This window comes from Lithobates pipiens, unplaced genomic scaffold (genome assembly GCF_037356315.1).
Source record: "Lithobates pipiens isolate NorthernLeopardFrog02 unplaced genomic scaffold, aLitPip1_a1.2 Scaffold_18, whole genome shotgun sequence".
In the NCBI taxonomy this organism is placed as follows: domain Eukaryota; kingdom Metazoa; phylum Chordata; class Amphibia; order Anura; family Ranidae; genus Lithobates; species Lithobates pipiens.
In genome coordinates this window covers 4,469,694-4,613,872 of record NW_027507758.1, presented here as the reverse complement: position 1 = coordinate 4,613,872, position 144,179 = coordinate 4,469,694, and the positions used below count along the sequence as shown (strand labels likewise).

Here is a 144,179-nt window from a genome sequence, read left to right as displayed (position 1 = left end):
ATCCCTGTGCTGTGATCATTATGAGGGGCTCCCCCCATCCCTGTACTGTGATCATTATGAGGGGCTCCCACCATCCCTGTGCTGTGCTCATAATGATGGGCTCCCATCATCCCTGTGCTTTGCCCATTATGAGGGGCTCCCCCATCCCTGTGCTGTGATCATTATGAGGGGCTCCCACCATCCCTGTGCTGTGATCATTATGAGGGGCTCCCACCATCCCTGTGCTCATTATGAGGGGCTCCCCCCATCCCTGTGCTGTGATAATTATGAGGGGCTCCCCCCATCCCTGTGCTCATTATGAGGGGCTGCCCTCATCCCTGTGCTGTGATCATTATGAGGGGCTCCCCCCATCCCTGTGATCATTATGAGGGGCTCCCACCATCCCTGTGCTGTGATCATTATGAGGGGCTCCCCCTTCCCTGTGCTGTGATCATTATGAAGGGCTCCCCCATCCCTGTGCTGTGATCATTATAAGGGGCTCCCCCATCCCTGTGCTGTGCTCATTATGAGGGGCTCCCACCATCCCTGTGCTGTGCTCATTATGAGGGGCCCCCACCATCTCTGTGCTCATTATGAGGGGCTCCCACCATCCCTGTGCTGTGCTCATTATGAGGGGCCCCCCACCATCCCTGTGCTGTCACTGTGCCCATTACGAGGGGCTCCCACCATCCCTGTGCTGTGCCCATTATGAGGGGCTCCCACCATCCCTGTGCTCTGCTCCTTATGAGGGCCCCCCCATCCCTGTGCTGTCACTGTGCCCATTATGAGGGGCTCCCACCATCCCTGTGCTGTGCCCATTATGAGGGGCTCCCCCCATCCCTGTGCTGTGCTCATTATGAGGGGCTCCCATCATCCCTGTGCTGTGCTCATTATGAGGGTCTCCCACCATCCCTGAACTGTGCTCATTATGAGGGGCTCCCTCCATCCCTGTGCTGTGCCCATTATGAGGGGCTCCCACCATCCCTGTGCTGTGATCATTATGAGGGGCTCCCACCATCCCTGTGCTGTGATCATTATGAGGGGCCCCCACCATCCCTGTGCTTTGCTCGTTATGAGGGGCCCCCATCCCTGTACTGTGATCATTATGAGGGGCTCCCACCATCCCTGTGCTGTGCTCATAATGATGGGCTCCCATCATCCCTGTGCTTTGCCCATTATGAGGGGCTCCCCCATCCCTGTGCTGTGATCATTATGAGGGGCTCCCACCATCCCTGTGCTGTGATCATTATGAGGGGCTCCCACCATCCCTGTGCTCATTATGAGGGGCTCCCCCCATCCCTGTGCTGTGATAATTATGAGGGGCTCCCCCCATCCCTGTGCTCATTATGAGGGGCTGCCCTCATCCCTGTGCTGTGATCATTATGAGGGGCTCCCCCCATCCCTGTGATCATTATGAGGGGCTCCCACCATCCCTGTGCTGTGATCATTATGAGGGGCTCCCCCTTCCCTGTGCTGTGATCATTATGAAGGGCTCCCCCATCCCTGTGCTGTGATCATTATAAGGGGCTCCCCCATCCCTGTGCTGTGCTCATTATGAGGGGCTCCCACCATCCCTGTGTTGTGCTCATTATGAGGGGCCCCCACCATCCCTGTGCTCATTATGAGGGGCTCCCACCATCCCTGTGCTGTGCTCATTATGAGGGGCCCCCCACCATCCCTGTGCTGTCACTGTGCCCATTACGAGGGGCTCCCACCATCCCTGTGCTGTGCCCATTATGAGGGGCTCCCCCCATCCCTGTGCTGTGCTCATTATGAGGGGCTCCCCCATTCCTGTGCTGTGCTCATTATGAGGGTCTCCCACCATCCCTGTGCTGTGCTCCTTATGAGGGCCCCCCCATCCCTGTGCTGTCACTGTGCCCATTATGAGGGGCTCCCACCATCCCTGTGCTGTGCCCATTATGAGGGGCTCCCCCCATCCCTGTGCTGTGCTCATTATGAGGGGCTCCCATCAGCCCTGTGCTGTGCTCATTATGAGGGGCTCCCACCATCCCTGAACTGTGCTCATTATGAGGGGCTCCCTCCATCCCTGTGCTGTGCCCATTATGAGGGGCTCCCACCATCCCTGTGCTGTGATCATTATGAGGGGCTCCCACCATCCCTGTGCTGTGATCATTATGAGGGGCTCCCACCATCCCTGTGCTGTGCCCATTATGAGGGGCTCCCACCATCCCTGTGCTGTGATCATTATGAGGGGCCCCCACCATGCCTGTGCTGTCACTGTGCCCATTATGAGGGGCTCCCACCATCCCTGTGCTATGATCATTATAAAGGGCTCCCACCATCCCTGTGCCCATTATGAGGGGCTCCCATCATCCCTGTGCTGTGCTCATTATGAGGGGCTCCAACCATCCCTGTGCTGTGCTCATTATGAGGGGCTCCCTCCATCCCTGTGCTGTTCCCATTATGAGGGGCTCCCACCATCCCTGTGCTGTGATCATTATGAGGGGCCCCAACATCCCTGTACTGTGATCATTATGAGGGGCCCCCCATCCCTGTGCTGTGATCATTATGAGGGGCTCCCACCATCCCTGTGCTGTGATCATTATGAGGGGCTCCCCTATCCCTGTGCTCATTATGAGGGGCTCCCCCATCCCTGTGCTGTGATCATTATGAGGGGCTCCCCCATCCCTGTGCTCATTATGAGGGGCTCCCCCCATCCCTGTGCTGTGATCATTATGAGGGGCTCCCCCATTCCCTGTGATCATTATGAGGGGCTCCCACCATCCCTGTGCTGTCACTGTGCCCATTATGAGGGGCTCCCCCATCCCTGTGCTGTGATCATTATGAGGGGCTCCCCCCATCCCTGTGCTGTGCTCATTATGAGGGGCTCCCCACCATCCCTGTGCTGTGATCATTATAAGGGGCTCCCCCCATCCCTGTGCTCATTATGAGGGGCTCCCCCATCCCTGTGCTGTGATCATCATAAGGGGCTCCCCCATCCCTGTGCTGTGCTCATTATGAGGGGCTCCCCACCACCCCTGTGCTGTGCGCATTATGAGGGGCTCCCACCATCCCTGTGCTGTGCTCATTATGAGGGGCCCCCACCATCCCTGTGCTCATTATGAGGGGCTCCCACCATCCCTGTGCTGTGCTCATTATGAGGGGCCCCCACCATCCCTGTGCTGTCACTGTGCCCATTACGAGGGGCTCCCACCATCACTGTGCTGTGCCCATTATGAGGGGCTCCCCCCATCCCTGTGCTGTGCTCATTATGAGGGGCTCCCCCATCCCTGTGCTGTGCTCATTATGAGGGGCTCCCACCATCCCTGTGCTGTGCTCCTTATGGAGGGGCCCCCACCATCCCTGTGCTGTGCCCATTATGAGGGGCTCCCCCCATCCCTGTGCTGTGCTCATTATGAGGGGCTCCCATCATCCCTGTGCTGTGCTCATTATGAGGGGCTCCCACCATCCCTGAGCTGTGCTCATTATGAGGGGCTCCCTCCATCCCTGTGCTGTGCCCATTATGAGGGGCTCCCACCATCCCTGTGCTGTGATCATTATAAGGGGCTCCCACCATCCCTGTGCTGTGCCCATTATGAGGGGCTCCCACCATCCCTGTGCTGTGATCATTATGAGGGGCCCCCACCATCCCTGTGCTGTCACTGTGCCCATTATGAGGGGCTGCCACCATCCCTGTGCTATTATCATTATAAAGGGCTCCCATCATCCCTGTGCCCATTATGAGGGGCTCCCATCATCCCTGTGCTGTGCTCATTATGAGGGGCTCCCACCATCCCTGTGCTGTGCTCATTATGAGGGGCTCCCACCATCCCTGTGCTGTGTCCATTATGAGGGGCTCCCACCATCCCTGTGCTGTGGTCATTATGAGGGGCCCCCACCATCCCTGTGCTGTCACTGTGCCCATTAGGAGGGGCTCCCACCATCCTTGTGCTATGATCATTATAAAGGACTCCCACCTTCCCTGTGCCCATTATGAGGGGCTCCCATCATCCCTGTGCTGTGCTCATTATGAGGGGCTCCCACCATCCCTGTGCTGTGCTCATTATGAGGGGCTCCCTCCATCCCTGTGCTGTGCCCATTATGAGGGGCTCCCACCATCCCTGTGCTGTGATCATTATGAGGGGCCCCCACCATCCCTGTGCTTTGCTCGTTATGAGGGGCCCCCATCCCTGTGCTGTGATCATTTTGAGGGGCTCCCCCCATCCCTGTGCTGTGCTCATTATGAGGGGCTCTCCCATCCCTGTGCTTTGCTCGTTATGAGGGGCTCCCACCATCCCTGTGCTGTGCTCATTATGAGGGGCCCCTCCCCCCATCCCTGTGCTGTGATCATTATGAGGGGCTCCCACCATCCCTGTGTTGTGATCATTATGAGGGGCTCCCACCATCCCTGTGCTGTGATCATTATGAGGGGCTCCCACCATCCCTGTGCTGTGCCCATTATGAGGGGCTCCCACCATCCCTGTGATGTGCCCATTATGAGGGGCTTCCACCATCCCTGTGCTGTGCCCATTATGAGGGGCTCCCACCATCCCTGTGCTGTGATGACTTACTGGGTTTTTAACTTCATCATAACGAATAATCGTAATTATTAGGACAATAATAGAACGATATTAATAAACATTCTTATTTTATCCGATTCTGAATCTCCCATCGACTACCAGTACCAGCCTCTCCCACTCCCATATTAAAAAAGGTAATTTTCCCAACCCCCACTCAGCAGCAGAAGAAAACTTCTGATTGGTCAACAAAACACCAGTCACCTTTCCGTTTAACAGAATTTGGATCCGAAATTCATCAACAAAATTTCGTATTTTGTATACAATTCGGAAGCATAGAAATTCGTATTTTGGATCCTTCCGAATGTACGAAATGAACCGCACATGTCTACCACCTTCTTTCTTCCCGTATATGGAGACCTTCCTCCATGCAGATATACATCATCTGTCCTGTATATATAGCTGTAAACCGGACAGATGATGTATATCTGCAGTCAGTGATGTTAGTGGAAGGTCTCTATATACAGGAAGGAAGGTGGGTGTATATAGCTAGCTGTATACAGGACAGATGATGTATACCTGCATACCCTGATCTGTAATGCTGAGCTATATACCCTGATCTGTAATGCTGCACTATAAACCCTCATCTGTAATGCTGCACTATATACCCTGATCTGTGAGGCTGAGCTGTATACCCTGATCTGTAAAGCTGAGCAATATACCATGATCTGTGAGGCTGAGCTATATACCCTGATCTGTGAAGCTGAGCTGTATACCCTGATCTGTGAGGCTGAGCTGTATACCCTGATCTGTGAAGCTAGATCAGGGTATACCTTCACCCTGATCTGTGAAGCTGAGTAATATACCATGATCTGTGAGGCTGAGCTATATACCCTGATCTGTGAAGCTGAGCTGTATACCCTGATCTGTGAGGCTGAGCTATATACCCTGATCTGTGAAGCTGAGCTGTATACCCTGATCTGTGAGGCTGAGCTGTATACCCTGATCTGTGAAGCTGCGCTGTATACCCTTATCTGTGAGGCTGAGCTATATACCCCGATCTGTGAGGCTGAGCTATATACCCTGATTTGTGAGGCTGAGCTGTATACCCTGATCTGTGAAGCTGAGCTATATACCCTGATCTGTGAGGCTGAACTATATACCCTGATCTGTGAAGCTGAGCTGTATACCCTGATCTGTGAGGCTGAGCTGTATAGCCTGATCTGTGAAGCTGAGCTGTATACCCTGATCTGTGAGGCTGAGCTGTATACCCTGATCTGTGAAGCTGAGCTGTATACCCTGATCTGTGAGGCTGAGCTGTATAGCCTGATCTGTGAAGCTGAGCTGTATACCCTGATCTGTGAGGCTGAGCTGTATAGCCTGATCTGTGAAGCTGAGCTGTATACCCTGATCTGTGAGGCTGAGCTGTATACCCTGATCTGTGAAGCTGAGCTGTATACCCTGATCTGTGAGGCTGAGCTATATACCCTGATCTGTGAAGCTGAGCTGTATACCCTGATCTGTGAGGCTGAGCTATATACCCTGATCTGTGAGGCTGAGCTATATACTCTGATCTGTGAGGCTGAGCTGTATACCCTGATCTGTGAAGCTGAGCTGTATACCCTGATCTGTGAAGCTGAGCTGTATACTTTGATCTGTGAGGCTGAGCTGTATACCCTGATCTGTGAGGCTGAGCCATATACCCTGATCTGTGAGGGTGAGCTGCATACCCTGATCTGTGAAGCTGAGCTGTATTCCCTGATCTGTAATGCTGAGCTATATACCCTGATCTGTGAAGCTGAGCTGTATACTCTGATCTGTAATGCTGAGCTATATATCTGATATGTGAGGCTGAGCTATATACCCTGATCTGTAATGCTGAGCTATATACCCTGATCTGTGAGGCTGAGCTATATACCCTGATCTGTAATGCTGAGCTATATACCCTGATCTGTAATGCTGAGCTATATACCCTGATCAGTGAGGCTGAGCTATATACCCTGTTCTCTGAAGCTGAGCTGTATACCTTGTGCTGTAAGACTAAGCCCTATACGCTAGTCTGTGGGGTTGAGCTGTATACTCTGTCCTGTGATGCTGGGGCAATATACTCTTTCCTGTGATGCTAAACTGTTTACTCTGTCCTGTGATGCTGAGCTGTATACTCTTGACACTATGTATGGATCAAATGGAAAACAGGGGACGGAGTGGGTGGATTCCATAAGGGGTGGGGCTTATGAGAAGTGGGAGGGTTCAAAAGGGAAGAACAGGGTCTGGCGCCCCCGATCCTAAAACTTAGCCAGCCACCACTGCTGGTGACCAGTCATTGATTCTCTGCCGGGCTTTTATTTGGGTACAGCTTCTAGTGTTCATTTCCCCTTTACCAGATATCTGATTCCATTTAATCCTCACCCGTCATCTGTTGTCCATCACCCGTCATCTATTGTCCATCACCCGTCATCTGTTGTCTATCATCATCCATCATCTATTGTCCATCACCCATCATCTGTTCTCCATCACCCATCATCTGTTGTCCATCACTCGTCATCTGTTGTCCATCACTCATCATCTGTTGTCCATCATCATCCGTCATCTATTGTCCATCACCCATCATCTGTTGTCCATCACCCATCATCTATTGTCCATCACCCATCATCTATTGTCCATCACCCTCATCTGTTGTCCATCACCCTCATCTGTTGTCCATCACCCATCATCTGTTGTCCATCACCCATCATCTATTGTCCATCACCAGTCATCTGTTGTCCATCACCGTCATCTGTTGTCCATCACCCTCATCTGTTGTCCATCACCCATCATCTGTTGTCCATCACCCATCATCTGTTGTCCATCACCAGTCATCTGTTGTCCATCACCCTCATCTGTTGTCCATCACCCTCATCTGTTGTCCATCACCCATCATCTGTTGTCCATCACCCATCATCTATTGTCCATCACCAGTCATCTGTTGTCCATCACCGTCATCTGTTGTCCATCACCCTCATCTGTTGTCCATCACCCATCATCTGTTGTCCATCACCCATCATCTGTTGTCCATCACCAGTCATCTGTTGTCCATCACCCTCATCTGTTGTCCATCACCCTCATCTGTTGTCCATCACCCATCATCTGTTGTCCATCACCCATCATCTATTGTCCATCACCAGTCATCTGTTGTCCATCACCCATCATCTGTTGTCCATCACCCATCATCTGTTGTCCATCACCCATCATCTGTTGTCCATCACCAGTCATCTGTTGTCCATCACCCTCATCTGTTGTCCATCACCCATCATCTGTTGTCCATCACCCATCATCTATTGTCCATCACCAGTCATCTGTTGTCCATCACCGTCATCTGTTGTCCATCACCCATCATCTGTTGTCCATCACCCATCATCTGTTGTCCATCACCCATCATCTGTTGTCCATCACCAGTCATCTGTTGTCCATCACCCTCATCTGTTGTCCATCACCCTCATCTGTTGTCCATCACCCATCATCTGTTGTCCATCACCCATCATCTATTGTCCATCACCAGTCATCTGTTGTCCATCACCGTCATCTGTTGTCCATCACCCTCATCTGTTGTCCATCACCCATCATCTGTTGTCCATCACCCGTCATCTGTTGTCCATCACCCATCATCTGTTGTCCATCACCCGTCATCTGTTGTCCATCACCCATCATCTGTTGTCCATCACCCGTCATCTGTTGTCCATCACCCATCATCTATTGTCCATCACCCTCATCTGTTGTCCATCAATCGTCATCTATTGTCCATTACTTATCATCTATTACATTTTATCAATAAGTAAAACTGCCAAATAACAACACTCAGCCCCTCCCCCATGCGTGTTTGTTGTTCTTCCTCCTGATCTCCATCAATGATTATTGTGCCTGGAACACTATAATAAAATATAAGCGGGGAATTTCCAGAAGTCCTTTCCTCGGAGCGGGAGGATCCTTCCTGGAAAACGGGTGGAATTTGGCACATTGCGGCACGCGGCGTATTATTCCGGGATCAGAATAAACATCCATTCAGAGAGCAAAAATGGTAAAAAAAAAAAAAAGATTTAATTACAACCATTCAGACCAATCAGATAGTTCCTCCGATGGGAACCTGATGGAGAGCACATGGCAGGCTGACAACGCTGCTGCTAATTGCGACTCCGTGACTTAGGGGGGCGTTCATAAAACATTTACTGAGCTATTCGTCCCGTGAAGCTGCGAGAACATCGCGGAACATTCCTTTCCGTGTGAATAGGGCAAAAACAAATGTCAATTTTCTAAATGAATGTTTCTTTATTATTGGCAGTAGTAAAATACCTCATTAGAGCCACTAGATGGAGCTGAGGAGCATAGAAAAAACGCCTTGCAAACAAGAGATACAATGTAACAATTCTAGAGAACACTGGAGGGAATTAGCATTAGTTACATTTATTTGCATACCTTTTAAACCACTATAGCCCTGGAAGATTTACCCCCCTTCCTGACCAGGCCATATGTTGTGATACGGCACTGCGCTACTTTAGCTGACAGTTGTGCGATCGTGAAACGCTGTACCCAAATAACATTTATGTCCCCCCCCCCCCCCCACAAATAGGGCTTTCTCTTGGTGGTATTTGAACATCTCTGCATTTTTTATTTTTTGTGCTATAAGTGAGAATTTTGAAAAAAAAAAAAACAAGATTTTTAAAGATTTTTGCTATAAAACATCCAATAAAAAATTTTTTTAAATCGAATTTCTTCATCAATTTATTCCAATATATATTCTGCTATATGTTTTTGATAAAAAACAAAAATAAAAAAACAATAAGCGTATAGTGATTGGTTTGCGCAAAAGTTATAGCGTCTACAAACTATGGTATATATTAATGGAATTTTTTTTTTTTTTTACTAGCAATGGCGGCGATCAGTTACTTACAGCGGGACTGCGATACAAATCGGACACCAACTGACACTTTTGATACTTTTTTGGGGGGACCAGTGACACTCATACAGTGATCAGTGCTAAAAAAAAATATGCACTGTCACTGTACTAATGACACTGACTGGGAAGCGGGTTAAACATCAGGGGGCGATCAAAGGGTTAACTGTGTGCCTAGCCAGTGTTTTAGTTTACTGCGGGGGAGGTGATTTTACTAGAGGAAGGCATGGATCCAGGTCTCTGCTTTGCAGGAACACAGGATCAATGCCTTCCCCACTGATAGAACGACGATCTGCCTGTGTACCAAATGATCCGCGGGTGCGGGCGGACATTGAGTTCACGCCACCGGTGGTGTGTATTCACGCCTGCCACCCAGAAGTGCAGGATCATGTGTGTGTATATATATTTGATCCTTGCACGGCGCGGCCGCCCTGTAGCAGTAAAACTGCTATAGGGCAGTTGGAAACTGGTTAATAATATTATTTGCAGTCGTAAAATATCACATTAAAGAAAAACTGCGGTCTGCTCACACAATTTATGATAAAAACATCTTTGCCATTCTGAAGCTTCCCTCCGACCACTTTGCATATTATTTTATATATCCTGGGATAGTGTACTCGCCAAATATGCAGCGGAAATCTCTCTCCACTGAGTCTGGCTGCAGCCATTTTAACTGTGGGCAGCTGAAGCCGCTGCCTGTTCACTTCCTGGATTTACACAGGAGGCACGGCTCCTACTCTGCAGCTCTCATTGGCCCTCTTATGACTCACCCCCTTCCCTTCCTGGCAAACTCTCATGTGAGTGAGAGAGAGAGAGCTGTGCATGATGTCATAAGCCTAGGCTAATGACCAGACAGGAAACGGGAAGTGGGCTGTATAAGGGATTTACTGGCAGAAAAAAAAAAATGTTTTACTATCCAAAGTTAAAACAACAAGAGCAAAAGATTTAATAGATGTAAAGATGAACAAATGACTGAAGTTCCACTTTAAGGCCACTAAATGGAGCAGAGGAGCAGAGGAAATGTATACTGTACATCTTTCAAACAAGAGATACAATGTAACAATTCTAGAAAACACTAGAGGGAATGTGCACATAAATGTAACCAATGCTTCTTCCCTCTGGTTTTCTCTTGTGACATTGTATCTCTTGTTATAAAAAGATGTATGTATTTCCGGTGCTCCTCAGCTCCACCTAGTGGCCTTAATGTGGTATTTCACCACTGCAAATAATAAAGGAACATTAATTCAGAAGACAATCAAGCCTAAACATTTGTTTTCGCTCAATTCTCACAGAGCGAATGTTTCACACAAGAAATAGCTCTGCAAGTTTTTTGGGGTTTTTTTTGTTAAATAAAAGCGCCCTTTCGGCTCGGTTCACACTATGCGGGAATTAGTGCAGCGCCTTTCATTCATTGGATTTCACTTCTTCCAATCATGGAGGCTCATCAGGACATGTGGGTAGTCTGCATGCCTAGGAACGCCCACTCCTCCAGACTGCTGCTTCCATTATCACATAACTCCTCCCACTGCTTGCATCAGGGCTGCGCGCTCTGGGGAGGAGTGATGAGGCTGGGAGGGGGGGGGGGCTGCTGGCCCCTCCCACCTGCCACGATTTGCCTGTATCGCATAGAAAAACACAGAGACCCAGTGATGACATCACTGGGTCTTCAATAAGGTGTATAATGAAAACGGAAAGGTTCTATATAAAAATGCCATTAATAAGTTAATTGTAGGGAGGGGGAGGGGGGCAGGCAAGGCGAATAGAATCGAATAAATCTTCAGCTTTAATCGCTCATACGTGGGACGGGGCGCGTCTTTCAGATAAATATTTGCAGCTGTGATGGAGGATCAGCGGAGGACAGGCCGGCAGCTGGAAATTCTTCTCAGGCTTATTACATTTTGATTTACGGCCCCCACTTTCCAGGACTTCCGCTGGGCGACTTAATATTCTGAGAAAACCGAGAACGTGTCCTCGGCCGCAGAGCGATAATCAGAGAGAAGACGCATCAACAAGTCTGGTTATTGTCCTCACCCCCATTATACGGGAAATGGGGGACCCCAGACTGGAGTCATACGGGAATTGGGGGACTCTGGACTGGAGTCACACAGGAATTGGGGGACTCTGGACTGGAGTCACACAGGAATTGGGGGACCCTGGACTGGAGTCATACGGGAATTGGGGGACTCTGGACTGGAGTCACACGGGAATTGGGGGACCCTGGACTGGAGTTATACAGAAATTGGGGGACCCCGGACTGGAGTTATACGGGAATCGGGGGACCCTGGACTGGAGTAATACAGGAATTGGAGGACCCTGGACTGGAGTCATACGGGAATTGGGAGATGTCGAACTGGAGTTATAAGGGAATTGGGGGACCCTGGACTGGAGTAATACAGGAATTGGAGGACCCTGGACTGGAGTAATACAGGAATTGGGGGCCCCCGGACTGGAGTCATACGGGAATTGGGAGACCTCGAACTGGAGTTATACGGGAATTGGGGGACCCTGGACTAGAGTTATACAGGAATTGGGGGACCCCGGACTGGAGTTATATGGGAATTGGGGGACCCCGGACTGTAGTGATATGGGAATTGAGGGACCCTGGACTGCAGTCATGTGGGAATTGGGGAACCCTGGGCTGGAGACATATGGGAATTGGGGGTCCCCAGACTGGAGTCATACAGGAATTGGGAAACCCCAGACTGCAGTCATGTGGGAACTGGGGGACCCTGGACTGAAGTCATACAGGAATTGGGGGACCCCAGACTGCAGTCATATGGGAATTGGGGGACCCCAGACTGCAGTCATGTGGGAATTGGGGGACCCTGGACTGAAGTCATATGGGAATTGGGGGACCCCGGACTGGAGTCATATGGGAATTGGGGGACCCTGGACTGGAGCGATATGGGAATTGGGGGACCCCAGACTGGAGTTATACGGGAATTGGGGGACCCCAGACTGGAGTCATATGGGAATTGGGGGGCCCCAGACTGGAGTTAAATGGGAATTGGGGGACCCTGGACTGGAGTTATACAGGAATTGGGGGACCCCGGGCTACAGTGATATGGGAATTGAGGGACCCTGGACTGCAGTCATGTGGGAAACCCTGGGCTGGAGTCATACAGGAATTGGGGGACCCCAGACTGCAGTCATATGGGAATTGGGGGACCCTGGACTGAAGTCATATGGGAATTGGGGGACCCCGGACTGGAGTGATATGGGAATTGGGGGACCCCGGACTGGAGTTATACGGGAACTGGGGGACCCCGGACTGGAGTTATACGGGAATTGGGGGACCCCGGACTGGAGTTATATGGGAATTGGGGGACCCCAGACTGGAGAAATGTGTTATTTTATTTGTTTTGTTCTAATATAAAGTATGGTGTCAATAGAATTCCAAAAGTTGGGTCCACTTTTGTCCTTTGTAACATACTAAGGTCATTGTTTCGGACACTTCCTGTTATGGGGTGACTAGCAGTGGCGGCTGGTGCTCAATTTTTTTTGGGGGGGCGGCCCATCGCTCGATCGATCACCCGCTTGCCCGCCAGCCCCACACTTACCCCATCCAGGTCGCGGCTTCCCCCCTGCATCCAGTCCAGAGTCCCAGCAGTCCCTTCTCCTCCAATCGGGTTATAGAATTCCCGGCCAATCGAGTCTCAGGACCCGCTTTCTGATTGGCCCGGAAGGAGAAGCAGGAAGAAATCAGTGAATATAATTCGCTATTGTCACACAAGTGGGTGAGTGCTCTGTGCCCCGAGCCCACCCTCTTTTGAAGCCAATTAAAGCCTCAGGCTCTAATCATGTGCTTAAAAAAAATAAAAGAACATTGGAATCCATGGTCTGGCGCCCTGCATGTAGAATAGGGGCACGGATTAGGGGGGTGGCGCTCCTGCGCCCCTTATGAACAGCTGCCACCAGTGGCAAGTCTCCCAGTTGTTCTCCTGTGTTGTCACCCCCCATCACATGCACCCCTGGATGGTGGTCCTGCCATGAAGGTACTTCCTATTAAAGGGTGACAATGCCAATGGCTCCCGCTGCTCCCTCCATCTTCAGTGAGGAGAGAGAGCTGGATTGAGATCAGGCTCAGCTCAGTTTAGCTCAACCACAAGAACTAAGCAGGAGGGGAGGACAGAGGGAGAAACCAACTGACACTAGTAAACTCGTTGTAGTGGCCCAAAACCGCCACTGGATGTCAGTATACTACAAAACAATAATAACTTCATGCAGGTTAATACAAGACATAAAAGTGGGGCAGAACAGTGGTGAGCAGGCTAGGTGCAATAGAGCACCATTCAATATGAATAGCAGTGCAATAGACTGCACTTAGTTTAGTGTTTTAGCACGCCATAATGCTCGTGTCATAACGCTCGGTGCCACAACGATCGGTGCCTTAAGGCTCAGTGCCATAACACTCGGTGCCATAACGCTCGGTGCCATAACAAACAGTGCCATAATGCTCAGTGCCATAACGCTCGGTGCCATAGCGCTCGTGTCATAACGCTCGGTGCCACAACGATCGGTGGCTTAAGGCTCAGTGCCATAACACTCGGTGCCATAACGATCGGTGCCATAACACTCGGTGCCATAATGATCGGTGCCATAACAAACTGTTCCGTAACGCTCAGTGCCATAACGTTCGGTGCCATAAACGCTCGGTGTCATAATGCTCTGTGTCATAGAGCTCGGTGCCATAATGCTTAGTGCCCTAACACTCAGTGGCGTAACGCTCGGTGCCATAACAGTCAGTGCCGTAATGCTCGATGCATAGTGCTTGGTGTCATAGCGTTCGGTGCCGTAATGCTCAGTGTCATAACACTCTGTGCCGTAACGCTCGGTGCCATAGCGCTCGGCGTCGTAGCGCTCGGTGCCGTAACGCTCAGTGTCATAATGCTCGCTACCATAATGCCCGGTGCCTTAACGATCGGTGCCGTAATGCTCAGTGCAATAACGATCGGTGCCATATCACTCGGTGTCATAGCGTTCAGTGCTGTAATACTCAGTGTCATAACGTTCAGTCCCGTAACACTCGGTGTCATAACGCTCGGTGCCGCAACGCTCAGTTCCATAACGCTCGGTGCCGCAACGCTCAGTTCCATAACACTCGGTGCCGCAACGCTCGGTGCCATAACGTTCGGTGCCATGCATTACACTAGGTACAGTTCTGCATATAGAACCTGAGGTTATTGCAGTAGCAGACAAGACCTACATAGAAGGTTTCCTGATGATCTGCAGGTTCTCCATTCAGCGGAGTTCCCCCCGCACACAGCAGCGGAGTCGGTGGATGCTCAGTGAGCGTGCGTTAGTAATTCAGGTAGCATTTCAATCGCTTTCGCTGTATAATTTATATGCAGGTCTGAGGAGTTCACATTTAGGACTGCGCACCTCCTGTATACTGGCTTTTTTTCAGTGGGAATGCGGGAGAACGCAGTTCCGGCACCTCCTGGACTGACTGTATGTATTGGCAAGGGGTGCTGGAGTGTGCTGCAGTGTATTGATGCTCACTGCTGGGGGATCTATTATATCATTACCAAATTCCATACATATTACTTAGCACTACAAAATGATATTTGGTTCTGTATTATCTAAAAGGGATGGTACTGGGAGGTGGGTAGGAGATGGAACCAAGGGAAGGTGCTCGGAGGTGGGTAGGAGATGGAACCAAGGGACGGTACTAGGAGGTGGGTAGGGGATGGAACCAAGGGACGGTACTGGGAGGTGGGTAGGGGATTGAACCAAGGTGTGGTGCTCGAAGGTGAGTAGGGGATGGAACCAAGGGACGGTGCTCAAAGGTGGGTAGGGGATGGAACCAAGGGACGGTGCTCAAAGGTGGGTAGGGGATGGAACCAAGGGACGGTGCTCGAAGCTGGGTAGGGGATGGAACCAAGGGACGGTGCTCGAAGGTGGGTAGGGGATGGAACCAAGGGACGGTGCTCGGAGGTGGGTAGGAGATGGAACCAAGGGACGGTGCTCGGAGGTGGGTAGGAGATGGAACCAAGGGATGGTGCTCGGAGGTGGGTAGGAGATGGAACCAAGGGAAGGTGCTCGGAGGTGGGTAGGAGATGAAACCAAGGGACGGTACTAGGAGGTGGGTAGGGGATGGAACCAAGGGACGGTACTGGGAGGTGGGTAGGGGATTGAACCAAGGTGTGGTGCTCGAAGGTGAGTAGGGGATGGAACCAAGGGACGGTGCTCAAAGGTGGGTAGGGGATGGAACCAAGGGACGGTGCTCGAAGCTGGGTAGGGGATGGAACCAAGGGACGGTGCTCGAAGGTGGGTAGGGGATGGAACCAAGGGACGGTGCTCAGAGGTGGGTAGGAGATGGAACCAAGGGACGGTGCTCGGAGGTGGGTAGGAGATGGAACCAAGGGATGGTGCTCGGAGGTGGGTAGGAGATGGAACCAAGGGACGGTACTGGGAGGTGGGTAGGGGGTGGAACCAAGGTATGGTGCTCGAAGGTGAGTAGGGGATGGAACCAAGGGACGGTGTGCTCAGAGGTGGGTAGGGGATGGAACCAAGGGACGGTACTGGGAGGTGGGTAGGGGATGGAACCAAGGGACGGTACTGGGAGGTGGGTAGGGGATGGAACCAAGGGACGGTGCTCGGAGGTGGGTAGGGGATGGAACCAAGGAACGGTGCTCAAAGGTGGGTAGGGGATGCAACCAAGGGACGGTGCTCGAAGCTGGGTAGGGGATGGAACCAAAGGACGGTGCTCGAAGGTGGGTAGGGGATGGAACCAAGGGACGGTGCTCGAAGCTGGGTAGGGGATGGAACCAAGGGACGGTGCTCGAAGGTGGGTAGGGGATGGAACCAAGGGACGGTGCTCGGAGGTGGGTAGGAGATGGAACCAAGGGACGGTGCTCGGAGGTGGGTAGGAGATGGAACCAAGGGATGGTGCTCGGAGGTGGGTAGGAGATGGAACCAAGGGACGGTACTGGGAGGTGGGTAGGGGGTGGAACCAAGGTATGGTGCTCGAAGGTGAGTAGGGGATGGAACCAAGGGACGGTGCTCAGAGGTGGGTAGGAGATGGAACCAAGGGACGGTACTGGGAGGTGGGTAGGGGGTGGAACCAAGGTATGGTGCTCGAAGGTGAGTAGGGGATGGAACCAAGGTATGGTGCTCGAAGGTGAGTAGGGGATGGAACCAAGGAACGGTGCTCAAAGGTGGGCACCTCTGAGCACCGTCCCTTGGTTCCATCCCCTACTCACCTTCGAGCACCATACCTTGGTTCCATCCCCTACCCACCTCCGAGCACCGTCCCTTGGTTCCATCCCCTACCCACCTTCGAGCACCGTCCCTTGGTTCCATCCCCTACCCACCTCCGAGCACCGTCCCTTGGTTCCATCCCCTACCCACCTTCGAGCACCGTCCCTTGGTTCCATCCCCTACCCAGCTTCGAGCACCGTCCCTTGGTTCCATCCCGGAACCAAGGGACGGTGCTCGAAGCTGGGTAGGGGATGGAACCAAGGGACGGTGCTCGAAGGTGGGTAGGGGATGGAACCAAGGGACGGTGCTCGGAGGTGGGTAGGGGATGGAACCAAGGGACGGTACTGGGAGGTGGGTAGGGGATGGAACCAAGGGGCGGTGCTCAGAGGTGGGTAGGGGTGGGGAAATGGGTGACTCGGAAAAGGGAAGTTCCTGCACCTATTGTCTGAGTAAAAAAACCCTGCCGGCCAATAAATAATTTCCTGGGAAACTAAACCCAACTTTACCAGGAAGGGGACACCCTACGATCCTGACACCAAATATACAGGACAAGGTTAGGATTATTTTAAAGATGGATTCTATTCTAGTATCTGAATACACAGATGAAATATATGGGAGAGGTTTTACCAGACAGAGACAAAAGATTTTTATTTATTTTTTGTTTATCCAGTCCTGAGATTTAAACAGCTCTGCCACACAGCACAGCCCTGTCTGGCAGAGATGGGGAGCATTGTCACAGGACAGGCAAAGATCTAGACCAGGCTTTCTCATCCTTTTAACCCAAGAGGAACCCCAAAAATAATTTTCATGTCTTGAGGAACCCTTACTAAACCCAATTCATCAATAGGAACAATGCCCCTGATATTGGTGGTCAATAGGAAGAATGCCCCCCTTAAAGTGGTGCTCAGAATGTCACCCTTAAAGACAGCTAAAAAGATATTTGATGTTGTGCTGCTGGCTTTGCTATGTGGTGCTGAACCTTGAACTCTGTAGGCGCCATCGAATACGTGGTTCCTCAGCCACAGCTCCAGGAACACCTAGCAACCTCTGGAGGAACCCCGGGGTTTCTCAGAACCCTGGTTGAGAATGGCTGATCTAGACAGCAAGTCAAAGGTTTCCAAATCATTTCTTTCAGATATAAGTATAAAGGTGAGAGAACTTCCTCATATCACATGACCACAGGGATTGGATTTAGTGCCCCCCCCCCACCCCCCGAAAAAGACCGGTCAGAGATCTGGGCCGGGGCCAGTTCATGTTGCACGACTGAGACGGCTAATCCTGTGATTGTGTCCTCGGGTGATTTCATAACTTTGTAAAGCTGTGGATTGCATGTCCAGCTTCCAGAGAGCTGCAACCCCATCTTACAACATTCTTTCCATGTTACCCAACACCCCCCTCTCCCCACCCGGCACAACGCACATCCTCCCATTCCAAATAAATAATATTGCGCTGGTTTCATGTCAAAGTGATATTAAGCATGGTTGCGGGGGATGGTATGGGACAACCAGTCTGAGGGGTACTGATCTCAGGAAAATGTATTCTGGCATGCAGATGGGGGCCAAAATCACGGGTTCTTGAAGAGGTGACCGGTCCTCTTTATGAGTTGGGTAGTCACTGGGGTTGCACAGGGCTTCCTGGCATAGATGGGATCCATATCAGTGCAATTATCGGGATGAAAACGTGATGGGAGGATCTGTGCTGTGATAAGCCGGCATGAGATTGGTCACAAAGCCAGTGGGTGGGATCCTTCTTAGTGCAATTATTGCGGGTCGAAGTTTGGAAGAAGGATCTGTGGCAGTGGTACACCAACATGAGATTGGTTGGAAAGCCAGAGGGTGGGATCTGTATTGGTGCAATTATTGGGATGAAACATGGAAGAAGGATCTGTGGCAGTGGTACGCCACCATGAGATTGGTTGGAAAGCCAGCAGGTGGGATCCATATTGGTACAATTATTGGAATAAAACATGGAAGGCGGATCTGTGTCATTTGGTACGCCAACATGATATTGGTTTGTAAGCCAGTGGGGACCCATATTGGTACAATGATTGGGTTTGAAAACTTGCAAGGAGGATCTGTGCCAGTAGTACACCAACATGAGATTTCTTCAGAAAGCCAGTGGGTGGGATCCATATTAGTGCAATTATTGATATGAAACTTGGTGGGAGGATCTGATGCTGAAGTTTGCCAACATAAGGGTGGGTGAGAAAACCAGTGTGGTCAGCCAAAAGAGAGGAATTGTACTAGTTGTTCTGTTGGCCTGGTTGGGGTCTATGTTCTGTTGGCCTAGTTGGGGTCCTTGTTCTGTTGGCCTGGCTGGGATGTGTGTTCTGTTGGCATGGTTGAAGTTTTTGTTCTGTTGGCCTGGTTGGGGCCCTTGTGCTGTTGGAGTTCTTGTTCTGTTGGCCTGGTTGGGGTCTTTGTTCTGTTGGCCTGTTTGAAGTTTGTGGTCTGTTGGCCTGGTTGGGGCCCTTGTTCTGTTGGAGTTCTTGTTCTGTTTGCCTGGTTGGGGGTCCTTGTTCTATTGGCCTGGTTGGGGGTCCTTGTTCTATTGGATTGGTTGGGGTCCTTTTTCTGCTAGCCTTGTTGGAGTCCTTGTTCTGTTGGCTTGGTTGGGGTCTTTGTTCTGTTGGCCTGGTTGGAATTCTTGTTCTGTTAGCCTGGTTGGGGGTCCTTGTTCTATTGGCCTGGTTGGGGGTCCTTGTTCTATTGGATTGGTTGGGGTCCTTTTCCTGCTAGCCTTGTTGGAGTCCTCGTTCTGTTGGCCTGGTTGGGGTCTTTGTTCTGTTGGCCTGGTTGGAGTTCTTGTTCTGTTGGCCTGGTTGGGGGTCCTTGTTCTATTGGCCTGGTTGGGGGTCCTTGTTCTATTGGATTGGTTGGGGTCCTTTTTCTGCTAGCCTTGTTGGAGTCCTTGTTCTGTTGGCTTGGTTGGGGTCTTTATTCTGTTGGCCTTGTTGAGGTCCTTGTTCTGTTGACCTGGTTGGGGTCCTTGTTCTATGGGCATGTGGGCAGTTTCCTGGCAAGTACAAATGTCCCTCATGTATGCTCCTCAGGAGGTCCATAACTGTGGGAGGCTTGCCCATGATTGTGGCAAAGACCAGCACTGCTAATAATGTCAGGGGATCCCGGAAGTCATGATGAAGTGGTCTGCACTCACCAAGGCCAAATTTTTTACAGGCTGTTTTAAGGAACGGCCTGTTGTGATATCATTGACCTGCCCATAAGGCCTTGTTCACATGGGGCGTATCATTCATACCAGGTGTGAGGGACAGTGTGCGTTTGGGGCCTGCACCCACACCGATGTCCAGGTAGGAGCAGTGCTGTAGCCACTGCATCCCAATAGACATCAATGGGACTCCCTACCCGGGGATGCATAGAACACTTCTGCATCCCCATGTGGGGATGGCCCTCGCATGGTTACCTATTGATATGCCCCTTAGGAACAAGGCCTAAACATTTACACACCTGGTTGTTTTTTGGCCAGAATTGTCCAGGTTCTCTTCAGACTAGAACAAATTTGCCAAACACAAGGCCTGTGGGCTTAATCTGGCCAGCCTGGCCTTGTCGTGTGGCTCTTGCATCCAGTTTTGCAGCCAAAACGTGGCTGCAAAAACTTTGTACACTCCTGAACCCTGCACTCAGTGCATAGCGCACCCCTAAACCCTATACTTTGTACATAACACACCCCTGAACCCTGCACTCGGTGCATAGTGCACCCCTGAACCCTGCACTTGGTGCGTAGCGCACCCCTAAACCCTATACTTTGTACATAGCGCACCCCTGAACCCTGCACTTGGTGCGTAGCGCACCCCTAAACCCTATACTTTGTACATAGCGCACCCCTGAACTCTGCACTCTGTACATAGTGAGCTCCTTAGCCCTGCAATCTGTGAGTAATGCACCCTCTAAACCCTGCGCTTCGTACATAGTGCACCCCTGAACTCTCCACTCTATATATAGGGCACCAATGGAACTGCACTCTGTATTTAGTGCACTCCTGAACTCTGTACATAGGGCACTCTTGAACCCCGCACTCTGTACGTAGAGCACCCCAGATACAACCAGGCCCTTTGAGGGAAACTATACCGCTGATAAGGCCCTCAACGAAATTGAGTTTCAAACTCCTGAATTAGTAGGTAGTAACTGACCTCTTTTTTGGGAGAGATAAATGAATATCTCAGGTGGGATTGTTACTGTGTATAATAAATGCAATAAAGATATTCTGGCAAGTAAACTACTGCGCCAAAACAACCACGGCAATTCTCAGAAGCAACCAACTAACCAGAGAAACCAACTAACCAACTGTGGATCCTGAAGAAGAAAATATATGCTAAACACACAAAGTCACTGCAATATTTTAAAGTTTTTAGAACGTTACAAAGTTTAGCAAAGAGATACAATGCTCCAGCCATTGTCCTCTGCAGCCAGCACACAATATAACACAATGTTGGTAACAACAGACAGCAAGCCCACAAGGTGGCGCTGCTCATCCAGTTGTGTGACCACATGGTTGGTAGGAATTTAGGAAAGCATTGTCCCATTGTCTCTGGATCTGAACTGAGCTGGAGGCCCTTTGGGGATTGGAAACATTGAAGCCAATGCCAGGTACTTTGTGAATTATAGTACCGGGTGGATTGTAATATTGCACGGTACCTAACCGGTGCCTGGGTTCAATCCCCAGCACCGGCACACCTGTCTTGAATTTGTAGAATTTCTATGACTTTTTTGTGGATTGGTTTCCTACCACAACTGGCTAAAGGCTTCTTCACATGAGCGCATCTCCAAAGTCACAAGATTTCCAGTGCGACTGTTGATGCGATTTTGATTCACTTTGCATTCTATGGCATTCACACTGCCAACCAGGAGAACCTAAAAATAATGCAGCATGCTCCAACACACAGAAATGCGTGCGCTAATGCAGGAACAAGTGCGAATGGGCCAGAAAAAAATGTTGGAGACGCACAGCCAGAGGGGCCCTCGGATCTGTTTTAAGGCTCAGTTCTCATTTGTGTATAAGGCTTCATTCCCACTTGTACGACTCCAATGTTGGGCAGACTTTAGAGTGCAACCTGGATACGACTTTGGCTTTGACCAGTGATATTGGACAACTGTTGTATTGTATAGCATTTAGGTATGACTTTCATGCAACGTTTGAGGGTTAACATTGAAGTCTATGGCCCTCAAGTTGCATGAAAGCAGGGCTGGTGCTTGACTATTTTGTGCCATAGCCAAGACTAGGTGGCGTTTGTCTTTCTAAGGCCACACAGGTGACTACAACAGGGTCAGAGTGGACTCACCAGGGCAGCAGAATTTCTTCTACGTCTGGAGACATGGTGTCCGCTTCCCCTGACTCCCCATCTGTCCTCATACCCGCCTCCTCCGCCTCTCGAAGCTGTCCTCGTGTCCACCACCTCCACCTCCCTAGCTATCCTCGTGCCCACCTCCTCCACTTCCCCAGCTGTCCTCCTGCCCACCTCCTGAACCTCCACAGCTGTACCCGAGCCCAACTCCTCCGCTACCCCAGCTGTCCTCCTGCCCACCTCCTTCACTTCCCCAGCTGTCCTCATGCCCAACTCCTCTGCCTTCCCGGCTGTCCTTGTGCTCACCTCTTCCGCTTCCCCAGCTGTCCTTGTGACCGCCTCCTCCACTTCCGCAGCTGTCCACATGCCCACCTCCTCTACTTCTCCAGCTGTCCTTGTGCTCCCTTCCCCTTCTCCAGCTGTCCTTTTGCCCATCTCCTCCACTTCCCCAGTGGTCCTCGTCCCCACATCCTCCACTTCCTCAGCTGTCCTCGTGCCCAACTCCTCCACTTTCCCACCTGTCCTCGTGCCCACCTCTTCCGCTTCCACCAGCTGTCCTCGTGCCAACCTCCTCTGCTTCGCCAGCTGTCCTCATGCCCACCTTCTACACTACCCCAGCTGTCCCCGTGTCCAACTCCTTTACTTCCCCAGCTGTCCTGATACCCACCTCCTCCACTTCCCCAGCTGTCCTTGTGCCCAACTCCTCCGTCTCCCCAGCTGTCCACGTGCCCACCTCCTCCGCCTCCCCGGCTGTCCTCGTGCCCACCTCCTCCACTTCCCCAGCTGTCCACGTGCCCACCTCCTCCACTTCCTCAGCTCTCCTCTTGCCCAACTCTTCCACTTCCCCAGCTGTCCTCGTGCCCACCTCCTCCGCTTCCCCAACTGTCCTCGTGCCCACCTCATCCACTTCTCCAGCGGTCCTTGTGCCCACCTCCTCCGCTATCACCCTCCTCACAGGCTGAGTTTCTGCTGACCTCCTCTGCAGAAGCTGTGACGGATGTCCTCCACAGCTGCTGCTTTCTCTGGAGAGTCAGTCAGCACCCCAGTCCTGTGTAGAGCCCCTCGTGTTCCCCGGCCAGGCTAGTTGGAAAGTCTATGGCCATGGCTGCACCCCCTAGGCAGCAGTACCAAAAATATTACAGCGCACACATGCAAAACTGTCATTTACCTCCAGCAAGGCTTTTTTTTTTTTAACTTTTCAAAAAACATTATCAAAAAATATGGGGATTCGGTCACACCATATTGCTATACGGTGCTTAAGCCCACTTACTGCGACAAAGTACCCCATGATTAGTGGGTCCTACACTATCCATAGACTGGGAGATCCTGCTTCTCTGAACCATGGGAGCCATACACTTCTCTATATGGGAGAACATGAGGTCTCCTCCCCGGACACATGTGGTCACTAATGAGAGGCACTACGTCCAGCAGAGGCAGTGCGCCCTAGGTGGCTGCCTAGTTCGCCTAGCGGAAGCGCTGGCCCTGCATGAAAGTCAGACCAAAGTAGTACATGAACTACTTTGAAGTTGCTGCAACTTTAAGTCGCGCATTTATGAGCGGTCATCATTGAAAAACATGGGGAGCGATTTGTCACGCCACGACTTTGATGTCCAAGTGTGAATGGAGCCTTGAAGGAATGCGTGGAAAATTGCACCAGCAGCTTGCTGCCCTTTTGCAGATGCGCGGTGGTGCCATTAATTCTTCTCATCTGGGAATGCGTGCATTTTTTATTTTTTTGCACGCACCGAAATGCATGGTGCCGCGGCAAGCGTTTCAGTGCGGCGCGATTTCTCAAGGTCAGGGACTTCTTTTGAGCGTTTGTCATGCATAAGGCAGGACACAGGACACATGGAAACGTGCTGAATCATACATGCACAACACGTGAACCTAAACCAGAGTGTGTCTGGGATGGACAACCCTGATGGACAATGGAAGGTCTTCCTCCGCTCACCCCTCCATCCCCCATCCAGGCCTGTTAATGGAAAACACACATCAGTAACTCTGTAGCTGGATTCCTGTCTGGGTCGCTCTCGCGGGGGCCCTGGGAAGCAGCTCTGTGGCCCCCGTTGGCTCTCTGAGTTAAGCCTCTGTAAGTTGTGGTGATGTACAGTCTGCAGGAAGGTGGGAGCGAGCCAAGCCAATCATTCCGATTATGTAACATACAATAAATGTCTTCGTATTCGGCTGCCAGCTGGCACCGGAAACGCGTTACTGTAAAGAGTGAACTCAGGCAACGTCTGTCTATAGAGGAGCCATCGCTGGGCAGTGCCATCTTCAGAGCATTATAGGCCCCCTGGGCAGTACAGTGCACTGGGGCCCTGTCTACACATTCATGCGTGAGAATAAAAATGCAAATTATCAATAAGACTATATTTATTGGTTCTTCCAACAAAATCAGTGTTTAAACATTAACACAACGTTTGGACAATATAACAACGAGCTTGAAAAGCAAGAAAATGAAAAACAAGAAATAACAGATTGAAATGGGACAGTACAGAAGCACTAATTATGTGTAAGGGGTATATATTTGTAATCTGAAGGTGCTGGGGACTTCTGGTCAGGGCCGTTTTTAAGGCAGGGCAAAAGGGGCAACTGCCCTGGGCCCTGTCATTGTTGTGAGCCCCAAAGCAGCTGCTTCATACTTGTCAACTATCCTGGGTTAAATTCCCTCATCCCCTGAGGTTTTAGTCCTGAGCTGCGTCCTGATATCTCAATGTGAAGTGCTGCTACTAATGCTGCCCAGCTCTGCCCTATTGTTGTGTAAAGATGACTCACCTGCAGACCCTGTGTTTACATGTAAATCACGGGCATTCATATGTAAATAGGGGCAGCTAGTGGCGTTGATATGCATATTCACAGTAATCTCTAGCAACCAATCAACAAGCAGAAATCGTGCTGTAACCTTTAGCAACTAATCAGTGAGCCATAATGTGTGCTGTAACCTCTAGCAACCAGTCAGTGACCGGTAATGATACACTCTAACCTCTGGCAACCAATCGCAATAGCTGCCTGATCTGATACAGTAAACTTATTTTGAGTCTAGCTGCTATTTATTGTATGTCTCAGAGCAGGTGGAGAGCAAAAGTGCATGGGGGGGGGCCCCAAGAAAAGTTTTGCCCATGGTCCAATCAATAGTAAAGATGGCCCTGCTTCTGGTCACCATAGGCTGATGGCCAGCAGGGCCCACAGGTCAGTGGCCAGATCCCAGCAGGACCCACAAGCTGCGGACCTGTGGGTCCTGCTGGGAGCTGGCCACTGACCTGTGGGTCCTGCTGGCCACTGACCTGTGGGTCCTGCTGGGGGAAGACAATAGCCTATGGGTCCTGCTGGCCACTGATCTGTGGGTCCTACTGGCTAGAGATGGCCTTGCGGTTCGCCCGGCGGTCGGTTGGCAGCGAATTTTGCTTGTTCGCGACTCGCCAAACCAGCGGACTTCTTGTGCTGTTCGCGCGGCGGATATATGCGTTTACATTGTGAAAGAACTTTGACCCATGATGACACATCCATCATGGGGTACAGGACAGCCAATTTAGACATTTCAGCACATGGACAATTGGACATTCCCCCACCTTATAAATAGACCTGATCTGGTGGCCATTTTACATTCTGTCTTATGTCAGTGTAGGGAGAGGACGCTGTGTGGAGCAGGGAGAGACTGTAGTGACACAAATCACTAGCTATTAGGTCCACAAAAGTCCTTTTAAGGACTGGTATAGGTGTACAGTATATAGGGTGCTGGTGATTGCTGGGTGCACTGCTGACCGATTCTGCAGCTGTCTTTTGTCAGTGTAGGGACTGAGGGACAGTCTGCAAATCACTAGCTACTAGGTCCACAAAGGTCCTTTTAAGGACTGGTATAGGTGTACAGTATATTGTACATGAACTGTTGGCTTGCCCCTCGTCCAGTGTCCTGTCCGAAAGGACGTTCAGCGCAGCAGGGGGGATCGTGACCTAGCTCACGACAGTGTTGACTACCTCACATTTATAAAATGAATGAGGCATGGATCTCAGAGGAATTCAACACATGTGACCAGTAGACCATGTATATGCATAACTCTATAAACAATTTATTTAATCAAGCACACAGACCTTTTTTCTACCTTTGGCTCACTTCCTTGTACAAAAAAAGCACACCCTACTATATGCCCGTACCCTCCTGTTTGAAGAGGTTGAGTGGTGTCATATTTTTGGGTCCCGCAGCGAGTTGCTGGTATCAGTGCTGCTGTCAGTGCTCTCTATCACAGTGCTGGTGTCAGTGCTCTCTATTTCGGTGCTGTTGTCAGTGCTCTCTCTCTATCTCGGTGCTGGTGTCAGTGCTCTCTATCTCGGTGATGGTGTCATTGCTCTCTATCACGGTGCTGGTGTGGTCTCAGTGCTGCTCTCAGTGCTCTCTATCACGGTGCTGGTGTCAGTGCTCTCTATCACGGTGCTGGTGTGGTCTCAGTGCTCTCTATCTTGGTGCTGGTCTCAGTGCTCTCTATCACGGTGCTGGTGTGGTGTCAGTGCTCTCTAACTCGGTGCTGGTGTGGTGTCAGTGCTCTCTATCTCGGTGCTGGTGTCAGTGCTCTCTATCTCGGTGCTGTTGTCAGTGCTCTCTATCACGGTGCTGGTGTCAGTGCTCTCTATCATGGTGCTGGTGTCAGTGCTCTCTATTACGGTGCTGGTGTCAGTGCTCTCTATCACGGTGCTGGTGTCAGTGCTCTCTATCACGGTGCTGGTGTGGTGTTAGTGCTCTCTATCTCGGTGCTGGTATGGTGTTAGTGCTCTCTATATGTCTGCTGGTGTCAGTGCTCTCTATCTCGGTGCTGGTGTCAGTGCTCTCTATCTCGGTGATGGTGTCATTGCTCTCTATCACGGTGCTGGTGTGGTCTCAGTGCTGCTGTCAGTGCTCTCTATCACGGTGCTGGTGTCAGTGCTCTCTATCACGGTGCTGGTGTGGTCTCAGTGCTCTCTATCTTGGTGCTGGTCTCAGTGCTCTCTATCACGGTGCTGGTGTGGTGTCAGTGCTCTCTAACTCGGTGCTGGTGTGGTGTCAGTGCTCTCTATCTCGGTGCTGGTGTCAGTGCTCTCTATCTCGGTGCTGTTGTCAGTGCTCTCTATCACGGTGCTGGTGTCAGTGCTCTCTATCATGGTGCTGGTGTCAGTGCTCTCTATTACGGTGCTGGTGTCAGTGCTCTCTATCACGGTGCTGGTGTCAGTGCTCTCTATCACGGTGCTGGTGTGGTGTTAGTGCTCTCTATCTCGGTGCTGGTATGGTGTTAGTGCTCTCTATATGTCTGCTGGTGTCAGTGCTCTCTATCTCGGTGCTGGTGTGGTGTTAGTGCTCTCTATCTTGGTGCTGGTGTCAGTGCTCTCTATCTCGGTGCTGGTGTCAGTGCTCTCTATCACGGTGCAGGTGTCGGTGCTCTCTATCACGGCGCTGATGTCAGTGCTCTCTATCATGGTGCTCGTATCAGTGCTCTCTATCTCGGTGCTGGTGTGGTCTCAGTGCTCTCTATCACGGTGCTGGTGTGGTGTCAGTGCTCTCTATCTCGGTGCTGGTTTCAGTGCTCTCTATCACGGTGCTGGTGTGGTGTCAGTGCTCACTATCTCGGTGCTGGTGTCAGTGCTCTCTATCACGGTGCTGGTGTGGTGTCAGTGCTCTCTATCTCGGTGCTGGTGTCAGTGCTCTCTATTTCGGTGCTGGTGTCAGTGCTCTCTATCACGGTGCTGGTGTGGTGTCAGTGCTCTCTATCTTGGTGCTGGTCTCAGTGCTCTGTATCACGGTGCTGGTGTGGTGTCAGTGCTCTCTAACTCTGTGCTGGTGTGGTGTCAGTGCTCTCTATCTCGGTGCTGGTGTCAGTGCTCTCTATCTCGGTGCTGGTGTCAGTGCTCTCTATCACGGTGCTGGTGTCAGTGCTCTCTATCATGGTGCTGGTGTCAGTGCTCTCTATTACGGTGCTGGTGTCAGTGCTCTCTATCACGGTGCTGGTGTCAGTGCTCTCTATCATGGTGCTGGTGTGGTGTTAGTGCTCTCTATCTTGGTGCTGGTGTCAGTGCTCTCTATCACGGTGCTGGTGTGGTGTCAGTGCTCTCTATCTCGGTGCTGGTGTGGTGTTAGTGCTCTCTATCTTGGTGCTGGTGTCAGTGCTCTCTATCTCGGTGCTGGTGTCAGTGCTCTCTATCACGGTGCAGGTGCCGGTGCTCTCTATCACGGCGCTGATGTCAGTGCTCTCTATCATGGTGCTCGTATCAGTGCTCTCTATCTCGGTGCTGGTGTGGTCTCAGTCCTCTCTATCATGGTGCTGGTGTGGTGTCAGTGCTCTCTATCTCGGTGCTGGTGTCAGTGCTCTCTACCACGGTGCTGGTGTGGTGTCAGTGCTCACTATCTCGGTGCTGGTGTCAGTGCTCTCTATCACGGTGCTGGTGTGGTGTCAGTGCTCTCTATCTCGGTGCTGGTGTCAGTGCTCTCTATTTCGGTGCTGGTGTCAGTGCTCTCTATTTTGGTGCTGGTGTCAGTGCTCTCTATCACGGTTCGGGTGATCATCTCCTGCACCCCCTTCATAGCCTGCCCTGACCTTTCCTCTCCTCCATGGCCTTCATGCGCTCCTGAGTCCTGAATTGTCAAAATTTCACAGATCAAAAAAGAATGCTTGTCGTTGTTGATCCCAGATTCACGTAATACTTTTGTTATGTCAGTGTCCATGTTGTGGGACTATGTGTGCACAGCTAGTAAGTATTTTTTGGCTGAAAATATGACTTGTAGGTTGTTAATGTTCGCCTGCCATTAAAGTCAATAGGGCCCGCCGTGAACTTTGCGGTTCGCAAACTTTTGGCCGCGTTCGCGGTTTGCATTCGCGAAACGTCCCGTCGGAAGTTCGTCCATCACTACTACTGGCCACTGACCTGTGGGCTCTACTGGGAGCAGACAATAGCCTATGGGTCCTGCTGGCCATGGGCCATGGTCTGTGGGTCCTGCTGGGAACCGACCATGGCATGTGGGTCCTGCTGGGAGCTGGCCACTGACCTGTGGGTCCTGCTGGGAGCAGACAATAGCCTATGGGTCCTGCTGGCCATGGTCTGTGGGTCCTGCTGTCCACTGACCTGTGGGCCCTACTGGGAGCAGACAATAGCCTATGGGTCCTGCTGGCCATGGTCTGTGGGTCCTGCTGGGAACCGACCATGGCATGTAGGCCATGGGCAGCTCCCAGCAGGATCTACAGGCCATGGGCAAGGTAAATGAGGTGCATGGGGGGCAGATCGATGGGATGATTGATCCTGTAGGGGTGTCAGAGTGTCTCACCCCAGCTTGCTTGGCAGACTCAATGCTCAGTATCGGCAGGACGGGTCCTCTCTTCATCCTTCTACACGACTTCCTCCAGTCCTGGGGGGTGGGTGATGATGGAACTCCTGGCCGGAGGTCACATCTACTCCACAGTACTGTTACTGTACCACCAGCCAGCAGCGGCGTGCCCAGGCCAGCCACATCATGTGGTGTTTTTACTCAGTATCCAGCCAAGCAGAGGCACTGGGGCAGGCAATATATCCTGGCCTCCGACCGCGGCGATGGGAGTTGTAGCATGCGCTGCTCTCCTCAGACTGACTCCACCCCCCCAGAGCAGGGAGCATGAGCGGACTACACGCAACGTCACCTGACAGACTGCCACTCAATAATGAGTCATTCAGCGATCAGCGGGCGGACACTCGGACAGCCGCAGCGCCGGCTGGTGGCCATTGTTTCAGTTATACAAAAACAGTAATTTGGGGGGGCACATAGTAAAATTGGGGGGGGGGGTCGTGGCCCCATAAGGTCCCACGCTGGTGACGCCATTGCACAGCACTGGCAGCGAACTTTGTGACATCTGATTGATGCTTGGCTGGTGGAGCCCCCCAGGCAAGAGGAGCCCCTGGCAACTGCCCAGCGTGCCCATGCGAAAAGATGGTCCTGTCGCTGGATCTACATCCAGGAAGGGAAAATATAAAGAAAGACTTCACCCAGCACTACACAACCACTTCTCCCTGCTTCTCTGTGTTCAGCGAGAATGCTTTCACTGAGCTTGCAATTATTTCACTGCATCTCCTGACACATGCCTGAACTCTGTGTGCAAGTTTTTCCTTTTACCTGCCTGAAACATGAAACTGACAGAGCTGCGGACATTTGGTAAACATCCCCTCACCCCGTTGGTGCTGTTGGAAATAATGGGGCCTCATACAACCTATCTGACAGATATAGTGACTGCAGACTCCTGGGAAGATCAGATATAGTGAATGCAGAGTCCTGGGGAGATCAGATATAGTGAATGCAGAGTCCGGGGGAGATCAGATATAGTGACTGCAGAGTCCTGGGGAGAGCAGATATAGTGACTGCAGAGTCCTGGGGAGAGCAGATATAGTGACTGCAGAGTCCTGGGGAGATCAGATATAGTGAGTGCAGAGTCCTGGGGAGATCAGATATAGTGAATGCAGAGTCCTGGGGAGATCAGATATAGTGAATGCAGAGTCCGGGGGAGATCAGATATAGTGACTGCAGAGTCCTGGGGAGATCAGATATAGTGACTGCAGAGTCCTGGGGAGAGCAGATATAGTGACTGCAGAGTCCTGGGGAGATCAGATATAGTGAATGCAGAGTCCTGGGGAGATCAGATATAGTGAATGGAGGCTCCTAGGGAAATCAGATATAGTTAATGCAGAGTCCTGGGGAGATCAGATATAGTAAATGCAGAGTCCTGGGGAGATCAGATATAGTAAATGCAGAGTCCTGGGGAGAGCAGATATAGTGAATGCAGAGTCCTGGGGAGATCAGATATAGTAAATGCAGGCTCCTGGGGAGATCAGTTATAATGACTGCAGAGTCCTAGGGAGAGCAGAACTAGTGAATGGAGGCTCCTGGGGAGAGCATATATAGTGACTGCAGAGTCCTGGGGAGAGCAGATATAGTGAATACAGAGTCCTAGGGAGATCAGATATAGTGAATGCAGAGTCCTGGGGAGATCAGATATAGTGAATGCAGAGTCCTAGGGAGATCAGATATAGTGAATGCAGAGTCCTAGGGAGATCAGATATAGTGAATACAGAGTCCTGGGGAGATCAGATATAGTGAATGCAGAGTCCTGGGGAGATCAGATATAGTGAATGCAGAGTCCTGGGGAGATCAGATATAGTGAATGCAGAGTCCTAGGGAGATCAGATATAGTGAATACAGAGTCCTGGGGAGATCAGATATAGTGAATACAGAGTCCTGGGGAGATCAGATATAGTGAATGCAGAGTCCTGGGGAGATCAGATATGGTGAATACAGGCTCCTGGGGAGAGCAGATATAGTGAATACCGAGTCCTAGGGAGAGCAGATCTAGTGAATGCAGAGTCCTGGGGAGATCAGATATAGTGAATGCAGAGTCCTGGGGAGAGCAGATATAGTGAATGCAGAGTCCTGGGGAGATCAGATATAGTGAATGCAGAGTCCTGGGGAGAGCAGATATAGTGAATGCAGAGTCCTGGGGAGATCAGATATAGTGAATGCAGAGTCCTGGGTAAATCAGATATAGTGAATACAGAGTCCGGGGGAAATCAGATATAGTGAATGCAGAGTCCTGGGGAGATCAGATATAGTGAATGCAGAGTCCTGGGGAGATCAGATATAGTGAATGCAGAGTCCTAGGGAGAGCAGAACTAGTGAATGGAGGCTCCTGGGGGGAGCAGATATAGTGAATGCAGAGTCCTGGGGAGATCAGATATAGTGAATACAGGCTCCGGGGGAGAGCAGATATAGTGAGTGCAGAGTCCTAGGGAGAGCAGAACTAGTGAATGGAGGCTCCTGGGGAGAGCATATATAGTGACTGCAGAGTCCTGGGGAGAGCAGATATAGTGAATGCAGAGTCCTGGGGAGATCAGATATAGTGAATGCAGAGTCCTGGGGAGATCAGATATAGTGAATGCAGAGTCCTGGGGAGATCAGATATAGTGAATGGAGGCTCCTGGGGAGATCAGATATAGTGAATGCAGAGTCCTGAGGAGATCAGATATAGTGAATGGAGGCTCCTGGGGAGATCAGATATAGTGAATGCAGAGTCCTGGGGAGATCAGATATAGTGAATGCAGGCTCCTGGGGGGAGCAGATATAGTGAATGCAGAGTCCTGGGGAGATCAGATATAGTGAATACAGGCTCCGGGGGAGAGCAGATATAGTGAGTGCAGAATCCTGGGGAGATCAGATATAGTGAATGCAGAGTCCTGGCGAGATCAGATATAGTGAATGCAGAGTCCTGGAGAGATCAGATATAGTGAATGCAGAGTCCTGGGGAGATCAGATATAGTGAATGCAGAGTCCTGGGGAGATCAGATATAGTGAATGCAGAGTCCTGGAGAGATCAGATATAGTGAATGCAGAGTCCTGGGGAGATCAGATATAGTGAATGCAGAGTCCTGGGGAGATCAGATATAGTGAATGCAGAGTCCTGAGGAGATCAGATATAGTGAATGGAGGCTCCTGGGGAGATCAGATATAGTGAATGCAGAGTCCTGGGGAGATCAGATATAGTGAATGCAGAGTCCTGGGGAGATCAGATATAGTGAATGCAGAGTCCTGAGGAGATCAGATATAGTGAATGCAGAGTCCTGGGGAGAGCAGATATAGTGAATGGAGGCTCCTGGGGAGATCAGATATAGTGAATGCAGAGTCCTGAGGAGATCAGATATAGTGAATGCAGAGTCCTGGGGAGATCAGATATAGTGAATGCAGAGTCCTGGGGAGATCAGATATAGTGAATGCAGAGTCCTGGGGAGATCAGATATAGTGAATGGAGGCTCCTGGGGAGATCAGATATAGTGAATGCAGAGTCCTGAGGAGATCAGATATAGTGAATGCAGAGTCCTGGGGAGATCAGATATAGTGAATGCAGAGTCCTGAGGAGATCAGATATAGTGAATGCAAAGTCCTGGGGAGATCAGATATAGTAAATGCAGAGTCCTGGGGAGATCAGATATAGTGAATGGAGGCTCCTGGGGAGAGCAGATATAGTGAATGCAGAGTCCTGGGGAGATCAGATATGGTGAATGCAGAGTCCTGAGGAGATCAGATATAGTGAATGCAAAGTCCTGGGGAGATCAGATATAGTAAATGCAGAGTCCTGGGGAGATCAGATATAGTGAATGGAGGCTCCTGGGGAGAGCAGATATAGTGAATACAGAGTCCTGGGAAGAGCAGATATAGTGAATACAGAGTCCTAGGGAGATCAGATATAGTGACTGCAGAGTCCTGGGGAGAGCAGATATAGTGAATACAGAGTCCTGGGGAGAGCAGATATAGTGAATGCAGAGTCCTGGGGAGAGCAGATATAGTGAATGCAGAGTCCTGGGGAGATCAGATATAGTGAATGCAGAGTCCTGGGGAGATCAGATATAGTGAATGCAGAGTCCTGGGGAGATCAGATATAGTGAATGCAGAGTCCTGGGGAGAGCAGATATAGTGAATGCAGAGTCCTGGGGAGAGCAGATATAGTGAATACAGAGTCATGGGGAGAGCAGATATAGTGAATACAGAGTCCTGGGGAGAGCAGATATAGTGAATACAGAGTCCTGGGGAGAGCAGATATAGTGAATGCAGAGTCCTGGGGAGATCAGATATAGTGAATGCAGAGTCCTGGGGAGATCAGATATAGTGAATGCAGAGTCCTGGGGAGAGCAGATATAGTGAATGCAGAGTCCTGGGGAGATCAGATATAGTGAATGCAGAGTCCTGGGGAGATCAGATATAGTGAATGGAGAGTCCTGGGGAGATCAGATATAGTAAATGCAGAGTCCTGGGGAGAGCAGATATAGTAAATGCAGAGTCCTGGGGAGATCAGATATAGTGAATGGAGGCTCCTGGGGAGAGCAGATATAGTGAATACAGAGTCCTGGGGAGATCAGATATAGTGAATGCAGAGTCCTGGGGGGAGCAGATATAGTGAATGCAGGCTGCAGGGTTTAATAACACTATACATAAGATTTAGTCTCCGCCCACAGACTGGCCACACCAATCACGTTGCATGCAGACAAACAAGGAGAATATATAAGAACCAAATTCAGGATGCTGGAATGAGTCCAGCAGACAACATTTGCGCACACAACCAAGAACTTGCACAGGCTCCGGGACTTACATGATTTACACGATTGTGTCATCTCTGAGGCGGAATCTCAGTCCAGCAGGTGGATGGTAACCCTGGATGATGCCTGAACAAAAATGGAGCTGTCCTGCCGGAGTCAAAAGCAGAGGAAGGCATTGTCAGGGGGAGTTCCTGTGGTCTCTGTGAGAGGCGATACACACCTGACGCTGCGCATGCGTGCGCTTACCATGAAATAGTACAGCTCATGCCAAGTCTAAGAGGTCTTTAAGTATTGGTGTGACACTCATTCTATTGCAATCTTTGTGACCAATGAAATGACCCCTCCCCCCCCCTCCTCTTAGGGTCGGTTATCTGCCTGTGTATGCTCCGGCGTGATGCAATCCCGTTATTCCAGATTGTGCAATCAGCCTGCAGAGGGAGGGGCCTGGATCACATCTGGCGCCCGTCCATACAGCGTTAGCTCTGTGCTCCGTCTTTCTATATTTATACAATGTATATATATTTATTATGGGAAAACATTTTCTCTCCGATTTAAAAAGGAAAATTAATTTTGGTAACATTTTTAATTGGCTACTTTTTGGAATATAAAATAAAACATTATAAGATTATATAACGTCTTCCACGGAGATTGTTCATCCTTTACAACCCAACCATAGACAATTTTTTTTTTATCTGGTTGGAATAGCGAGGGTAAAAAACATTTCTATCACATTTTTATTTTTCAGCCTGTGACCCCCATTGAGGAGATTTCCCCTCATTTCCTGTCCCGGTGACACCCGTACAGGAAATGAGGGAAGGGGTTGTCACCAGGATAGGAAGGTACAGATGGCGATAACAATTTTTTTCAAAAAGTATGTGCAATTTGTTTCGTTCCGCATTTCGTTTTTCGTCAAAAATTCTGCATTTTCCTTCATTTAGAAGCATCCGAATGAACGAAAGACCAGCTGACCAATTTTTTTACATATAGTCACCAGTTGTCCCTGATCACCACCATACCCGGGATATGATGACGCTCTACGGTACCGGTGTGTCATTTGTACTGTCCTGGCGTTTTTGGGTCTCAAGAAAAGAGATGCCGGTACATCAGGATTGATCGATTTTTAGAAATACAGCCGTGCTCATAAGTTTACATACCCCGGCAGAATTTATGATTTCTTGGCTGTTTTTCGGAGAATATGAATGATGAACACAAAGACTTTCCTCTCACTCATGGTCGGTGATTGGCTGAAGGCATTTATTATCAATCAACAGTGTTTAGTCTTTATATATCATAATGACAACAGAAACTCCCCAAATGACCCTGATCAAAAGTTTACATACCCCAGTTCTTAAAGAGGAAGTAAACCCTGATGAGTTTACTTCCTCTTTCATTCCCTGCAAAGGCAAAGCATAATGGACTACTATACATCGCATCGCATCGCATCGCATCGCATAGTAGCCCATTATGTGTCACTTACCTGACACAGGAGCCAGCGAAGTCGCCGCTGTCCCCTGTAGTCCGGCGCATCCATCTTGATGGTGGGGTCGCACAACTCCGCCGCTGTCATTCGGCGAAGCCGCGATGACGTAATTTCTTGGAAATGCCGCGCTCAGTGCGCCTGCGCGCCGCTGTCTACGGCGCATGCGCCGCAGACAGCGGTGCCCGTTTTCGGGCAAATATCTCCTAAACCATATAGGTTTAGGAGATATTGCTTGGACCTACAGGTAAGCCTTAATCTAGGCTCACCTGTAGGTCAAAGTGGTTTGTAAGGGTTTACAACCACTTTAAAGCGGGAGTTCCGCCGTTTTTTTTTTTTTTTAAAAGCCAGCAGCTACAAATACTGCAGCTGCTGACTTTTAAAATAATGACACTTACTCGCCCAGCGCGCCCGCGATGTCGGCACCCCGAAGCCGATCTCTGGATCGTCTCTCGGGTGCTGCCGCCGCCATCTTGGGTATGGGAATCAGGAAGTGGAGCCTTTCGGCTTCATTTCCCGGTTCCCTACTGCGCATGCGCGAGTCGCGCTGCGCAATAAGGATAGTTCCCGCTGTCTCTGGGATTCGTGTGTTTTCCAGCAGGCAGCGGGGGGACTTTCGGAAAGGGGCGTAGATTCTGCGGAAAGGGGCGTACCTTCTGCAGAATCTACGCCGGAAGTGGGTGCAGATACCTGTACTGTACAGGTACCTGCACCCCCCTCCCCCCTGAAAGGTGCCAATTGTGGCGCCGGAGGGGGGGAGGATTCCAATGAGCGGAAGGTCCATTTTAGGGTGGACCTCCGCTTTAATCCCGTGTATTGCCCCCTTTACCATCAATGGCAGGTTGGAGTCTTCTGTGGTATTTGTGGATGAGGCTCTTCATCTTCTCAGATGGTTCCTCAGGGTAAAAGTCCTTCAGTTCCTGTAAATTCTCAGTCTGTCTTCCATGAACGGCACGATTGAGATCTCCCCAGAGGGGGCTCCATGATATTGAGGTCAGGAGACTGAGATGGCCACTCCTTCACTTTATTCTGCTGTAGCCAATGACAGGAGGACTTGGCCTTGTGTTTTGGATCATTGTCATGTTGGAAGGTCCAAGTCCGTCCCGTGCGAAGCTTCCTGGCTGATGAATGAAATGTTCCTCCGGTATTTTTTGATAACATTCTGCATTCATCGTCTCATCAATTTTCACCAAATTTCCTCTGTCTTTGTAGATCACACATCACCAAAACATCAGCGATCCACCGCCGTGTTTCACAGTAGGGATGGTGGATCTTCATCATAGGCTTTGTTATCTCCTCTCCAAAGTGTTTATGGTTGTGGCCAAAAAAGCTAAATTTTGGTCTCATCACTTCAAATGACTTTGTGGCGGAAGGTTTGAGTCTTGTCTCTGGGCTGTTTGGCGTATTGTAAGCCGGATACTTTGTGGCATTTGCGTAGTAATGACTTCTTCTGGAGACTCGACCATCCAGCCTGTCTTTCTTCAGGTCCCTCCTTATTAGGGTTGCCACCTTTTCTTCAAGTCAAACCCGAACACTTTTGTGGTGCACAGCAATTTTTTGTATAAACTATACATATATTTTGCTACTAAATAACATTTCTAATCATATGAAGTTAATAACAAGAGTTCCCCTTTACATCAGAGTCCACAGAGTTCCCCTTTTACATCTGAACTCGCAGAGTTCCCTTTCACTGTAAGGGGAGACTCTGCAGACTCTGATGTAAGGCAGACCTCTGGGGACTCTAACATAAGGGATGCTCTGGGAGCCCTGATTTAAGGGTGAACACGGGGGAACTCTGATGTAAGGGGTGCTCTGAGAACCCTGATTTGCCTTACTGTACTTACTCAGAGGCAAGAGAGAGAAGGGGGGAGATTTCAGTCACAGACAGGGATGGATGGATGGTGAGCCCACTCACCCCTTAGCAGTCAGCACCAGATGGATCTGAGGCTGCTGGACTTCAAATTTCCGGCTCCCACTTTCCCTTTCCGAGGCACAGTGCCGGGGATTGGAGTGTGGGCAGACACAGAGGGGTAGGGGTGGGGGGGAAGAGGTGCAGATCGAGCCCTCTCTCCCCTCCCATCTGTATGTGTTTGGGGGGGGGGGGTTTGTTAGTGCTGACTTTAGGGGCTGTGAAAGAGTGTAACAGACACTCTCAGCTGAGACAACCACTGCCAGCAATCCTGCTGAAAAGCCATAGTCCAGTCTGAATAATGTGTCCGGGTTTCAGACAGTCTGAAACCCGGACACATGAATCCAAACCCGAACTGTCCGGGTGAATCCTGGACAGGTGGCAACCCTACTCCTTATCGTGCATCTAGAAACATCCACACCACATGTTTTCAGAGAGTCCTGTATTTCACCTGAAGATATTTGTGGGTTTTTCTTTGCATCCCGAACAATTTTCCTGGCAGTTGTGGCTGAAATTTTAGTTGGTCTACCTGACCGTGGTTTGGTTTCACCAGAACCCCTCATTTTCCACTTCTTGATTAGAGTTTGAACGCCACTGATTGGCCTTCTCAATTCTTTGGATATCTTTTTTATATCCCTTTCCTGTTTTATACAGCTCAACTACCTTTTCCTGCAGATCCTCTGACAATTCTTTAGCTTTCCCCATGACTCAGAATCCAGAGAGGTCAGTGCAGCACCGGATGGAAGATGCAAGGGTCTGCCAGGAGTCCAGAAGCTCACTGACCTTTTATACACACACACTAATTACAAACAGATCACAGGTGAGGATGGTGACCTTTCATAACCATTCAAACCCCTTTGTGTCACCTTGTGTGCATGTTATCAGGCCAAAATCACCGGGGTGTGTAAACTTTTGATCAGGGGGTCATTTGGGTAGTTTCTGTTATCATTATGATATAAAAAGAGTAAACACAGATGACTGATAATAAATGGCTTCAGCCAATCACTGACCAGGAGTGAGAGGAACGTTTTTTGTGTTTATCATTCATATTCTCTAAAAAATGCCCAAGAGATCATCAGTCCTGCCCCCGGGGTGTGTAAACTTATGAGCGCGGCTGTATACGGTATATCCCACAGTGTGTGGTCTCTCTCTCTCTCTATAACTCTCCTACAGACTAAATAATAGACACGGATTTTGGGGAGATTTTCACCAAAGAAATGTAGCAAAATTCATTTCGACCAAAATTTTGCCAAGAAAGATTCTTTATTTGCAAAAATTGTGTAACGGAAACAAAGAAAGTTTTCTAAATTTTCGTGCTTTTTTCATTTATTTAGCAAAAATAAAAAATAAAAGCCCCCCAGAGGTGATTAAATACCACCAAAAGAAAGTTCAGTTTCTGTGAAAAAAAAAAAAAATGAAATAAATGTCATGTGTGTACAGTGTAGCACGACCGCGTAATTGTCATTCAAAGTGTGAAAGCTGAGGATTGGCCGGGGGAGGAGGCGGGCGGGGGGGGGGGGGGAGGTGCCCGGTATTGAAGAGGTTAATAATGTAAATCCATTATTCCAAAAGAAAAAAAAAACTGTTCCTGTAACTGATTATAAAGTGTGAGCTGAAGTTTGGCTTCAGTTGGTTGTTAGTGTATCTAAATCTGCTAGTCCATCTAACACTCCCCCCCCCCCCCCAGACTGACAATGCTGCTGTCCAAAAGGTGCCCCCTGTGCTCCTTCATCCAGAGTGTGTGTGTGTGTGGGGGGGGGGGGGGGGGGGCTCTAATACAAGAGGTGTATTAATGGCCAGATCACCAGGTGAAAACAGAGAGTAAAAAAAGCCTAAAAGAAAAAACGACTGCAGTCGCCCCGTCTGATGATTGGTCGGCTGCAATATATGGCGACATTTTTGGTTTCATTCTGATTGGAATAAATTTACATTGTAACAGATTAGAATGCCTGTAATGATTGTATTGTTTCATGGACAATGCTCATTCTGTACTGGGGCATCCCGATTGGTCGATGATGTTATATCTGAAAATGATCCTAAACTCTCATTATTATTATATTATTAATTATTTATAATAACGATCCACAGAACTATTCATCCTGTGAAACTGCGTGTACATTCCTTCTGTGTCAATGGGGGGCAAAAACAAATGTTATTAGGCTCTTTTCTCTCTGGGTCGAATGTTAGGCTTCTTACAGAATAGAGGCGGATCAGGAAAATTGCATATTATGGCCACTAGATGGAGCTGACAAGCATAGTGAAGTATTTATTTCGTATGATTATCAGCTCCATCTAGTGGCCTTATTGTGCCCCTTCCCTCTTTTTTTTGTGCCATTTTTGGGTATCCTGCACCTTGGCTTCTGATGGGGGGTAGAGCTGGCCCTCTTGTACTGGGCCCTGACCTGATTAGTCCAGTGGGGGGGGGGGGCGACGACGACTAAGCAGAGCAGAGAAGGGAATTTTATTTTCCACAGGGCTCAGGCGGAGTATTATCATGTTCTAATAAAGGTCCCTGGGCCCCAGTAATTCAACAGGAGGGCCGGAGGGCCCGGGTCAGAGAGAGGGTTTTTTTTTTTGCTTTTCAGAGTAGAAGTAATACTAAGTGACTCGGACAGTCACTCCTGACACCTGCACTCTGTACGTTACATAGTCCTAACTCCTGCACTCTGTATGATACATACTCCTGACACCAGCACTCTGTACGATACATACTCCTGACACCAGCACTCTGTACGATACATACTCCTGACACCAGCACTCTGTACGATACATACTCCTGACACCAGCACTCTGTACGATACATTCTCCTGACACCAGCACTCTGTACAATACATACTCCTCACACCAGCACTCTGTACAATACATACTCCTGACACCTGCACGCTGTATGATACATGCTTCTGACACCTGCACTCTGTACAATACATACTCCTGAGCCTGCACTCTGTACGATACATACTCCTGACACCAGCACTCTGTACGATACATACTCCTGACACCAGCACTCTGTACGATACATACTCCTGACACCAGCACTCTGTACGATACATACTCCTCACACCAGCACTCTGTACAATACATACTCCTGACACCTGCACGCTGTATGATACATGCTTCTGACACCTGCACTCTGTACAATACATACTCCTGAGCCTGCACTCTGTACGATACATACTCCTGACACCTGTACTCTGTATGTTATATACACCTGCACAATACATGCTTCTGACACCTGCACTCTGTATGTCACATATTCCTGACACCTGTATTCTGTAGGATACATTATCCTGAACCCTGCATGCTGTACAATAGATAATCCTGACACATGTACTCTGTACAATACATACTCCTGACACCTGCATTCTTTATGTCATATACTCCCGAGCCTGCATTCTGTACAATATACAATCCTGACGCCTGCACACTGTTATATACCCCTGACACCTGCACTCCGTATGCTACATTCCCCTGACACCTGCACTCTGTATGTAGGCTTCATTTTTAAACCCCTCCCACTTTTGGTACAGTTTTGCCACACCCACAATTCCCTATGGTGTGCTTCATTATTGTTCCTCTGGATGGTTAAGGGGGGGGGGGGCCTTGTTGTCAGGTAGGCTGCACAGTGCCCTGTCCTGCACCCCTAAACTCTCTCTCTCCGGTCCTTGAGTTTGGCATAAAAAGGCTGTTGAGCAAAGCCGATGGTATATTGTGAAGGGTGTGCACAGTAGAAGATCCCAGAAATCTCAGTAGCTCCTCGGGGGCGGGGCCGAGCTCCCCCTGGAATAACAAAAAAGACAAGAAGCCGCCCATTGCAGACAAAGTTGTTTTTATTATCTCTGCTTTCCGACAATCTTACAGAGATCCTCATTGGACCCCAGAGACACCGACAGACATGTCCAAGGTAGGTCTAGGAGTAATGTCATTTAGCCAGCCTGGGGGGGGGGGGGGGGGCGGTCCCCACTGCAGCCAATCAGATACGTGCGTGTCACGAAACCAAGTCCTCCTGTGAAATCAGAGCTCCCCGCTGTGACAATCCACTGCCGGCAAATTCTTCCACCGCACCCGGCGGCGGCGGCGTCCTCATACACGCAGGACGTTCGATGTGACCGCTTCTAATCATCACAGTGGGAGAAATAAGTGGCACTTTTTTTTTTCACATTTTTTTTTTTTTCAACAACAAAAATAAAATAAAATCTTTTTTTTTGTCAGAGGCAGTACGGTAAGCAGCGAATCTGAACACCCCTTCCAAAAAAAAAAAAAAAGCCGCGTTTTTTTTTTTTTTTTTTAAAAACCTTTGATGTAGGAAGTGATTACCTGCGTTCTTAGTCTCCTAGAAAAGCCGCTAGATTTAAAAATAACACAGCTCTAGTACAAAAATACGTGTACAAAAATAGTTTAGCAGCTATACGAGTGCGCGCCGCCGCGTAGGGCTCATCCGCTATTGAAAATACATCATCTGATCAATGGGGGGGAGGGGTGTTCCTGCAGGGGGTTGTGCTAATTTCAAGGGGTGGTCAATCCCTAAGCCACCTAAAGGCGCGACGGTCTCTTTTATCAACCGATTATTTCTGCTTATTCAACGAGATCTAGGTATCATGGCTGCTGAGCGCAAAAGTCAGCTCAGGAGTGAAAAAGTATTTTAAAGTGCATTCCTCGGCGCCCACCGTGCCAAGGGGAGGTCCCCAGAATTGATCACAACCATCATTGGGCGTTGCGGGCTGTGTGTGCGAGAAGCGCCCACTTTCCGGCTTCCAACGCCAACTGAAGTTGGCCACGCACACATTGCAATGTAATCAGCTTCGACATTTATCAAATACAAAATAATACATTTGGAAACAATGTAACAGAAGGGTCTAACGTTCTCAACTAGGGCCCCCTCGAGAGGTTGCTAGGGCTTCCTTGTGCTGTGGCTGGTGGACCTCCCATCTGATAATGCCTACGTAGTCCCAGAGCCAACAGCACCTGTCAATCTCAGCTCTGTGAACCCCAATGATCTTGGTTAGCTGTCTGAAAAGGGAAATTCCTCCCATGGGCCGCCAATGTAAGGGGCGTTCTTTCCACTGACCGCCAGTGAAAGAGGCATTATATTCAATGGCCACCAAAATATTAGGCATTGTTCCCGCTGGACACCAAATGTAAAATGCATCTTTCTTACTGGCCACCAATGTAAGGAGCATTCTCTCAACTGGCCACCAATGTAAGAACCATCCTTTCCACTGGCCACCAATGTAAGGAGCAGTCTTCCCACTGGCCACAAACGTAACGGGCATTCTTTTCACTGGCCTCCAATATAAGGGACTTTCTTCCCACTGACTACCAATGTAAGCAGCATTCTCCCCGCTGGCCACCACTGTAAGGAGCATTCTTTGCACTGGCCACTAATATAAAGGGCATTCTTTCCACTCGCCACCAACGTAAAGGGCATTCTTCCCACTGGCTACCAATGTAAGGAGCATTCTTTCCACTGGCCTCTAATATAAAGGGCATTCTACCCACTGGACACCAATGTAAGAGACATTCTCCCCACCGGCCACCAACATAAAAGGCATTTTTTCCACTGGCCACCAATGTAAGGAGAATTCTTCCCACTGATCACCAATGTAAGGAACATTCTTCTCACTGATCACCAATGTAAGGAACATTCTTCCCACTGATCACCAATGTAAGGAACATTCTTCTCACTGATCACCAATGTAAGGAACATTCTTCTCACTGATCACCAATGTAAGGAACATTCTTCTCACTGATCACCAATGTAAGGAACATTCTTCCCACTGATCACCAATGTAAGGAACATTCTTCTCACTGATCACCAATGTAAGGAACATTCTTCTCACTGATCACCAATGTAAGGAACATTCTTCCCACTGATCACCAATGTAAGGAACATTCTTCTCACTGATCACCAATGTAAGGAACATTCTTCTCACTGATCACCAATGTAAGAAACATTTTTCTCACTGATCACCAATGTAAGGAACATTCTTCTCACTGATCACCAATGTAAGGAACATTCTTCTCACTGATCACCAATGTAAGGAACATTCTTCTCACTGATCACCAATGTAAGGGACATTCTTCTCACTGATCACCAATGTAAGGGACATTCTTCTCACTGATCACCAATGTAAGGAACATTCTTCTCACTGATCACCAATGTAAGGGACATTCTTCCCACTGATCACCAATGTAAGGGACATTCTTCCCACTGATCACCAATGTAAGGATCATTCTTCTCACTGATCACCAATGTAAGGAACATTCTTCTCACTGATCACCAATGTAAGGAACATTCTTCCCACTGATCACCAATGTAAGGAACATTCTTCTCACTGATCACCAATGTAAGGAACATTCTTCTCACTGATCACCAATGTAAGGAACATTCTTCTCACTGATCACCAATGTAAGGGACATTCTTCTCACTGATCACCAATGTAAGGAACATTCTTCTCACTGATCACCAATGTAAGGAACATTCTTCTCACTGATCACCAATGTAAGGGACATTCTTCTCACTGATCACCAATGTAAGGAACATTCTTCTCACTGATCACCAATGTAAGGAACATTCTTCTCACTGATCACCAATGTAAGGGACATTCTCCCCACTGGGCACCAATGTAAGGAGCATTTTCCCCACTGGCCCCCAACGTAAGGAGAATTCTTCTCACTGGACACCAATGTAAGGATCATTCTCCCCACTGGCTACCAATGTAAGGAGCATTCTTTCCACTGGCCTCTAATATAAAGGGCATTCTACCCACTGGACACCAATGTAAGAGACATTCTCCCCACAGGCCACCAACATAAAAGGCATTTTTTCCACTGATCACCAATGTAATGGGGCATTCTCCCCACTGGGCACCAATGTAAGGAACATTCTCCCCACTAGGCACCAATGTAAGGATCATTCTCCCCACTGGGCACCAATGTAAGTCCACCCCTTACATCAGGGTCCAAATAGGAGTCACCCCTTACATTGATGACTTGATGGACTTGTGTCTTTTTTTCAACCTCACCTACTGTGTAACTATATAACATTGCCCGGAAGCACATTGGGGGGGAGTTGAAGCGGAGACCATAGGCGGCCTCTGATGACCTCAATCCTGAATCTGTACACATTGAGGATATACCACTGGCCCTTGCTACGGTGGCCACATCAAATCTTTTTCCGTGCCATAATTTGGAGACCCCCTGCTCTAATATATAGCCCAATATTATTACAGGGTAAGTTTTTTTTTTTTAATGAACTCCACTCTATTGTCATCACTGGAGCCACCATTGGACCAATGCGTGTCCTCGCCTTTCCGGATCGCCATCATCTCAAATGTGTTTTCAAAAAAAGTAACAGTTAACATAAAGCAACAAACACTGAACTTTGTAAAAGGCCGTCTCGATATCTGATAAAGTGCATACGCCGTTAATACTATTTTAATACTTTATTGTAGCTGTGATTGATGCGAGGATCTTCAGATGGTGCTCCAGAGGTCAAAGTATTTAGAGAGTAAAATATATGACTTGTGTACATTAATAGGAAGGTATCTTCTGGGATAGAATGTGGCCAGCACAATTTCCTTTTTACACAGCAGATGTACCTTCACTTGCCAAAAACTTTCAGACAAACAAAGATTTCCTAAAAGTCGACCACTTGCCATTTTATGACCTGGGGTCCATCAACGCATCAGGAAAGAGCGGTGGCACTGTGGTGTAGAGCTGGGTTAGGGTGGCAGGAAAACGTTAGGATAAAGATCTTAAAGAGCTGTAGATGATGGAAAAGCAAAGAGCCCAAAATTACGCTGGTAGCCATGGGCGTCCACAGGTAGGGGCAAGAGGGGCCAAGTGCCCCCCCCCCCCCCCCCGAATCAGATCTTAAATTCAACACAGTTCCATCGCTATCGGGGTGTGGGCAGCCCACACCCATGTGCAACCCCGTCAGTGGGGTGACACCATCAAGGTGCTGTCAAGCCCCCCTAGCCGTGTAGTGTGACCGCAGGCTCTTTTCCCTGCTCAGTCCAGCACAGAACTCGGCGGCGCTGTGACAAGAGAATGGCGAGCTGCGGGTTTCCCCCCAGTCACTCTTTCTCCTGTTAGGAAAAAGAGATGACGGCTCTCACCAGGTTCCTCGCCCAGCTTTCTGGCCGCTCCGTTCCTTCCCTATTGGCCATAACTGAGGGCCAATCAAAGGAGACTAGGAGAGCATCATGGGACATGTAGTCCCAAAGATTGGTGGCCCCCATTTTCCACAGGGAGGAGGCTACAGCTCAATCGAGAAAGATTGAGAGACTGCAGCCTGGAAAAAAAGCTGAGGGAGAGAGTGCGACAGGAAAAAGAATGAGGAGTGTGCAGGGCAGAGAAGCCAGAGAGAGAGCCACGCTGCCCAGCGCCACCAGAGAGAGAGCTACACTGCCCAGCGCCACCAGAGAAAGTCATGCTGTCCAGCGCCACCAGAGAGAGCCACACTTCCCAGCACCACCGGAGAGAGAGCTACACTGCCCAGCGCCACCAGAGAAAGTCATGCTGTCCAGCGCCACCAGAGAGAGCCACACTGCCCAGCACCACCGGAGAGAGAGCTACACTGCCCAGCGCCACCAGAGAAAGTCATGCTGTCCAGCGCCACCAGAGAGAGCCACACTGCCCAGCACCACCGGAGAGAGAGCTACACTGCCCAGCGCCACCAGAGAAAGTCATGCTGTCCAGCGCCACCAGAGAGAGCCACACTGCCAAGTAATACCAGAGAGAGAAAGACCGAGCCACTGCCAGGGTACAGACATGCTACACTACTGACCAGAGTTGCCCGCGGGGGAACCCAGAGTGAGCGATCGCCCAGCCAGAGGGATCACTGCTGTAATTTCACTGGGTCTGTTAAAGTGGTTGTAAACCCTTACAAACCACTTTGGCCTACAGGTAAGCCTAGCTTAAGGCTTACCTGTAGGTCCAAGAAATATCTCCTAAACCTATACGGTTTAGGAGATATTTGCCCGAAGACAGGCACTGCTGTCTACGGTGCATGCGCCGTAGACAGTGGCACGCAGGCGCACTGAGCGCGTCATTGTCAATGACGAAGTTGCCGCGCGTGTCGGCTCCCGTGCGCATGCGCGGGAGTGACGTCATCGCGGCTTCGCCAAATGACAGCGGCGGAACTGTGAGATCCCACCGAGAAGATGGACGTGCTGGTCTACAGGGGACAGCGGTGACATCGCCGGCTCCTGTGTCAGGTAAGTGACACATAATGGACTACTATGTGATGCGATGCGATGCGATGCATAGTAGTCCATGATGCTTTGCCTTTGCAGGGAATGAAAGAGGAAGTAAACCCATCAGGTTATCTTTATGATAATGTGATAATGACATTGTCAAAAAGGGGCAGCGCATGGGTAATCCTAAAATTATGCCCCCCCCCCCCCCCTGAAAAAAGTTCTGCGGACGCCCATGCTGGTAGCTGTTGGCCAATTTTCAGTTGTGTGGCCGTGCAAGATGTATCAGCAGGGTGTTGGGTCATGGTGGCCATCAACAAAAGTAGAAGTTTGGAATTAGCGAGGGGAATCCCATTTGTTGGCCAACTAAAGTTTAAGGTGCAAGTTCCTTCGATAATATACAATATTGCCAGAAGAAGAGGCCAGAGTGCCTTGAAAATCTGCACTTCGATCTTTGTAGTCAGCCAGTTAATGGCATCGCCCTAAATCCAAACTTCTACATATCTGAAGATATAAAAATCGCCCCAAGATTAAATTTGGATTTATATGATCATTAGATGAAAGAGAAATCACCCAATGGCTTCCTGAAGGAATTGCCCGATGACGGGTTTTTTCTGAAGTCATCAGCAATCATATTACACATTGATTGCACACAATTATTTACAAACTTTGGCAGAACACCATCATCTAACAAATGCTAAAGAAGGCGACAAGCAGGGGTCCAAATTATAACCCTCCAGCTGTTGCGGAACTTTGAGGAAGTCCCATCAGGCCCTGGAGTCATGTCTGTGGCTTTCAGTCTTGCAGTGCCTCGTAGGACATGCAGTTCTGGAGGGCCACAGTTTGGAGGCCGTAATTATGTGCAAGTGTTCCTTCCACTATAGCAAATCAGCCTTCCAGGCACAGCTTTTGGCTTAAACAGCAGGACATGGGACAGAACATGGACCAAACCAGGTCCAAAAAAAAAAGGAGTAAATTGTGGAGAAACAAGACTGGGGAATGTATAATAGAGGTCCCACTGTAATTAAAATAAAAGGACTGATGGGAGGTATCTGTAAGAACAGTACAAAGATGATGTAAATTAAAGCAGCAAGTTTGTATTGCACATAGAAGGTTGCTACAACACTTGGACCTTTGGAAACTTGTGGAATAAGCAGAAATAATTCTCCAGAGAGCCTGGCAAAGATTATACCAAGACATCTTGTCTAAAAGTCTTTTTTTTTTTATGATGGAAGATGGCAAACTCATGGTGGCCTAGATCCTAGGTACCCAACTGGTGGGTCGAGACCCCAAATGGAAGATTGCAAACTCATGGTGACTTTAGAGCCTAGGTAACCAACTAGTGGGTCGAGACCCCAAATGGAAGATGGCAAACTCATGGTGACTTTAGAGCCTAGGTAACCAACTGGTGGGTCGAGACCCCCAAATGGAAGATGGCAAACTCGTGGTGACTTTAGAGCCTAGGTAACCAACTGGTGGGTTGAGACCCCAAATGGAAGATGGCAAACTCATGGTGACTTTAGAGCCTAGGTAACCAACTGGTGGGTCGAGACCCCAAATGGAAGATGGCAAACTCATGGTGGCCTAGAGCCTAGGTAACCAACTGGTGGGTCGAGACCCCCAAATGGAAGATGGCAAACTCATAGTGACTTTAGAGCCTAGGTAACCAACTGGTGGGTCGAGACCCCAAATGAAAGATGGCAAACTCATGGTGACTTTAGAGCCTAGGTAACCAACTGGTGGGTCGAGACCCCCAAATGGAAGATGGCAAACTCATGGTGACTTTAGAGCCTAGGCAACCAACTGGTGGGTCGAGACCCCAAATGGAAGATGGCAAACTCATGGTGACTTTAGAGCCTAGGTAACCAACTGGTGGGTCGAGACCCCCAAATGGAAGATGGCAAACTCATGGTGACTTTAGAGCCTAGGTAACCAACTGGTGGGTCGAGACCCCAAATGGAAGATGGCAAACTCATGGTGGCCTAGAGCCTAGGTAACCAACTGGTGGGTCGAGACCCCCAAATGGAAGATGGCAAACTCATGGTGACTTTAGAGCCTAGGTAACCAACTGGTGGGTCGAGACCCCAAATGGAAGATGGCAAACTCATGGTGACTTTAGAGCCTAGGTAACCAACTGGTGGGTCGAGACCCCCAAATGGAAAATGGCAAACTCATGGTGGCCTAGAGCCTAGTTAAAGACACCGGTAGGTCGAGACTCCAAATTTGTTTCCAAAGATAAAGTTTTAGGGTCTCGATGAAAACCTTGACATTTGTGAGGTGTCAGAAAATGGTACCCTGACTTTTGGGATCACAACATAAAAATTTGACCAGTTTGGCTTAGAAGACAGGAGTTATAGGCAGACTGTGTTCCTGCTCCTCTTAACCAGGGGTCTCCAAACTTTGTAAACAAAGGGAAAGTTTTTTTTTTGTTCTTCAGACTTTAGGGGGGGGGGGGGGTGGACTGTGGCCAGGCATTAATGGGAGTAAACGTCACGTTTGGTATTAGGTGGAGGAATCATGCCCCATCATTGGTATCTTTGGGAGGAATAGTGCCCCACCCCCATTGTTGGTATCATTGAGAGGAATAGTGCCCCATTGTTGATGTCAGTTGGCAGAATAATGTCTCATATTAGTGGGAGGGATAGCGCCCCCAAGAGTCATATAAAAGCAAGCAAAGGGGCACATCTGGCTACCCCGCCCACCCCCCCCCCCCCCCCCGGGCCGCAGTTTGGAGACCACTGCTCTTAACTCAAGGCAAGAATCTATGTGAATGTGAATGAAGATAACATTTCTGGATGGAGCCATAACAATAAAAAAAGGACAATATTTGGTCTGGTAGTTTCACATTTCAGGGGCCCTTTGACAACCTGAACATATCCCTCCACATTCCTGCTGTTATAGCATGTTGGTCCAGCAGGCAAGAGAAGAATGCAATGTTTGCACCTTCCTCTGTCCTGCCTTGTGACCCCTTTTCTACTAATCAGAGTTATCTTTAAATGGGGTGTCCCACAGCAGGAACCAGAAGTTGACTTTGGTTTTGAGTTGTACTTCAAGTTACTTGAGACCTGGTAACCCTGTTGAATCAGTATCTACCCCCGAAAAAATAGGGGGGGGGGAAACCTTTCAGGCCATTTCCACAGTTACAAATGTGGTCAGAATATCCTCATTTAAACAAGTGGCAACACTACAATATCAAGGACACTTCTCTAGTATATAATTATGCCGTAAAGCACATAGATGCTAGATCTGACATTGGCCAAACCAAGTCCGACAGGAGAACGCAGAGATCTTTCTAACGTTAGCGTACGTCCAGCGGCAAAGCATACTTTTTAAAGCAGTCAATTGCACCGATTCAGTTCTAAAAAAACGCCAACACTAGATGCTTCTTTGGGCTGAACATGTCGGCATCCACATCGCTCAAACGCATCGCTTGCCTTCTCCAGACTGTGGTCAACCTTCAATATCTTTCTACTCCTCTTAAATATTTTTGGATTTATTTTCTTCAACGCTCTTCAAAGCTTTACTTCATAATAAAGAACTGACATATCTTTATTTCGCGTCCCAAACTTACGCCAACGAAAAACTATCAAGATCTAGGCTTCAATCGAGTCCTCCTACACTAATCAAAGACCTGAAAGCTTCCGCTGGCAAACGCCACCACTTGTCTTCAAAGTCCACCTCTCCCATTTCTCCTCTTCAAGTCCTCCCGATGACGGTACATCCAAGGTGTCAGTGCTGGTAGTAGATTAAACAGCGAAAGATAGAATAACTTGAGAAGGAGCGCTATTGCTCTTTTTTTTTGCTTTATTTTTTATTTTTGTGAGACTTTGAGCTGCTGAAGGCCGATTGGTCTATGATGAAGGTCCTGAGATTAATCCACGAGGCTTCTTTTAGTAGGCACAAGACGGTTCTTCGACAGGTACTATTGGGCTAATAGGCTTTATGGTGCTAAGGGAACGGAAGGCAAACATCGCCGGGTCATAGACGTAATGCGGAGGCTGGCGACCTCCACCGATACTCTACAGGGGAAGAAAAAAGAAAAATCGATTAAGAAGTAAAATAGACATGTATGTGCAAAAATAGCTAGGCAGTATTATAAAGAGACATAACCTGTTTCTTACAGTATATGAAAAAAATACACAATAAAGTTGTGGTAAAAAAAAAAATGCTCATATCGGAGTATAAGTTATGGAACTTTAAGTAGATTTTAAAGCTGAACTCCCTAAAACTATAAAAAATTACCCTTGCTCCCCCCCCACCCCCAGCAGCCAGTGCTCATTCCTTCTCTCTGATGCTCCAGATTGTTGGTGGGTCCTCACTGAATGAATGAATAATTTGTATGGCGCACAAAGTGAACTGAATCGCATCAAAGCATCACTCACCATGCAAGATTAAAGCTGAACTCCCTAAAACTATAAAAAATTACCCTTGCTCCCCCCACCCCCAGCAGCCAGTGCTCATGCCTTCTCTCTGATGCTCCAGATTGTTGGTGGGTCCTCAATGAATGAATGAATGAATAATTTGCATAGTGCACAAAGCGAACTGAATCGCATCAAGGCATCACTCACCATGCAAGATTAAAGCTGAACTCCCTAAAACTATAAAAAATTACCCTTGCCCCCCCCACCCCACCCCCAGCAGCCAGTGCTCGTTCCTTCTCTCTGATGCTCCAGATTGTTGGTGGGTCCTCACTGAATGAATGAATAATTTGTATGGCGCACAAAGCGAACTGAATCGCATCAAGGCATCACTCACCATGCAAGATTAAAGCTGAACTCCCTAAAACTATAAAAAATGACCCTTGCTCCCCCCACCCCAAGCAGCCAGTGCTCATTCCTTCTCTCTGATGCTCCAGATTGTTGGTGGGTCCTCACTGAATGAATGAATAATTTGTATGGCGCACAAAGCGAACTGAATCGCATCAAGGCATCACTCACCATGCATGATTAAAGCTGAACTCCCTAAAACTATCAAAAATTACCCTTGCTCCCCCCACCCCCATTAGCCAGTGCTCACTCCTTCTCTCTGATGCTCCAGATTGTTGGTGGGTCCTCACTGAATGAATGAATAATTTGTATGGTGCACAAAGTGAACTGAATCGCATCAAGGCATCACTCACCATGCAAGATTAAAGCTGAACTCCCTAAAACTATAAAAAATGACCCTTGCTCCCCCCACCCCCAGTAGCCAATGCTCATTCCTTCTCTCTGATGCTCCAGATTGTTGGTGGGTCCTCACTGAATGAATGAATAATTTGTATAGCGCACAAAGCGAACTGAATCGCATCAAGGCATCACTCACCATGCAAGATTATAGCTGAACTCCCTAAAACTATAAAAAATTACCCTTGCTCCCCCCCCCCCCCCCACCCCGAGCAGCCAGTGCTCATTCCTTCTCTCTGATGCTCCAGATTGTTGGTGGGTCCTCACTGCATGAATGAATAATTTGCATAGCGCACAAAGCGAACTGAATCGCATGAAGGCATCACTCACCATGCAAGATTGCTGGCCCTGCATGGCGTGCGATGATGTCAGAACACCCGTGACCAATGAAACAGCTTTGAAGGACTGGTCACCAGCTTGGGCCAATGTACATATGTATACACATGATACCTGTATACCTGATAGTATCCCTCTAGAACAGCCTTTCTCAACCATTTCTACACAGAGAAACCCTTGAAATAATGTTCTGGTCTCAGGGAACGCCTGCTAAAATGACTATATCTACAATTTTTTGACACATTAGTGTGATGGCCAGTGGGAAGAATGTTCCTTACACTTGTGGTCATTGGGAGGAATTACCCCCCCTTACAGATAGCTAAATAAATCAATGATGTCAGTGGGAACTTATTTGAGGCACAGAAATTGTTCTTGGGAACCCCTAACAACCTCTGGAGGAACCCTAGGGTTCCACAAAGCCCTGGTTGAGAACCCCTTCTCTAGAAACTGATGTAGACACTGCTACTACAGGTCTACTACACTGCTACTCCAGTGACCTCCGCTAGCTTCCGGGTCCTGTGCCGAGTGGCTGCCCTGATGCATGGTGAACACAGGAGACCGGCCACTCGGTACGGGCATCATTTAGAGATAATTTTTTGCATTGGTTTCAATCTACGCAAAGTATTCTCTGACAAGCGGGGAGGCAGGGTAGTGACATCACATTCTCCACCTGGACTAGTCAGAGAATGCTTTGTATTCATTTAATAAAAAGCCGCTCGGCGCGGTAACCGCAATAGTGGAAATCTGTGTGGTAGCGGTGCCGACCATAGTGATATCCAACTTCTAGAGCAGCCATTCTCAACCATGGTTTCTGTGGAACCCTAGGGTTCCTCCAGAGGTGGCAAGGGGTTCCCTGAGCTGTGGCTGATTTACTTGCTGTTTTGATGGCGCCTACATAGTTCTGAGCCAATGTCATTTGGAGGAGCCAGTGGTATGACACCAATGATCTTTATAGCTCTTTGTAAGGGCATTCTTCTCAACGACCACCATAGCAAGGGGCATTGTTCCCACTGACCCCCAATGAATGGGTTTTTATCAGGGGTTCCCCCAATAACTGGAGATTATTTTAAGGGTTCCCCTGGGGTAAAAAATGTTGAGAAAGGCTTTTCTAGAGGAATCCCACAGGTATGGCCCAAGCTGGGCCAACGTAACTATGTAAAAATATCCATATTACCATACCTAGATATCTAAACGCTTGACCCCTTGCAGTGTAGGGGTAGCCCCAATACAACGGTCATTTGTTTTTGCTTTTCCTGGAATTCAGCCCTAAAGTGAATCTGTGCATTGTCTATGGAGGTCAGGGTCTCTTTGATTCAGACCTCCTGAGACTTTCCGATAAGCTGCTAGAAGTTAAAAAGAAGGCCGGTATTGGATATGGGTCACCAGAGTCATGGCATGCACAGGACTATGGACTCCTCCTATGGCAGTGCTGATGACATGAACTGACATAGGTATCCATACCTGCAAAAACACATTTGTAGAAAGTTTTTATTACCTTACCAAAAATAGAGCCCCGAGTTGACCAAAGCCTAGGAGTGTGCGCAGGTATGTCAGGAGTAAGGCAAGCATGTGATGTACTCAGTAGCTCTTTATGTGAAGTTGGGTCCTTTCTATCATATAAGTAGCAATTTATGATGGATCCTGCTGGACATTTATCTTCAGAGGCATGTTCCTTCCCTCCATTATTGGTCTGGCCCACTAGGTTATACAGCACACCATTGCCAGTTGTTATAATCAGCACATTGTTGGGGAAGGGGGGGGTCATAAAAATATGTTCAACATTGCTAAAAAGAAAAGAAATCTATTTGTACAACGGTGAGGTCAGTGCAGGAGAAGGAGCATTGTGTGACTTCTAAGAAGGCCAGCCAAAGTCCAGTGCAAAAAATAACTGCCACCGAGGACAAGCCCATTGTGTGGCTGCATTCGGAGTCTGGAGATCACACGGCCATCGCAATAGAAATATCATTTCACTGTAAAGAGTCTTCTTTGGTTTTTAGTTATAAAAAAAGCAGCTCAAGATTCTTTGACACAAAAATGCTACATGTGACTTTTCTGTAATACCAAAAACGTAACTTCATTGTGGGCATTTATTTTTAAGATGCCTCCAATCACTAGAGAGCGGTGACATCACTGGGAATGCAACGACATCACTAAGAATGGAGCCTATCCAATCACTAAAGAGAGGTGACATCACTGAGAATGCAGCCTATCCATTCACTAGAGAGCGGTGACATCACTGAGAATGCAGCCTATCCATTCACTAGAGAGCAGTGACATCACTGAGAATGCAGCCTATCCAATCACTAGAGAGCGGTGACATCACTGAGAATGCAGCCTATCCAATCACTAGAGAGTGATGACCTCACTGAGAATATAGCCTATCCATTCACTAGAGAGCGGTGACATCACTGAGAATGCAGCCTATCCAATCACTAGAGAGTGATGACATCACTGAGAATTCAGCCTATCCAATCACTAGAGAGCGATGACATCACTGAGAATGCAGCCTATCCAATCACTAGAGAGAGACGACATCGATGAGAATGCAGCCTATCCAATCACTAGAGAGAGACGACATTGATGAGAATGCAGCCTATACAATCACTAGAGAGCGGTGACATCACTGAGAATGCAGCCTATCCAATCACTAGATACAAGTTATTCAGTTTGCACAGATGCTCCAGTAAAATGAACTCACAGAACTTTCCGTATTTTCAGGGAAATCTTCTGTACTCTGTATGGTTTGAATTATACATAGTTACTCTGGGTGGGATTTGCTGTATTTATCATCGGAAAGGCCCATAAACAGAAGATCACAGTGATAAAGACACAGGAGGGAAATGCGGGGTAAATGGAACGCTTGGTAACATATACGGAACGCACTGAACTTGGACACCCAGCAACGGTCATTTACCGATCTGAACTATGCCTGGCTGTCAGATTGCCAAGACCGCCAAGCATCTGGTATTTTCAGGTGGCGGTCCGCCATAGAAGGCCACGTTTTCTTCTTCTTTGCAAAACTGGAATTTAGAATTGATATGGATGTGTGTTCCACCCCGCCCCCGCTGTCCGCAAGACTTTACATCTACCTGTCAGAGCCACGCCCCAGAGTTCCATCCCAGGGGCGTGGTGCAGGAAGTCTTGCCTGTCCTGTCAACTGGTCAACCCCTGATGGGTTGGTTACTGATAGGTTGGATCGGGCTTTGACAAAACGTGTAAGCCCTGTTCTAGGAGTGTCCTTCAACCTTCCCGCTTTTGGAGAGAACAGTCATTTGTCAGACCTCCCTCCTCGGAAAAGTAGTGCCCCATCATTGGTGTCAGTGTGAGGAATAGTGCCCCATCATTGGTATCAGTGGGAGGAATAGTGCCCCATCATTGGTGTCAGTGGGAGGAATAGTGCCCCATCATTGGTATCAGTGGGGGGAATAGTGCCCCATCATTGGTATCAGTGGGAGGAATAGTGCCCCATCATTGGTGTCAGTGGGAGGAATAGTGCCCCATCATTGGTGTCAGTGGGAGGAATAGTGCCCCATCATTGGTGTCAGTGGGAGGAATAGTGCCCCATCATTGGTATCAGTGGGAGGAATAGTGCCCCATCATTGGTGTCAGTGGGAGGAATAGTGCCCCATCATTGGTATCAGTGGGAGGAATAGTGCCCCATCATTGGTATCAGTGGGAGGAATAGTGCCCCATCATTGGTATCAGTGGGAGGAATAGTGCCCCATCATTGGTATCAGTGGGAGGAATAGTGCCCCATCATTGGTATCAGTGGGAGGAATAGTGCCCCATCATTGGTATCAGTGGGAGGAATAGTGCCCCATCATTGGTATCAGTGGGAGGAATAGCATTTTGCATCTGTGAAAGGAAAAGAGGGCTGGATAAAGGGAAGCAAAGAGCCCCATCCGGCTCCTGGGCCACAGTTTGGAGACCACTGCTCTGACAAACCTTTGCTGCTTCTAGTTATAGCTTTACCTCTACTACTATTTAAAAACCTGACCGAAGTTCTAACCCCGTACTGCTCACCCCCCCCCCCCCCAAAAAAATAACCTTTTGGCTTTAAGTCAAGCATCACGCAGAATGTTGGGTGTTGAAGACCTTTCTCTGCCATTGATCTTCTCTCCAATGCAACGTTCCCCGGCCACAGCTGTAAGCCGACTGCAGGGAAAGTTCTCCTTCTTGACGACAATTCTCCCCCCGCGTTGTTTTTTGAAGTCTGTGCCACGGGGCTGGCTTGGCAGCCCAACAATAGAACCTCCATTCTGTGAAAATGCCGGGTGCCAGAACACTTGTGTTTGATGTTTGAAGAACAGACCTGTAATTTAGAGCCAGGCAGCGCCCCGGGAAACGACCTTCAGCCGTACGGGAGGCCGGGCGATGGGTCTTTTTATATTACCGGCTTTTATTAAAACTGGAAGGGATATCCATGTCACCGGCTCATCTCCCCCCCCCTCCGTCCCATCTGCCCCCCCTCCATCCCATCTCCCCCCTTCCGTCCCATCTGCCCCCCTCTCCGTCCCATCTGCCCCCATCTCCCCCCCTCTCCGTCCCATCTACCCTCCCCTCCATCCCATCTGCCCCCATCTCCCCCCTCTCCGTCCCATCTGCCCCCCCCTCTGTCTCATCTGCCCCCCTCTCCGTCCCATCTCCCCCCCTCTCCGTCCCATCTGCCCCCCCTCCGTCCCATCTCCCCCCCCTCTCCATCCCATCTGCCCCCCCCCTCCGTCCCATCTCCCCCCGTCCCATCTGCCCCCCTCTCCGTCCAATCTCCCCACCCTCTCCGTCCCATCTCCCCTCCGTCCCATCTGCCCCCTTCCGTCCCATCTGCCCCCCTTCCGTCCCATCTCCCCCCGTCCCATCTCCGTCCCATCTCCCCCCCTCTCCGTCCCATCTGCCCCCCCCTCCGTCCCATCTCCCCCCGTCCCATCTGCCCCCCTCTCCGTCCAATCTCCCCACCCTCTCCGTCCCATCTCCCCTCCGTCCCATCTGCCCCCCTTCCGTCCCATCTGCCCCCCCTCCGTCCCATCTCCCCCCGTCCCATCTCCCCCCGTCCCATCTCCGCCCCATCTCCCCCCCTCTCCGTCCCCATCTCCCCTCCATCCCATCTGCCCCCCCCTCCGTCCCATCTGCCCCCATCTCCCCCCCTCTCCGTCCCATCTACCCTCCCCTCCATCCCATCTGCCCCCATCTCCCCCCTCTCCGTCCCATCTGCCCCCCTCTCCGTCCCATCTGCCCCCATCTCCCCCCCTCTCCGTCCCATCTACCCTCCCCTCCATCCCATCTGCCCCCATCTCCCCCCTCTCCGTCCCATCTGCCCCCCCCTCTGTCTCATCTGCCCCCCTCTCCGTCCCATCTCCCCCCCTCTCCGTCCCATCTGCCCCCCCCTCCGTCCCATCTCCCCCCCCTCTCCGTCCCATCTGCCCCCCCCTCCGTCCCATCTCCCCCCGTCCCATCTGCCCCCCTCTCTGTCCAATCTCCCCACCCTCTCCGTCCCATCTCCCCTCCGTCCCATCTGCCCCCTTCCGTCCCATCTGCCCCCCTTCCGTCCCATCTGCCCCCCCTCCGTCCCATCTCCCCCCGTCCCATCTCCCCCCGTCCCATCTCCCCCCGTCCCATCTCCCCCCGTCCCATCTGCCCCCCCCTCCGTCCCATCTCCCCCCGTCCCATCTGCCCCCCTCTCCGTCCAATCTCCCCACCCTCTCCGTCCCATCTCCCCTCCGTCCCATCTGCCCCCCTTCCGTCCCATCTGCCCCCCCTCCGTCCCATCTCCCCCCGTCCCATCTCCCCCCGTCCCATCTCCGTCCCATCTCCCCCCCTCTCCGTCCCCATCTCCCCTCCATCCCATCTGCCCCCCCCTCCGTCCCATCTGCCCCCTTCTCCATCCCATCTGCCCCCTTCTCCGTCCCATCTCCCCCCCTCTGTCCCATCTCCCCCCTCCCCCATCCATCCTACTAAATCTCAACTGGAATGGAGGCTGATTCACATCCTTTTCTTCAGCCTGAAGGTCGTACCATATGAGGGACCCTGGAGATGGAAAATGGCAACAACCTGCCAGTGATAAGATCCAATGGGCTACTCATCTATTTCTATGGAATCACTTCTTCACTGGCTGGGCCAGCAGGCGGTCTCGCCCTACCCCCCCCCCCCCACCCCCCCAGCTAGAGGGAGAGATTCGGCAGCATTCTGGGCCGGTGAGGGTTCCATTCCATAGTGGTAAGTGAAAGGCTCTACTGGGTTTGGGCTTGGCAATAACCCAACTTTCTTAATAAATAAACAAATAAATTAAAAAATAAGTGGCAAAAAACAACTAATGTCGCGTACACGCGGCCGGACTTTTCGACAGCAAAGGTGCGACGGAACGAATCCGTCGGACATTTCGATCCTGTGTGGGGCTCCATCAGACCTTTGCTGTCCAAAAATCTGACGGACTTTAGAAATCGAATGTGTTTCACATTTTTTCGCCCGAACTCCGTCGGACCCAGTTCCTATCGAGAAATCCGTTCATGTGTATGCTGGTCCGACGGACGGAAACCGACGCTAGGGCAGCTATTGGCTACTGGCTATGAACTTCCTTATTCTAGTCCGGTCGTACGTCATCACGTTCGAATCCGTCGGACTTTGGTGTGATTGTGTGTGGCCAAGTCCGTTCATTCGGAAAGTCCGTCGGGAAGACCACCAGACCTAGTCGGTCGGAAAGTCCGGTCGTGTCTACGCGGCATAAGTATCAATCTGCCAACAGGCCTCCGGCCTTCCCTTCAGTCTTGCAGAGCTACACAGGCTTGTAGGCAGGTGCAGCCTATTTTCTCCACTGTAGGTGGTGCTTAACCGCAGTGGCATTGTAGTTGGAGGGAAAGCCAAGAGGGGCATGGTTCCTCTATGGTTTCCTGGCTCAATCTGGAAGTTATCCGATTGGATGTTACCGCCCCATGTGACTTTGGCAGCCATGTTGGGTCAGGCAGAGCCTATTTAAGGCCCTGTGTCTCCAGGGCTTGGCCCGCATTCTGGGTGTGGGTAGTATAGGGACAACTCACCCGTCTGAAAGAGACCTTTAAATAGGAAGTAAACCCTGATGGGTTTACTTCTTCTTTGTCTCCCTGCAAAGGTAAAGCATAATGGACTACTATGAATTGTATAGCAGCCCAGTATGTGTCACTTCCCTGACACAGGAGCCAGCGATGTCACCGCTGTCCCCTGTAGTCCGGAGCCTCCATCTTCTTCCGGATGTCGCTGCTCCGGCCACTCACAGCGCTGGAGCAGCGATGACGCCACTCCCGCGCATGCGCACGGGAGCAGCGGCATGCTGCTAACGGCGATAGTGCGCCTGCGCTGTAGACAGCAGTGCCCGTCTTTTAGTAAATATCTCCTAAACCGTGTAAGAGAGCTTCCAAACAAGCAGGGAAAGAGCAGGGACACGCTATCCTTACTGGAAGCCTCCCTGCTTGAGCGCAGACTGGCCAGGCTGCATTCTATCCTTCGAGACAGATGCTGTGGGAGTTTCTGAGACCCGCCGCTACCCTGTCCTCTGCAAAATCCCGTGAGTGCACCCCAGGGCCCGGGGCCGGTTGTCTCCCCCCCCAGGTAAGTGTGTCTTTGGACTTTTACTACAACGCAGTTCTGCTTTTCAGGGCCGTCTTTAATATTGATTGGACCCCAGGCAAACATTTTATTGCCCCCCCCCCCCCCCATGCAATCTCACTCTCCTTTGCTCTGAGACTTAAAATCAGTTTACTGTATCAGATCAGGCAGCAATTGTGATTGGTTGCCAGCAGTTACAGCATATCATTACCGCTTACTGACTGGTTGCTAGAGGTTACAGCACACATTACGGCTCACTGATTAGTTGCTAGAGGTTACAGCTAATTATTTCTGCTTGTTATTAGTTTATAGAGATTACTGTACAGTAATACTGCTCACTGATTGGTAGAGGTTACAGCACATCATCAGCACATCATCTTCTCACTGCAGGGGGGCATGATATACATAGGAATGCCGCCTTTATTTACATATCAATGCCGCTGGCCACAGCTATTTGCTTACTAATGCCGCTGCTATTTACATATGAATGCCGGTTATTTACATGTAAACACAGGGCCTGCAGGCGAGTTATCCATACACAACAATAGGGCAGAGCTGGGCAGCATTAGTAGCAGCGCTTCACACTGAGATATCGGGACACAGCACAAGACTAAAACTTCAAGGGACAAGGAAATTTAAATTGGGATAGTTGGCAAGTAGGAGGCAGCTGCTTTGGGCCCCACAACAATGACAGGGCCCCTTTTGCCCTGCCTTAAAGACGGCCCTGCTGCTTTTGCATCTGTTCTCGGAGTGTTTAATGCCCCCGTACCACCCCACGGGCTCTGAAATAGCTTGCTTTCACCGCACACTGCGAGCTTCCCACAATGTGCGTTAGAAGCGGCAGCGAGTCAGATAGAACGTGCATCATTTCCTGGCTGGAGGATGTCCGGCATCAAGGGAGGCAAAATTATATACGCTGATTGAATTTCAACTTTAATGTAAACTTGTTGCAAACCCTGGCAAGTCGAACTAATGACAAAATTATAACCGGAGATTAAAGCGGGAGTTCGGCCTTTTTTTGGTTTTTAAAAGTCAGCAGCTACAAATACTGCAGCTGCTGACTTTTAAAATAAGGACACTTACCTGCCCAGCGCGCCCGCGATGTCGGCACCCGAAGCCGATCTCTTGATCGGCTCTTGGGTGCTGCCGCTGCCACCTTCGGTATGGAAATCAGGAAGTGAAGCCTTGCGGCTTCACGTCCCGGTTCCCTACTGCGCATGTGCGAGATGCGCTGCGCAATAAGGATGGTCCCCGCTGTCTCTGGGATCCGTGTGTTTCCCAGCAGACAGCGGGGGACCCGCAGGAAGTGGCGTAAATACCCCCAGAATCTGCGGCTATCTATGCCGGAAGTGGGTGCAAATACCTGTACTATACAGGTATCTGCACCCCCCTCCCCCTTGAAAGGTGCCAATTGTGGCACCAGAGGGGGGGGGGGGGTTCCAATGAGCGGAAGTTCCACTTTAGGGTGGAGCTCCGCTTTAACTTCAGTGGAAACTGCAAGTCGAACTTTTAGAAAATAGAAAAATTCTGCGTATATTCCCTTTAATTCCTCAGATTCCCTTTAAGTCGAGTGTCAGCAGGTGTCAGAATGATGTAACCTGCATGGAGGTGATCATGTGAGCAGCGCGGCGCTCCCTCTCAGTGGGCTCCCCACACCCCAGGGATGAGCTTGTTTACAGGTCTCCTGGTACAGAGGCGGCAATGCGTTTCCTGGCTGGGGACTGTAGGCAGGGAGGCGAGTAATGAGGGAAAATATCACAATCGCTTGTTATGTGGAGGGAGGGGGGGGTTACAAGAGCAAGACTTTCTCCCCCAGAGACGAGACATGGATGTCAGATGGCCGAACAACAAATTACGAAGAGCAAATTTATAGAGCCGTGTTTCCCCAGAGGTGTTGTCCTAGGAACTCTTCAATAAAGCCACCTTAAAGGGACCATAAAGTCATTATAAAACGGTTTATGGATGCAATTTACTAGTCTTTGCACCTTGCACGGTGAAATCAATGGAGAGAAGAGCAGGTACTACTGTGCAAGACTAAAGGGAAGTCCGGAGGTCAGATTTAAGAGATGCAAGGTGGACATTAGGAGACTTTAATATACTGGCTCAAGACCAAGAGAATTGGAAAGAAACCTTTTGACTCTGAGCTCAACTATATACTGAATTTTACCCTTTTGGAGGGTGTGAGTTGAGATTTGTGCCCGTTTTTAAGGTCAGGTACTGATTTTGGATGAGGAGACCTGGCTCCTATGTCAGGCCCCACGTTGGGCACCAGAAAAAAACACCCGGCTCGGCATTCCAGTTCACCCTAAAAGTGTTCAATAGAGTTGAAGTTAAGGCTTTGTACAGGACACTCAAGTTCCTCATCATCAAACTGGTCACACCATGTCTTTATGGCTTTGTACACAGGGGCACAGTCATGCTAGAACAGAAAAGGGTCTTCACTAAACTGTTACCACAAGGCTGGAAGGGCACGATTGTCTACAATGGCTTTGTAGAGGGGGGTTTACATACTGATACACTCCATTGCCCAAACTGCCTTGCCATATTACCATTTTCTGATAGGGTTATTTATTCATAAACCTCCCCAGTACAGGACTGATGTTGGATGAGAAGACCTGGCTTACATGTTGGGTCCCACATTGGACACCAAAAAAAAAAAAAAAAAAGACCTGGCTCACATCAGCGTGAGTCACCATATTCCAATGGACATCTTCTGTAACGTTGAAGCGGTTTTGAAAATTCTCCAAGACACTTCTTCAGTTCTAATGAGCGTTCCGAAAATCAAAAGGTTCTCATGTATTTAGGTCATGGTATATCCTAACAGTGGTTACTCCCTTTCAGCTGGGCATCTTCTGTAATGTTGAAGATGGTTCGTAGCTTGTCCAAGCCACTTGTTCAGTTCTAATGAGCATTAGGAAAACTGAAGGTTCTCATGTATCCAGGTCATGATATATTGAGTGGTAGCTGATCACATTCCTCTGGACTGGTTCTGTAATATTGAAAATGTTTCATGCCTTGTCCAATTTTCCTAACTCATTGGAACCAAAGAAGTGGCTTAAAGGTTCTCACATCTCCAAGTTATGATACATCGAGTGGTAGTTGGTCACATTCAACTGGATATGTTCTGTAATGTTGAGGGTATTTCATAGCTTCTCCAAGCCACTTATTCAAACCTAAAAAAAAGTAGCTTGGATAAGCTACAAAACATCTTCAACATTATAAAAGTTTCCCAGTTGAATGTGACCAACTACTACTCGATATGTTATGACCTGGAAATATGGGACCCATTTGATTTTCCCAACATTTATTAGAACCGAAGTAGTGGCTTGGAGAAGCTACAAAAGGCTTCAACATTATGGAACAAGTCCAATTAAAGGTGACTAACTACTATTAGTTATACCATGACCAGGACACATGAGAACCTTCCATTTTCCTAACACTCATTAGAACTGATTAAATGGTTTGGAGAAGCTACAAAATTCTTTAACATTAGGGAAGGAGTCCCGTTACAAAATGACTAACTACTACTAGTTATACCATGACCTGGATACATGAGGACCTTCCATTTTCTTAATACGTATTAAAACTGAAGAAATGGCTTGGAGAAGCTACAAGACACCTTCAACATTATAGAACAAGTCCAGTTAAAGGTGAAAAACTACTACTAATTATACCATGTTCTGGATACATGAGAAGCTTCCATTTTCCCAACACTCAATAGAACCAAAAAAGTGGCATGGAGAAGCTTCAAAAGTCTTAAACACTATGGAACACGTCCAGTTGAAGGCGACTAACTACTACTAGTTATACCATGGCCTTGATACAGGAGAACCTACATTTTCCCAACACTAATTAGAACTAAAGACGTGGCCTGGAGAAGCTGCAAAAAAAAGTCTTCAACATTACAGAACAAGTCCAGTTGAAGGTGATTAACTACTAGTTACACCATGACCTGGATACAGGAGAACCTTACATTTTCATAACACTAAAGCCTCATACACACGATAGGACTTTGTACAAACTTTCCCTTGGATTTTTGGAAAAAAGGGTGTCGGTCCTTAACTTGTATTGCATACACACAGCAGGACTTTTTCAGCCAACTTTTACCAAATCATGTGGTTTTTCTGCTCTTTACCGCCACCTTTGGTCAATTTCTGAATTGCTGTCTGACCTTTTGCATTGGTTCTGAGCATGCCTGTTTGTACTTTGTACAAAAGTCCTATGGTTTTCTGTGCACACGATCAGACTTTGCTCCATCTGACTTTTGTTGCCAGAAAGTTTGTCCGTTCGCACGGCCAACAAAAGTCAGATGAAAACCAAAAAAGTTTGTCCGATGGAGCGTACACACGGTCGGATGTTGCTCCAAAACAGCTAACTTGCACGTTTGTTGTCAAAAAGTCTGATCGTGTGTATGGGCCTTAATGCCGCGTACACACGATCGAATTGTCCGGTGGAATTGGTCCGGCAAACAATCCGCCGGACTTTATAACAAACGGACTTGGCCACACACGGACGCTCCGAAAGTCTGGCGATTTCTAGCGCGATGACGTACAGCACGTACGACGGGACTAGAAAAAGGAAGTTCAATAGCCAGTAGCCAATAGCCTCCGTCTCGTACTTGCTTCAGAGCATGCGTCATTCTTAAGGCCCATACACACGATCAGACTTTTTGACAACAAACATGCAAATTAGCTGTTTTGGAGCAACATCCGACCGTGTGTACGCTCCATCGGACAAACTTTTTTGGTTTTCATCTGACTTTTGTTGGCTGTGCGAATGGACAAACTTTCTGGCAACAAAAGTCCGATGGAGCAAAGTCTGATCGTGTGTACAGAAAACCATAGGACTTTTGTACAAAGTACAAACAGGCATGCTCAGAACCAATGCAAAAGATCAGACAACAATACAGAAGTTGACCAGAGGTGGTGGTAAAGAGCAGAAAAACCACGTGATTTGGTAAAAGTTGGCTGAAAAAGTCCTGCTGTGTTTATGCAATACAAGTTCACGGCCGACGCCCTTTGTACAAAAATCCAAGGGAAAGTTTGTACAAAGTCCTATCGTGTGTATGAGGCTTTAGTCCGCCGGACTAGCACACTGATGAACGAATTGTCCGCTAAAAGCCAAGTCCGGTGGACAAAATTTGAGTCAAAACTACTTTCTAAGTCCGCTGGACTTTACGATGAAAAAGTCCGCTGGAGCCCACATACGATCGAATTGTCCGGCGTACTGTGGTCCGGCGGACTCGGTCCGGCCGGGCAATTCGATCGTGTGTACGCGGCATTAGGCCTCTTTCACACGGACTGTTCGTTCAGGTCCGCCTGTCCTTTTTTTTAGGCGGACCTGAACGGACGCTCAATAGACCTCTATGGATCGACGGATGTTATCGGTGACATGTCCGCTGACATCCGACCCGCTCCAATCCGAAAAAGTGTGACGGAGGAAAAAAAAACGATTTTCCATCCGTCTGCAGATCGGGTGATGACGGACTCCGCGGCCCGTCGTCATCCAATCCCCCATAGGGGAGAGCGGAGCTCTGACAGGTCCGTCCCTGCGCAGTGTTTCAGAGACAGACCTGTCATCTGCCTGCTCAGCGGGGGGATCGACGGAGCGATCACCCCACTGAGCGGAGCGGACTCCGTGCACGGACACGTCCGTGTGAAGGAGCTCTTATTAATACTGAAGAAGGGGCTTGGAGAAGCTACAAAGGATCTTCAGCATTATAGAAGACGTCCAGCTGACAATGACTTACTACTACTAGATATGCTTATAACATTAACAGAACCCTTCACTGGAAGCAAATGAATGGGAGTGTTTGGAGGGGAGTTCTGTACATGTGCCCAACGCTAAATGGAGATGCCGCTCACATTTGCAGGGAGTTGGCGTTTACTTCCAAAAACTCAGCATATAAAAAATAGCTGGGACTTGAAGATCTGGACACTTTCAGCAGTAACTACAGGAAGCAAACAAAGGTTGCCAGGGCACATTTCTGCTTCGCTCGGGTAAACACCTCAGTTATCATCGAATGCTTTCTCAATATCTGCTGAGTGGGAGGGCAGGAGAAGTTTCTTCACAGATGACAAGGCTGAAGCTGGCAGGAGAACAAGCTTGTAAATCACCAGCAAAGATGGGCAGGGATAGAAAAGAAAGAAATCTTGAAGAAAAATAGATGTGCGGTTACAATAGGGATGCGTTATGCTGCTGAATGGTGCCAGCTCAAACAACGCCAAGGGCAGTAACCAGTATACCATGCGCAGGGCTGGACTGGGACAGAAATTTGGCCCTGGACTTCATCCAGACCGGCCCACTTACATTTTGAGTGTCCCATCAGCACCCCCTTACATCAGAGTGTCCCATCAGCACCCCTTACATCAGAGTGCTCCATTACCAGCCCCCTTACATCAGAGTGTCCCATGAGCAGCCCCCTTACGTCAGAGTGTTCCATGAGCAGCCCCCTTACATCAGAGTGTCCCATGAGCAGCCCCCTTACATTAGAGTGTCCCATGAGCAGCCCCCTTACGTCAGAGTGTTCCATGAGCAGCCCCCTTACATCAGAGTGTCCCATGAGCAGCCCCCTTACATTAGAGTGTCCCATCAGCACCCCCTTACATCAGAGTGTCCCATCAGCACCCCTTACATCAGAGTGTCCCATCAGCACTCCCTTACATCAGAGTGTCCCATCAGCACCCCCTTACATCAGAGTGTCCCATCAGCAGCCCCCTTACATCAGAGTGTCCCATCAGCACCCCCTTACATCAGAGTGTCCCATCAGCACCCCCTTACATCAGAGTGTCCCATCAGCACCCCCTTACATCAGAGTGTCCCATCAGCACCCCCTTACATCAGAGTGTCCCATCAGCACCCCCTTACATCAGAGTGTCCCATCACCAGCCCACTTACATCAGAGTGGCCCACTGAGCCATCGGCCCACAGGGAAACTCCCGGTAGTCCCAATGGCCAGTACATGCCTGACCATGCGGGAACTGATCAATGTCCAGTAAAGAGTCATCCTATGACCAATGACCACGTAAGAGGGGCTCTGTCATTGTACAGAATTGGCGCCAACCTGCTGAGGTTTAACCCTCCGCCATATTGTGCCCCACTCCATGCCTGAGGCCTCCACACGACATTCCCAGCTATTGTCCTTTATATCCTAAGGACACACATATGAGTAGAATTTTCTGCACTTTACTGATGGTTTTCAGGGAGTGGCATACCAGTCACATCCCATCGACATGCATTCCGGAGGCACTTGGCAATACACACTCAATCAGATTTAGCGGATGGACCACAGCAGCCAAATGTGAAAACATATGCAGCACTTTAACCAGCCACCTCTCTCTAAGCCCTTGTACACACGGGTCGGACATTCCGACAACAAAATCCGACCCGGATTTTGTCCGACGGATTTTGTGCACTAGGCCTCCTCCTAGGGCCGGGACAAAGGGTGGGCAGGAGGGTTGGCTGCCCTGGGCACTGTGGTATCATGTGATGTTGGAGGGAGATTTAGGGGAAAGAAATTTGTGTATAAAGGGAGGATTTGAGTGCAGCAGGAAGTATTGTTCTAAGCCCTTGTACACACGGGTCGGACATTCCGACAACAAAATCCGACCCGGATTTTGTCCGACGGATTTTGTCCGAAACTGGTGTTGCATACACACGGTCGGACAAAGTTGTCGGAAAATCCGATCGTTCGGAACGTGATGACGTTATTTCGTTACGACGGGACTACGTTCAGGCTAGTAGCCAATAGCTTTGGTCTATGAATTTGATCTGAGCATGCGTGGTACTTTGGCCGATCAGAATTCTCTACAAACGATTGGGCAAAGTCCATTCGGACCATGTTGTCGGAAAGTTTTTATATCCAGCTCTCAAACTTTGTTGGTCAGACATTCAGAAGGGAAAAAGTCAGATGACGCCCACACACGTTTCCGTATGTCCGACCGTGTGTACAAGGGCTTAGAGGGGAAATTTGGGTGTGTGTGCCAAGAGTGGTTGTCGGAAAATTTTATAGCCCAGCTCTAAAACTAAACGGTCGGATATTCCGACGGAAACAGTCTGATGGAGCCCACCCATGGTTGGATTATTCAACAACACGGTCCGATCAGACATTTTCCGTCGGAATGTCCAACCATGTGTACAATGGCTAACAGTCTCCCCGTCCACATGGGTTTATTAGTGTTCACCGGGCTGGGCTCTGTGTAGATACCTCCTCCATAGGTACACCTCTCCCAGAAACCCTCCAGGGGAATAGCCTCATTCAGGGAACTCTTGACTTGACCTAAAAGGCCTTTTGCAATCCACCCTACCCCCCTCCTTCACGGGCGTAGCATAAGGGGTTGCATGGGTCACAATCGCAACCCCACCCCTAGCTCCAGGGGGCCCCTGCAGCATCCCGGTCATTATCATATCCTCTACAAAGTCCAACTCTGATCTGCCCTAGGGCCCCACAGCCACGTTCTAATACTGGGCTTCCACAGTCCACACCCCTCTGTTCTCATTGGCTGGGGAGAAGCTGTGAGCCATTTCCTGAATGGAGAGGAGCACGAGGTGAGAAGAGCCCAGGATGGGGGAAGTGTCTGTGCTGTGTGCTGGCAACATGGAATGGTAACCGAGCTCAGCGAGTTAAAGAGGGATTCCACCTACAAAAAAAAATATTAAAAGGCAGCAGCTATAAATACTGCAGCTGCTGACTTTTAATAAATGGACACTCACCTGTCCCGGGGTCCAGCGATGTCGGCAGCCGAAGCCGATCGATCGCTCGGGTCTCGGCTGCTGCCGCCGCCATTCAAAGTGAGGGAATCAGGAAGTGAAGCGTTGCGGCTTCACTTCCCGGTTCCCTACTGCGCATGCGCGAGTCGTGCAGCGCACTAGGAGTGGTCCGCGCTGTCTCTGGGACCCGTGTGTGTCCCAGCAGACAGATCGGCGGGACAGGAAGAGGCGTAGACTCCCGTGGGAGTCTATGCCCGGAAGTGGGTGCAAATACCTGTCTTAGACAGGTATCTGCACCCCCCTCCCCCCTGAAAGGTGCCAATTGTGACACCGGAGGGGGGAAAGGGTTCCGATGAACGGAAGTTCCACTTAAGGGTAGAACCCCGCTTTAAGAGGAGAAGGGTGCCGTCCTGTAGCCACGATGAGGTGGATGTTACTGGTGAGGTATTACACCGCTCAGTGTCTCCTAGTCACCAGCTCGGATTCGTTGTACCCCCCACCTGGAGATGTCTGCTTACCCCACTTTTCTGACAACTGTGACACACACCTCCGAGAGGTGACCTTCCCCCAACACTGACAAAGACGCATTCAGAAATTGCTAAAACAAATCCCTCAACATCTCCTGAGGGGCCCCTGAGGGGCTGCAGGCTCCAGATTTTGTATCATATGGCTTTGCCCGCCCCCCCCCCCCCCCCCGATCTAAGTTGTACCCTCCCCCAAAGCCCCCTGACCACCCCCTCCACCCCGGATGCTATTCCCAGCTGCTGAGCTCCTTTCCCATTACGGCACTCTATACTGTTCTTCCTCCGCAGGGCTGAAATCACATTCCTTTACAACAGCCAGTCAGCCATGATCTGCACAGGGTGTATCTGCAACTACACTGCCGTCCCGACCTGAGAATTTCACAGGTCAGAACGGTAACATAAAAGCCAGATAGACCCTGTGAAGACTGACAGACTGTGTGTAAAGGAATGTGATTTCAGCCCTGTGTAGTGAGGGGATTGGGAGAGGAGCTGTATACAGTGGGGATTGGGAAAGGAGCTCTGCCAAGTGACCTGCTAGGGGTCTCTGGCCTCTAAATTCTCCCGCGGTAATCCCTGTCCTCTGATGTAAAGAGGAACTCTGGGAATTCAAAGCTCTTAAGCCACTTTGAGCATCTTGGCGTGTGGTGGGTGTATCGTGGGCCCCCCGATGCAACTTTTGCATCGGGGGCCCACAAGCTTCAAGCTACGCCTCTGCCCTCCTCCATAAGGTTCACAAAGTCTACAGTACCTCTCCTGGGTGCAGGGCTACTCTTCCCCAGCCTCCTGCCCTATACAGGGCCTCCACCTGCTGGTTACAGCTGGGCAGGTGCGGGGTCTTTGGCTCCCATGCCCCTAGAGCACTAGGCCTCCTCCCAGGGCCAGGACAAAGGGTGGGCAGGAGGGTTGGCTGCCCTGGGCACTGTGGTATCATGTCATGTTGGAGGGAGATTTAGAGGGAGGGAATTTGTGTATAAAGGGGGGATTTGGGTGCGGCAGGAAGTATTGTTCTAAGCCCTTGTACACACGGGTCGGACATTCCGACAACAAAATCTGCCGGATTTTGTCCGACGGATTTTGTCCAAAACTGGTGTTGCATACACACGGTCGGACAAAGTTGTCGGAAAATCCGATCGTTCAGAACGTGATGACGTTATTTCATTACGACGGGACTACGTTCAGGCTAGTAGCCAATAGCTTTGGTCTAGGAATTTGATCTGAGCATGCGTGGCACTTTGTCAGATCGGAAATTCTCCACAAACGATCGGACAAAGTCCGATCGGATCAGGTTGTTGGAAAATTTTATATATCCAGCTCTCAAACTTTGTTGGCCGGACAATCCGAAGGGAAAAAGTCAGATGGAGCCCAACACGGATCGGACATTTTCTGTGTGCTAAGAGTGGTGATTTAGGGGAATTTGTGCTAGGAGGGGGGATTGAGGGGCTATTTGTGCTGAGTGGGGGGTATTAGGAAGGAAGATTTTAAGGGGTTGGTTTTTTGGGGTGGGGGCATTTGAGGGATGGAGGGGGAAAACATTTGTGCTTGGAGGGGAGACTTCAGCAGGAGGGCACATTTCTACTGGGAGAAGGGGGGGATTTATACTCAGAGAGTAGTGCTCAGTTTTTTTGTAGGGGTATTTTTGCAGACACATAATGCTCATACATCTTGAGGGGGGGGCAGATTTGCCTGTTCGCCCTGGGCTCTAGATGACCTTGTCCTGGCACTGCCTCCTCCAAACCTGGCTCATACCTGGGCACTGACTCGCCCAGCATGATATCACTGCAGGAGGGGCCTAGCACCTGATGACACAGAGACACTATTCTGGTACAGAGCCACCTAGTGGCACACTAGCTAACGGCACGTGCCTACAACCATATTTAGGCCACAGACCCTCAGCCATTCTCAACCAGGGTTGTGTGGAACCCTCATGGTTCCTCCAGAGGTTGCTATAGGGGTTCCTTGAGCTGTGGCTGATGGACCACCTTTTTGATGGTGTCTACAGAGTTTGTGGTTCAGCACCACTTAGCAAAGCCAACAGCGTGACGCCAAATATCTTTTTAGCTGTCTTTAAGGGTGGCATTCTGAGCACCACTTTAAGGGGAACATTCTTCCTATTGGCCACCAGTATAAGGGGCATAGTTCCTATTGACCCCTGATGAATTGGTTTTCGTAAGGGTTCCTCGCAGGGGCGTTGCTAGGTGGCAAAAGGACCAGGGGCTTCAGCCCAGAGTCCAAGCCGGAAATGGGGGGGGTGTTGTACGTGACGCAGGTTTTTTTTTGGCTGGGCCGTGACACTGACGGTAGTGACTTACATACACTAACCTACCTACACTGACGGCAGTGACCTACCTACACTGACGATAGTGACCTACCTACCCTCACCTGCCTGACGTACATACACTGGACATATAGATACACTAACGGTAGTGACCTACCTACACTGACTTGCCTGACCTACCTACACTGACTGACCTACCTACACTGACCTAACATACATTGACATTTACATACACTGACCTACCTACACTGACATTAACACACACTGACCTACCTACACTGAACTACCTACACTGACATTTACATACACTGACCTACCTACATACACTGACATTTACATACACTGACCTACCTACACTGACATTAACACAAACTGACCTACCTACATACACTGACATTTACCTACACTGACCTATCTACAACTGACATTAACACACACTGACCTACCTACATACACTGACATTTACATACACTGACCTACCTAAACTGACCTACCTACACTGACATTAACACACACTGACCTACCTACACTGACATTTACCTACACTGACCTACCTACACTGACATTTACCTACACTGACCTACCTACACTGACATTTACCTACACTGACCTACCTACACTGACCTACCTACACTGACATTAACACACACTGACCTACCTACACTGACCTATCTACAACTGACATTAACATACACTGACCTGTCGTGTTGTCACAGCAGCCAGTCCTCAGAGGAGGAGCCGAGGAGGAGAGGAGAGCGGCTCGCCCGAGCGCCAAGCGGGGATGTGGCGCGGCAGCCTCTTCGTAATTCCCGCCTTCTGGAGCCAACAGCAACTATGATGGACGTCACATGTCTTGCGGTCCCGGCATTGGACCAGTAGGGCGTCCATCATAGACATGCAGGTTCCAGAAGATGGGACCTGCTCTGGCACTCGGCCACGCTTGGCGGCGCTCGGGATCAGATTGGTCCCAGCGCTCTCACCTACCCTGCAGAGCTGACACTCGGGGCTATAGGGGGGACACATTCGGGGCTTCAGCCACCCCCTCCTGACGCCCCTGGTTCCTCGAGACCTGAAAATAAGTTTTGGGGTTCCTCTAGGGAGAGCCTGGTCTGTGACCAGTTCATAAAAAAAAAATGATTTTGGCTGAACTGGTGGCACGATCACCTTCACGTGAACCTACCTAAACACGAACGCAAAAATAAAAAAAACCACGGGAAGGGTTGAGGAGGTGGTTCTGTAGGATCTGCAGGACGTGCCGAGACTTCTCAGGCATTCTTAAAACATCTCTATTTTGTTCTCAATACGCTGGATGACCCCCCACAAGACAAAAATTCCAGAGGGTGCGCTTATCTGCGGGGCGAGCTTGCCAAGTACGTTTCGTCTTCCAAGTGTACGACTGAGATCAGCCTGTTTATAAGACCTTCAAGCCTCCAACAAAAATGGATTGACACACAATGGCCTATTGTCAGCTCACAGGACAAGCGTAGTAAGTTTGGCGCACCCCTCCCCCGCAGGCTCATTGCTAAAAAAAAAAAAAACTTGGCCGGCAGCCGCGTTCTCTCTCCCTTTTATAGGGTGTGATGGAGTAAACATGTTTATTGACGGGCTACGTGGAACAATTATTATAAACCGCCAGTGTTTACACTGTACTCTGGAATGTTTAAAGACCGACACAAAGGATTTAAAGGGAAAAAACATTTTCCGGTTTGGTTTTTAGCGAGAGACGCTTAGTCAATGCTACTTGCAGAGATATTTTATTTTTTAATTAAAGCAAGCAGTGTAAGTACCTTGTGGGCGGTGCGACTCTGTAGCAGTGATTTGAAAGGTACAAGCAGGGAAAAAGAAAAAGGTACAGAGTACCGCACATCTCAAAATGCCCCCCCCGCCCCATGACGGCAGTTGTGACGAAACATGTAGGGCGGAGTCTCCGTACATGCCGTCACCGCGCTGTTTCCTGTGTATACAGATTTGTTCATTTCCATGCATAGCTTGTTTTATTTGCTCGATTTTTTTTACCAAAATTAATCCCTCTATGAAATAATAAACAGTGATTTTTTTTATGGAGTTACACTATGTCCTTTGTTTATATGCTCGATGGTGGATCATGTGGTGGATTTTGATTTATTCATATTTCCTGAGCACTGGATTTCACACAATTATATGGAGTCTCTTTTGGACAGTTATATGTTCTGACACAGTATTTATCAATTTATGAATTTTACTTGTTTTATAAAGCGCTGCAATTGTTTATATGTTTTGGCATTTTTTTTTTTTTTCTTACAGTGTATCTGACTCTTGTTTGCACTGGTCATATTGTATTATATACTTTTTGTCAGCATGCTTTCCCTTATATTTGACGCACATCTCAAAACCCTGGGTGAATGGTGAAAGCAGCCTCAGCCCAGACTCTGTCCAGGCCACGCCCCTTGTTGCATGTCACCCCACCTAGCGGGTTTAGTCACAGAAGGGTGAAACGCGTCGAGGGGGGGTGTGGCCTGGATGGAGCCTGGGCTGAGGCTGCTCTTTGTCAGGGCTGTGGCTCAGCCCTTTCCGTCTCTGAGCTGGCCGCTCAGCTGTCGGCTAATTGCCAGCTCCTATCTCTCTCTCCACAGTTACTCAGCTGTTGATGATATCCTGCTCGTCAGTCCTGCCTACTTAAGCCGTCCAGTCCAGAGGAGCTCTGCCTTCACCTTGGTCAACATCACAGAGACTATCTCCTGCGTTCCTGTTTAAAGACTTGCTTTGATGACATTCCTTCTGGCTCCAGATCCTGCTTGCTGTTCCACTACATTGATCCCTGACTTCTGGCTTGGATGACTATCCTTTCCGGTTACTGAACTCTGGCTATGTTTTGACTACGTTTGTTCTTTTTACTTTTATTATTAAACAAGTGTGATTTAACTGTACTTCTGTGTCGGCCTGATTTTATGGTTTCTGACACTCTTACCATTTACGCAGGGTTTTGTGAGATGTGCGGCACTCGGGGATCATTCTTTTTACCGGCTTGTACCCACCAAGCCAAGCTCCTTGCCTGCCTGCCTGCCCTTCCAGCGGATGGTAACAGATGTAGACTGATAGGAGCCTGGGGCAGTACCCCTTGTCTTTGTATTGGTTTGCAGTGATTTAAAGGCGCCAAGTAAGATGTCTTCTCAGAATTTTCTGGTTTATGTAACAAATAATAAAAAAAATGAGGCCGTAATCCAAAAGTAGGTTTATGGACCATGAGGCTCAGTTCCATCGATCGTCAGAACAGTGAGCTTGGGGATTGCTCCCTAAACAGGTCCCATTAGGTTCACAGTGGGCTTTCAGGTGAGGTGCTATGCTAACGAAAGAGAGGGCAAGAATGCACCAATCCAAATGCAATCTGGTGCAAAACTGTTTTTTCCTAGACCCAGTGTTCTGGGGGTGCTCTGGACCATTTCCAACCCAGTGTTCTGGGGGTGCTCTGGACCATTTCCAACCCAGTGTTCTGGGGGTGCTCTGGACCTTTCCCTGCACTAGAAAATCCCTCTCTAGCTAGCATGAACCTTGCCCCCCGAGTTCTCTCCCACAGGGCAGGGCCCCCAGAATGACCCAGCAAAAGCTATATAGAGGGCCTTCTTTAAGGCAGGGCAAAAGGGGCAGCTGCCCTGGGCCCTGTTATTGTTGTGGGGCCCAAAGCAGCTGCCTCATACTTGCCAACTATCCCAGTTTACATTCCCTTGTCCCTTGAGGTTTTAGTCCTGTGCTGTGTCCTGATATCTGAGTGTGAAGTGCTACTACTAATGCTGCCCAGCTCTGACCTATTGTTGTGTACAGAGGACTCACCTGCAGACCCTGTGTTTACATGTAAATAACCAGCATTCATATGTAAATACCAGTGACATGCATATGTAAATAGCTGAGGTCAACGGCATTGATATGTAAATAAGGCAGCATTCATAGGTATATCATGCCCCCCTGCAGTGAGGAGATGATGTGCTGTAACCTGTAGCAACCAGTGAGCAGTATTACTGTACAATAATCTCTAGCAGCCAATCAACAAGCAGAAATCATGTGCTGTAATCTCTAGCAACTAATCAGGGAGCCTTAAGGAGTGCTGTAACCTCTAGCAACCAGTCAGTAAGCAGTAATAATATGCTGTAACCTCTGGCAACCAATCGCAATCGCTGCCTGATCTGATACAGTAAACTGATTTTAAGTCTAGCTGCTATTTATTGTATGTCTCAGAGAAGGTGGAGAGCGAAATTGCATTGGGGGAGGGGGGCCCTAAGAAAATTTTTGCCCAGGGCCCAATCAATATTAAAGACGGTCCTGGCTATATATAGGTTAAGATGGCTGCCAACGTCTCAAAAGAGCACCACGTCCAATCAGAAACAGGCTCCCCCCAAGATGGCCACCAAGAGCCCAGTGCAGAAGACTAGTCAGCCCTCTGTAAGGTTCCCCTATGTCATGGTCGGGGTCGGGGGGGTGACCGGTAGCTATAAAGGCAGAGAGGCTCCCACCAACCAGCTGGATAAGTACACAAGCAGGGCACCCTGGTTGCTCTCTGAAATAATCCTGAGGAAGCAGATACAACCGCAAAACATGTTGAGAAGATATGAACACATTCTTATGATAGACCTTGAGTACCAGCCTTTTGGTATCATTGGATAACAATCCACATAAATGAGAGTGTTTTTCCTCTGTCACGCAATCTTTCTGTGTATGTTTTTAAACTGATGTAATAAAATATTATTTTTTAGACTATTTATGTTGTATTATTCCATACCAGTGCCATTAAAGTCCATGAAATAGCCTCACAAATAGAGATCTTCTACAAGGTCACCCTGGTGGATGACACGGGTTCACCTGAGGTGCGTAGTCTAAGTACTAACCGGCGTCAACAAGAGATCCTGATGGTGGGGGGGATGGGTTTTTCGTTGCGTGTAAGTACCAGGTCGCAGTCCTCAGAATTGCCCCCACCAGGAGGTGAGCATGCTGGGGTCCAGTAGCAGATATAGCAGGTTGGGATCAAGCAGGAGGGTAGTCAGTAAACACGCCAAAGGTCGGCAACAAGTGGTAGTGCAGATAAGGAAAGCTGCAGGTATGCAAAGGAGCAAGACAGCGGCTGGAGAGAGCACAATAATCTGGTCAAACAGGAAGTGAAGAGACATGTGGCTTAAATAGGAAGTTCATGGGAGGGGCAAAGAGTTCAAGGTTTACCAGAGACAAGGTACAAGGCAAGATTGTCCAAGAAATCAGACAAGGAGCAGGACAGCAGTTCAGGTGGCTCAGCAAGAAGAGCTACCGCTGGACACAGCAGAGGTTGTGTGTTCAGGTCCTGGTATTATAAAATATTTATAATATATATATATATATATATATATATATATATATATATATATATTTTAGAATATATAACACATACATACACAGATACACACAGTATTAATATATATATATATATATATATATATATATATATATTAATTGTGGCCTCTGTGCAAAAAAGCTTAGAGAGACGCTCGAAGTACTACAAACCTCCTCCCCCTGTGATCCCTATTGCTACTGGGTGCCAGCATTATGGAAAGCTCATACAATCTGCCGGAGACACTTTAGAAGACAAAAAAGGTAGAGACGCCCCACACCGAACCCAGCAACTGCACAACACAGTGTAGATCACGGCTTCAGCCTAGTGCCTCCTGGCCACGTATTTTGTCATACCCGCTGAGAATTAAGCACTGTCGGTGGGACGAAACATGTTGGGGGGCGGGGAAGGAGGAGCACGGCTGAAGCCATAATCTACACTGTGTTGTACATTTGCTGGGTTTGGTGTGCGTCGTCTCTACCTTTTTAATTGTTTGAACAAAATGTATAATTAAGAGATCCGCCAAAATTTCGGTGGCCGAAACATATCGTCCGAAAACGGTGGTATCTGCGTTTTGCAAAAAAAAAAAAAAAAAAAAAAAGTGCTGATAATGGTGCTGAGAACACACACGATTTTGCCATGATTTGAGCACGATTTTGCCTACGATTTGCTATGATTTAAGCATGATTGTGCTGCGATTTGACCGCGATTTTGCCATGATCTTAGCATGATTTTGTGGCGAATTGACCGCGATTTTGGCGCTATTTGACCACAATTTTACTGTGCTTATGGTGTGTTACTCATAGGTTACGTGACTCAAAAACGTAACACGGGTGTGTTATAGAATTTAAAGCAACGCATTTCCTTCTTTTCTTGCGTCAATGACGCCGATAATGGCCGACAATAAATTCATATTCATTTAAATTCATTATGTCAATTAAAAAGTCGAATATAATACAATTATATATTTAATTTATAAAAACTGTCATTTTCGGGACCAAAATTTCCATTCGGTGCACCTCCGATTATAATATACCGTTGTAATATTATATATTAAAATATGAATAATTATTATAATAGTTGGGGGGAGGGTCTTGGCGAGAACAATTGATACAATGTGATATTTTAGATATTTCGATACAGCAGCTTCTGCACTGCTACTTGTTGGCGATTTTTTAAAACAGAGTCGCTGTAAAAAAAAAAAAAAAATAAAACAAAAGATCTACTTTTCTCATCAGGGAGTGTCTCCATTGTTCGCAGTAAAAAAGGCCCAATTAAAAATAAACTGCAGCAGAATGTCACGGATATTAAAACAAGAACGCAATATGTCAAAACAAGTTTCTGGCCGGGGATTCAAAGACGCCGCCGTGCCGGGGAAGAGGGAAGTTTGGTATTTCTTTCTATTGAGGAGAGACAAGGACAGATAAGGGGCAGGAAACCGGGCCAGAGCTGCCCGCAGTTCTCTACAATGTCCAGATAAGACGCTCAGGAACAGCAGGACTCCACCGCTCTCCTGTCCAGTGAATTAACCTTTGTTTTGGGGGGGAGGGGGGGGGGGTTCATTCACACTTCTACAGTCTATTTCAAAGTTGGAGTGCACCTCAATGGACAAGGTTATGGACAGGCATCTTTTTTTTTTTTTGCATCACCGCAGAATGACAAACGCACAATTCATGGTTGTGGTGGGCATTGGCTGGTACTGCATTGGGGTGCCATTCACAATGAGTGCATGGCAATGCATTGCAGACAGAGCCGTGTGTTGATGCACATTGATGCACATTAATGCACAGTGATCCACACTGATGCACAGTGAGGCACATTGATGCACAGCGATGCACAGTAATGTACATTGATGCACAGCGATGCACAGCGATGCACATTGATGCACACTAATGTGCATTGATGCACATTGATGCACAGCGAAGCACAGCGATGCACATTGATGCCCAGTAATGTACATTGATGCACAGCGATGCACATTGATGCACGGTGATGCACAGTAATTTACATTGATGCACAGCGATGCACATTGATGCACATTGATGCACAGTGATGCACAGCAATGCACATTGATGCACAGTAATTTACATTGATGCACAGCGATGCACATTGATGCACATTGATGCACGGTGATTTACATTGATGCACATTGATGCACGGTGATTTACATTGATGCACAGTGATGCACATTTATGCACAGTGATGCACATTTATGCACAGTGATGCACAGTAATGTACATTGATGCACAGTGATGCACATTGATGCACAGTGATGCACAGTAATGTACAGTAATGTACATTGATGCACAGCGATGCACATTGATGCACAGCGATGCACATTGATGCACGGTGATGCACAGTAATTTACATTGATGCACAGCGATGCACATTGATGCACGGTGATTTACATTGATGCACATTGATGCACAGTAATGCACATTGATGCACAGTGATGCACAGTAATGTACATTGATGCACAGTAATGTACATTGATGCACAGCGATGCACATTGATGCACGGTGATGCACAGTAATTTACATTGATGCACATTGATGCACGGTGATTTACATTGATGCACGGTGATTTACATTGATGCATGGTGATTTACATTGATGCACGGTGATTTACATTGATGCACGGTGATTTACATTGATGCATGGTGATTTACATTGATGCACGGTGATTTACATTGATGCACAGTGATGTACATTGATGCACGGTGATGCACAGTAATGTACATTGATGCACAGCAATGCACAGTGATGCAATGCAAATATAATACCAAAATGTGTGACCACTAAGCTCGGTGCCACCATCCAGCCACACATTTGGCACTCTGGACACGCGGAAAAAAAAACCCTCCTCAAGATTACGCACTAACCAGTTCCCACCAGTAAGAGTAAGAATATTCTATGCTCCAGCCCCCCCCCCCCCCCATTCAGATATCCTGGCCTTTGATGTAGAAGAAGAGGACAATGTTTTTGTTCCTTTTTTTGAGAAGCGTTTGGATTGTTTGAATGCAGTTTGTTTAAGGTGAAGAATTTCCAGGAAAAAAATAAATAAAGGATGAAAACGCTCAACTGATCTCTAGGAATTCAGCAACTATGCTGGCTGTACCGCCTATCCATCCACATCCTCCTCCTTACATGCACCCGGATTATATATAACAGAGACAAAACAAATTTAAATCTCTGTGAACACTTACCCGTTAAATCAAACCATTCAGTTTAAAAAAGAAATGCGAGGCAAAATTTTTGTTTATAAAGATTAAAAAATGTTATATATATATATTTTTTAAACAACTGATCACATGACCTCTGTTCTCAGCTGCATAAGGGGCTTGGAAAGGAAGAGGTAGTGTGTCAACAGGAGGCATAAAACAGCAGAACACTGATCTTCCCAGTGAATGGCTGTACAAGGGAGGGGTGGGAAAAGGGTGGGCAGGAGTGGCAGCTGCCCTGGGTGCAATGGTTTACTGGGAGGGGGGGGCACCTTCATTCTGAAAAGATAGGTGAGCATGGGAGGCGGCGATGAGGGATCTAGAGAGCAGAAGGTCTTGGGAGGTGTGGTGAGGGTAGTTTGGTTGGTAACTAGGGGCAGATTTGGATGAATTTGTTTGTTGTGGTTGGTGTTTTAATTTGTATTTGTTGGGTGGCTGGAAGCTGGTGGAGGGATTTGCAGAGAGGGAGTGGCAGAGAAGCTGGTAAGGTGGCTACAGGGTCGGGATAAGTGGTGGGCGGGAGGGACGGTTGCCCTGGGCGCAATGGTTTACTGTAGGGATGGGGAGCACCTTCCTTATGTTGCAAGGCTGACAGGAGTAATGACAGCTGTGATTATGACAAGCGACTGCTGGGTGTAGGATTCCCCTAAGCATGCACATTATGAGCAGGGGAGGGGGTGCTGTTTGGAATCTTTGCCCCTGGGCGCTGGATGACCTTGTCCCGACACAAGTCTTGGCCGTTGAAGGACAGGCAGGCTGTTCTCCCAGCACAGACAGAAAACTGACCACACTGGGATGGATGTGCTCTAATGCCTGGTGTGGTCAGTGTACAATAGGAGATCAGAGGGACCAGCAGGATTCACCAGGTATTTCACACAATGGAAGCAATACAAAGGGAACAGGATACTTTTATAAACACAAATAACAGGTACATATCATGAAATGTTCGGGTAACAAAATGCTTTAACCAGTTCCCACCCAACCTATTGTCAAATGAAGGCTGGGCGGGACATTCTTTATCCTGGGTGGCGTGCTCCCTCTCGCACACGCCCCATGCTCTGCGCTGTGGCGCGATCTGTCACCGTTGTCAGTTTGGGAGATTTCCTTGTAGAAATCTAGATGTAAACAAAGAGGGGGCGGGGATAGTGGTGATGTCATTACCAGAATATTGCAGTGCGCCGCTGGGTGGGCGGAACCTGAAAGCGCACAGCAGTGGGTGGATTTGCAAGTATTTTGCTGTCTGTTCGTTATTGGGACAAGGCAACTGCAACTATCAAGCAGTCTGGGGTTAGAACCTCTGTAGGGTTTTGATTGCTGTCTGTGTGCTCAGGTAAGTATGACCTTTGCTGTGAGCCGCCCTGTGTATTAGTGACGAGATGGGTACTTACTCGGATTTTAATAACTCTAGTCTTTGATCCACAATTCTTCTTTAGCAGCATTTTCTGGAAGAGAGAAGAATAGAGAGGTGAATTAGGAGGATATTAGATGCGGTTTTGTGTTGAGAGGGTTAAAGGAATCTTGTAAAGCTTGGAGCACAATATAAAAACGCATGGTTGTCTGGGATTGATGATGCATTGCGTGTGCCATCCAAGATACACGGACCGCTGTCCTAAGAGTCGTGTCACCACCCCTCGGAACATGGAATCCAATCTCTGCTTGGGTTTTCTGAGAACTCTGCAGAGCTATATGTACTTATAGAGGGTCAGGGGGGTGGAGTATTCAGGTGAAGGGGGGTAGGTAGTCAAGTAGGGAGAGTTGGGTATCCAGGTAGGGGGAGGGTTGAGTGTCCATAGAAGAAGGGTTGGAAGTTCGGTAAGAGATTTTTGTGCCCGGGTAGGGGAGGGTTGAAAGTACAGGTAAAGGAGAACTAAATGCTTTGGTTGGAAGAATTGAGTATTCAGGTGAAGGGGGTTGAGTGTTCGGGTGAGGGTGGGGTTGAGTGTCCAGGTAGGGGAGGGTTGAGTGTTTAAGTAAGGGAGGGTTGAGCTTTCAGCTAAGGGAGGGTTCAGGTAGCCAAGCATGGAGGGTTGAGTGCCCAGGGAGGAGAAGGTTGAGTGCCCAGGGAGGGGAGGAGTGAGTGCCCAGGGAGGGGAGGAGTGAGTGCCCAGGGAGGGGAGGAGTGAGTGCCCAGGGAGGGGAGGAGTGAGTGTCCAGGGAGGGGAGGAGTAAGTGCCCAGGGAGGGGAGGGTTGAGTGCCCAGGGAGGGGAGGAGTGAGTGCCCAGGGAGGGGAGGGGTGAGTGCCCAGGGAGGGGAGGTCTGTACACCCGCTGTGCCCATTATGAGGGGTTCCCACCATCCCTGTGCTGAGTTCCCGGGTCTGTACACCCGCTGTGCCCATTATGAGGGGTTCCCGCTATCCCTGTGCTGAGTTCCCGGGTCTGTACACCCGCTGTGCCCATTATGAGGGGTTCCCACCATCCCTGTGCTGAGTTCCCGGGTCTGTACACCCGCTGTGCCCATTATGAGGGGTTCCCACCATCCCTGTGCTGAGTTCCCGGGTCTGTACACCCGCTGTGCCCATTATGAGGGGTTCCCTCCATCCCTGTGCTGAGTTCCCGGGTCTGTACACCCGCTGTGCCCATTATGAGGGGTTCCCGCTATCCCTGTGCTGAGTTCCCGGGTCTGTACACCCGCTGTGCCCATTATGAGGGGTTCCCACCATCCCTGTGCTGAGTTCCCGGGTCTGTACACCCGCTGTGCCCATTATGAGGGGTTCCCTCCATCCCTGTGCTGAGTTCCCGGGTCTGTACACCCGCTGTGCCCATTATGAGGGGTTCCCTCCATCCCTGTGCTGAGTTCCCGGGTCTGTACACCCGCTGTGCCCATTATGCGCCGACGTTTGTGCCCTGACGTTTGTTTCCATATGAACACCTGCAAATATAGGTTAATCTAAACCACATGCCTGTGCCCTCATGTGCGTTTTTATGCCATGTCAGTTTGTGTTGAAATGGAGAGGTGTGAACGTAGCCTTAAAATCCAGGGGAGCCCCTCCTCCATTAGGGGGACCCCTTTATTCTCTGGGCCCCTGAGTAGTAGCACCCCCTACGACATGTCCCCTGCTTGTACGTGTTGCCCCACCGTAGACAGGTATCGCTGACCCCGGTAACTATAGACGGCGGTCAGGATTTCGCGTCCGACTTGTAAAGCTGCTGAAATTTCAGACGGGGCTGATGGCCTCGGGGGAAGGAGGACAAGCGTTGTCCGCGCTGCAGCAGCTGGGATTAAATATTAAACACATGTACAGCAAGAGACGGGCAAATCAGAGACAGCGAGGGCTCAGAGAGAAGGGTGGCATTCCCTGGCGCCTGCACCGCACATCACTGCCTGCTCCTACAAGGGCCAACTCCACCCACAACTGACATTAGAGCTTTAGAGGGCCGATGGTGGGCTGAACCGCACAGCAACTTGTGTCTATGCCCCTCCCACAAATCTAGAATTAAAGTAGCACTCCCTCCCTGCCGGGGCCTCAGAGAGTTTATTTACACTAGATAGCAGCAGGACACCATTATATGACTTTGCACCAGCTACCTATTCCCCATAGACAAGCTGGAGCAATGTTTATAAACAACGTTACTTTGCATCTCTCTAGCTCTCCTCTGAACAATGTTTACAAACAATGTTACTTTGTATCGATCTCCCTTCTGATTAATGTTTTTAAACAATGTTACTTTGTATCTCTATCTCCCGTCTGTTCAATGTTTATAAACAATGATACTTTGTATCTCTCTATCTCCTGTCTGATCAATGTTCATAAACAATGTTACTTTGTATCTCTCTTTCTCCTGTCTGATCAACATTTATAAACAATGTTACTTTGCATCTCTATTGTTCTCCTCTGATTAATGCTTATAAACAATGTTACTTTGCATCTCTATTGCTCTCCTCTGATTAATGCTTATAAACAATGTTACTTTGTATCTCTCTCTCTCCTATCTGAACAATGTTTAGAAACAATGCTACTTTGCTTAGACAAGATGGAGAGATGCAATGCAATATTGTTTATAAAAGATAGATCAGAAGGGGGGTAGAGAGTGATACAAAGTATATTTTTTTAGAAACAGAGAGAAGATAGAGAAATAGGATGTTTATAAACTATGTTATTTTGCATACCTCTATCACCTATCTGAACAATGTTTATAAACACAGCGTCCAATCTGACCGTTTTTTTTTTTAGACGGTAACAGCTTCCACAGCTACAGTACTGTATTTACACAGCAACTCCCGGCTGTCATTTTGACAGCCAAGAATTGCTGGCAGAGTGTGAGGGGGAGAGCAGCAGGCTCTTTAGGGGCTATGTAAACATTCTCTCACGAGATTCACACAACTTTCACCCAGGATTCCCCCCTCCCAGTTAAGATTCAGTTAGAAATATCCAGGATTAAAGTTGTGTGAAAACATTTGGGGATCTGGCAGGCTCCACCCACTACAGGGGGGGGGGCGGAGACAACACCAGTCTCCCTGCACGAGGAAGGAGAGCAGAGCTGTGGGAGGGGCCCGGCAGGCTCCACCCATTACAGGAGGGGGGCGGAGACAACACCAGTCTCCCTGCACGAGGAAGGAGAGCAGAGCCGTGGGAGGGGCCTGGCAGGCTCCACCCATTACAGGAGGGGGGCGGAGACAAGACATATACAGCATAACAAATGGCAGTTGTTTTTTATATACAATATAAAAAAATGCCAGTTGTTTTTTATATACAACATAAAAAAATGCCAGTTGTTTTTTATATACAATATAAAAATAATGCCAGTTGTTTTTGATATACAACATAAAAAATTGCATTTTTTTTTATATATACAGCATTAAAAAAATGGTAGTTTTTGATATACAGGATAAAAAAATGTCAGTTGTTCTTTATGTACGACATAAAAAAATGCTAGTTGTTTTTTATATACAGCATAAAAATGGTTTTGATATACAGCATAAAAAAATGGCAGTTGTTTTTGATATACAGCATAAAAAAATGGCAGTTGGTTTTTTATATACAGCATAACAAATGGTAGTTTTTGATATACAGCATAAAAAAATGCCAGTTGTTCTTTATATACAACATAAAAAAATGCTAGTTGTTTTCTATATACAGCATAAAAAACTGTTTTGATATACAGCATAAAAAATGGCAGTTGTTTTTTTATATATATATATATATATATACAGCATACAAAATGGCAGTTGTTTTTGATATTCATTGTACGAATGTCACAAGCGTTCGTCCAGCCTGCGCAAAATCTCCCCGCATTTTCTGTAATACTATGGCTTCCTCCTGATTGTCAGCGCCATCTCCTGGACAAAATGCTGTATATTTTACTGGAATAACCCCATATCGGCCGTAAGGGCTGAGCCGACAGTTGTAGGAAGTCACAGTATTCGAGAAAATAGGTGGGGAAGTTCGGACGGCCTGGACAAATGCTTGTGACATTCGTTTAACTAATGTTTTTTTTTTTTTTTATATAGATAGGCCCCTAGGTATTTGCAGTGATATATACAGTATTACTAACACGTGTCAAAGCTGCAAAAAAAATAAAAAATACATTGCGCAGGCGTTTAGGTGCCCAAACTAGGTGGCGAGCCTCCGTACACCTTCAGGCTCGGCTCTACAATAGGTTGGACCTACCTGTTGCATCTTTTCCAGGTCCAGGCTGGGTCTGCTGCACTTGTCTCCAAAACCTTGTCTGTGTCTCTTGCAGGGCATCCCCTGGTCAAACGTTGAGCCCATACTTGTGAAGATAAGCGGGCGGGGGGCGGGGTTCCGGCTCAGGGGTTGGAGTCTCTTAGGCGGCGAAGCGCTGAACAAGACGGGGCTGGAATTGGCGCGGAGGCCCTCGGTCTGCTCAACAGGCCTGAAGGACATGGTGCACAAGTGCTTGACCTCCTCGTCGCTGGACGATGTGTTGTTGTCACTGTGGCAGCTCAGGCGGCTGACCTGGGACCATTCGCGTTTCTTGGCGGCGAACTCCCTGCTGATGCGTTCCAGCTCCTCTTCCGAACTGTGGCGGTCCAGGCCGGCGTGGAAGAGGGAGCGCACCTTGCAGCACTGGTTCTCCTGGTTCTGCAGCTGGTTGGTGGCCAAGGGGGTCAAGATGCAATTTCGTCTTCTCTCTGGCAGAAAAACAAGAGATGGGAGGTGAGTTCACGTGACCATCCCCCGACTCGTAAGGACTCCCCTCATATCTCACAAAAGTAAGTACACCCATCAGTGACATTTGTGTGAATCTTTTCATGTGACAACACTGAAGAAATGACACTTGTCTACAATGTAAAGTAGTGAGTGTACAGCTCGTATAACAGTGTAAATTTCCTGTCCCCTCAAAATAACTCAAAACACAGTGTCATTTCTTCAGTGTTGTCACATGAAAAGAGAGAAGAAAAGATTTACACAAATGTCACTGAGGGGTGTACTTACTTTTGTGAGATACTGTATATCTTATACATATTATAATGTTTATATTTATATAAAGTTTGTGGGTAATTTTCTTGCTAAGAATTGCTGATTTAAACTTCTAAACAAAAAGGTGCCAGAAAAGGCCGGGTCAGCGAGTGGATATCTAGCGCGCGCGCGTGCGTGCGTTTGGGGTGCCATGCATCGTGCAAAAAAAGGTGCCAGCACAATTTTTTATATTGTTCGGGCACCTTTTTTTTTTCACTGTTAATGGGCTGCCCACGCTGCCCACGACGCAAAAACTTCTAAACAAAAAGGTGCCAGAAAAGGCCGGGTCAGCGAGTGGATATCTAGCGCGCGCGCGTGCGTGCGTTTGGGGTGCCATGCATCGTGCAAAAAAAGGTGCCAGCACAATTTTTTATATTGTTCGGGCACCTTTTTTTTTTCACTGTTAATGGGCTGCCCACGACGCATTAGAACACAAAAAGAAGGACGTGCGTTTGGATGCACCGCCTGCTGTGATCGAGTCCTTACACTTGCGTTGCATCACCTCCTCGTTGAATGTGGTAACCCCCTAAATACTGCACTACTGTTGCAGCACAGCCCCATTTGGTTCAATAGGTTGCGTTTGACGGGCAGCAGTGACTGCCGAGTGCGACGAGGGGTATAAATGCTGCTAAAGCGGCAAAGCGCCGAGGGAGGGGGGGGGGTAGGAACACGGCTCAACTATGTGGCTTTACTACCCCCCAATCCCTGCTGTGATTGGCCCCAATACCTCATTCCTCGCCCTGGCAGGCTTACGGCACTCTGCTTTTCTCTCCAGTACTCCAGGTTGTGCGCAGTCCTCTCCGCCCCCCCAAGTACTGCTGGCCCTGCATTGTACCCAATGACATCAGAGTGAAACCACCAGCCAACGCACCAATGAGAAGAGGCTTTGGGGGACCGGTCACGCAGCAAGGAGGAGGGCTGCTGGAACGAGGAATAACCTATTACCCTAGAGTACCCCCCCCCCCCCTAGACTTAACCAGCATTTCACCCCCCGCAGTGTGGGAAATCCAAACTGCATGGGTAATTATTATTTTTCTGGTGCTTGGAATTAAAGAATGGCAGTTATTATGGACAGACTGCATAAAAAAATGACAGCTGTTTTTGACACACCACATAAAAAATGCCAGTTTTGATACACAGCATAAAAATGGCAGTTGCTTTTGATATTCGGCAAAAAAAGGTAGTGGTTTTTGATATTCAGCATTAAAAAAAATGTCAGTTGTTTTTGACATACAGCATAAAAATGTCAGTTGTTTTTTCTATATTCAACATAAAAAAATTGCAGTTGTTTTATATATAGAATAAAAATGGCAGCTGTTTTTGATATGGAGCTCTTTTCCATGACTCAGATGCTGCACAGATCAGATTTACATCTACTTTAAGGAGCTTTTTCAGATGACGGACATTTTTTTTCCAAGCTTACTCTTCCATATTTTTGTTACTTTTGGTAAATAAAGAGATTTGCAGAATAGCCAATAGAGGGAGCTCTCTCTGAGTATGTAGAGGTAAAAGTCTCTCTCTGGTCTCTCTGGTTTAGATTGTGGCCTCACAGGGAGTGCATTGTTCTTAAAGCCCTCCGAGCACCCAACCCCCAGTGCCCCCCCCCCCCACCCCTGAGGTATTAATCGTTTTTTCACTTACCTTTATCTGAAGTCTTCTGGCTGGTTATGTGAAATGCGTCGTCCTCCTCGGGGTTCTCCTGTTGGTGGGTGATGAGGAGAGCAGTGCTGATGTCGGGACATCAACGCCATTCTCTGCATCAATAAACTGAGTGCAGGGCACCATACTCAGGGTAGGGGGGGGGCAGGGAATCACAGCCTTCGGTCATAACACTGGATGTCATTTAATCTCGGAAGACTGAGGACATCTTGTGGTAAAGAAGAAGCACTGCAGGGGGGGGGGTGAGCTCCAGATTGAAGGTGATTATTGCAACCTGAATTATTTTTTTTTTCTTTTTAACTTATTTTGGAAACCAGATAAGATAAGACTCCCAGGGGTATCCACAGCACGCATGGGAGAGTCATACGAATCCCTTTTCGGACCTGTTCATATCTCTCTGCTGCGGTGCATTGTGGGGAAGGCGGCCTGAATTATTTTATAGGCCATCGATGTAGATTTTACAAATGGCGTCATGTTAGAAGCCTCTTTTTCTAACCTTTGTCAATTTGGGCAAGTTCCTGGTTTTCACCTTCAGAATCGTCACTGTCATCCTCATCACTCGGGGGGTAAGAAATCTGGAAGACAAAAAAATAAATAAAACGATGTTTAACCCTTACTACTGTATAGAATAATAATTTTAACCATTCGTTGCATTGTGTACCCAGAGGAGCTTACACTCTAATGTCCCCTCCCCCACAGTCACACACTATTATTTTTATTATAAATTTATATAGCTCTGACATATACCGCAGCGCTGTACAGAGATCACTGAGCCAGTCAATTCAGTCTCTGCACCAGAGGAGCTTCTCCACCAGGTGGTGCTGTTCTGCAGGGTGCTGTTGGCTCACTCTGCTGTAATCTCAGCTGAGAGAAGCAGCAAGCCTGGGGCCTGTCCTGCAGGCTTTTCCCAGGCAAGCATGGACCATGTTGGGGAAGACGAAGGTGGAGGCTCTCTAGAGGAACTGAGGCCTACTCTATGTGCTCAAGCTGCAATGGATCCTGGGCCTGTCCCTATGCAAGGGGAGTCCTTACCAGTCTTCCAGGATAGAGTGGTGAACAGACTTTTCTAAGGGGGAACAGAATCTTGCTGTTATGAAAACAGATCTCAAGAAAATCCCTGCATAGTAAGTCTGGAAACAGTAAGAGGGAAGTCTACAAGCTGAAGTCTCTGGAGGAGGTATTGAAAAAGCAAGAGAAGCTGTGAAGGAAAGCAGCGGTGCCTTCAGAGAAAAGCGTGAGAATGAGGAGAGATTTCAACAGATGAAGGAAAGTGCCTGTGCTAGTACTAGCCAGAGGGTGGATACCAGAGCAACAGCGACACTATGGATGGGGGGTAAGGATGTGGCTTCACATGGTGGCCCCCAGAACTACCCCTGTCTCGGGATCTGTTGTGTCTGAGTCAGTATCTGCCCCCTCCCTCCCCAGCAGCCTGGGTCATCTCAGGAGGAGGTTGAGGAAAATGGTGGATTGCTGCAGACCAATACAGAAATGGAATCTCCCTTGAGTGGCACCGACCCATCAGATGAAGATCTTGGTAAAAGAGTACTTGCTGAAAATCTCTTTCAGTGTGTGGAGGACTTTCCTGAGATTTCACCTGCCAACAGATCCTTGCAATCAGCCGGGAATGCAGGAAGAGAAAGCGTTTATGCAGACAGAGACGTTTCTGATGGCTGCGAGGAGTCCCACAAGGACACTAACAGTGCAGAGCAGGAACATCACATCAACATTGAAACTACAGAGCATGAGAGCCGTATGAACGCTGAAACAGTGTTTTTTCTAAACGGAAGACTTTACTTGATAATGAGACTGCTGGTAACTGTGGTACTATGGTGAGCGGGACTGTTGTACTGTAGTGGACGAGGGAGGATCAAGTGGTGGGCAATTTACCAAACCAGATTTCAGAGGTTCCTATGCAGCCAGTTAATATTCATATGCAACCAGTTAATGTGTCATCTGTCCCAGTTAGGAATTATGCTAAGGCTGCGTCGGGACAAAGTCATGCTGCTGGTGAAAGGAGCCAGTTGTGTGACTTTCACCTAACACACCTTCTTCTATTAAACGCAGGAATGTGGCACAGCTCAGGTGGGAAGGAGGAGGTATTCCACCTACCAGGAGGGAGGTTGTGGTTAAGATCCTAGCCATGGGATTTAAGGCAGAGGATATTTATGCTCTTATCAGTCCAGCTGGTTCTTTTGAATATGATTTGTCATTTGTGTGTCCAGAATCGCTGGATCTGTTTTGGGAGCGGTTTAAGCGTGTATATGGGGGCCAGCCGGACTGGAAGGGGCTTGTCCCCAAAGTTGTCTCACGTCAGCCCTTGATAAAAAATGTTACTATCCTGACAAGGAATAAGTCTATATACCCCCTGAGGATTTATAGGTCTGGTTGAGGAGTTTTGGGGAAACTTTGTGCCGGTTAAAAAAGATTGTGGATGATAGAGGAATCTGGACGGGTGGGTGGTCAGTGTCAATGAGGTTGAGTGTGTGAGAATGTGGTCCAGAATTTGCACTCCTCTGACCCTTATTAGTAAAGATAGGATTACCGTCTTTTACCCTGGTCAACCTAAGGTGTTCCATAAATGTGGAGTCAGGGGACATTTCTCCTGTTCCTGACAAGAACAGAAGTGCTCTTTGTGTCAGGAACTGGGGCATCTGGCAAGGGACTGTAACATCATTAAATGTAACCTATGTGATAAGGTTGGTAACCCTTATAGCCGGTGCCCTGAGGCTTTGCACAATAAGCCAGAGTTAGTGGAGGAATTCTTCCGTCTGAAAAATAATTTTCTGGCGTTTATCATCTGTAGGGGGCAATCTACTTTCCAGCCACCAGCACTGTTCGGTTCAGGGTAGAAGCACTTTTTCTGCATTGTTAGCTGTCTGGGAGGCCTTGGAGTGGTGCAGGGCTGGACACTGGTGGCAAGAAAAGCACCCTGAGGCGATTCAGTTCGTATAGGTAGCGCTATACAAGTCATTCATTCATTCATTCAGGGCTGCAGGCTGGAGAAAGTACTTGCTGGCATTGAATCAGGCTAAAGCTTTTGATCGGGTCAATCATAAGCACCTATGGCTGCTTCTTGGCAAGTATGGCCTGGAGGGGGGCTTTATCAATTGGCTGAAGACCTTGTAGAGAGGCGCTGAAAGATGGATGGGACGGCCCTTTGGAGGTTGGATCGGGTGTGCATCAAGGGTTTCCTTCAAGTCCTCTGCTATATGCATTCACAAATCGACCCCTTCATCTGGAGGTTAGAGAGCGGACCGTTGTGCGGAGTGCCTTTGGGCATTCCTGGTGAGCCTCCTCTGAGGAACGTGGCCAATGCTGATGACGTGTCTGTTTTCATCTCTAGGACAGAGGAGGTGGTCTCAGTGATGGAGCAGTATTCTGAGGCATCTGGCTCAAAGATCAATCAGAATAAAAGTGACGTTTTTTGGATGGGTGAGGAAGGCGACGGCTTGGAACTTCCGGACGTCTTCTCAGAGCCCCGACAGGAAGTTAAAGTTTTAGGCATCAAATTTGGTCTCAGCGATTATGGCCTTGCAAATTGGGAAAGCAGGCTACAAGATGTCGATGCCAAGGTTGCCACCTGTAAGGACTGGAAACTCTCTTATGCCCCGTACACACGAGCGGACTTTTCGACATCCAAACTCCGACGGACCGAGTCCGTCAGACTATCCGATCGTGTGTGGGCTGCAACGGACTTTTGATTCGCCAAAGTCTGACGGACTTTAGAAATGAAGCATGCTTTAAATTTTCCCGTCGGAACTCCGCCGGACCCGGTCCCCTTCGAAAAATTCGCTCGTGTGTGTGCTACTCCGACGGACTAATACCGACGCTAGGGCAGCTATTGGCTACTGGCTATGAACTTCCTACGTCGAATCCAGTCGTACGTCATCACGTTCGACTCCGTCGGAGTTTGGTGTGATGGTGTGTGGTCAAGTCCGTTCGGTCGAAAAATCCGCCAGAACTCCGTCGGAACTCTGGCGGAACTCCTTTGGAGGTCTGTCAGACTTAATCCCTCTCGTGTGTACGGGGCATTACAGGGAAAGGATTGACCTGATTAAAACTTACCTGATCCCAGTTTTTCTGTATGTCAGCTTTGTCGGTGTTTTGCCAGTGTCTCTCTATGCGAGAATCTACAGCGGTTTCTTCAAACTGTTATGGGGGAACAAACTGAATCTCATTAAGAGGTCTGTAGCCTATCTTCCCGAGCAGATGGGTGGCCTAGGTATGATCAACCCAGTGGGTTTTTCTTCTCTGATGTTTTTGAAACATATAGTTACATACATATTTACATAGTAGGTGAGGTTGAAAGAAGACACAAGTCCATCAAGTCCAACCCATGTGTGTGATAAGACATAATTTTGCTAACATGTTAGCAGAGGAAACGCCAGGGTGGGTTGCTATTTTTCAGTCCTGGTTTAGGCCTTTTCTGTGAAGCTAGGAGAATGGTGGGCCAGTGAAAAGCCTGAGGGTCTGACATGGTGAGCTCCCGGCTTATGTTGCCCCGTGCCTGAAAATGCTTTGGCAGTGGCAAGTGACGGCAGAGGAAATTAAGTATTTTCCTAGGAAGGACCCGGAGAGGAGGGTTGTTAAATCTGCCTTTAGCGAGCCACTGGCTTTGAGGGATTACCCAAGCCCCGTTATGAGGGAGGGTCTGCGTTTGCTCAATCTAGAGAGAATTCCTTTAAAGTTTCGGGAGTTGGCCTGGCGCTCGTTCCATGGCAGACTCTATGTAAAGGGCAACCTGAAGCATCACTCTGCGGAGAACCGTGGTTGTCCAAGAGTGGAATGCGGTGGGGTGGAGGAGACAATGGACCACTTCTTGCTTCGGTGCCCCCTCGATATAGAAGTCTACAAGTGGGTGGGTGGGGCTCTGGGTATCCCTTTTCTTATCCGCTTGAGTTATGCAAAGTGGTCGTAGGGGGCCTTTGAGACACATCAGGATTTTCAGACACTTTTTCTAGTTAGTTTAGTAGTCCGTTTCTTCACATGGAATGCACAGTGTCAAGTTTCCATTGGGGAAAAAAAAGTCCTTCCTCTCGAGGTGGTGGTGCACGACATTCTGGGTGAGGTTGGGAAGATTCGGGGGTCTTGAGAAGGACAGGTGGTGGCCGGGGGGGGGGCCTGGACAAAGGCGTGGAGGAATGTTGGGTCTCCGTAGCTGCTGTTTGTCAGTCTCTGGGTGTGCGGCTTTCTTTCTGTCCTTTAACGTCCCCTAGATTTTTATATAAGATTGAATTTTTGGAAAAAGGCTGCATGCATGGGATACATGTGTAATGGTTTCTTAGCCTGAGGCTGTGTTTAGGTTGGAGGTTATGGCTTTGTTCAGGTTGGTAGATTTAGGTTTCTTTATGTTTTTGCTATGCCGATGTGAGCTGTTTTTATTTATTTTGTATATATGTGAATATGTTTTTATTATATTTCTAAATTTTTAATAAACAAAAGTGTACGGGGGAGGTCGGAGGTCAGCTGATGTTTGTATCCAGTGGAAGTTCTCCGACTCATTACATAAAAAAGGTGAAATGACCTTACTAGAACATTTGTGCCGATTGCCAAAACCCGACGAATAGATGACTTATTACTCGCTCTGGGAGATTCCTGGAAAGATCCGTAAACCATAAAAAAAAATTAAAAAAAAAACAATTTCTGGAAAAGCAAATATCCGGAACTTTTCAAATCTGCTGAGACTGAGATGGAATTGTTCAAAAGGTATCTAAAGCCAGAGCCGGATTTCTGTTTTTATTTTCCACACACAGATTAGAATCCTCCTTTTGTCTTTTCTTCTGGTTGGGGTCACCAAAACCTGAATTCGGGGAGATTTCCCTTGAGCTTCTTTTACTGGGTTGGTAAAGCCAAAACTTTTTTATTTTATTTTTTTAAAGCAGAACTTCAGCCAGAAAAAATGAAGAGCTGATTAAAAAAAAGCTAAAAAAATAAAATACAACCAGCTTTTGTTGCAATACTCAGGTTCTATACAAAGATCCCCCCCATAGTACCTTATTCGTCCACTAAATGTCCTCAGTCTGATGGCCAGCATCATTCCACCCACTTCCTAAGTCCACACCGTCCAGGACCTGCCCCCAGCCTGTGATTGGCCAGTGATGAGCTCATCTGCCACTCTGATCTCTCCAACTACCAGCATGCTTCTAGCAGCACCTGGAGCTGATTGGCTCCTTGTGACACTTTTTCCTCCCAAACTCCAGCCCTGCTGTACAGGAGGACTGCATGAAGCAGAAACCAGGTCACATTCAGGTACCAAAGGCTGCTTAATGATATATTCATGGTTACCTGCCTGGAGTTCCACTTTATGTTTCAGATACAGTAGTTTAGTTTTTGCTGTGTCACTTTATATAGTTTTTCCTTCACATCCCAGAGATGTACACCTACTACACCCATTATGAGGGGTTCCCACCATCCCTGTGCTGAGTTCCCGGGTCTGTACACCCGCTGTGCCCATTATGAGGGGTTCCCACCATCCCTGTGCTGAGTTCCCGGGTCTGTACACCCGCTGTGCCCATTATGAGGGGTTCTCACCATCCCTGTGCTGAGTTCCAGGGTCTGTACACCCGCTGTGCCCATTATGAGGGGTTCCCACCATCCCTGTGCTGAGTTCCCGGGTCTGTACACCCGCTGTGCCCATTATGAGGGGTTCCCACCATCCCTGTGCTGAGTTCCCGGGTCTGTACACCCGCTGTGCCCATTATGAGGGGTTCCCACCATCCCTGTGCTGAGTTCCCGGGTCTGTACACCCGCTGTGCCCATTATGAGGGGTTCCCACCACCCCCGTGCTGAGTTCCCGGGTCTGTACACCTTCTGTGCCCATTATGAGGGGTTCCCACCATCCCTGTGCCGAGTTCCTGGGTCTGTATACCCGCTGTGCCCATTATGAGGGTTTCCCACCATCCCTGTGCTGAGTTCCCGGATCTGTACACCCGCTGTGCCCATTATGAGGGTTTCCCACCATCCCTGTGCTGAGTTCCCGGGTCTGTACACCTGCTGTGCCCATTATGAGGGGTTCCCACCATCCCTGTGCTGAGTTCCCGGGTCTGTACACCTTCTGTGCCCATTATGAGGGGTTCCCACCATCCCTGTGCCGAGTTCCTGGGTCTGTACACCCGCTGTGCCCATTATGAGGGGTTCCCACCATCCCTGTGCTGAGTTCCCGGGTCTGTACACCTTCTGTGCCCATTATGAGGGGTTCCCACCATCCCTGTGCTGAGTTTCCGGGTCTGTACACCCGCTGTGCCCATTATGAGGGGTCCCCACCATCCCTGTGCTGAGTTCCCGGGTCTGTACCCCCGCTGTGCCCATTATGAGGGGTCCCCACCATCCCTGTGCTGAGCTCCCGGGTCTGTACACCCGCTGTTCCCATTATGAGGGGTTCCCACCATCCCTGTGATGAGTTCCCGGGTCTGTAAACCTGCTGTGCCCATTATGAGGGGTTAATTTTGTTTATTGAAAATCTTACAAACAACAACTTATATACAATAAAACCATAATAAATAAATAAAACATATTTACAAAATAATTGAATATAATTATACAGACCAGAAAGAACAAGAACAAAATAAACGGTGCAAACCAAATTGCGTATTACATAATCCCTATGGGAGAGCCAGACTAAGGAACATCACCGTCACCATGCATGGAGCCTTTTATCAAAATTATATTGGATCTGAAAATCTAGGGGAGTGAAAGAAGAATACAAAGAAAGCCGCACACCCCGAGATCAACAGGCAGCCGCTACAGAGCCCTGATATTCCTCCACGCCTTTATCCAGGCCTCCTGCTGCCACCTGTCTTTCTCAAGACCCCGAATCTTCCCAACCTCACCCAGAATGTTCTCCACCACCACTTCCACAGGGAGGATTTTACCCCGTAAGGATACCTGACACCGTGCACTCCACGTGAAATAACGGACTACTAAACTAACTAAAAAAAGTGTTTCCAAATCATAATCCCGACGAGTCTGGAAAGCCCCATACACCCACTCTGCATAACTCATATGGGGGAGGAAGGGTATACTCAGAGCTCTCCCCACCCTCTTGTACACCTCTATATTAAAAGGGCACTGAAGTAGAAAGTGATCCATGGACTCCACCACTCCTCCACACTCCACTCTCGGGCAGCCCCGATCACTCATGGAAAGAAACTTCAAGTTGCCCTTCACATATAGTTTTCCATGAAAGGCAAGCCAAGCCTGATCCCTAAACTTCATTGGGATTCTCTCCAAATTAATCAACCGCAAACTCACCACCAAAACCAGGCTTGGGCAATCCCTTAAGGCCAGTGGCTCGCAAAAAGCAGAGCTCATGATCCCCTTCTCAAGAAGTTTCCTTGGAAGAGATCTGACTTCTCCTGCTGTTACTTGCCACTGCCGAAGCATTTTCAAACATGGGGCAACATAAGTTGGGAGCTTATCATGCTTGACCCTCAGGCTTTTCACTGGCCCACCATTTTCCCAGTCTCGCAGAAAGGGCCTAAACCAGGACTGGAAAATACCAACCCACCCAGGCGGTCTCTCTGCCAACATGTTACCAAGATTTTACTTCACAAACTTCAGGAGGGAGGGCGAGAACCCTCATACAAACATCCATTAAAAACCTCCACAAAGGTTGGCAGCCAGGATGGTCTTAAAACATTTATAAAATTCAGCTGTCAACCCATCCGGCCCCGGCGTTTTCTTGATGGCCAGTTTATCAATAGCCTGGACTACCTCATCTGCAGTGATTTCAGCTGTCAAATTCATCAAAGGAAAATTACTCTCCAGACCTGGTGTAGAGTCCAAAAAACCCAACATCCTTGTCCGATCAAGGTTCCTTCCTCCCAGGAGATCGGCATAGTATGACCTCACAACCTCCAGGATCCCTGACCTAGACTTCATCAGAGAGAATGTACCATCCTTCAGGCCATTAACCGTCTTAACTGCTACGTCTGTTTACAGTTCTGGTAAGGGTCAGGCGAATGGTATTTCCCATAATCCCTCCTGAACCAAAGAGGCGTCATATTGATGTCATATTGATGTCTCCTAAGCAGGAGCTTCACCTCAGAGATCGCTTCAGAATCCCCTCCATTCGAAACAAGGCGGTCAAGTTTCCTCCACAAACGCTGGTAGGTGATATACTTATCTTGCTGCTAATTTCTTCCTATGGCCTTGAAAAGCCTAACAGTCCGCTGTTTTACAAGCTCCCACCATTCTGACTTACTGTTACAAAAGTCTAGGATCGTTACCTGTGCTTGAAAAAAAAATTCTCAAAGATTGTCTTACTCTCTCGTCTTCCAGGAGGGCCAAATTCAATCTGCAGATACCCCTCCCCCCTAGGTGGCATGTCTGAGGCATTCAGAGTCACAGATAAAATACAGTGATCAGAAAACTCCACTGCCCGACACACAGGTACCGAAAAAGCAGAATCTCCCTTTAAAAAAAACAAAAACCTATCTATCCTACTCTGACTACTACCTCACTGAAAAGTGAACCCCATGCTGTCTGGGTAGCACTTAATGTGCACATCTACCCATCCTGCTTCCCTATCGCATTGAGAAAAAGGGTGTCATAGCCCAGTTTATCTCTGAAACCTCTCCTGTCTTTAGACCTAGTAATGGCGTTGAAATTACCTCCAAAGATAACCTGCTGGGCCGTAAAAAGAAAAGGCTTAATCTTTGTAAAAAGGTATTTCCTGTCCCACTTCGTCTGGGGACCAAAGATGTTAATCAGGCGCAGGTCCTGCCCCCTCACAGAGACGTCCAAGACCATGCATCTCCCAATCTCTAACTCAATCACCCGCCAGCATGTTACCATGCAGGAAAAAAGGACCGCAAGCCCGCTGTAAGGCTCGGCCGCAAGAGACCAAAATGAGGGACCACGTCTCCACTCCTTCTTTGCCAGATGTATATCAGCCAGACTACTCAGATGGGTCGCTTGCAAAAAAAAATGTCAGCATCAAACTCGCTGAGCAAAAATAAGGCCATATGACGAGCACTTACTGATCTTAAGCTGGCAACATTAATGATTGCCACTTTTAAACAGAGTGGGAACTGCCATTAGGGTAGTTGAGGCAGCCTTTTCTTAGCCTGGCTACGCCCTCTCCCTGGAGAACCACCGCGCTTCATTGCACCCTGGCACTCATCCATGGAGGATGCTGAACTCGAGATCCACTCATTGTCCTCATCTGACAGGACCCCAAACTTATTTGACAAAGGCAAAACCTTAGCATCTAAGGTAACTGAAGCCCTTTTTTTCCCCTTTTGCCCTTCCTCCTATCCTCCAACCACTCCATATCACCCTTGGACAAACCAGAATCAACAGTTTCTCCACTCCTACCCTCCCCCCACTCTCCCTTCCCTTATCTACCACCAGTCCAGCCTCTTCACCATTTTCCCCACTTCTTTGCACTCCACGATCCTCAATAGAAACCCTGCAGCGTCAGGGGGGCGGGGGGCTGGCACTGCACTTAACGCACCTGCCCATGCACCTCTTACTGCCTCTGCAATTTTGGAAGACATAGACACAGAAGGATTGGACACATTCTCAGTAACTGATACCTTACATACAGACAGACTGGGAAGACACGGGCATACTAGGCACATGTGCAGACTGGGACGACACAGACATACTGGGTATTGGCACAGACTGGGAAGACACAGACATATTGGGTATTGGCACAGACTCAGATGGAATCACATGCACTCCAGCTTCTGAGCATCCTCCATGTCCAGGTGGAAGAACTCTCTCTCGAGCTCAGGCTTGTTGTGCATTGCCTCGGGACACTGACTAAGGATTTCCCACCACATTGCACAGATTGCACCTTATAATGTTACAATCCTTTGCCAAATGTCCTACACCCTGAGACAGAGAGCACTTCATTACCGGACAGGAGGATGCAAGATGCCTTTTATCTCCACACTTGTTGCAGAGCTTTGGCTGGCCCGGGGTAGAAGATGGTCAGCCTGTCCCTCCCCAGGAAAGCTGAGGATGGCAGATGCTGGACGACATTGTCAATGACTTTTAATTTTAGCTGCACAGACCATCCCCCTGTCCATATTCCCCGATCATCCAAAATCTTCTTTAGGGGCTCATGACGTCTCCATACCTCCTCAACCATACAGATAAATCCCCGTGTGGCATGGACTCATTGCAGAGAAGAATTGTCACCATTTTAATGAGGGGCTGGCATGATACAAGCTTGTGGATGAGCCCTTTCCAGTCCGGCAGGCCCCTACACATGTGCTCATATTTCTCCCAAAATATGTCCAAAGACTGCGGAAAGATAAAGGACAAAATTGTACTCATGTAAACCTGCCAGACTGATCAGGGCGAAGATATCTATGGGCCTAAACCCCATCTGCAGAATTTTATCCACCACTGTCCTCCTATGCGGAGGAAGTTCTCCACCCTCCCATTTAAGCTGCACAACGTTCCTCCTTTAAAACATTGAGGAAGATAAAACATTTCCATATTCTTTCCCTGCTGCTCCCACTTCCCAGATCCTGTAGCAGCAACATCAGCATATGTTTTTCTGACAGACACACCAATTGCAGTCTTGTCCTTAGACACAATCAAACCAGCTGACAGAGTCCGATTCAGCTGGGATAGCAGTCTTTGGATCAATGGAGGCAGGACCCGCCCTCTCCCTCCTCTCTGAACACTCAGCTACTTTCCTGGGTTCCAGCACAGTCCTGTCTACTGCAGACTCCTGGAGAGTTGTAGCACTACTGCTCCAAGCATTTCCTCCACCATTCTCAGAAACAGCCACTGTGTCTGGTCCAGGCAAGCTCACTCTATTGTCCATGGCACTCCTCTCTGCAGACTGAAGCTGACAGTTATTCCCAACACTCTCACCATTTCTTTTAAATTTGAAGCTTTGTTTTCAGCAGATAAATCAGATGGTATTGTATGTTGGACATTTTCCATGGGTCTGGATACACTACCCATTGTCCATGGGTCTGCAATACAACCCTCAGCAAGCCCATTGTCATTAAAGTTCACACCACCATCTTGCACACACACTGTACCTGCTTGCTGTGTTGTTACCTTTGCGATGTCATGGCTGACGGTGGGATCAGACTTCCCCCCTGTTGTTGTAGACTTCATGGTGGATCTTCCTCTCTTCACAGGTCTCTCTTCCACAGGGCTAGGAACGGTGTCCATCTTCTCATCGTGATCATCCCGGGAAGCTTCACCCAAAGGGGATTCCAGCTCAGTGATAAACTCCAGCATGCCAGTACCTCCCTCAACCTCCTGCTCAGATGTTCCATATTGCTGTTGCAGAGGCAGGGGGACAGAGGTCTTCGCCATTGAGGGCTCAGCAGATGCCTGAGGTGTTGAACAGCTGGGCTAATGCTCTGGGGCCACTTTCTCACTCTGTGCTGACTCCGTCAGGCACCTGCATCTCCTCACTGTTTGGGTCACTTTCCATGCACGAAGTGGCTCCTCTTCTCATTTGGCTAAACCGTTCCTCATTCCTATATTTCACTTTAAATGCTCCGCTATTGTCCTTCATTGAACTCCCCAGTTCTTTTTGCTTCCTCACAGCTTGTTCCAAGTCTTTAAACTCAGGCCTCAGAGCCGGTCTCTTCTTGCTGAACACTTTGGCACAAACAAGCCTCTTCTTCATAAATTTGGCTTTCAAAGCAACCAATTTCTCCTCTTCTTTCTCGTTAGGCCAGGCCCAGAATCTTCCACAGGCTGAGGCCTACACTGGGGGCCCCCCGCCAGGGTCTTCCCCCAAGATCCAGCATCTCTCCTGGGGCACAGAAGCAACTCTAGCCCCTGGTCTCTGGAAGCACAGGAGCTAAGGAACCAGCAACCTCAGACCTCGCTGCCAAGGAGCAGAATGGCAGCTTCCCACCATCCCGGTGCTTGAAGACTCAATCACACAAAGGCAGACAAAAGCACCCAAACCTTTCAGGTGGATGGGAACAGAGTCGGGAATTAGATCAATAAGATCTCACTGTTTGAATACCCAAGACATAAGAAGCCAGGGGCCAACTTCCTTTTTTTTTTGTTGGACTAACCCTTTAAGTGGTTAAAAAAACAGGACAAGTCTTCGCTCTTTTATAAACTAACAAACCCTCTCTATTTGAACTCCAAACTCCCGTGTATGTTGCGATGGGAACAAGAATTGAGGAAAGAATACTCAACCTCGCAATGGCACATAGCAATTAAATATAACGGGAAATCCTCTGCCTGCATAGACCATTGGGATAATGCCCAAAAGATACTCCACCGATGGTATCTAACACCACTACGCCTCCATAAGATGCACCCGGATATAACTCCACTGTGCTGGAGGAACTGCCAACACACTGGGAGCCTTCTCCATACTTTATGGAGCTGCGAAGTTATAACCCCATACTGGAAAAAAATAGAATCCATACTTAGGGAAATTACACAATCTAGTTGTACCCTTGAACCGGGCTTAGCACCACTCAGCCTTTCTATTGAACATTTCCCCCTATTACTGCGAAAAATAGTGGGTAATATCCTATATGCTGCCCGCATTTCATTGGCGAAACAATGGCGGTCTCCCACACCACCTTCCCTAGAGGTGGTAATAGCCAGAGTGAATAATCAATTTCTCATGGAAAAGCTACTAGCATATAAGGAAGGAAGAGCTCCGGGTTTCCACAAATATTGGGAAACCTGGGATTCTTCCAAATATGCCTCTCCACATTTGTGACCTAGGTCAGATATCTCCTTACTGAACATATATTTCTGACAAAAGTAGATGACTGCGATACCAAAGCACTCCCTAGGGGGTGTGGTAGGCGCAGTCTCCCCCACTTTGATCCAGGGGTAATGCCAAGAGCTGAAAACATATCTCTGTTTTAGTTTTTTTGGGATTTACTTGTTTACTGTTTCCCCTATGCTTTATGAACAGTTTTGTTGTAATTAGCTAAAACTTACTAAGGTTTACGGATGGAATGCGGGAACGCTAGCACCCCTGAACTACCACCCTAGACCCTCATTAAGGTCAAGGGGAGCTACTTTTTCAATTTTTACTCTAGATCTGAGCCTGATCACAGTGTGAACCCAATTGGGGTGATGGGCTCTGCCTCCCAGGAGGCCAGGTACTTATGTAATCTTAAAGTGGAGGTCCACCCTAAAATGGACCTTCCGCTCATCGGAATCCTCCCCCCCTCCGGCGCCACAATTGGCAACTTTCAGGGGGGAGTGGGGTGCAGTTACCTGGATAATCCAGGTAAATGCACCCACTTCCGGGATAGCTCTCTGCGGAAAGGGGCGTAGATTACGCCCCTTTCCGCAAGTGCCCGCCCCCTTCCGCAAGTGCCCCGCTGCCTGCTGGGAAACACACAGATCCCAGAGGCAGCGGGGACCGTCCTTATTGCGCAGCGCGACTCGCGCATGCGCAGTAGGGAACCGGGAAATGAAGCCGAAAGGCTCCATTTCCTGATTCCCATACCCAAGATGGCGGCGGCAGCACCCGAGTGACGATCTAGAGATCGGCTTCGGGTGCCGACATCGCGGGCGCGCTGGACAGGTAAGTGTCACTATTTTAAAAGTCAGCAGCTGCAGTATTTGTAGCTGCTGGCTTTTAAAAAAAAAAAAAAACGCGGAGTCCCGGCGGACTCCCGCTTTAAGTAGCTCTACTGTGAAGTATTAGTTCCATGTCTAAGCGTATGCAGATTAATGTCATAATTGTGTACTACAATGCTACTCATATCTCTATTTTTGATACTTGTAAAATGCAAAACTTAATAAAAATCTTTTGGTTAAAAAATAAAATAAAAAAAAAAACAGGACAAGTCAAACAAGTGGCAACAAAGAAAGAAAATCTGAGTAAACTGAAAAAAATAAATAAAAAACAACAATTTGATTGGACACCAGTCATGCGGTTGGTGACAGTAGAACCAGCTCTGGCCAGTTTGTAGAAGTAGCTCTGGCGAGCGGCGCATGGGATAGAGCGGAGCAGAGGATTCTGGGATCAGCTGTCTCTCTGGAGCGCAGCCAAGTTTCACTTCTCAGATTTTGCGGTCGGGGAGGATGCAGCGGAGGACAGAGGCGGCTCACCCGTTCAAAGTGCAGGAAAGACACCTGGGGAGGATTACATAAGAGCTGGGCTTAAAGGGAAACTCCGATGTTATTCCATCTGACATACTAAATGATCAGAACAACAGAATATAAAAAGGTCCAATCCAACCAAAATATTTCACCAGAACAGAATACACTATATAGCCAAAAATGTATGGACACCTGACCTTCACATCGACTACAGGACCAAGTCTATGTAAAGCTCCTCCAGATGATGGAGTTCAGGTGTCTCCAGTGAAGGGTCCTAGTAATACTCCATCATACAAAAATATTGTAGACAGTTGTGCTCTTCCAACCTTGTGGTAACAGTTTGGTGAATACCCTCTTCTCTTATGGCATGACTGTGCCCCTGTGTATAAAGCCATCTCCATTTAAAAAAACATGGTTTGACCATGTGGAGTGGTCAATCCATGTGGAGGAACTCGAGTGCCCTGTCCTCACCCTACTGAACATCTTTGGGATGAATTGGAATGTCCATTGCAAGCCAAGCCTTTTTTTTTTTTTTGGTGCTCAATGTGCGGCCCAATGTGTGAGTCGGGTCTTCTCATCCAGCATCAGGATCTGGCCTCACAAATGGGCATAGCTTGTAGGCAGCCTTCAAAGAAGAATGGAGCCATTTCCATGAAGACATGGTGCGACCAGTTTGTTGTTTGAGTGTCCTACAAAGAGCCCTGACCACCTCCCTACTGAACATCTTTGGGATGAATTGGAATGTCCATTACAAGCCAAGCCTTTTTTTTTTTTTTTTTTGGTGCTCAATGTGCGGCCCAATGTGTGAGCCGGATCTTCTCATCCAGCATCAGGACCTGGCCTCACAAATGGGCATAGCTTGTAGGCAGCCTTCCAAGAAGAATGGAGCCATTTCCATGAAGACATGGTGCGACCAGTTTGTTGTTTGTGTGTCCTACAAAGAGCCCTGACCACCTCCCTACTGAACACCTTTGGAATGAATTGGAACATTGATTGTGAGCTGAGTCTTCTCATCCAACATCGGTACTTGAATTCATAAATTGGCACAAAGTCCCACAGACACCCTCCAAAAAAGTCTTACCAGAAGAGTGAAGGATGGTATAGACACAATGGGAGGAGAAGTCTACTGTATATTAATGGCCATGGTTTTGGAATTGGACGTCCAACAAGTCATATAGGTGTAATGGGTGGAGGTACTTAAGTTTCCTGCACAGGGCCCTGACCTCAACCCTACTGGACACCATTGGGATGAATTGGAACACCGATTGTGAGCCAGATCTTCTCATCCAACAGACAAAAAATCTTGTGAAAAATCTTTCTGGAAGAGTGAAGCCAGCTCCATAAAGACATGGCGTGACCAGTTTGATGTGGAGGAACTTGAATGTCCTGCACAGAACCCTGACCTCAACCCCACTGAGCACCATTGGAGTGGATCGGAAGGAGGGATAAAAAAAAACAGATCTTCCCATCTAGCATCAGTACCTGACCTCACAAATGGGCACAAATTCTCACAGACACCCCCCAACAACATTGCCGACAATTGTGCTCTTCCAACCTTGTGGTAACAGTTTGGGGAAGACCCTTTCCTGTTCCACCATGACTGTCCCCTGTGTACAAAGCCAGCTTCATAAGGACAAGGCGTGACCAGTTTGGTGTGGAGGAACTCAAGTGCCATGAACAGAGCCCTGACCTCAACCCTACTGAACACCTTAGGGGGGATCGTTATAGTGTTCTACAGTATTACAATAGTGATCTACAGGTCTTCTCACCCAAGATCAGTACCTGACCTCCCCAATGGGGTACAAATTCCCACAGACACCCTCCATAATCTTTGGAAAGTCTTCTCAGAAGAGTGGAGGATGTTGTAGCCAAAGAGGGGGCAACTCCATGTTATTGGCCATGGTTGGTTTTGAAATGGGAAGTCCGGGCAGCTCAAATGGCTGTGATGGTCAGGTTGCCACAATATTTTGTCCGACAAATGTGACTAGGGCTGAAACAACTAATTGATTAATCGACAACTAATCGATTATGAAATTAATCGATTACTATTTTCATAATCGATTAATCGGCCAGTAACAAAATGGGGTTAAAGTTAATGAGTCTGATGATATTTACCAGATTGACCCTTTAATAGTATATATCTCCTCTAATAGTATATGCAGTATATATCCTCTAATAGTATATACAGTATATCTCTCCTCTAATGGTATATACAGTATATCTCTCCTCTAATAGTATATACAGTATATCTCTCCTCTAATGGTATATGCAGTATATATCCCCTCTAATAGTATATACATACATATACTGTATATACCATTAGAGGAGAGATATATATGTATGTATATACTATTAGAGGGGATATATACTGCATATACCATTAGAGGAGAGATATACTGCATATACCATTAGAGGAGAGATATACTGTATATACCATTAGAGGAGAGATATACTGTATATACCATTAGAGGAGAGATATATATCTCTCCTCTAATGGTATATACAGTATATCTCCTCTAATGGTATATGCAGTATATATCCCCTCTAATAGTATATACATACATATATATCTCTCCTCTAAGCCCTTGTACACACGGTCGGAGATTCCGACGGAATGTGTCCGATCGGACCGTTTTGTCGGATATTCCGACTGTGTGTGGTCTCCATCGGACTGTTTCCGTTGGAGTATCCAACGGACCAAGTTTTCCAACTTGTTGGTAAAATTTTCCGACAAAATGCTCCGATCGGACATACTCCGATCATGTGTAGAGTATTCCGATTGGACAAAGTGCCACGCATGCTCAGATCAAATTCCTACATCAAAGCTATTGGCTACTAGCGTGAACATAGTCCTGTCGTAACGAAATTACGTCATCATGCTCTGAACGACCGGATTTTCTGACAACTTTGTCCGACCGTGTGTATACAACAGTTTTGGACAAAATCCGTCTGACAAAATCCGACGGATTTGGTTGTTGGAATCTCCGACTGTGTGTACAAGGGCTAATAGTATATAGCCTCTAATAGCATATACAATATATCGCTCCTCTAATGGTATATACAGTATATCTCTCCTCTAATGGTATATACAGTATATATCTCCTCTAATGGTATATACAGTATATCTTCAATAGTATATACAGTATATATCTCCTCTAATGGTATATACAGTATATCTTCAATAGTATATACAGTATATCTCCTCTAATAGTATTTACAGTACATATCCCCTCTAATATATACAGTATATCTCTTCTGTCTGTTATTCCCAGAGGGGATTAGATATTTTGCTCCCTATCCATATAGTTGGTTATTTATATTTACCACTGCATATAGAGATATTTAAGAATAAATTGCCTGTTTTTAAAACTTTACATATTAACTAAATTATACCCCACGCTTTTTTTAAGGTTATTAACCGATTAATCGAAACAATAATTGGCCAACTAATCGATTATAAAAATAATTGTTATTTGCAGCCCTAAATGTGACGTTTTATTAATAAAGGTGGAGGAACATTTCGGCAGTGCTGGTGATATTTTTATATTCATAGCCGACCGTTCAGCTGCTCTGGGGCCCCTCACTCTGTACTACTCAGTGACTTCTATAGGTAGCAGTAGCACTTGTTGGCAAATAATATTGTAATATAAAAAAATCTGCATCTAATTGTGGGAACTTCTCTACAATGTATGAGATCAATTAATATGTATTTCTCATGGACTTGTCTTTAATAAGGAGAGTGGGGAGCAGTGGAGGCGGGTGCTCAAAAATTTTTGGGGGGGTTCAAACAAACTGAAAAATACTGAACACCATCAATTGCAGCCTCGCTGTGCCCATCAAATGCAGCCACTGTGCCCATCAATTACAGCCATTGTGCCCATCAATTGCAGCCATTGTGCCCATCAATTGCAGCCATTGTGCCCAAACTCACCCACGTGTGCCCATCAAACGCAGCCACGTGTGCCCATCAAACGCAGCCACGTGTGCCCATCAAACGCAGCCACGTGTGCCCATCAAACGCAGCCACTTGTGCCCATCAAACGCAGTCACTTGTGCCCATCAAACGCAGCCACGTGTGTCCATCAAACGCAGCCATGTGTGCCCATCAAACGCAGCCACATGTGCCCAAACGCAGTCACTTGTGCCCATCAAACGCAGCCACTTGTGCCCATCAAACGCAGCCACTTGTGCCCATCAAACGCAGCCACTTGTGCCCATCAAACGCAGCCACTTGTGCCCATCAAACGCAGCCACTTGTGCCCATCAAACTGAGCCACTTGTGCCCATCAAACTGAGCCACTTGTGCCCATCAAACTGAGCCACTTGTGCCCAAAACGCAGCCACTTGTGCCCAAAACGCAGCCACATGTGCCCATCAAACGCAGCCACATGTGCCCATCAAACGCAGCCACGTGTGCCCATCAAACGCAGCCACGTGTGCCCATCAAACGCAGCCACTTGTGCCCATCAAACGCAGCCACGTGTGCCCATCAAACGCAGAGCGGCTCTGGCAGCACCAACCCCCCCTCCCCCCGCGCAGCTCTGGCAGAGGGGACTTAGCGCAGCAGCTCCTCCATTGTGTCTTCTCCGCACCTCTTCCTATGCGCCAGGCATCCAATAGGGGGGCCTGGCGCTTTGGCCAATCAGGAAACAGGTCTGCTACCCTGCCTCCTGATTTTGACGGGGAGGAAGGTTAGTGTGAAAATAGCGAAAAATGCATTTGCTATCTTCACACAATTGGGTGGGATCAGGGCGCAATCTCTGCGCCCCGAGCCCACCCTATTTTGAAGCCTATTAGAGCCTTTGGCTCTAATCAGGTGCTTCAAAAAAGTACCACCCCCCCACCATAAGAATCCATGCATCCGGCGTCCTGAAAGGGGCCGGGCGCATGGATGGGGGGGCAATGCTCGTGCGTCCACAGTGCACGGGCCGCCACTGGCGGGGAGCAGGGGAGGGGGGGCCTTAATGGTTTAGTCATGTCTAGATAGATAGACAGAACTGTAGGGATGGTTCCCTTTCTAGCGGAAAGTCGGGGGTTACAAACTTTCCTCAGATTTCACTTCTAACAAATTTAATGTCAGTTGACTGGACTATAACTGTCATTTAGCTGCCTCTTCCCCTCCCCCGACATGGGACTGTAATCTGGTCAGATCGCTCAGCGCTGTGTCTCCTGATGCCGTGCCATTCCACGCAACCACAAAATCTAATCTAGGGGGCGCTGTGAAGATCCCATCTGAGTATCGGTCACACTTATCAGACAGATTATTCCTCTATCAGTTGGCAGTTGATCGATCGGGTGCGCACTAAAGCTTTTCTACTGGAAACAAAAAACGTATCTTGGTCCGGACTGACTTTAGCGAGCGGCTGGACGTGTGAGCACAATCTGCCCATCTCTGGCTGGCAGTTGCACCAAGGTTCCTGTTTAGTGAATGGAGACAGTTTGTGACAATGTCTCCCCCTCAAAACAATTCAAGGCACAGCATTTCTTACCTAAATAATATTTTTTTTCTATTCATCCTCTTTGCTTAGTAGGATATGGAGCCCCCAATGTGCTTTGCACTAAAGGCAGATGCCTCTGTTGCCTTCCCTCCCATAGTCAGACCATGTGGGAGAAAATAGTTGTTATATAGGATATTCAATACAAGACGGGTTCAGAGGGCCCTGCTCCTAAAAGCTTACAATATAAAAGCAATGCAAGCCTCTGACAGATATTGTCCTACTCCATGTAAACCACTGCTCCTTTTTCAGATGGTTCGGGCAATCTCATCTCTGTTGGAGTCTCCCAAGTCCCAACCTCACTAATAAATTGGCCCCTTTCCCAAGAAAAGCACCATTACCTCTACTGCCCCCTTCCCCAAGATGAAGGCCATTGGATCTACTCCCCCCTTTCCCAAAGAAAAGCACCACTGTCTCTTCTGCCCCTTTTCCAAAGACTAACACCACCGCCTCTACTGCCCCCTTCCCAAAGATGAGCATCATTGCCTCTACTGCCCCCTTCCCAAAGACGAGCATCATTGCCTCTACTGCCCCCTTCCCAAAGACGAGCATCATTGCCTCTACTGCCCCTTTCCCAAAGATGAGCATCATCGCCTCTACTGTCCCCTTCCCAAAGACGAGCATCATTGCCTCTACTGCCCCCTTCCCAAAGACGAGCATCATTGCCTCTACTGCCCCCTTCCCAAAGATGAGCATCATTGCCTCTACTGCCCCCTTCCCAAAGACGAGCATCATTGCCTCTACTGCCCCCTTCCCAAAGACGAGCATCATTGCCTCTACTGCCCCCTTCCCAAAGATGAGCATCATTGCCTCTACTGCCCCTTTCCAAAAGATGAGCATCATTGCCTCTACTGCCCCTTCCCAAAGATGAGCATCATTGCCTCTACTGCCCCCTTCCCAAAGATGAGCATCATTGCCTCTACTGCCCCTTTCCCAAAGATGAGCATCATTGCCTCTACTGCCCCTTTCCAAAAGATGAGCATCATTGCCTCTACTGCCCCCTTCCCAAAGACGAGCATCATTGCCTCTACTGCCCCCTTCCGAAAGACGAGCATCATTGCCTCTACTGCCCCCTTCTCAAAGATGAGCATCATTGCCTCTACTGCCCCTTTCCCAAAGATGAGCATCATTGCCTCTACTGCCCCCTTCCCAAAGACGAGCATCATTGCCTCTACTGCCCCCTTCTCAAAGATGAGCATCATTGCCTCTACTGCCCCTTTCCCAAAGATGAGCATCATTGCCTCTACTGCCCCTTTCCAAAAGATGAGCATCATTGCCTCTACTGCCCCTTTCCCAAAGATGAGCATCATTGCCTCTACTGCCCGCTTCCCAAAGATGAGCACCATTGTCTCTAATGCCTCCCTTCCTAGGATGAGCATCATTGCCTTACTGCTTCCTTCCTCAAGAAAAGCACCATTACCACTACTGCCCCATTCCCTAAGACAAACACCATTGGATCTACTCCCCACTTTCCGAAGACAAACACCATTGCCGCTACTGCCCACTTCCCCAAAATAAACACCATTGCCTCTACTGCCCTTTTCCCAAAGATGAGCACCATTTTCTCTACTTCCCCCTTCACTGAGACAAGCATAATTCGCTCTACTGCCCCTTCCCCAGGATAAGAACCATTGCCTCTGCAGCCCACTTTCCCAAGACTAGTACCATTGCCTCTAGTGCCCACTTTCCCTAAATGAAAGTTATTTCCTCTACTGCTCCCTTCCCCAAGAGGAGTACCATTGCCTCTACTGCCCCCTTTCCCCAAGAGGAGTACCATTGCCTCTACTGCCCCCTTCCCCAACAGGAGTACCATTGCCTCTACTGCCCCCTTCCCCAAGAGGAGTACCATTGCCTCTACTGCCCCCTTTCCCCAAGAGGAGTACCATTGCCTCTACTGCCCCCTTCCCCAACAGGAGTACCATTGCCTCTACTGCCCCCTTCCCCAACAGGAGTACCATTGCCTCTACTGCTCCTTCCCCAAGAGGCGTACCATTGCCTCTACTGCCCCCTTCCCCAAGAGGAGTACCATTGCCTCTACTGCCCCCTTCCCCAAGAGGCGTACCATTGCCTCTACTGCCCCCTTCCCCAAGAGGAGTACCATTGCCTCTACTGCCCCCTTCCCCAAGAGGAGTACCATTGCCTCTACTGCTCCTTCTCCAAGAGGAGTACCATTGCCTCTACTGCCCCCTTCCCCAAGAGGAGTACCATTGCCTCTACTGCTCCTTCCCCAAGAGGAGTACCATTGCCTCTACTGCCCCCTTCCCCAAGAGGAGTACCATTGCCTCTACTGCTCCTTCCCCAAGACAAGCATCATTGCCTCTTCCACCCCCTCCCCCAAGACAAGCACCATTGCCTCTTCCACCCCCTCCCCCAAGACAAGCACCATTGCCTCTACTTTCACCTTCCCCAAAAATGAGCACCATTACCTCTACCACCCCTTTTTCTAGGACAAGCACTATTACCTCTACTGCCCCCTTTTTCCAAGATGAGCACCATTACTGTAGCTCTACTGACCCCTTTCCCAAGACAAGCACTCTACTGCCCCCTTCCATAAAATAAGCACCATTGCCTCTACTGCCCCTTTCCCCAAGACAAGTACCATTGTATCTATTGCCCCCTTTTCCTAGACAAGTACTACTGCCTCTACTGCCCCCTTCCCTAAGACGAGCATCATTACCTCTACTGCCCCCTTCCCTAGGACAAGAACCATCGACTCTACTGCCCCCTTTCCCTAGGGAAGTACCATTTCTTCTACTGCCCCTCCCCCCTAGACAAGTACCATTGACTCTACTGCCCCCTTCCTCAAGATGAGCCCCTTTACCTTTAGTGCCTTCTTTCCCGAGACGAGCACCATCTTCTGCACTGCTCAACCCCTCCCCCGACTCCTTTCTATCAACATATATAAGTATTTTTGGACCTTCTGGATAATGATGTCACCTGATGTCATCCAATCAGTTATGGGAGGATCACTTATTGCATCTTCTCATCAATAACACGGTATCCGCTCAGGTGAGCTCCGCCATGTCTTGTATATGAAGTAGAAATTGCACAATCACAGCTAATTAATAGAAGCAGCCCATCCCCCGGACAGATCAGATCAATATTTAACCTGCACCATCATCTCCATATTGATCCTCAGAGCTCAGGTAGACGGGTCAGGTGAGGGTAAGGAGAGCGATGAGACGGCGGGCGTTGTCATTTCACCACATGTATATAGACAGGTCAGAGTAGGGCGGGGGAGGGGGGCTCATACCTCACTGTCCTATGTAAACCATAGAGGAAGATTCTGGTACCAGAAGACGGTAGGCACAAAGATTTGTTACATTGTACATGATTACATTGTGTATCTTTGTGGAATGGAAGCGTACGTTGCGTGCGAGACATTGTTGCATTTATAATCCTAAATCTTCCCTTTAATCTTGCGCAAGTGTAGCGGCTCCTCTCTAGGACTGAAATTTCTTCGTCTGATGTCACTGCACACTGTGAGCTTCTCACCATGTGCATTAGAAGCTGTAGCAAGTCAGATAGAGACCCGCCTCATATCCTGGCTGGAGGACGTCCAGCATCATCTTAGCTCTTTCCTCCCCAGCCTGACTGTGCCTGGCCCGCTCCTCCCTTTCATTGGATTTCAGTTCTATCAATCATGGAGGATCAGCATCACACATCGGTGTTACCCAGGGTAGCCCCTCCAGGCCGACATTCATCAATTGCCGCATTTTTGGAGTCAATTTGCTAAGAGTCAAAGTGGGGGTCCAGCTGAAAAATATTTTTTTTAAAGTCAGCAGCTACAAACACTGTAGCTGCTGACTTTTAATAAGCACACTTACCTGTCCAGGGTGCCTGCGATGTCGGCCGCCCGATGCCGATATGTCCATCGGATCAGGTCCCGGCGCCGCCATTGAAGGGAAACAGGCAGTGGAGCCTTGCAGCTTCACTGCCCATTTCCTACTGCGCATGCGCGAGTCACCTTGAGCTTTGTGAATGGCTGGCTGTGTTCTGGGACACACACACAGGTCCCAGAACACAGGGTGCCCCATCCCCCAGAAGACCACGCGAGGAGGAGAAGAATGAAGATCACCACAGAGTAGGAAGTGGCAGATTAGGACAATCTGCCTAGCAACAGCCATTTCTGGTAAGTAAAAAAGTTTTGTTTTTTTTCCAGATTTTTTAGGGGCATTTTTATGTTTTTTTTTTTTAGGGTGGACCTCCGCTTTATATAACGGCAAATAAAATGTGGTATAATAGCTCTTGCGGTAAATCGGTTTTCAAAGTGAAATTCACCAAGAACTTTGCGTTAAATAACGAATGCGGTATTTGTTCAATTGAGCGGTAATTACCATATTAATTCATGCGGTAATTTTCTCGCATTGAGCTAGTTGTTAAGGAGCGGGTCAGGAAGCTGGAAGACAAGTCCTTAACAAACAGATGACTCGTCAGCTGTCAACAGAGAATGTTATAAAAAAAAACATGCCGACAATTAAAAAGTATGAAAAAAAATTAAAATAAAAAACAAACAGTGTGGGGTCCCCCTTCCAATGCATACCAGGCCCCTTGCTCATCTGTAGCATGTATAGAACCTGTTGCAGAAAAATATAAATTTCTAAAAGAAAAAATGAAATGACATTTAAAATTTCCAGCAATACAATACCTTTGCTGGCAATAGAAGTTTTTTTTTTGAGAAGCGGCGTGGGCTTCACCGCCCCCAGGCCATACCAGGCCCCATGCTCATCTGTAGCATGTATAGAACCTGCTGCAGCAAAATTGACATTTAAAAAAAAAATGAAATGACTTTAAAATTTCCAGCTGTCAGGCCGGGCTGGCTTAGCCTTTCCTTCTCTGAACTGGCTGCTCAGCTTTCGGCTAATTGCCAGCTCTCATCTCTCTCCACAGTCACCCAGCTGTTCCTGATCCTACTCGTCTGACCTGCCTACTTAAAGCTTTCCAGCTCACTTCATATCTGCCTTCACCTTGGTCACGTCACAAGAAACCATCTCCTGCGGTTCTGTTTAAAGACTGGCTTGCTGACATCCCTTCTGGCTCCTTTCCCTGCTTGCTGTTGCTCCACTTGGATCCCTGACTTCTGGCCTGGCTGATTACCCGATCTGGTTATTGAACTCTGGACTGGCTGACTACTCGATCCGGTTACTGGACTCTGGCTATTCTATGACTACACTTACTCTATTTACCTTTTTATTTTTTATTAATAAACAAGTGTGATTTAATTGTACTTCTGTCTCGGTCTGATTCATGGTTCCCGACACCGGCAATACAATACCTTGCTGGCAATAGAATTTTTTTGTTTGAAAAAGCATGTATAGAACCCGCTGCAGCAAAATTGACATTTCTAAAAAAAAAAAAAATAACGAAATGACTTTAAAATTTCCAGCTGTTAGGGCTGGCTTAGCCCTTCCTTCTCTGGGATGGCTGCTCAGCTGTCGGCTAATTGCCAGCTCTCCTCTCTCTCCACAGTCACCTAGCTGTTCCTGATCCTATTCATCTGACCTGCCTACTTAAAGCTGTCCAGCTCACTTCATCTTTGCCTTTGCCTTGGTCACATCCCCTGCAATACAATACCTTGCTGTGGCAATAGAACTTTGTTTTCTAAAAAGCGGCGTGGGCCTCACTGCCCCCAGTCCATGCCGGGCCCTTTGGGTCTGGTATGGATTTTAAAGGGGAACCTTAAAATGTAAAAAAGAAAATGGCGTGGAGTCCCCCTCAGAATCCATATCAGACCTTTATCCAAGCACATAGCCCGGCAGGTCAGGAAAGGGGGGGGGGCAAGCCAGTGATCCCCCCCACCCTCCTGGACCATACCAGACAACATTCCCTCAACATGGGGGGGTGGGTGCTTTGGGGCAGATGGGGGCTTCCAAAGCACCTTGTCCCCATGTTGATGTGGGGATGAGAACCTTCTCCCCAACCCTGCCCGGTGGTTGTTGGGGTCTACGGGCACGTGGGTTATCGGAATCTGGAAGGGGGTCCCCAGATCCTGCCCTCCCCCATGTGAATGAGTACAGGGTACATAGTACCCTTACCTATTCACCAAAAAAAGTTACAAAAAGTAATAAAAACACAGAGACAGTTTTTGATAATTCCCATATTAAAAAACAATGTTCCCCGATGAAGATCCACCATCAATCACGCCGTCCGCCGCACCACCGGACCCGAAAAAAAACCTAAAAAATAAAATACTCCACCGTCCAGTAAGGCAAACTGCAGAATGCCTGGCTTACCGTTTTATTAGGTAAGGGTGGGGCCACATGGCAATGTCACCTAGTGGCACCGCCCCCCCTTGTGATATCCCAGACTTTATTTACCACATGCAATGATTTATGCAAATGAGTGACATTCATTTCACGTGTCCCACCACACTGCATGGTGCTGCGGCATGCATTTGCAGATGCATGGGGCTGCTATTACCGCTAAAGGGTAGCGCTTTTCTGTATGCGTCAGGAAAACGTGCAGCTTTGCTCCCGTTCCTGACAAGTATAGACGTGACCTGAGCCTAAGGAATCATAACATTTTTTGTACAGTGCATTTCGACATCGCAGCGCAGTGCAGCGAATAAGAATTACATACGCCTGGGATAAAAAAGGAAGCATTGCGTTTTATTGGCGCGCAGATTCACGGCACACACCAGCACGTGTTACTGCCCGGTATTAATGAGCCCTTCACCTTTCCCTCTCTAGGGATGAAGGTCTCTCCAATTAGCGCAGCGCCCGAAGTGTGTGCATGGCTACCGCTCAGGAATGCTTTCATGGCTTGGTTCGGCGCGGAGTTGTGCCGCGTGAATAGAGTGAGGAGGGGGGACTTCCTGGACTGCGCGCTGCACACCCACAATTAGCAATTGAGCCACTTGCGTCACGCAGACAAATTTCCAACTGTCCCCTCAGATTCACGGTTCATAGAGTGCGGAACCCGAGCAACCGCCAAATGACGGGGCGAATGGGTCCTCTGTGACAAAGATCCTTTGTACATAGAAAATGGTTCGGCAAGCCAGCAAACCGCCAGCGCGCCAAACCGATTAATCTCATCAGTACCCGGTACACCACTTCATAGCTTAGCAAATCAGAAGGCTACAGGCAAATGTATCTTAATGGCTAACATTGCATCCTTGCAGCACCAGGGTCTCTGGGTTAATTTCCAGCATCTGCATGGAGTTTGTATGTTCTTAGTTCTGTACAAGTTTAATAATGGTTGTTCTGCTTCCTCCTGTCACCCAGTGCACACTGGTAAGTAAATCAGAAGACCACGCAGCCCCATCTGTATCAAAATCAGAGGACCACCAAGCCTCATCTGTATCAAAATCAGAAGACCACCAAGCCCCATCTGTATCAAAATCAGAGGACCACCAAGCCTCATCTGTATCAAAATCAGAAGACCACCAAGCCTCATCTGTATCAAAATCAGAAGACCACCAAGCTTCATCTGTATCTAAATCAGAAGACCACCAAGCTTCATCTGTATCTAAATCAGAAGACCACCAAGCTTCATCTCTATCTAAAATTGGAAGACCACCAAGCTTCATCTGTATCTAAATCAGAAGACCACCAAGCTTCATCTGTATCTAAATCTGGAAGACCACCAAGCTTCATCTGTATCTAAATCAGAAGACCACCAAGCTTCATCTGTATCTAAAATTGGAAGACCACCAAGCCCCATCTGTATCAAAATCAGAAGACCACCAAGCCTCATCTGTATCAAAATCAGAGGACCACCAAGCCTCATCTGTATCTAAATTAGAAGACCACCAAGCTTCATCCGTATCTAAATCGGAAGACCACCAAGCTTCATCTGTATCTAAATCGGAAGACCACCAAGCTTCATCTGTATCTAAATCAGAAGACCACCAAGCCTCATCTGTATCTAAATCAGAAGACCACCAGGCCTCGTCTGTATCGAACTCAGAAGACCACCAAGCTTCATCTGTATCTAAACCAGAGGACCACCAGACATTGTTTGTATCTAAATCAGAAGAACACCAACCCCCATCTGTATCTAAATCAGAAGACCACCAAGCTTCATCTGTATCTAAATCAGAAGACCACCAAGCTTCATCTGTATCTAAATCAGAGGACCACCAACCCCCATCTGTATCTAAATCAGAGGACCGCCAAGCTTCATCTATATCTAAATCAGAAGACCAACAAGCCCCATCTGTATCTAAATCAGAGGACCACCGAGTCTTAAGCCTCAAGACTCCAATATAAATTTTTATTTAAAACCTTCTCAGCCATGACAAGCAGAGGGCTCCCCCCCCCCCTTTCAGGTGGAGGCATGGTGGAGATGAGCATTAATGACTAGGCCTCTCTTAGCGAACCCCTAACAACGTCCTGGGAGTCGTCCAGTCAGGCTTCGTGAGGTATTTAAATGGCCTTCACCTTTAGCATGGGCATTATCCAACTTCCGTCAGAGCTGCACACCCCCGACCTGCACAGGCAGTGAAAGTGAACTAACCCTTTAAGTGCCATAGATTTGTTCCTCTGTTATGACAGGTTCTCTTTGGAGTCGGTCAGCGATTTCATGGATGGACGCGGCTCCGGTTGGATCTCACCCCTCCCCCCCCCAAACTATTGGCTCTGCTGCTTATGAAAGCTTTAAATTACATTTTATCCCGATGTTGGGGGAGGGGAAGGTGCCGGCCAAATAAACTTCCTCTCTCTAAATAAATCTCTTCATTCACCTGAACGGAATATTTGCCGCCAGCGGCGAGGTGACGGTTAATGGGGCCGAATCCAATCAGGACTGATGAGGTGTCTTCGCGCCGAAAATGAGGTTTCTTTCCGATGAAAAGTGCCGGCTTCGCACGGCCGTGGGGGATGGAAAAGCTGGAGGTGGCGGTGGGAAGCCCTGACGCTTGGCACGCTGGCAGGGAAATGAGGTTTGGATGGCACAGCACCAAAAGGTTTCCTCTGGTGTCAGAGCGAAAAAGTGCCCGGCGGAAAACGCGCTCTGGGAATTTGGCGCTGACGAAGTTGGGGGAGGGGTCCTCCTCGCATGTTAAAGGATGACTCCAGACAAAGAACTACATTTATTACACACTGTGAGCTTCTCACAGTGTGCATTAGAAACCGCGGTATGTCAGATAGAGCCCCGCCCTCATTTCCTGGCTGCAGGATGTCTGGCATCATCTAGCGCTTTCCTCCCCAGCCTGACCGTCCCTGGCCCCACCCCTTTCATTCATTGGATTTCAGTTTTGTCAATCATGGAGGCTCAGTGTCACATGTGGGTGGTGCCCAGGAAGATACAGCCTGCCTAGGCTCACTCCTCCAGACCGACACCCTGATATTTGCATAACTCCACCCAAGAGACGGCCCACTGCTTGCATTGAGGGTCCCTGAGAGGAGTACTGGGGGGGGGGGGCTGTGATGATTTCAAGAAGCTTGGTACAGCCCCCTGCTGGCCCCTCCCACCAGCCATGACCTGCCCCCTGCTGGCCCCTCCCACCAGCCATGACCTTCCCCCCTGCTGGCCCCTCCCACCAGCCATGACCTGCCTCCCTGCTGGCCCCTCCCACCAGCCATGACCTGCCTGCATTGCATAGAGAAGCACAGAGACCTGGTGAAGATGTCACTGGGTCTAAAATAAGGTAGGTAATAAAAATGTAAAAGGTTTTATTTCCAAATCAATAGTGTGTGGATGAGAAGGAAACGAAGGAACCAAAGATAAAATATAGGCAGAATGTTACCCATTAGTCCTGACATAAAGCAGATGTAAGTCCTTGGTTTGCTAAAGCCCCGCATATCATAGACTGCTAATTATCACAAATCCTTGTTTTACGTCTTTTTTTTTTCATATTTTCTTGCATCTCAGTGCTGTTGATCTCGGGCAGCCTCTTAGCAGCCACTTCCCATCCCCATATACATCCGGTGATGTCACGTGTGCGATGTAACGGAGGCTTTTAGTCTCCATTAGAAGCCTGAGGAACAGGGTGACAACACAAACACCTGTCCGGGGGGGCTTCAGGAGTGGCGAGTGGGGCAGCAGGACATAAGAATTGTTCTCAGAGGGGAGTTGTGGGGGGGGGGGGGGGGGTTGTTAGGGGTGGTGATTCAAGTGAATTTGCGGCTTGGAAGGGGGATTTTGTGAAAAAAAAATTGATACGGTAGATGGGGGGTTGAGGGCTGAAGGGGATAAGCATTGTTCTAGGAGGGGAGATTTTGGGGTGGGGGTGCTAGGGGTGGTAATTTGCAGTGGCGGCTGGTGCTCAAATTGTTTTTTGGGGGGGGGCACAAACAAACTGAAAAATACTGAAACCTCCCCCCTCCCATCAATTGCAGCCTCACTGTGCCCATCAAATGCAGCCTCACTGTGCCCAAACGCAGTCACTTGTGCCCATCATATGCAGCCACTTGAGCCATCATATGCAGCCAATTGTGCCCATAAAACGCAGCCACTTGTGCCCGTCATATGCAGCCGTTTGTGCCCATCATATGCAGCCGCTTGTGCCCATCATATGAGGCTGCTTGTGCCCATCAAACGCAGCCACTGTGCCCACCGATCCCCACCCACTCGCGTGGCTGGTGCAGAAAAAAAGTACCACCCCCTCCCATCCCCGCAATAGGAATCCATGCGTCTGGCGTCCTGAAAGGGGCCAGGTGCATGGATGGGGGGGGGGTGGCACCCGCCCACCCACAGTGCCACTGGTAATGGTGTGTAACAGGGTGACAACACAAACACAGTTCAGAGACGGGGACAGAGCATGGTCACCAGGGCCAGGACGGGGGGGGGGGGCTTCAGGAGGGGCGGGTGGGGCAGCAGGACATAAGAATAGTTCTAGGAGGGGAGTTTTGGGGGGAGGGGGTGCTAGGGGTAGTGATTCGGGTGAATTTGCAGCTTGGAAGGGGGATTTTGTGAAAGAAAATGTGATATGGTAGATGGGGGGGTATTGGGCAGCAGGGGGTAAGCATTGTTCTAGGAGGGGAGATTTTAGGGGGGGGTGGGGTGCTAGGGGTGGTAATTTGCAGTGGCGGCTGGTGCTCATATGCAGCCACTTGTGCCTATCAAACGCAGTCACCTGAGCCCGTCATATGCAGACACTTGTGCCCGTCATATGCAGACACTGTGCCCATCATATGCAGTCACTTGTGCCCACCGATCCCCACCCACTCGCGTGGCTGGTGCAGAAAAAAAAGTACCACCCCCTCCCGCCCCCGCCATAGGAATCCATGCATCTGGCGTCCTGAAAGGGGCTGGGCGCATGGATGGGGGGGGGGTGGTATCCGTGCGCCCACAGTGCCACTGGTAATGTGGGTGGATTTGTGCTTGCCAGAAAGGTGATATGGTAGATGGGGAGGGGAAATTGGGGGAGGTAGGATTTGTGCTAGTAGGGGGCATGGGGGAGATCTGTACTGGAAGGGGAAATTTGAGGGGAACGAGGATTTTTGCTAGGAGGGGGAGAGAGAAGATTTGAGCTGGAAGGGGGAGGGGGCAAAGAAGGGTAATTTCAGCAGGGGGGTAGATTTATTTTGGTAGCGTGGGAGGGAAATTATGCCTGTAAACATACAGATTAGTGCTCGATTTTTATTTTGGGGGGGATTTTTGCTGACACATAATGCTCATACATCTCCGGGGGGGGGGGGCGTAGCAGTTTGACATGTTTGCCCTGGGGCTGTAGATGACGCTGTCCTGGCACTGGTTGTCACCCCATAACAGGAAGTGCCTAACCAAGGACCTCCATGGCAGGATCACATTATGGTGTAAATACAGCACGGCAAGCAGAGATGGGAAGATGGAACCCAAGAAACATCTTTCCGGAGAAGATTCCGGCAATGTGTAGAGAGAACACCGGATCCTCTGCCTTTCCCACACCGGAATTCCCTCCAGAAAACAAAAAAACAAAAATACAGGCTCCTTCCAAGTGGGGGGCAGAGCGCCGATCATCACCCCTCCGATTCCCAGGACGGCGGTGACCCCCGGATGCGGCCGGACGGACGAGGTTTACTGGCTGCAGCTTTCCAGGAAATCTGGACTCGCCGGGCCGGGGGGATGAAAGGATCAGTTCTGGCTCAACATTGATAGAAAAAGCCTTTCCTGGGGACAACGCCTGTGAGTGGGAGTGACATCAGAATGAACCGGCTGCAGGGGGGGGGGGGGGAACAATCTGAGGAGGGTCAAAGGGGAACTCCAGACAGCCGGCACAGTTCAGAGATAGGCAATATGAATAAAAATAAATAAATAAAAACAGCTTAAAGCGGAGTTCCAATAAAAAAAAAAAAGAAAAAAAAAAAAAAGAGGGTTTCCGCTCCCCCCCCCCCCCAAAAAAAATGACATGTGAAATGTGGCATGTCAGGGGGTCGCCTTCACTTAAAGTGGAAGTTCCATTTTTGGGTGGAACTCCGCTTTAACTTTTTTTTTAATCTTTGGATGACTCGACTAAGATAGGACATTAACTATAGTGAAGAATCCCCCCGACCATTGTCTGTACACCCTTCTGCCTTGTGATGGCGCTATAGGACAATGAACACCACATAGAGAGGGGCAGGAAGAGTTTTCACCCCAGTGTGGTGGTGTAGCTGCATCAGTCTATCGGAATGAATATTAAATATGATAAATAAATTATATATATATAATTTATTTATCATATTTAATAGATAGAAGAAATGTCACTGAGGGGTGTACTTACTTTTGTCAGATACTGTGTGTGTGTGTGTGTGTGTGTGTGTGTGTGTATACTACACACACACACACACACACACACACACACACACACACATACATACATACATACATACATACATACATACATACACAGTATCTGACAAAAGTAAGTACACCCCTCAGTGACATTTGTGTAAATCTTTTCTTCTCTCTTTTCATGTGACAACACTGAAGAAATGACACTTGTCTACAATGTAAAGTAGTGAGTGTACAGCTTGTATAACAGTGTAAATTTCCTGTCCCCTCAAAATAACTCAACACACAGCCATTCATGTCTAAACCGCTGGCAACAAAAGTCAGTACATCCCTAAGGGAAAATCTCCAAATTGGGCCCAAAGTGTCAATATTTTGTATGGCGGCCATTATTTTCCAGCACTGCCTTCACCCTCTTGGGCATGGAGGTCACCAGAGCTTCACAGGTCACCACTGGAGTCCTCTTCCCCTCCCCCATGATGACATCACCAAGCTGGTGGATGTTGGAGACCTTGCGCTCCTCCACCTTCCAAGTGAGGCTGTCCCACAGATGATCAATAGGGTTTAGGTCTGGAGACATGCTTGGCCAGTCCATCACCTTCACCCTCAGCTTCTTTAGCAAGGCAGTGGTGGTCTTGGAGGTGTGTTTGGGGTCGGTGCAGCAGGCGCTGTCCAGCCTGACCTGCCCCGTGAACAGAGAATACCCAGAGCGGAGCTTCAGCCTGGGATGGGGGTCAGGAGGAGGCAGGTAAGAGGAAGAGTGGGAGGAGGCCAAGTCGCTGCACCATGGGCCTTTGGGTGGTACTTGCCCCCCTGGGCCAAAAGTTGCCCCTGATTGTATGTGATGGAAAATGTGAAAACAAGTAATAAATCAAGATTTGCAGTGGTGGTTGTAGATGTAGACAGAGTCTCGGGTGGCCTGGTCATGTGACGCGGACTGTAGGGCGCTGCATTGTGCCGCCATGTACGGCTCCATTCAAACAAACAATGGCTGACATCAGCCGCTCACAGACTCCTTATATTCTGAGGACAAGGCCCCTTGTAGAAGTTCCGCAGACACAGGTCGGTGTTTGTCTGTTTGTCAGACCCCTCACATGAGAGATCAGGCTGACTGCAACAAAGATGCGATTATTCCCGGACGGAGTGAAGCGATCACTTCAGCGCAGTCAGATAGCCGGGGTCCTAAGATGGGATAAAATGGGGAAAAATGCCTGAAATCTCCCATTATTGTCTCTGTACAAGAAGTCAGAGCAACAGCTAAGTGTCATAGATCCAAAGAGAGAGTCCTAGGAACAGCCAACATGTGTACGGGGCACACCGGTCTTCTTTGTCAGGGCTGAGGCTCAGTTCAGATACATGTGAGCGCATTTGCACTGGTATGTCAGCCCATTCATTTCAATGCACTGCCTTACCTGTGAGCCCAGGGGAAAGAAGTCCCTGACCCCTTTTTTGTAAATTGCACCGCACTGAGCCACATGGTGCTGAGGTACTATGTGATGTGATGCGTGCAGACATGCACTGTGGGTGCAAGTGCATGGCGCTGCCATTAAGAACTAATAGCATCCCCCCCCCCCCCCCGTGCATCTACTACCAAGCCTAAAGGGTGCTAAATCATCATTTGTGAGCAGACAACCTAAGGTGACACACATAAAATATATGTTATACTGTATGGATCACCACACAATGGAAATGGTGAGTCTTCCCAACAGGGACCCAGGGGAGGAGTGTCTCCCCAACAGGGACAGAGAGGATGAGTCTCCCCAACAGGGACAGAGAGGATGAGTCTCCCCAACAGGGACAGAGAGGATGAGTCTCCCCAACAGGGACAGAGAGGATGAGTCTCCCCAACAGGGACAGAGAGGATGGGTATCACCAACAGGGACAGAGAGGGTGGGTCTCCCCAGTGGGGACACAGAGAGGGTGGGTCTCCCCAGTGGGGACACAGAGAGCGTGACTCTCCCCAGTGGGGACACAGAGAGCGTGACTCTCCCCAGTGGGGACACAGAGAGCGTGACTCTCCCCAGTGGGGACACAGAGAGCGTGACTCTCCCCAGTGGGGACACAGAGAGCGTGACTCTCCCCAGTGGGGACACAGAGAGCGTGACTCTCCCCAGTGGGGACACAGAGAGCGTGGCTCTCCCCAGTGGGGACACAGAGAGCGTGGCTCTCCCCAGTGGGGACACAGAGAGCGTGGCTCTTCCCAGTGGGGACACAGAGAGCGTGGCTCTTCCCAGTGGGGACACAGAGAGCGTGGCTCTCCCCAGTGGGGACACATACAGAATGGGCTTTGCCCAATGGGGACACAGAGCAGGGGTCTACCCAATGGGGACACAGAGAGCATGGGTCTACCCAATGGGGACACAGAGAGCATGGGTCTCCCCAATGGGGACAGAGAGAGCATGGGTCTCCCCAATGGGGACAGAGAGAGCATGGGTCTCCCCAATGGGGACACAGAGAGCATGGGTCTCCCCAATGGGGACACAGAGAGGATGGGTCACCCCAGTGGGGACACATACAGAATGGGTTTTGCCCAATGGGGACAGAGAGCATGGGTCTCCCCAATGGGGACAGAGAGCATGGGTCTCCCCAATGGAGACACAGAAAGCATGGGCCTCCCCAATGGGGACACAGAGAGCATGGGCCTCCCCAATGGGGACACAGAGAGCATGGGCCTCCCCAATGGGGACACAGAGAGCATGGGCCTCCCCAATGGGGACACAGAGAGCATGGGCCTCCCCAATGGGGACACAGAGAGCATGGGCCTCCCCAATGGGGACACAGAGAGCATGGGCCTCCCCAATGGGGACACAGAGAGCATGGGCCTCCCCAATGGGGACACAGAGAACATGGGCCTCCCCAATAGGGACACAGAGAGCATGGGTCTCCCCAATGGGGACAGAGAGGATGGGTCTCCCCAATGGACACAGAGAGATGGGTCTCCCCAATGACACAGAGAGGATGGGTCCCCCCAGTGGGGACACATACAGAATGGGTTTTCCTCAATGAGGACACAGAGAGCAGGGGTCTCCCCAAGGGGACAGAGAGGATGGGTCTCCCAATGGACAAATAGAAGAGATGGGTCTCCCCAATGGGACACAGAGAGCAATGGGTCTCCCCAATGGGGACACAGAGAGAATGGGTCTCCCCAATGGGACACAGAGAATGGGTCTCCCCAATGGACAAATAGAGAGCATGGGTCTCCCCAATGGGGACACAGAGAGAATGGGTCTCCCCAATGGACAAATAGAGAGGATGGGTCTCCCCAATGGGGACACAGAGAGCATGGTCTCCCCAATGGGGACAGAGAGGATGGGTCTCCCTAATGGGGACCAGAGAGGATGGGTCTCCCTAATGGGGACACAGAGAGGATGGGTTTTCCCCAATGGGGACAATTCCCATTGGAATTAATTGCTCCACAATGCATCTGCCCGCAGGAAGAAATAAACGCAAAGATACCCAAGAACGCACGCCTGTCTTTTCTTTACTCTTGTGTGCATTTTTACAATTTTTGATTACATTGCATTTTTTTTTCTTTTCATGAAGGTAAAACACCCGGAGGCGTTCTGCCAATTCATTTAATAGACGCCATTCTACAGACTGGAATCCTTTGGCCAGTTTTCAGTATTTATTCCCAAAGTGACCGGTCTTCCTATAGATTGCTCTCCATTCCCGGCACGTTAATGAACGAGCACTCAGCTGCTGGAGCGTGACACAAATAAAAGGCGATCTAGTTTCAGCGCTAATCCATACGACTTGTATAAACCGCGTTTATCTCGCATGGCCTCCGGCGGAGTAATTAAATTGTAATCTATTTCAGGCAGGTATGCATTGTGTGTCTCAGTAGCTGTCCTGCTTATCTAAAACCGATTCACCTGCCGCTTATAGCCAATAAAAACGTCTTCCTACGTGCCAAGAATCACGCCGCGCTCCTAGGTGAGGTCACGGCGCAGAATTTCAACCGAGGAAAAGGGACAAAGGTCAGCGTCTTCCCGAAATTGTCACTTCCTGGACCGACACAGATCGATACAAATTGAATAAACCTGAAAGTTTGATACAAAAAAAGGTCAATGTATTTTCTAGTGAAATGGTAAATATAGAGCCTCGAGTGTGCCGCCCTGAAATAGGATAGGCCGCATTCTCAGTGATGTCATCGCTCTCTAGCGATTGGTATGGCTGCATTCTAGTGATGTCACTGCTCTCTAGTGATTGGATAGGCTGCATTCTCAGTGGATGTCATCGCTCTCTAGTGAATGGATAGGCTGCATTCTCAGTGATGTCATCGCTCTCTAGCGAATGATAGGCTGCATTCTCAGTGATGTCATCGCCTCTCTACGGATTGGATAGGCTGCATTCTCAGTGATGTCATCGCTCTCTAGCGATTGGATAGGCTGCATTCCTCAGTGATGTCACCGCTCTCCTAGCGATTGGATAGGCTGGCATTCTCAGTGATGTCACCGCTCTCTAGTGACTTGGATAGGCTGCATTCTCAGTGATGTCATCGCTCTCTAGTGATTGGATAGGCTGCAGTCTCAGTGATGTCACCGCTCTCCTAGTGATTGGATAGGCTGCATTCTCAGTGATGTCATCGCTCTCTAGTGATTGGATAGGCTGCATTCTCAGTGAGGTCATCGCTCTCTAGTGGATTGGATAGGCTGCATTCTCAGTGATGTCACCGCTCTCTAGTGATTGGATAGGCTGCATTCTCTGTGATGTCATCGCTTCTCTAGTGATTGGATAGGCTGCATTCTCAGTGATGTCACCACTCTCTAGTGATTGGATAGGCTGCATTCTCAGTGATGTCATCGCTCTCTGTGAATGGATAGGCTGCATTCTCAGTGATGTAACAGACTTTTAGTAAACACTCAGTAACATGACTATCCTAACTTTGCTGCAACTTTAAGAAAAAGCAATGACATTACAATCCTGATCGGAGTTTGGGATTGGTGGCGACACCTCGCTGTAGACCGGACCCTGGAGAGGAATCAGAGGAGAAGAAGCCATATTTTCCTACATGGAGGATAAATCCTGTAAGTACAGAGTGTGGACGCCAGGCCCCGGCAATGGCTTTCTGGAAACCCAGCTGGAAAATCAATGATTTATCACAGATGCACGGCTCTGTCCCGGGTATTGACGCTGATCTGACACTCCCTCTAACAGTCGATCAGCTTTGGTGAGGAAAGTAAAGATGGAATTTTCAGACTCTCATAGAGAGAATGCCGATGACTCCTCACTTTTCATATCCCGGCCTTTCAGCCAATGGGTGCCTTAAAGGAGAACCCCGGGCTGGACAATAAATCCAGTGTGAAAACCCACTTATCGTTCCGCTTTTTATATTTACAAGTTGTGTTTTGGGGGGGGGGGGGGGGCTGGAACTGGGATGAATTCTTCACACAATATATCACAATTCCAGCCATTGCACACAATGCGGTTCTCTCCAAAAGTGGAATTTTAAAGTGGGTCTCTATAATAGAAGAGTCATAATGCTCAGCTTTCCAGCGCCTTGTGTCTCCAGCCTCCCCACAGTTCCAGCACTGCAGCGTCCATAGGACTCTATGGGCTCATTTACACCAGATACAAACGCAGTACAAACTCATATGCAAGAAAAATGATTGGATGCAATGAGCCTCATTTACACCCCTGCAGTGTTTTCACTAAAAACTATGGGGTGTGTATGCTTTAACATTTTTTTCTATTATTATTTTATATATTTTTTTTTTTACATTTTACTAAATGTTTTTATATTATTGCTATCATAAGACAAAATAAAACCCCTATTTTATAGCATGGGGAGGTGACGGGTCCTCTTTATGGAGACATTGGGGGTCTGTGAGGCCCCTAATGTCTCCACTGCCCTCCAATGTAGCTTATGGAGACCCTTATGTAAGGGGGGACCCTCATGTAAGGGGGCACCCTCCCTGATGGGGACCCTCATGTAAGGATGGACCCTCATGTAAGGGGGGACCCTCCCTGATGGGGACCCTCGTATAAGGGGGACCCTCCCTAATGGGGACTCTCATGTAAGGGGGGACCCTCCCTGATGTGGACCCTCATGTAAGGGGGGACCCTCCTTGATAGTACCTCTCACATAATGGGGATCCTGATGGGAACCCCCACAAAGGGGGGAGATCCTCACGTAAGGGGGGGGACCCTGATAGGAACCTTTTTGTAATGGGGACACACCCCGAGGGTGACCCTTTTGTAAGGGGAGACCCTGGTGGGGACTTTGACATAAGGGGAAACCCTGATGGGAACTCTCCCTGATATTGACCCACATGTAAAGGTGGGGGGGGGCCTCCCTGATGGGGACCCTCATGTAAGGGGGGTCCTCCCCCTCCCTGATGGTACCTTTCACATAAAGGGGATCCTAATGGGAACCCCCTCAAAGGGGGGGGTCCTCACGTAAGAGGATCCTGATGGGAACCTTTACATAAGGAGAGACCTTCACTGATGGAGACCTTTATGTAAAAGGGAGAACCTGATGGAGACTTTAAGGTGGGGGGGGGGGGGGGGGCTCTCTTGTAAGGGTGGACTGTCATGCTGAGCGCACACATAAAGGGGAAACACCAACATAAGGGGGGACTCTGATGACAACGAGAATGAAGAACAATGGAGCTTTGAGTTTTTTTACGAATGCAGACAACTTAGTTTCAATCTTCTTGTAACCACGATGCAAACAACAGAAGGCAGAAGGTGAGGAATGAAGACATGTGATGACTGTACAGCCCCCGGTCATACTACATCTAAGAGAGCCACATTTCCTGGTCTGTGACGTTACATGGACTGACCCGGGACACAGCCAACTTTACACTTCATTTGAATGAAGCATAATCCCACCAATTTTATGAACCTCAAATCAGCGGGTGACCTGGATCATGAACCAAGGCTTATGCCAGGTTGGGTAGTGTTCTAGTCCCCCTCCAAGATCAGCAGATGACCTGTAGTCTGTGCTGGATGGTGCTTTGTTCCTACTCTGAGATCAATGGGTGACCTGGTTGGGACCTGTGGCCGATGCTGCGTAGTGCTTTGGACCTCCTTCTAGATCAGCCGGTGTCCTGGTTGGGACCAGTGGCCGATGCTGGATAGTGCATTGGACCCCCTTCAAGATCAGCTGGTAAATAGTGCTCCAATTCTCCCCTAAGATCAGCAGGTGACCTGGTTGGGACTTGTAGTCTATGCTGGATGGTGTTCCAATCCTCTAAGATCAGCAGGTGACCTATGCTGGATGGTGCTCTGGACCTGAACTGAGATCAATGGGTGACTTGACTGGGACCTGAGGTATATGATAGATAGTACTCTGGTCCTACTCTGAGATCAATGGGTTTCCTGGTTGGGACCAGTGGCCGATGCTGCGTAGTGCTTTGGACCTCCTTCTAGATCAGCCGGTGTCCTGGGTGGGACCTGTGGCCGATGCTGGATAGTGCTTTGGACCTCCCTCAAGATCAGCAGATGTCCTGGGTGGGACCTGTGGCCGATGCTGGATAGTGCTTTGGACCTCCCTCAAGATCAGCAGATGTCCTGGTTGGGACCAGTGGCCGATGCTGCGTAGTGCTTTGGACCTCCTTCAAGATCAGCCGGTGTCCTGGGTGGGACCTGTGGCCGATGCTGCGTAGTGCTTTGGACCTCTTTCAAGATCAGCTAGTGTCCTGGTTGAGACCTGTGGCCGATGCTGCGTAGTGCTTTGGACCTCCTTCAAGATCAGCTAGTGTCCTGGTTGGGACCAGAGCCCGATGCTGTGTAGTGCTTTGGACCTCCTTCAAGATCAGCAGATGTCCTGGTTGGGACCTGAGCCTGATGCTGGATAGTGCATTGACCTCCTTGAAGATCAGCCGGAGCCCTTATATAGACCTGTGGCCTTTCCTCGATGGTGCTCTGGTCCTCCCCTGAGATTAGCAGGTGATCTGAAAATAGCAATCTAATCCTGAACAGGGGTTCTAACCCCTCTACACTATTCAAAACTGAAAAGGTTTTTAAGGTGTTAATACATTTTATGGTAGAGCCATGGCTTCTCGTGTTTTCTCTTAGTCCCCCTGCAAAGTCCCACAAATACCTAATGCTGCTTCCTTTGATGAGATGGCAACGATGCTGCACTGCTACTGAATTCAGAGGCAGAGTTGCCACTGTCTTGTGGGTGGTGCCCGCTTGAACTGCGCTGGGATGTGAAGATATGGCAGGGGTAGGGTTGCCACCTTTTCTTTAAGTCAAACCCGAACACTTTAGCGGCGCACACCATTTTTTTTTTATATACTTTAAACTATACATATATCTTGCTATTAAATAATATTTCTAATCATATGGAGTTAATAACAAGAGTCCCCCCTTTACATCAGAGTTCCCCCTTTTATAGCTGAACTCGCAGAGTTCCCTTTCACTGTAAGGGGAGACTCTGCAGACTCTGATGTAAGGGAGAACTCTGGGGCCTCTAACATAAGGGATACTCTGGGAACCCTGATTTAAGAGGGAACAATAAGAACTCTGATGGGAGAAGACTCTGATGTAAGGGGAAACACTGTGGCCTCTGCTGTAACATAAGGGATGCTCTGGGAACCCTGATTTAAGGGGGAACACTAAGAACTCCTGATATGGAGACTCTGATGTAAGGGGGAACACTGTTGCCTCTAGTGTAAAGGGGAACTCTAATGTAAGCGGTGCTCTGAGAACCCTGATTTGCGTTAATGTACTTAGAGGCAGGAGAGAGAAGGGGGAGACTTCAGTCACAGACAGGGATGGATGGTGAGCTCACTCACCCCTTAGCAGTAAGCACCTCTCATCCAGATGTATCTGAGGCTGCTGGATTTAAATTTGTGGCCCCAGCTTTCCTTTACTGAGGCACAGCGCCAGGGTTTGGAGTGTGGGCAGACACAGAGGGGTAGGGGTAGGGGTGGGCGTAAGAGGTGCAGATTGAGCCCTCTCTCCTCTCCTGTCTGTGTGTGTGTTTGGGGGAGGGGGTTGTTTAGTGTTGGCTTTTGGCAGTGTGAAAGAGTGCAACAGACACTCTCAGCTTAGACAACTGCAGCCAGCAACCCTGCTGGGAAGCCATAGACCAGTCTAGATAATGTGTCTGGGTTTCAGGCAGCCTGAAACCCAGACGCATGATTCCAAACCTGAACTGTCCGGGTGAATCCTGGACAGGTGGCAACCCTAGGCAGGGGGCGTGGCCATCAGCCTTTTGGTTGGTCATCAGCTACTGCCCGCCCCTAGTCCCGCCCCCTGCTTTCTGGACGGACAGCACCGACTCTGTTGCTGAATCTCCCCCATTGTGAGCTGCAGTGTCTGGGAGGGGGAGCGCGTGAGACAAAAGGGAAGGAAGATTTTAGTGCATGAGGATTGTGCAACATAAAGCAACCAGATCTGGTATATGTATAGCGTGTCATACGGGAGCCTTTACTTTATCTGAGGTCCATGGCGCCTTTATGGTCAGTAACCAATTATCTCTGCTTTCTATCAGGCAGATGTTGGAGCCGAGGAATGGAAGTTTCGCTCAGAAGTCTCCTCGGTTTTTGCTTCACAGAGGTCCCTTGAGATGACCCCCGAATGAATTTCCGAAGAGCAAATAATATTATAAGCAGCTGCTAAGTCAGGCTGATTGCAGAGCTGAAGTCATGAATGGCCCCCAGTGTGTGTGGAATTCACAGGCCTCTGATGTCCTGCACATTCTCCGCGTGTCGTCATGGGTCGCAGGGTCAGAAAATCGCACTGGAGTACAATGGAAGTCTGTTCTACACACCCATTGTGGCTCCGGACTCGCCAACCTACGGCCAAAGTCCTACAACCCAGTCCACCATGCATCGTATTCTACGCCGGACCCGTCTGCATCCCATTCAGATCACTGTGAAGAGCATGGCGGGGCAATAAAAGAAACATTCAGAGCATCTCTGAAACACAAATATTAGTATATAGTGTGTCGCTTTAGAGACCCTGCATAATACATAGATCTGGCTGCATATACACATCAGTGGGTGGCGGGAGCTCCTAAGCCAACTGCATGCACACCGTGCACTCCCAGCACAGTGATGGAGATGACAAAGACAAGGCTGGGTCTATAGTACTGATCTACAGCTCCTGATCATGTGACCACTGTGACAGCCAATCACAGTGGTCACGTGATCTGACATGCTGCTACCCATGGGGTGTCAGCAGTATCCCACCTGTGTGTGTGTGTGTGGAGGGGGTGTCAGCAGTATCACATCTTGGGGGGGGGGGGGCTGTCAGCAGTATCCCACCTGTGTGTGTGTGGGGGGGGGGGGGGGGGTGTCAGCAGTATCGCATCTTGGGGGGGGGGGGGTGTCAGCAGTATCCCACCTGTGTGTGTGGGGGGGGGTGGTGTGTCAGCAGTATCACATCTTGGGGGGGGGGGGGGGGTGTCAGCAGTATCCCACCTGTGTGTGGGGGGGGTGGTGTGTCAGCAGTATCACATCTTGGGGGGGGGGGTGTCAGCAGTATCCCACCTGTGTGTGTGGGGGGTGGTGTGTCAGTAGTATCACATCTTGGGGGGGGTGTCAGCAGTAACCCCCCGTGGTGTGGTTTCAGTATTATCCTGCCTGTGGGGGGTCAGCAGTATCCCACCTGTGTGTGTGTGTGGGGAGGGGTGTCAGCAGTATCGCATCTTGGGGGGGATGTGCCAGCAGTATTCCACCTGTAGGCTGTCAGCAGTATCCCACTCGTGTATGTGGGGGGGGAGGTGTCAGCAGTATCCTGCCTGTGTGTGTGTGGGGGGGGGATGTCAGCAGTATCGCGTCTTGGGGGGGGGGGGTTGTGTCAGCAGTATCCCACTTGTGTATGTGGGGGGGGGGAGGGGGTGTCAGCAGTATCCTGCCTGTGTGTGTGTGGGGGTGTGTGGGGGGGGATGTCAGCAGTATCGCGTCTTGGGGGGGGTTGTGTCAGCAGTATCCCACTTGTGTATGTGGGGGGGGAGGGGGTGTCAGCAGTATCCTGCCTGTGTGGTAGGGAGGGGGGGGGGGGGGTTGTGCCAGCAGAATCCTGCCTCTGTGTGTGTGGGGGTTGAGGGGGTGTCAGCCGAGTCCCGTTTGGGGGGAGGGGTGCCAGCAGTATCCCGCCTGTGTGTGTGTGGGGGGTGGGGGTTGAGGGGGTGTCAGCAGTATCCTGCCTGTGGGGGGTGGGGGTTGAGGGGGTGTCAGCAGTATCCTGCCTGCTGTGTGTGTGGGGGGGGGGGTTGGGGGTTGAGGGGGTGATCGGCAGCATCCCGCCTGGGAGGAGGGGTGTCAGCAGTATCCTGCCTGTGTGTGTGTGGGGGGGGGGGGGTGTGAGTGTGGAGGGAGGTGTGTGTGTGGGGGGCAGGGATATGTGAGGGGGGAGGGGGTGTGTGGAGGGAGGGGTGTGTGGGGGCGGGGATGTGCGAGGGGGAGAGGGTGTGTGTGGGGTGTGTGTGTGTGGGGGGGGGGGGGGTGGAGAGGGGGTGTGAGAGGGGTCCCGCTTTTTCACTACATACAAAGTACATGAAGAAGAAACTTCACCATCCACACCGACATGCCCCTCCCCCGCTGCTTCAAATTATCTGGAGCAATGCGTTTCTGTGATGCATTTTGAATGCGGTATGCAGGAGCCGGATGGAAACAGCGGGAAAAAAAAAATCAGCAAAAACTGCACTCTTACAGCGCCTTAGGCAGCTGCCTCATGTGTCTAGCAGCCCATATACATGTGCGTTGTGGCGAGGCCCATGGGCTGATGCTCCTCCCCACAAACACAAAAACGCACGCACTCTGTGCAGTATATTGCAGTGCGGAATGGTGCCCCAATGCATTGTACAATAGTAGAACGCAACGCAAAGCGGTCCCGCAGGGATTTTCATTGGCTGCCCTTTCATGATAACGCATGTGTAATAAACGCATCGCCACAGAAGCAGTGTGAAGGGGTCCTAAGGCTGCGCTCATACTTGTGCATTTTGGGAACCCGTGCAAAATTGCGCGCTTTCCTGACACGTGCGAATACTCAATACTCAAGTCATTAATTCAATAATAACACCCCCATACAATTGCTAACGCGCACGCCAAAATGCACCGAGCGACAGCGCCATGCGTTTTGGTGCGGCTTCATTTTGCGTTAGGCCGCGTACACACGCGGGGACTGTTCGCCCAACTTTGTCCGCTGAGCAGTGTTTGGGCGGACAGTCCGCTCGTGTGTGGGCGTTCAGCGGACAGTTTCAGCGGACAGTTTGCTGAACAAGGTTTTTCGGAATTTCCGAAAAACTGTCCGCTGAAACTTGGTTTCAGCGAACAGTCCCCTCGTGTGTAGGCTTGTTCGTCAAACTAAGTTCCGCGCATGCTCAGAAAGGATTTTCACGCCGAAAGTTATAATGCAGTGTATAGGACGTCGTATTTTTCGTCCCGTCGTACGTGCCGTTCACGTCATCGCGCACGGTTTCAGCGGACTGTTCGTACGTCGTGTGTGGCCATGTCCGTCCATGCTAATTTTGAGCGGACTGTTTGCCGAAACTGTTTGACGGACAAAGTTGGGCAAACAGTCCCCGCGTGTGTACGCGGCCTAAGAGTCGCGGACTTCTTGTTCCATCGAAATGAATGATCTTCCCTACACGTGACGCACAGGGAATGCACAGCAAACGTGTGTGTGTGCGCTCCGTCACGCTCCGCGCGCGCCTGCATGGTGTGGGGGCGGAGCCTTCGCAGGCCCCTCGTACATTTTGTGTCACCCAATCCCCGGGGGCGAGTCTTTCCAGAGCGTAGCTACGCCCCCGGCGACAACGGCGATTCTCTGCATCAAAAGAAGCGATCGATATCGCCGTCGGAATGAAACGATCGCAAGTCGTCACCGACAATTTGCAGTAAAAGTGGGTGTGGCTACGTATGCATTTATACGGTGAATGTATATAAAATAAGCGCAGCGCTAATAAAATAGCAACATTGCAAAATTTACAAAATTTCAAGTGAAAAATAAGATAAAAAGAAAAACAAAGGCAGAAACCCAGTCCATGAGCGCAGTGCTAATAAAATAACAATACGGTGGGTGTGGCTATGTACGCATTTATACGGTGGGCGGGGCAGTTAATGGAGTGGGCGTGGCTAAAACCCAGAGATAGCTTGGCCTGAAGGCGCCCGCCGTCACATGTCAGTCCTGTTTGTTGAACGGCCAATAAATGGCCAATAAACTGTCACCTGACATTATGTAACATTTCTAACTAGAAACAATGTATCCGCCGCGAATCGCATCTACAGAATCACACCAGGAAATGAAAGTATCTAAAAAGGGAAACTTTATTTTTATTTTTTTTCCTTTGTGCTGGATAGAGTGCAGAGGGATTAGACCCCCTGTCAGTTTTTATTGCAGTCTGTGCCCCCCCCCCCTCCCCGTTAGGAGTTTCCCCTTTATATTTGTCCTGTTTACTATTATCGTGTAAAGTAAAAGAAAATCCCCAGAACAGGAATCATCCAATGGGGACACTAGTCCAGGGATTCCCTCACTTTGGAGGGATTTCCTCTCACTTCCTGCTTTGGCTTTGGGACAGGAAGTGAAGAGAAATCTCCCCAATAAAATTTTTTTTACTTTTTTTTTTTCTGGATAGGTTTTATAAACAGAACGTAAATTTTTTATTCGTTTTTTTCAAAATTGTCGATCTTTTTTTGTTTATAATGCAAAAAACAAAACGCAGGGGGGGGGGGTAAATCTTCTGAAGTTGTTCGTTTTTTTTTTTTCAATTTTGATTATAGTGGTGAGGGATTAGAACCTCTGTTGGGTTTTTATGTTTTTTATTGCAGTCTGTGATCCTGCTGGGGAGATTCACTCTCTCTATTGGTCCATGATGACTATTATCACAAGTGATGGGAAAATCCAAAAATCTGAGTTGTCACCAAAACAGGAAAAAGAGGGGGAAATCTTCCAATGGGGTGACTTTCACACGATAAGCCCGATCGGATCCGTTTGTCAGTTTTTCAGGCCATTGACTCCTATGGGCAGGTGGATGTCACTGACACCCGCACCCATCCGATCCGATCCAATCAAAACAGACGGCAGGCGAAACGTTCAGCTATCCATCTGGCAACCTTGCAATCGGGAGCTTTCCGATCATGTGACCATTGTGACAGCCAATCATGGCAATCACATCATCAGAAGCACCCCGTCAGTGGTGGCTGCTGCTCTAAACTTTTTTTTGGGGGGGGGCAAAACCCCCATTGCTCGGTCGGTCGGTTGGTCCACCCCCCGGTCACTCGGTCGATCACCCATCGGCCCTGCACTTACCCGACCCAGGCCATGGGTAGCTTCAGCGGCTTACCCCTGCGTCTCCTCCTTGGCGCCTCCCCCCACTGCTCAAAGGCCAATACGGTCGCTTCTCCTCTCCGCCAGTCCGGTCTTAGGACCCGCTTCCTGATTGGCCGAGAGGAGAAGCCCATAACGAAAATGAATGCGCTAATGTCACACAAGTGGATGGGCTCGGGGGGCGCAGAGCACTGTGCCCGAGTCCATCCTTTTTTGAAGCCAATTAGAGCCTCGGGATCTAATCATGTGCTTCGAAGAAAAAAAGAAAACCCCATTGGAATCCATGCGTCCGGCGCCCTGCATGTAAATTGGGGGGCCGGGCGCATGGATCTGAGGGCAGCGCCCCTATATGGAACAGCCGCCACTGAACCCCACCTCACCGCCCCGGCATCAGAAACCTCTTAAAAGGCCGGCGTCAACAAGTTAAGCCAATAAAGTGAGTTTCGTGTAGCATTCACACCCTGTAAAAGCGTGCAATTTTGTGCACGCAGTTACGAAACGCTCCTGTTGTGCTCGCGTTGTCGTCCATTTTTAATGGCACTCTGTTAAAAGGGGCAAAAAAGATGGGTGTTTGTCGCATGAATAAAAAAAAAAAAGGTGTTAAAAGATGGCAAAGCACGCGGTCAAAAAACGCACAAAGCTTGACACTGGAAAAAGGTGGGGTGAGCTGCTTTTCATGTTTATAGCGCATAGGGCAGACAGTTGTAATCAATGGGGTGACCTACACATGTGGCACAAAAAAACGCAATTTTGCGCGCATTTACAGAAACGCAAAATGTGAATGCGGCCTCAGGACCCATTCACACTGTTGGTTTACTGCATGCGTTGGTGCGATTCGGTCCTTTTCATTCTGGATCGCACCCCCCTTACCCAGCGTACCTTGGGGACGCGTGTTGCGGTGCAGCTCAATGCCATAGCGTGCGCTGCAAAACTGCTGCATATGCGATTATTGCTGTGTTTTGCACTCAAGTGGATGGGCTGCCCCAATGCAATGCGTATTAATGCGCAAAACACAATGCACATGTATTTACCGGAAACCGCGGCAGACCAGGTTGCTGTGAATGGCCCCTAAAAGAATGTTTAAAAAAAAAAAAATCGCGTTCGCGCGTTCTCTACCGATCGCGTAGTCGTTGTTCAGACTCCCTAGTTTGGGTTTTCATTATACTGTAAAATAAAGATATCTGTGTGCTAAATCAATAACCGATCGATTAATGAGAAGCTATGGACATCCACGAGCCGCGACGCAGAGTGCCTGCCGCAGTGATGTCACCGGTTCCCAGTACAGCGATAGGCTGCCTATCTCCTGGGAATGTGCACGTCCATAATTTCTTGGTTTATAAAAAAAAAAAAAAAAAATCGGAGCTCTTCTCCGCCATACACACCGCAGAGCATCCAATCACGTCTCCCGCTGAGCGAAGGGACCCTCAATACAGACTCTTCGTGACTCGTCTGCCCCCTGGTGGTAGAACGCATAGAATGTCCCCACCATGCCAATGGGAGAATTTAGCTGCTGAGCAAACAGAACTCTTGCAATATTTACCAAAAAACAAGAACAAAAGTAACTCCCGCGTGTAGCGAAGGTAACCCGAATTCCAATCTATAATCCACCGCAGAGCAGCACTCAGACTGGGAAAGGGAGAGCCAATCAGTGGTGCTGCAGGTCACATATGCAGTCAAGAAATTGGCAGACAGGAGGAGAGACCAGCAAAGGTGAGCTCCTCCCCTCACCTGCTGCTGCTGCTGTTCCTTCCTTTGTCCAATCACAGGCTGGGGGGCGGAGAGCTGACCAAACTGCATGGGTTAACTGCACTAGGGAAGAGTCAGGTCACCGGCCCGGCCGTGCCGAGCTCTGTACTGGGCGGAGCCAAATATTCATCCATTGGCATCTCTTATCTATGGATTTGCCTGAATGTCATCTTTTGCAGATTGTATTACATGATATATTTATTATATTTATTATATATATGAATCTGTTGTCAGATTATTTCAGGACTTTGTTCCTATTGTAGGGAACACTAATGGGCCTCTATTCATAATTCACATAATGAAAGAAAACAAAATATTAATTAGAGGCCTAAAGGTTGCAGGAGCCTTTCAGAAATGTAGATCTGTTTCTACTAATTAATGCATTAAAGCAGAACTCTGACCAAAACAACAAGAAAACGGTCATTCTCCTTTAATTCTGCCACTAGATGTCCTCGGTCTGACGACCAGTAATCAGTCATCCCGCTTCATCCCGGACCAGCCCCCAACCTGTGACTGGACAGTGAAAGGAGAAGCAGCTCAGGGATGAGCTCATCGCTCTGTCACTCTCTGCTCTCTCCTCCTATCGGCATGCTTCCTGTCAGCACATGAACTGATTGGCTCCTTGTACTAGGTCTTCCTCTCAAACCCAAGCCATGTTGTACAGGGGACTGCAGGAGGCGCATACAAGGTCCCATTAAGGTACTTACACGAAGGTCACAAAAAGGTGTTGTCCGAAACGCACCTCGAGGGCCGGGTACAAATGGCAAAAGAAGCCGTATAGCGTAATTCCGTGTATTTATTGTAAAAAAATCTGGAGTTACAGCCTGTGGGACCACAGAGCCCAGCGGTCCTCGTAACGTTTGCGCTCTTCTCAATAGGATTCCGGGATTTCTGATGGCCCAGTGAGGACAACGCAGGCCGCAGTGATACAGCCAGTGGGACTACAAAGCCCAGCCACCCTCTCAGAACGCATCCGACTTCTGTTGTGGGAGTCCATGCTCTCCGGTGAGTGAGAGGAGCACACGGGGGGAGCACACATAGGGGGAGCACACAGAGAGGAGTAGAGAGAGGGGGAGCACACAGAGGGGAGCACAGAGAGAGGAGCACACAGAGAGGAGTAGAGAGAGGGGGAGCACACAGAGGGGAGCACAGAGAGAGGAGCACACAGAGAGGAGTAGAGAGAGGGGGAGCACACAGAGGGGAGCACAGAGAGAGGAGCACACAGAGAGGAGTAGAGAGAGGGGGAGCACACAGAGGGGAGCACAGAGAGAGGAGCACACAGAGGGGGGGCACCAATTTTACACTGATGTAAAGAGGGGAGCACAGAGAGGGGGGAGCACACAGAGGGGGAGCACACAGAGGGGGGAGCACCAATTTTACACTGATGTAAAGAGGGGAGCACAGAGAGGGGGGAGCACACAGAGGGGGGAGCACCAATTTTACACTGATGTAAAGAGGGGAGCACAGAGAGGGGGGAGCACAGAGAGAGGAGCACACAGAGGGGGGAGAACAGAGAGGGGGAGCACCAATTTTACACTGATGTAAAGAGGGGAGCACAGAGAGGGGGGAGCACAGAGAGGGGAGCACACAGAGGGGGGAGCACACAGAGGGGGGAGCACACAGAGGGGGGAGCACCAATTTTACACTGATGTAAAGAGGGGAGCACAGAGAGGGGAGCACAGAGAGGGGGGAGCACACAGAGGGGGGAGCACCAATTTTACACTGATGTAAAGAGGGGAGCACAGAGAGGGGGGAGCACACAGAGGGGGGAGCACCAATTTTACACTGATGTAAAGAGGGGAGCACAGAGAGGGGGGAGCACAGAGAGAGAGGGGGGCCACACAGAGGGGGGGGGCACCAATTTTACACTGATGTAAAGAGGGGAGCACAGAGAGGGGAGCACAGAGAGGGGGGAGCACACAGAGGGGGGAGCACCAATTTTACACTGATGTAAAGAGGGGAGCACAGAGAGGGGGGAGCACACAGAGGGGGGAGCACCAATTTTACACTGATGTAAAGAGGGGAGCACAGAGAGGGGGGAGCACAGAGAGAGAGGGGGGCCACACAGAGGGGGGGGGCACCAATTTTACACTGATGTAAAGAGGGAAGCACAGAGAGGGGGGTGCACACAGAGGGGGAGGGGGGCACCAATTTTACACTGATGTTTGTCTTGGCACTTTATACTGCGCATCCGATTAGGTTGAAGTTGCACTGGAAAAACCTCCCTGGATTCACATGAACTTTAATAAATACTATATTATAATTATTATTTGTTTATTTTTTTATTTTGTATTTATTTTTTGTTTAACACTTTTACACAGTCTATCTTGTATTTTATCTTTATAACCTTTTTTTTAATTTTTTTTATTTTTATTATTTTCTTCTTCTTCTTTTTATTTCTCATAAAAGGTATTTCTAGTTTCTAGTTCAAGTCCAGTATGAGTGAAGCCCACCGGCATGCCCAGCGCAGGCGCCCCCCCCCCCTTCCAGCTCTGCGCTGCAGCTCTTCTGTTGCACTTCAATTAGGACCGGGCATGGGTCAGCCTTTCAGAGAAAAGTGCTCAGTGGGTCCTGGAGAGGCCTACTCAGCCCTCGAAAAGCCTGGAAGATTACAACAGATAAGCAAAAAAAAAAAAAAGCAAAGCAAGGCCTCGTCCTCCTTCCTTCCAACTGTGTTCAGCCACCCGGCCTCTCCTCACCCAACGCCGCCTTCACCGCCCCAACCAGGTATTCTATCCGAGAATGAATAATGCAAAAACGCACGCAGCGGGGCCAGCATGGCGGCTAATTATAGCCCTGCTCATCATATTATTAGATTGTAAGCTCTTCTGAGCAGGGCCCTCTTAATCCTCTTGTATTTTATTGTATTATAACTGTATTGTCTCCTCTTTATATTGTAAAGTGCGGCGTAAACTGTTGGCGCCGTATAAATCCTGTATAATAATAATAATCATATAGAAGACCATCAGACCTTGGAGACCTCCAGGCCTCCTCCTTCTGCTCTCCCCCAACCTTCATAAAAGCAAAAAAAAACTTAACAAAAAAAGTCAATTTGAGTTTTTTCGAGGTTACCTTGAGTTGGTAGGGTTGGATCTCGCTCAGGCTTTGGTTCCGTAACTTCTTGGTTAGAACCTTCAGCATTGTACAGATCCCGAGGAGGAGGAGGAGGAAGGGGTTAAACTCTCATTTGCACACGCACTCACACACGCTTACACACACCGAGAAGAAGGAAAAATTCTGCAGGCTGTAAAAACCTCCACAGGCATTTAATTTTTTTTTTTTTTTAAATATATATATTTTTTTTTTTTTGTTATTTTTTGGTCTTTTTTTTTTTTTCTTAGGCTTTTCCGGTTTCGAATACAAAAAAAAAAAAATGCTAAAAATAAGAAAATAAAATTAGGTGAAAAGCGAAAAAATTAAATAAAAAAGTTGCCGGGTTTTCGGGTTCTGGGAGAAGGCGTGCAGCGGCGGCGGCGGTGCCGGACCGGACTGGGTTTTACGTCGGGGCGCCCCTTGGCTTACATCACCCCCCACCCCCCCTACTTGGTGCTCAGTTGTGGGCTTTAGGTTGTCCTGGGAGTGGGGTGGAAGTCTCCATTGCTTCTCACTCATGCACACTCCTAGCACACACATTCACACACACACTCTGCCTCTCTGTCTGCAGGGCTCTGTGCAACTTGTAACAAAACACAAGGGCCCTCGGCGCTGCCCTCCCATTGGCTGACTCGGGGGAAAACTGTGTCACTTTTTTTTTTTTTTTTTCAGGAGGCCGGCCCTTTATTTAAAGGGAAAGTGATAGCAAAGCTGGGCCAGGCGTTCTGCAGAGAGATGAAGTTCAGGCCCTCCCCCTCCTTTCCTGTTATACTCAGGGATGGGGGGGGGGGGGTAAGGCTGCACATTGTCATCAGGGGAAATAAGTTCAACTCACTAATATATATATATATAGAGACGAGGCGCAACTATGTAACCATTCCGTGTCCATTCTTACCCCAAATATTCGCTGCGCGCCTTAAAGGGACACTAAAATAAATGGATTGTGGTCTGTATTCCTGACTCAGGAAATTCCCTTTGAACGCTCTCTCCACCTCCAAGTCTACAAAAAGGGGGGCTATGTTCCTTCTCTCTGAGGACCCTTTGGAAGGAGCCCTCTCGTTATGGCAAGGGTCTCCAAATTACGGCCCAGGGGCCACATCTGGCCCACAGCTGGGGTCCATGGTGTACCCTTACTGACTCAGGATCGAGGCCGGGGGGAGGGGGGCTGTCTACGGTCCCTACGTCTCATGTATAAGGGGGAGTCTGATGATGACCCTGAAGTAAGGGGGGGGGGCTCTGATGATGACCCTAATGTAAGGTGGGGGGCTTTGATGATGACACTGATGTAAGGGGGCTCTGATGATGACCCAGATGTAACGGGAGGCTCTGATGATGACCCTGATATAAGGGGGGCTGTGATGATGACCCTGATGTAAGCGGGGGGCTCTAATGATGACCCTAATGTAAGGTGGGGGCTCTGATGATGACCCTGATGTAAGGTGAGGGTTCTGGTGATTACCCTGATGTAAGGGGGGGCTCTCATGCTGACCCTGATTTAGGGGGCTCTGATGATGACACTAATGAGGGGGCTCTCATTGTGACCCTGATGTGGGGGGGTTCTGATGATGACCCTAATGTAAGGGGGAGTCTCTGATAATGGCCATGATGTAAGGGGGGCTCTGATGCTGACCCTGATGTAAGGGGGCCTCTTATGGTGACCCTGATGTAAGGAGGGGGGGGGGCTCTGATGATGACCCTGGTGTAAGGTGGCAGCTCTGATTATGACCCTGATGTAAGGGGGGTTCTGGTGATGACCCCAATGTAAAGGGGTGCTCTCATGCTGACCCTGATTTGGGGGGGGGGGTTCTGATGATGACACTAATGTAAGGGAGGGGGCTCTCATTGTGACCCTGATGTGGGGGGGGGGGGGTTCTGATGATGACCCTAATGTAAGGGGGTCTCTGATAATTACCATGATGTAAGGGGGGCTCTAAAGATGACCCTGATGTAAGGGAGACTCTGATGATGACCCTGATGTGGGGGAGGGGTTCTGATGATGACACTAATGTAAGGGAGGGGGCTCTCATTGTGACCCTGATGTGGGGGGGGGGGTTCTGATGATGACCCTAATGTAAGGGGGTCTCTGATAATTACCATGATGTAAGGGGGGCTCTGATGATGACCCTGATGTAAGGGAGACTCTGATGATGACCCTGATGTGGGGGAGGGGTTCTGATGATGACACTAATGTAAGGGAGGGGGCTCTCATTGTGACCCCGATGTGGGGGGGGGGGGTTCTGATGATGACCCTAATGTAAGGGGGTCTCTGATAATTACCATGATGTAAGGGGGGCTCTGATGATGACCCTGATGTAAGGGAGACTCTGATGATGACCCTGATGTGGGGGAGGGGTTCTGATGATGACCCTGTTGTAAGGGGGGGGGGGCTCCGATGATGACACTGATGTAAGGAGGGACTCTGCTTTAAAGCCGGCAACAGATAGATCGAAATTTGGCTGGTTCAGCAGGACCCAGACAGATTTCAATCCTTCTATGGGCAGACTGGTTGTATTGACATCAGAGACTGCAGACATAGTACAGGAGATGATCAGAGACTGCGGACATAGTACAGAAGATGATCAGAGACTGCAGACACAATACAGGAGATGATCAGAAACTGCAGACACAGTACAGGAGATGATCAGAGACTGCGGACATAGTACAGGAGATGGTCAGAGACTGCAGACATAGTACAGGAGATGATCAGAGACTGCGGATCTAATACAGGAGATGATCAGAGACTGCGGATCTAATACAGGAGATGGTCAGAGACTGCAGACATAATACAGGAGATGATCAGAGACTGCAGACATAGTACAGGAGATGATCAGAGACTGCAGACATAGTACAGGAGATGATCAGAGACTGCGGACATAGTACAGGAGACGGTCAGAGACTGCAGACATAATACAGGAGATGGTCAGAGACTGCAGACATAATACAGGAGATGATCAGAGACTGCGGTCATAGTACAGGAGACGGTCAGAGACTGCAGACATAATACAGGAGATGGTCAGAGACTGCAGACATAATACAGGAGATGATCAGAGACTGCAGACATAGTACAGGAGATGATCAGAGACTGCAGACATAGTACAGGAGATGATCAGAGACTGCGGACATAGTACAGGAGACGGTCAGAGACTGCAGACATAATACAGGAGATGGTCAGAGACTGCAGACATAATACAGGAGATGATCAGAGACTGCAGACATAGTACAGGAGACAGTCAGAGACTGCAGACATAGTACAGGAGACGGTCAGAGACTGCAGACATAATACAGGAGATGATCAGAGACTGCAGACATAATACAGGAGATGATCAGAGACTGCAGACACAGTACAGGAGATGATCAGAGACTGCAGACATAGTACAAGAAACGATCAGAGACTGCAGACATAGTACAGGAGATGATCAGAGACTGCAGACATAGTACAGGAGATGATCAGAGACTGCAGACATAGTACAGGAGATGATCAGAGACTGCAGACATAGTACAGGAGATGATCAGAGACTGCAGACATGATACAGGAGATGGTGGAAAAGGCCTGTAGCTTGGGATCCCAGACTCTAATAATTGCCTGTGTTACTTTGCTCTGTATAGCTGGGGGGGGGGGGGGTGTGGGGGGTCATCAGGGGTGTAAAATTAAATTGAAACAATTTGTAATATATCGCATACATTGTTGCCATCATCAGATATGAACACCAATAAAAGAAAGATGTTACATTGTTAAATGATGAAGTTGCTGAAATGTAACTGGAGGAATCTGGCAGGGGCGATCGTCTTGCTGTAGACTGAAATGTCCGCGGGGTAGAAGGATGGGGTGCACTGTGATGTCACATATTGGGGGCGGTCCTATACTCATGTTTGTTGTGTAAATAATCTGTAACTATTATAAGGAAGGTGAGTTTTCTGTGTACTGCTCCTTTAAGCCGGGGATATTAAATCTCTGATCATGTCCTCACCATATGCCGTGGCGAGGTGTCCCCACATGTCCAATCCAACAATTCATTTTCCTATTTAATGAGGATATTGCGGTCAGAATTGGGGGGGGGGGGTTGGCAGCTGGGGCCTTTGTGGAGAAACAGAAGATGTCTATAGAACTTTTGTCCCACCAGCGCGCTCTCTGGGGATGGACGGCACACTGGCATTGTAATCCCGTCCTCAGGAGTTCAGCATTTCCTGCGGTGACAATACCCGGCTTATAGAGAGACATGCGGGG

General features: G+C 48.9%; 1 protein-coding gene across 1 annotated transcript; it reads right to left on the bottom strand.

Annotated features, from left to right (window-relative positions):
* Positions 1-41,144: 41,144 nt before the first annotated feature.
* On the bottom strand, positions 41,145-140,547 carry LOC143986956 (uncharacterized). Its single transcript, XM_077485371.1, has 5 exons — positions 139,934-140,547; positions 88,240-88,318; positions 85,272-85,756; positions 81,048-81,101; positions 41,145-50,551 (listed from the first exon to the last, which is right to left on the bottom strand). Exons 1-5 carry the CDS (start codon positions 140,000-140,002, stop codon positions 50,423-50,425), a joined length of 816 nt encoding a protein of 271 aa, XP_077341497.1. The 5' UTR covers positions 140,003-140,547; the 3' UTR covers positions 41,145-50,422.
* Between the last annotated feature and the right edge of the window lie 3,632 nt (positions 140,548-144,179).

Excerpts from the sequence above, each read along its gene's own strand:
- LOC143986956 (XM_077485371.1), bottom strand. The coding sequence starts at position 140,002 with ATGCTGAAGGTTCTAACCAAGAAGTTACGGAACCAAAGCCTGAGCGAG. Across the intron at positions 85,757-88,239 it reads ACTTGCCCAAATTGACAAAG|AGAGAAGACGAAATTGCATC; the intron begins GTTAGAAAAAGA and ends TTTTTCTGCCAG. Across the intron at positions 50,552-81,047 it reads CTAGAGTTATTAAAATCCGA|AGTATCGGTGGAGGTCGCCA; the intron begins GTAAGTACCCAT and ends CTTCCCCTGTAG.